Here is a 105,733-nt window from a genome sequence, read left to right on the forward strand (position 1 = left end):
AAGCTTCTTACCCATGGCCATGTTTTTCCATCTTGATCCCCTCAGCACTTAACAGAGTACCTGGTGCAAAGTAACTAATCTTGTTGCATCATATTAAACTGAGCCAATTTATAGGGGCTCTGTGTATTGACATGACAAAAATATTTAGGCTATATTGTTAAGTGAAAAAGAACATTATTTAACATGCAAAATTTTGCCTTAAAAAAGGGAGAACTACAAATATATATATAGTATAAATATATACTTGTATTTACTTCTACCTACATAAACATTGAAAGGATACACGGGAAACTAATAAAAGTGTTCACCTGTGGGGCAGGGGTGGGGGATGGGTAGTGGCAGATGAGGTGAATAGGTGCAGGGCGGTTGCAAGTCTTCCTGACGTACATCTTTTTATATATTACTCTTTGAACCAGGTGAATGTACAACCCTTAAAAATTAAATTCCATAGTTTAAATTACATGCTTTATTTATATTTTTGGTTATGTCATTCTGTGATATCAAAAGCTGAACTGGAAATATGAAGCTACTCTCTCCAAATCTCTGTGATCTTTCTTTCTTCCAGGGTTCACAGGTGGACCAACAAGACTACTCCACTGGAGGACTTCCCTGGTGGCGCAGTGGTTAAGAATCCGCCTGCCAATGCAGGCGACACGGGTTCGAGCCCTGGTCCGGGAAGATCCCACATGCCGCAGAGCAACTAAGTCCATGTGCCACAACTACTGAAGCCCGCGCTCCTAGAGCCCATGCTCCGCAACAAGAGAAGCCACCGCAATGAGAAGCCCGTGCACCGCAACGAAGAGTAGCCCCAGCTCGTCGCAGCTAGAGAAAGCCCGCACGAAGACCCAACGCAGCCAAAAATAAAAATAAATAAATTTATAAAAGAAAGAAAAAGACTACCCCACTTAAGTTTCCACGACTTTATAACTTTAGTGCCCATGACTGACTCAGGCTAAAAGTTTTGTTTGTTTTTTTCTGCTATGCCACTTTTTATAATTCCTGGTTCTCTGCCAGATCTTTCAAGTTTGGCTTGTATCTCCTTGAACATAGCACATACAAAGTCGTTGTACAGTCTGTGTCAATAATGGCAGTGTCTGAAGTTTCTTGAGTCTGATTCTGTTTGTTGTTTCTGCTTTTCTTACTGGTGGTTTCTTGTCTCTCTGGTGCCTGGTTATTTTCACTTGTGTGCTAGATATATCTGAAGAAGTATTTGCAGAAATATTTCAAAGCCTAGGATTATGTTAGCTTCTTCCCATAAGGATTTTCTTTTTTGTCATTGCAGTCTAGAGTCACCTTAAACAAGTTCAACACTTGATATTTTGGGGGTTTGGGATTCTATTTCTAGTTCCTTAAGCCTTTAAAGGCTGCCAGAAAAGCAGTTTGGAATCTCAGCAACCTGCAGGATCAGTGAATGTCCCCAGACAGAGGCAACCCCAAGTTCTAGGCTCGCCTCTACAGATTCCTTTCCTTTCCCAAACTTTGGCCCAACAATTCTTCACTGGCCCTTTGAATTTTTAAGATACCTTAAAAATATTTTATCCAGCTTTTTAAGTTGTCTTCACATGGGAGAAGTATGAATTACTCAGTCCACTAATGAGAGCAGAAACCCTTCTGATCCAGGCCTCAGTTTTTTCAGTGGTTTGCTCTTCTCTGGATGTTAGCTTTCAGAAAATGTATTTTCCTCTTCTCTTCTATTCCCTTTAGTAGTAAAATCTAGATGGACTTTTCTTTGGTGTGCTGTGCATGCGTGCGCGCGCACACACACACACACGCATTGCCCCTTTACCCCCAGATAGAGCTGAAATAGAATCTTGCATCCTACACACCTAATGTTCCAGAAGAGCTGGAGTCACAGCAGTCCTCCTTACCAGGCCTGTTTGTGCACATATTCAGGTTGGTGCCTCGAAAATGCAGGCACTCACGGGGTGGCTGTGAGAATTCTAGCTTCAGTGCAACACCAGCATAAGGAGTTGCCCTGTGGCATAAGGGTCCCTGATAGGTCTCAGCTTGCAGACCAGGATGTGACAAGGAGATTGGAGCTGCAGCCAGCTCTAGAGGCAGAAAGAGGAGCCAAACAGAAAACACGGCACACTCCGAGGTGCTAATGATGCATTAAAAGCCTGTAAGCCAGCTGAGATTTCCACAGGCCTCACTTCTAAACAAAGCTTTTTCATTCCATTGGTTTGGGGTGAGCTGCTCCTAGAGTTCTTGCTAAATGGGTCGGTATAGGGGTGACTTGAAGGACTGAGGGTCCTGTAGGGAAAAAGTTCCGAGGCTGGTTTTCTGAGGCTGCCTCAGTTGTAGGAAATCAAGTGTTAATCTTCCCAGAGTCACTTACAGTACTTGCTTTTGGTGACCGCTCTCAGGGGTCTTTGGGACCCCCCTTTCAGTGCTCCGGGCTTCGGTTTCTTCACCTGCAGAATAGAGATGGCTACTCGGCAAGAGGTCGGAGGCGCGCAGCACGGAAGTGGGGCGCCCACGCCGGTACCCTGAAGTGCGCAAGGTCAGGAAGGGCCAGGAGGAGGCGGCGCGGAGACTCAGACCACCGGCTGGTGATGGGAAGGAGGCAGTTGGGCGCTGGCTGCGGGCTCAGCTGCGGTCATCCGCTTCGTGTGGGGAGAGGCTGGACGGGCCGCCTCCCCCGGCGGGGGCTGGACCGGGAGTGCCGAGTGGGGCGGCTCGGGTGGCCGCTGGGAAACGTTAGGGTGGTTGGGGCGAGGACCACTGAGTGAGCGCGCTCGGGAACGAGCCGGGCGCGCGCCCCCAGGCCGGAATGAGTGACAGCGCTTAAAGCAACCGATCTGGGGGTGTCCTGATTATATTGCCCCAGTTGAGGTGGATTTTCTTTTTTTTTTTTTAATCCCAAAGCACATATTCTACCAGGAAAGCCACAAAAAAGAGTTGGGGAGATGGGGCTGGAAACAACTGAGGGCTCAGATGATTGTTGGTGAAGGTTTTCTGCAAACTTTGTACAAGGTGCAAGCCTTGCCTCTGGAATTCTGGAGCCGCTGCAAAGTTAAGAACCGAAAACAGCCTGAGCACGCGGAGCCGCAGCCCCCCGGACGGTTATGAACTTTCAGCGGGGACTTCTGAGTGCAGTGGCCATCGGGCACACTCGCCAGGGCGGGGGCTCTGCCCCTCACCTGTCACTCCATCCGCTGAGCCTCGCCAACCAGCGCTCCCAAGCAACCTCTCTTCCTGTTCAGCTCCCCTTTAGGGCTTCCTGATGGAAAGCGGCGCCCACCTGCACCGCACTGTCAGTGCCCCCAAACGCTCATGGCGGGGGTGAGGGGGGGGTTTAGGTTTGTGGGGCCTGAAGCTCACACATTGTTGGGCCCTCTTAAAGAAAAAAGACACAAAAATGAAATATAAAGTAAGGAACCAAAGTGAATATTTACTTAGAAAGAGAAAAGCAAGGACGGCAAATTACAAATTTTAAAAAGCTGACAAATAAACATCAAAAAATCCAGTAAAATATTTTAAATTAACTGCTTGACTCCCCATTCTATTTTCCCTATGCTTTTAGCTTTATGTTTTTTGTCTCCCTCTTCATTTGACAACAATTTTGTAATAAATTTTCTCTGGGGAGAATGACTCATTTGGTATTTCCTCTAGCGTGGTTAATTTTTTTAAATTGAAAGTTTAGAAGCGTTTATTTCAGTTTACAATCATTATTGGTAATAATGTACCAATTTTTAGTTCGTTAACTTTGGGGAAACTTCTGTTAAGAGTTTCTTCTGTGAGCTCTAAGATTTCAGGATATTTCAAATTTTCTTGGGCACTGACTAATCTTAAATAACTCTTTAAATTGCTAAAGGTCATTGATCTGTTTATTGCTAATTCCTTGTTATAAAAGGGTATTATGAGTTCTAGATTATCTTTGTAGGTGCTGATATTTCACACCAAATCAACAGGAATTTTTTTTTAATGTAATGTGTTTATAGGTTTATTCTTTGCCAATTGATTATCAAAAAATCTAGGAGTCTATTCTTTACTTCTATTTAAAATTTATCTCTTCCCCTCAATTATTGATTTTGATTCGATCTGAAATTTTTTTCCTCCAATTCACTTTTTGATGTCAGAATAACCTCGATTGATTTCATGTAGAAATATGTTTAAAAATAATTTTATTTTGTCATGTATACATATTTGTATATGTTACATTGTTAAATATATTCCTGATGAGAGGAACTTCCATTTTGACTAGACCTTGATGAGACTAAATTCTACACTTAACAACTATCTACATCTGTGGGTTGAAGGGATTTATTGGCTCCACTGTCCACAGGCGTCTGGTACCTCATGTCACAGGACACGTTCTTTTCATGACACATCCTCTGACTCTGCACTTTAGTCTCTGATGTCAGGTAGGTTGTCTCAGTGGGTGGTAGAAGTGTTCCTGGAAGCCACTTCTACACGGAAATACCCAGCAATAACTTATGGACTTATTAAGCAATAACTTATGAATCTTAGTAAACCCAAACAATGGAAGCCCAGCTTAATTTCTCCTTAGCTAGATCTCACCCCCAAACGTCACTTGGTACAAGGGAAGATGTGACAGAGGAAAGTTGGAGTGGAAAGAGACAGAAATCTTACCTATGGTTAAAATATATTACTTTTGCAATTTTACAGAAGAGCATGGCCATGTAAACACATAGCTAGGGCCTATCCCAGGGTATTAGAAAGGGCCAGATCAAGTGAGGAGCTTCAGGGTCGATCTTCCTCTGTGTATCCTGCTACTGCAGCAAGATTGTCTCTGAAGTCTTCTCTCTGCCGGGGTCTCGCTTCTGTCTGCCCCTCACTCTCCACCTCACCTAACGTCACGCTCTGCTCTTGCTAGCTCCTTTTCATTCTTCTCCCTGCCTCAGTGAGCTTGGAATTTCATAAATTCCCCTATTTTGCTAATTGTATAGTTCCATCCTTTTGTTGAAAATAGGTGTGTCTGACCAAGTACTGATGGTAAGTCAGCCACTTGTACACTTTCCACTCAGGGTGGATTCAGCCCTTTCTGCAACCTCTACAACCAAAACATCCATACAGGTCCATTTGGCTGTGCTTCTCAGGAGAAGCTGTTCTGTAGAACTCAAGATAAGGACTCTTTCAACCTGGTGAATGACTAATAGCCTCAGTACATTTCAGGCTGTACTTTCCTCCATGCCATTGGGTAGAATCCAGGAGGTCCCACCAAGAACATGTTACTTTCACTAGCAGCTCCTAAGGCCTCTGCTGAATTCTCCATTTCTCCTGAGTTTCAAATCTTCAGCTCCTGTTCCCCCCACCCCTACCTCCTTTTTCATAATCGTGGAGCAGATAAAGGTTCAATATTACATTCTGCGCTTTAAAATTCTTGGCTATTTCTGCCACAGGACATCTTTCACTGGTGAACTTTCTTCCTTGGTCCCTGCCTTCTGCTGCCTTGCAGGTTGTCTCTCCTGGGCTATACCCCTCTTCCTCTTACATAGTTTGAAGGCCCCTTCTCCTTCCTCCCTCCCTCCTCCTGGATCTGCATATTTCAGAGCTAACTTTCCACCGCCAGGTATTCCTTGCTCTGAGGAATTACAAGGCCAGATTTGAAACTATCATTTTCTAATGGAATGTCCCAGTGCCCTGAGTCATTCTCCCTCCCAGAGAGGTGAAAATAAGGTCCTGTCTTGGGAGACAACGCCACCTACTGCCCACTGAGAGCTGCCAAACACACAGCTGAAGGACGCTTTTTATTGCCCGTTCTGGGTAAGGTTGCAAATAATCCAGGTAAGAATAATTTAGAATTGAAGTTGAGGTGGTGATGAGACATTCAAGGATGCACAGGAATTTAAACTTGGTAAATATGTCAAGACCATAGATAAGGATCTGGATGGTCCTGGGGCTCAGGGAGGTTACAGGACCTGCTTAAGGTTAACAGCTGCAAAGTGGTGGAGTGGAGATCTGAATCTGGCCCATCCACCTTCAAAGTCCATGTAGCTCCACCTCATTGTGCTAGGAGGGAGCGGATCTCCTGTAATGAATGGTAAGAGCGGTGATAGGGAAGCCAAGAGCCAGCAGAGATGAGAATTTCAAGGAAGGGACTGCTGATGATCTCATGTTTCAGAGTCATCAGTTTGGATGTGGGCTGAGAAAGCATCACTAGGATTTAGTTGGAGACTTGAAAGAGTGGCTTAAGATGCCCAGCACTGGGCAAGGCATCAGAGGGTAAGCAAAGATGGGAAGATATAGTCCCATCCCTCACGGAGCTAAGCATGAGCCAAAGTCAGGGAAGTTGGCAAAATATGTAATGGTAATAAATTAGGAGGTGGTTCATAAAAGGGAGAGAGGTATATAGACCTGCAAGTCCCTCTGACACCTTTGTGCAAATTAGAATAAGCCCCTCCCCTTCCTCAGGGCCAATCATGCTCTTGGCTGCAGAGGCCCATGGCTTGGTAAGTAGACTGTGGGCTGGGTCCCGGTCCGGACTCATCCTCTCTCCTGGCTGCTCTTGTAACAGTGAACAACCTGCCCACTGTAAGTGGAGGCCCTGGAAGGATGACGACTGAGTAGTTAGGAAGGTTTCATGCAGGAAACTGGGACGTTGAGCTGGGCTTAAACTGATGTGAGAATTCAGAGCAGCTGCAAGAAGAGGTAGGAGGGCTTCTCTGCTGGAAAGTGTCGAGCAGAGCCGGGAAAGAAGTGATGAAGGAGAGGGAAAAGATGCAAATCACCAGGCCCCTGGCTCCAATATTTCGAAGTAGGCAAAATTAGGTAAAATCACTCATTCAAAAACTATCGATGGCCTGCTATATGCAAGGAGCTATGCTGAATAGGTTGTGAGGCAGGGGAATAATAATAACCCCTAACAATTGTGCATTGGTTTGTAATTTATAAAGAACCTCCATTCCCAGCTGTGACATTTGATCCACTTTCCTGGCAAGGAGGCTGTGGTCGTGGTTGTCTCAGAACATGAAGCTCCAAATCTCAGAATTAGGACCATAATCCAGATCTTTTGGGTAGTTCAGAATTCCTTTCATTCTAACCACTGATTATTCTTCTTCTTTAAATGTAACTAATTGTTTAAATAGATGATACCCTTACTTGGTTCCAAATTTAAAAGGTACAATGGGAACCTCCAACCCCAGTTCTCCAGACATCCGGACATCTAATTTTAGTGCATTTTAATGTGTGTTTTCTTCATGTGAGAGAGACTGAGCATCTTTTCATATGTTTTAGAGACATTTTTTCCTATGAAGTGTCTGTTCATTTCCTCTGTCCAGTTTCATCCTTGGTAGTTAATTTTTTTTTTTCTTTTGTAAGAGCTCTCTATGCATTAGGGGAATTAGCCCTTTGATTTTCTTTTTTTTTTTTTAGCCCTTTGATTTTGATGGTAGCTGTTAATATGTTTTCTTTTTAAGTTTTCATTTGGTCATTTGTCTCTTGACATTGTTTTTGTAGATTTTTCCCCCATGCAGATCTTTTAAAATATGATTGAATTTATCTGTCTATCCTTGTATGATTTCTATATTTGAATCATTCTTTTTTTTTCGATTTGTTTTGTTTTGTTTTGTTTTGTTTTCTTGGCCGTGCTGCACAGCTTGTGGGATCTTAGTTCCCCAACCAGGGATTGAATCCGGGGCCCTCAGCAGTGAAAGCGCAGACTCCTAACCACCGGATCGCCAGGGAAGTCCTTATATTTGAATCATTCTTAAATTGGTGTTAAGTACAGTGGGTCCTTGCCTTCAACTTGCTCAATAAGCCAGTAGGAAAATCAAGAAAAGTACCTAAATAACTACAAAAGAAATTACCATATGGTCAGTACTCTAAATTTCTTCATCTGTCTATCCAGAATCCAGTTATCAATCTACCTGAAAATTCACCTTTCCATTTATTAAGGCTTTACTTAACTTCTTCTAAGGGCAAGGAAAGGTGTGAAAAGATGATATTTTGTGGTGATGAGGCATGTGGGCTAAAATGACAGAGATCCAGATCTGAATCCCAACTCTCTGTTTACCCCTCTGTGGCTTTGGGCAGGTTACTTAATCTCTCCTCATTTTTGTTTCTCATATTATTTCATGAGATGTGACAAATGAGGAATGTGGAGGGATCAAGGATTAGACATTGATGAACAGATGTGTTAGTAATAAGCTTAGGGAGAGAGATGTAAGATGAGTCCTATGCCTAGATTTGTGATTTCAGGTGGTGAAGTCTGTTCTGACAAGGACCAGAGAATGGTCACTAGTGTGGGCGGCAAAAGTAAAGGTCACTGGATGTGAGCATGTCAATGAGCTGAAAGGCCTCAGTGTTGATGGTCATCTACATCGTCCTTGAAATCACCCAGGATGATGGCAGGACATGGGGTGGCTCACAAGGCTCATGGCTCATCCTCAACGAATCAAGGGAATTGGCTCTGTGGAGGACAGCAAGGCAGAGGGAGAGCGTGGACGACCAGAGCTCCACATATAGGTGCTTTTATCTGGCTCTGGGGACCTCACGCTTGGGAAGTGGTGTATGGAGTGAGGAAGATGCTCACCCCACCCGTGACCCTGAGATTCGAGGAAGCCATCCCCTTTGATAAAAAGGCCAAGGAACTATGACTATGGGGAAAGTGACTTTTTAATAGAAACCCTGCAGCAGACAGTGGTCAAGTGGGATTAAGGAAGGATAGTATGGAGTGAGATTTGAACAAGAATGTTGGACCTTTTAATAAAGCCTCAACTGGCAATTCTCATTAGTGTTATCCCCTGTGGGACCCCAGTGTCAGTGCTGAAACCTGCCTGACTGGAGGGAAATTGGAAGACAGTGGGTGGGCACTTGGTATTCTGGTATCCTGAGCAGATGCTGTGGTTCTCTGATGCCTGGATCCCGAGGTACCTAAGCGGAGGCTCTGGGAGGTCTTCATTCTGTGCGTTGACTCTCACTTCATGTCATATTTACATCAGAGGCACCAAGACTTTCCTCCTCCCCATGTGCAAACAAGCCACACCTTTCACCAGCCAAAGTCCATCTCACCTTCCACCTCCCCTAGATCAGTCACGCAGGCATGGGAAGATGGGCCTTGTCACCTCTCCCCCATTTTTACTAACGCGTGAGCATATATAATCGGCACAGTCTAAAAACCATTCACCTGCTGGCCATCTCTCCAGATCTGGAGCATGAGACCATGACCTGATGTCGTGGAAGGAGAAATTGAGGTAGGATACCAGGGGAGCTTTTCTGGAGGAGGACTAGGCAAGAGGCTTAGGGATGAGGGAATGAGTGTTGAATGCAGTGTTTAAGTGAAGTGGGGACAGGGGAGAACTTTCTTCTTTGGGTCTTCTTTGGAGATGGCTTGAAAGGAAGGGAAAAGTTCTCCAAACTGCTCTATGTCCTGTTCTCCTTCTCTTTCCCTTTCATTGCAGAATCTGTATAACCCTGAGAGGGATGCTGGTTGGGAGAATGAACAGCTGACAGAGATGCTGATGCAAATAGTTGGGTAGTAATTGACAGCAGTAGCCACATTCTTACAATGTGACCACGAGCCTGCAAGTATCACAGTGTGGTACTTGATAAACTCCTGCCAGCTTCTCTCAACTGAGGGCAAATCAGAGAACACTTTCAACTTTTAAGTTTATGAATCTCTGGCTTCTGACCAAGATACTCTGGCCTTTTAACTTTGAGCTGTAAAAATATGCACAGAAAGCTCTGAAGAGGAAAACTGGTCTTTGAATCACCTGCTTCCTCCAGATGTGTGAAGAGGAGTGATTTCAAGTTTAGTAAAGACAAGGAAACCAGAGGGTGTGTGTCAAAGTTGATGATTTATTTCTGAAACTTGTTGCAGAATTGTGGTTTCTGTTGTCCGTGCTACAACTCTGTTGATGGAGAGCAGGCGGCTGCCTGCAGTTGGAGGGCTGAATCAGGTCCTCTGAGCTGCTCCAGGGCCGCCTCCTTCCAGCTGGGCCATCTTACCTGGACTGTCTAGGGTGGCAGGCTGTCCAAAGCTCCAGTGGGGAAGGAGGCCCTATAGATGGGAGGCTGGCAGTGTGAGGTGGAGGCCATGCTCCCTCTGCAGGAGGACAGCCGGGAAGAGGGCATCTGCCCCATCTGCCAGGAGTGCCTGAAGGAGGCAGTGCGCACTGACTGCAGACACCTCTTCTGTCGAGCGTGCCTGGCCCAGCACCTGGAGAAGGCCTCAGCCTCCGGGGTCCTCAGCTGCCCCCTCTGCCGGAAGCCCTGTTCCGAGGGGGTCCTGGGGGCCGGCTATACCTGTGACAGCCACCAGAAGAAGGTGTGCTGGTTCTGTGAGGAGAGCAGACGTCTTCTGTGTGTGGAATGCCGGGTGTCCCCTGAACACAAGTGTCACTGTGAACTGGCCATTGAAAACGCCATCAGCCACTACAAGGTAAGGTGGGGTCATCATAGCCATCCCTCTGCCACCACCTCCCTGAGTTACTCCTTCCTACTCCCTGTCCTTTATGCCTGGTGTATCATAGAGGCTCGGTGACTGACACTTTTCTTTGTTTCTTCTGCTTTAGCCTGTTTTGGACCCTTGTCTTCACTTTTCTGTGTTTATCTTGCTACTAATGTTAAAATTTCAATGCATTAATAGGAGTCTAAGAGGAGATACGGTCACATGATGTCAGATTCCCAGGAAGCATGAGCTCCTCGCAGTTTGCTCATCTGTAGCATGAAGGAGTTGGACTAAATAGTGCAAAACTCTTTTAGTACTAAGACTGTATGGTTCCCCTGTTTGATAGTACTAGAAAATTGGCTAGAAATGTAATCAGGTTTTACATATCCTAATGATTAACCTGGAAATACATTGAAACCTGGAAATTAGTACATGATTCTCTCTCTCTCTTCCTTCTTCATCTTTTCTTTCCTTCCTTTCTATAGTGATTATTTTTATCCTATTTTTAAAATTTTTTTATCATAAAACTGGTACATTCAGACAACACTGTAAGGTCTAAAGTCAAAACTAAAAATCTTTCTTCCTGCTTTCCCCCATTCTCAGTCCCCAGAGGTAACCACTGTTAGATTTTTGTGTATCATTCTTCCAGAAAATTGTGTGTGTGTGTATGAATGCAGTCTCTAAAACACATACACACACACACACGGATTCTCTATATATTTTTCTGTAACTCGTTTTTATCATCTAAAAATACATCTTGGGCATTATCCCATTTTCCCATCAGTACATCTAGATCTTATGAATTCTTTTCAACAACTGCATGGTATTCAATTCTATGAATGTACTATAAATTGGCAGGTATTGAGCTATTTCCAGGTTATTGTTTTGTTTTGAGGTCTCATGGGATGTTGTAATGAGTATCCTTCAACATATATTTTGGAGGACTTAGAATATCCAAGCTGTATTTTGGTGAAAGAATAACCTAACTTCCAAGTTTTGATCAATTTTTCCTATCACTATTTACTGAATAATCCATAGTTCCCCCACTGATTTGAATGCCGACTTCTTATTCTGCCATGGGTACGTATAGACTTGCACATTTTCTTGACTCTCCATTCCGTTCTATTCTTCTATCCATTCCTGCTTGTGTGTCAAACCATTTTAAGCACTGTACCTTTGCAATGTGTTTTAATGTCAGGTAGCTCTTAGAACCCTCACAATATTCTTATTTTTCAGAATTTTTGTGGATACTTAGATATATTTATTTTGCCAGTTAGCTTTAGCATTTTTTTCCCAACTATCCTCTACCCCCATCCCCAGTTAAGTTAGTATTTGATTGGATTGACAATTGACATATTTTCACCATGGTGTCTTTCTTTTTTTTTTTTTTTTTAAATTAATTAATTAATTTATTTATTTATTTTTGGCTGGGTTGGATCTTTGTTGCTGCCCGAGGGCTTTCTCTAGTTGTGGCGAGCGGTGCGTGGGCTTCTCACTGCTGTGGCTTCTCTTGTTGCAGAGCACGGGCTCTAGGCGTGTGGGCTTCAGTAGTTGTGGCTCGTGGGCTCAGTAGTTGTGGCTCGCAGGCTCTAGAGTGCAGGCTCAGTAGTTGTGGCGCACGGGCTTAGTTGCTCCGCGGCATGTGGGATCTTCCCGGACCAGGGCTTGAACCCGTGTCCCCTGCATTGGCAGGCGGATTCTTAACCACTGCGCCACCAGGGAAGCCCACCATGGTGTCTTTCTATCCAATAATGAAGGATGAATTTCCAAGTCTTCTTTTAGATACTTGACTTTTTGAACATGTTATAATACAGGATGAGAAACTGGGGAGTCCAGATTGAGGGTGACTATGGGAAGGTAGAGAAATAACTCAGAAAGCCAAAGAGGCAAAGTTCTCTGGTTCTAACATCATTCCCTCTAAGTGCAGGGTACCACAGGAGGGCAGGGAGAGCTCTCCCACCTGCTGATGGGCCAGTGAATAGATGGAAAAATCTATTCACTCACTCAATGATTTATTCAGGTCTGTGCTTTGTATAGGATGTCATTCTAGGCATTGTAAGAAGTATAAATATGATTCATAATCTTTGTCCTCAAGTTTACCTTTAAATTATGACAGGAAAACTAAAATAAATAAATAACAATATTTGTTCATTTAAGAAAGACTTAAGTTCCTGTAGTGTTTTAGGAACTACTATACATGCTAGGAATACAATGATGAACAAGTCAGATGCCATCCCTCCTGCCAGGGACTTTGCAGTTTAATAAGAAAGACAGACAAGAAATCAAACAAACTACAAGTCTCGTATGAGCTAAGAAGAAAACAAACAAGAGTCTGAGATGGAGAGTAACGGGTGACCCATGTGGTCGGTGAGGGCCTCATGGAGGAGGTGGCACCGGTGCTGAGATCAGGAAAAAGAGAAGGTGGCCAATGTAAAGTCTGGGCAGAAGGGAAGCACGGATTTGGGAGCCCCAGATCTGGAAAAGCCTTGTTATATTTGAAGAGTTTATAATTAGAGTGTGAATTGCCAGCATTTACTGACAGATTAAAGTGGGGTGAGGGAATGAAGGGAATCAAAGATGACTTCATGAGTTTCTGATTTGAGAAACTGGATGAATGACGGAACAATAAGGACTGGGGAGAACAGGTTTGAATGAAACATCAAGTTTCATTTAGGACAAGTCAAGTCCAAGTTGAGACACATCAAAGTAGGATCTTAATTAAGTGGCTGGCTTTGAAATCTGGATCTCCAAAGAGAGTCTGGGTTAGGATTCCCAGAACGTAGGACAGGGTTCCATCAGAATAAAGATAATATTTAAATCCAAGGGAATTGATGCAATATCCTCAGGAGAGAGTCTAGAGAGAAAAGCAGTTCCAGGGCAAGGTCCTTAGAAAGGCCATCATTTAGATGTAAGGTGGAGGGGGACCCAGCAAAGGAGACTTAAAGCAAGCCACTAGCAAGGCAGGAGAAAAGCAAGGGGAGTGGTGTTCCAGATGCTAAGAGAGAAGAATCTGTTAAGAAGTGACAGTAGAGGGACTTCCCTGGTGGTGCAGGGGTTAAGAATCCGCCTTCCAATGCAAGGGACGAGGATTCGATCCCTGGTCAGGGAACTAAGATCCCACATGCTGAGGGACAACTAAGCCCATGAGCTGCAATTACTGAGCCCACTGCAACGAAAGATACTACATGTCGCAAGGAAGATCCCGCATGCCACAACTAAGACCCAACGCAGCCAAATAAATAAATATTAAAAAAAAAAAAAAAAGAAGAAGAAGAAGCAATGGTGGAGTGCATTGAATGATGCAGAGCCATCCAGTAAGATGGGCAGCAGAGAAGTGGATGCTGGGCTGGGAGGAAGCACACTTCTTCCATTGTAACAGTGGGGAACATAAGAAAGCCTCTGCAAGGGGAGGGAGTCTTGCAATTTGGGAGAGAACCCAAGTGTTCAGGTATATTTCCTCAATAATATGTGAGGGAAGAACATCAGCAGTGTGGGTAGAGGTGGAAGTGTGAAAGGTTTGAAAAGAGAGGAGAAGCCGTGGTAGAGTTTGGAAAAGTGAACCTATGAGTAAAACTGAGTGGAATTGGCAGGCAGCATAGAGCACCAGTTTGAGTTTTGAAACTAGGGATTTAGTGAGTTTCATGAGGCTGCCTGAGGACAGCCAAAGTCTGGGGAGTTGAAGGTATTTTCAAAGGACTGATTACAATGGGAGACCCTGAGTGTGTTTGTAGATGTTGACAGCATAGTTCTGAAATAAAGATTTCTTATGATTTCTCACCATGTCTCTATTCCTTTGAATTAAATTTTGTAAATTAAATATTTTAAATTGTAAATATTGTAAATTGTGTCCTTTTTAAAGGAATTATGTATTGCCTGACTGCACTCCAGAAGACTGAAAAATTTGCAGTGTCTTTTTTGTACATCTGTTTCCTTACTGCCCAACTCATGCTGTTGTCAATCACTTTTGTCAATGTGCTTTGCTGGTTTTCTAAGTGCGTGACAATGATTGAAGTTGTTTTACTTTGCTTGGTTATGAATGCTGGTGGTGAGGTTTCTCTCCACATGGAGACTCACTGTCTACATTTCCCCTTAGAATCAGGGCATAAATTCTACATGAGTGCATCAGAGTAGTTTATCTTTTGGATAATAAGCTATACTAATTATGTTTAACCTTCATTTTTCCTATTCTGATATTTCTTTTCTTTTTATTTCATTTTTGGGGCAAAAATTTTAAGAATTTGTACTTGAATCAGTTCTATTCTATTTAAGAAATAAAATCTCCATGTCTTACTCAGAAATTTATCTAGTATGGTGATAGATAGATAGATATTAGGTCCGTGTCATTTTTAAAGATTAAGTAATTGCTGGCTTATTTGGAATTTAATATACTGTGCTGTGTGAAGGATGACTCCTTTATCAAACAATAAAGTTATTTTTTCTTTATTCTGGTTTACAGTTGTCCCTCAAACATTTCTGTGAGTCCTTTTCGCATCTATATGTTCTTTCTGGTTTGACATAAATTAAATTCTTATAATAGTGGCATTTTTTTTTACTCTAGTCCATTGATTTTTTTTTTGTTCTAAAGTTATTATATAGTTTTGATACTTATTGCTTTATGGTTTATTTTTAAATTTAGTAGCATCTTTGTCAAATAATAATTTTTTGTAACCTGATGGTCTTACTGACTGTCTTTTCAGAAGGATTTTCTTTTTTCTAAATTTAATTTAATTTAATTTATTTATTTGGCTCTGCTGGGTATTACTTGTGGCACGCGGGATCTTTGTTGCTGCATGCGGGATCTTTGTTGTGGCATGTGGGATCTTTAGTTGCGGCATGTAGGCTCTTAGTTGCGGCATGCGGGATCTAGTTCCCTGACCAGGGATCGAACCCAGGCCCCCTGCATTGGGGATGAGGAGTCTTAACCACCGGACCACCGGGGAAGTCTCCAGAAGGATTTTCTTATATAATGTTTCTAAGATTTATGGAGAATCCCTGGAATTTTAATTGGCATTGCATTAAATTTGTTGATTACATTAAGAATTATGACTTTTGTGAGCCTACTTGGTCTTCTTGACCAATAGCAGGATATATCACCAAGCGTTTTCCTTTATGTTTCTGAATTAGATGTTACATTTCTTTATTTAAATCTTATATTGAGAGTAGCTATATATTTTATAAGGGTTGCTTTTTTGACAATTGGTACTCGTAGATTCAAATGAGAGTCTTTGCTGAGTTCATATACCTTTTAACTTAATTTCCTGACATTTTCTAGATGCACGATCATGTGGACATTGTCAGGTTTAGTCATCAACACCATTTTTCCTCATAAAATATAATGGGTGATATCATTCTTATCCATACTTTGGGGCACTTTTTGTTCTGTAAGGAGCATGTTTTTTGAAAGTTGGTCTTTTTTTGTGTGTGTGTGACTGTATCAGGGGAAAGGTACCTTTTTGCCTGTTAACCACTTTTTCTTTGATGCGTTTTGTAAGCCTTTTTTTTTTTTAATTTTATTTATTTATTTATTTATTGGCTGCGTTGGGTCTTCATTGTTGCGTGTGGGCTTTCTCTAGTTGCAGCGAGCGGGAGCTACTCTTCGTTGTGGTGCGTGGGCTTCTCATTGCGGTGGCTTCTCTTTGCTGCAGAGTACGGGCTCTAGGCGCAGGCTTCAGTAGTTGTGGCTCGTGGGCTCTAGAGTGCAGGCTCAGTAGTTGTGGTGCATGGGCTTAGTTGCTCCGTGGCATGTGGGATCTTCCCCCACCAGGGATCGTACCTGTGTCCCCTGCATTGGCAGGTGGATTCTTAATCACTGCACCACCAGGGAAGTCCTAGTAAGCCATTTGAGAAGGATTTTAAATGTTGCTATGTTCTCATGTTTCCTCACTATTTATAATGTCCTTTTTGGTCAATTTTTTTACTGTGAAATCACATTTTATCTGATATCTGATAGGATCACAGACTTTAAAAAATATTTATTAAGACAAAACAGGTCTTGCACTATTCCCTATATTTCAATTTGTCTTTTTTCCCCCCTGAGGAATATTTTGGGAAGATAAAAGTTTGTAGAATTTTGCTTTCTAATTCTAATGAGTACCTTATTTACATAAATATTACCTTAATGCAAAAATGGATGAATAAATATTTTTTGAAAAATGAGGGACTTTACCTTACTCATTTTGAATATTTTAAATGATAGATCTGAATTATCTTCATTTTTTCATGCATTATCTTTATTGCTGTTATCTTTGCTTCCTTTTTTCATTTACACAATCTTTGTAGTTGACTTTAAGCTCTTCATTAAATTTTAAACTACTCCAGAAGACAGGACTCTGACATTCTGAACAGGATCTTAAGAACAGGCCTGACTTTGACAGGCAGCAATAGATAGCATTCCTGGTAGAAGGAAGTAAAAGAAAAGCCATGAAGAGGCATGTCTGCATGGGGTGTGTCCAGGAAACCACAAGCAGCTCTGTTTGGCTAGTGTGGAGAATAGGGAGGGAGTAGAGAGAGGTAACACAGGAAATGTAAATTGGGTTACAGAGAGCCTTGGATATTGGGTTAAGGAGTTCGGGCTTATCTTTGATAATGAAAAACCCTTTTGAAGACAGTAGTAGCACAGGTAAAAAATAAAATATGACTGAGGTTTCAAGCTGGATGAGAGACAGAAGGGTGGGTCCAAGGACAGAAATATGGAGGTCAAGAGTAGTGAATTGTGGAAGAGGGTGGGGAAGAGGAAGATAAGTTTGATTACTCCAAACTGAGTTTGAGCTGTCAATAGGGCAGCAGGAGATACTTAAGTCTCAGCTGGAAACATGGGATTGACTGTTAGGACAAAGAGCTTTTGGGAATTATGATAAAATCTGAAGCCTGAAATTAAGGACATCATTTAGAGAAAGAAGAGGGTTAAAGAAACAACCTCAGGAAGGTCAAGGAAGGACGGGGGTGGGAAGTCGGGAGAGTGGGGTGGGTAGAATCACATCCAAGAAGAGGAGGCCTGAGAAGAAGGCACTTCTGGGTTTCTTTCCTGGAGATCACTGTGACCTTGGAGAGAGCAGTTCCAAAAGAATGATGAGAAGCAAAAGCAGATGCTGAGGAGCAAAGGGGCCACGAGGACATGAAGACAACAAGAGCCAACTGCTTCAAGAAATGTAGTTGTGAGAACAGAGTAGATGGAAGGGGTAGCAAGGTGAAGGTTGCTTGCTTGTTTGAGCTTTTCGAGACTTGAACTTCAGTGCTCACACAGACAATTCCCCACCGCACCCCAGCCTCCGCCTTCACCATTGAGGCCCCGAGTGAACTCCAAGACGCCCATTTACTTCCTCCCCCTCCTTCTATGACTGTTTTATTGCTTGTCTGCTGGGAAATGCCTGCAGGTAACACCAGTGACATGAAACATTTTTAAATAATTTCCTAGTGACATCATTGTCTCCTCTGTTTATTGTTTGTTTGCTTGAATGTCCTCGCTGAAGTCTCACCCACAGCCCGTTGACCTTGGTTTCACCCTCTGAATCTCAGGGCCAGAAAGAACTTTCACAGTCATCTCGTCCAACCCCAGCCTCTACCTGTACATCTCCAGTGATGTGGGACTCTTCTTTTCCAAAAGCAATACATTTTAAGAGTTTACAAGAGAAAATGAGGCAAAATGACAAAAAGAAGAAATATTCCCCATAAACAGCCAACAACAACAACAAAATCCACCCCCCCCCAATTTTTTTTGACCTGAGGTGAGAAGGATTTACTTAATGATACACACACTCTTCAGTTAATAGCACACTCTTCTTTAGTCCACAAATCCTGTTCATGTTTTGTTTGTTCCATTTAATCATCATTCCTCCCTCTTCCATGGACAACCACTTAAAGTGTTTGTTGTATTTTTATTTGTAGACAGTTTGGTAAAACACACATTGCTGCACTGTGTGCTTGTATATTGAATTAACAAAATTATATGATGGGCTTCGTTCTATTTCTTGCTTTTCACTCTACCATGTTTTTGAGATCAGTCCATGTTTTGTGGGTCACGTAGTCCATTGTTTCTGACAGATGCACTGTGTTCCATAGCGGGCACCTGCCATATTTTACCCATCCATTTCCCAGGAGTGGACTTTATGTGATTCCAATTCTCTGTTACCACAACCAGTGCTGTAGTGTACATGTTCTCTTAGAACCTAGGAATTCTCTGGAATTTTTACTCAGAAACAGGATGACTGGATCACAGAGGAAAGCACACCTAGGTGGCCGGAACCGTTGCCAGAATGGCTGTGCCAGTGCATATCTCACCAGCCCACAGTGTGGTCCTTATATCCACACACATCCCACCTCCCCCAGGTGTTATCCAGTTGTCTAATTTTTATTACTCTGATGGGGGTCAAATAATATTTCTTTGTATTAATTTCCATTTCTCTAATCACAGGTGAGTTTGGGCATACCCTCATCTGTGAATTAATTGTCCATATTCTCTGCAAATTTTTCTCTTGGGTTCCTGTCTTCTTATTGATGTCTAGGCTTTCCTTTTCTTTCTTTCTTTCTTTCTTTCTTTCTTTCTTTCTTTCTTTCTTTAGGCTGTGCCTTGTGGCTTGAGAGATCTTAGTTCCCCGACCAGGGATTGAAACGGTCCATGGCAGTGAAAACGCTGAGTCCTAACCACTGGACCACTGGGGAATTCCCTAGGCTTTCCTTTTATATTCTATATATAAGTCTCTTGTTGGTTTTAGACATTGCAGATATTATCTCTTAGTCTGTCATTTCTCTGTTAGGTATGTCCATAGAGTTGTCATTGAACAGAAATATTTAATTTTGAGATAATCAAATTAAATCATTCTCTCATGGTTTGTGCTTTTGGAGGTTTATTCTTTAACATTTTATTTATTCTTTAACATTATTTTCTATTAACTTTATAGTTTTCCTTTCACACTGTCTTTAATCCAGCTAGAGTCTGCCTTCACATATGGTTCTGGATAGGGATCTGGCTTTATTTTTCCCTGTTGTTGTAAGCCAGTTTTCTCAACACCGTCTCCTACAGATTTTGTCCCTTCTCTTACTGATCTGTGTATTGCTTTTTATTTTTATTTTATCTTATTTTCTCCCAGTTTTATTGAGTTATAATTGACATACAGTAGTATGTAAGTTTAAGGTGTACAGCATAATGATTTGACTTACATACATAATGAAACAATTATTACAATAAGTTGAATGAACACCCATTATCTCATATAGATACGAAATTAAACAAATAGAAAAAAAATTTTTATTGTGATGAGAACTCAAGATTTACTCTCTTACCAACTTTCATATATAACATACAGCAGTGGGAATTATATTTATCATGTTGTACATTACATCCCTAGTACTTATTTATCTTATAACTGGAAGTTTGTATCTTGTGACTGCCTTTACCCAATTCCCCGTCCTCCCACTCCCTGCCTCTGGTAACCACAAATCTGATCTCTTTTTCTATGTTTGTTTATTTGTTTGTTTGTTTTGGAAGCATGATTGACCTGCAATATTATGAGAGTTCCTCTTACACAACATAGTGATTCAATATTTCTATACCTTTCAAAATGATCACCACGATAAGTTTACTTACAATATGTCACTATACAAAGATATTACACAGTTTTTGACTATATTCTCCACATTGCACATTTCAGACCTGTGACTCGTTTCTTTTTACTTTTTTTTTCTTTTTAAATTCTTTTGTAAACATGGGTCTGTCCCTGAGCTCTCTCTTCTTCCATTTTCTATTTTTTCTTGTCCCAGTACCACACTGTTTTATTACTATGGCTTTGTACACCCTTTTATCTGGTATGCAAATATATTTTGTAACTAAGGTAACAAGGGTTACAAGAAGAACATTTTCAGACTCTTTTGCTGACACCCCCCACCCTGCACCTTTCTTCCATTTTGATTCATTAAAGGCTTATGTTGATATCAGTATCAGCTTTGTTTATATTTGCTTCCTACATAGTTTACCCAAAATCTGAAAGTAAATGTTTTAGAAACTGAAATGATTCATTATATCCTTAGATTCCAGGACACCGTGACCCATCCAGACACTGATTTAAGATTTAGAGAGAGGTTCCATGCCTTCCTGGGCTGTGGGTTTGCTCTAATAGAGAGTTCTTGTCCATCCCAGCCAGGGTAGGGGAGTGGTACCAGAGGTTTTTCATCTCCTCTGTAAGTCAGTTCTCTCTAGATTGGCTTCACTTGTTGATGAGAAGTAGTGAGGGTTGCCAGAGATCAGCACATAACTTTTAGATGTCGGGAGAAAAACACCCTGAAGTCAAGTAGAAAAGGTTCTCTTACTATCTGTTATTTTTATGTAGTTAAGTCTTTTTTAAAAATTACCTATTGCTTTTTGCCATCATTATCCATTAAATAAACTCTTGTGTTCCTTACCCCAAGCATGATGCATAGAAGGCTGCCTCTTTTTAGGCAGAATTTTACTTTAGCCTCATCCTGGGATCAGGACACCCCCTCCCCGCCGTGTGTTCCATGGGCACCACCCTCACCCCCAGTCTGACCAGCAGGGGTGTCTGTCTCTCTAGGGACGACTCAACCGCAGGATCAGGAAGCTCAGAAAGGACATCTGCGAACTCCAGCGGCTCAGGGCTCAGGAGGAACAGAGACTGCAGGCTATGCAGGTGGGCTTTGCAGAGTCCCAGGAAGGACTCTGGTCTGATCATCTGTCTGTCTGGAGCAGCCTGCTGTGGATGGAGGGCCTGGAGGCTGGAAACACAAGTGCTGGGCTCGGCCTAGGGGTTTGCTGGCTGAGTGACCTGGGGCAAGTCAAGCCCTCTGACCTTCATGTGGTTTATATGTTCAGTGAAAGCCAGTCCTGCTCCACCTGGTTCTAGGTGAAGATCAAAGGAGACAAGCAGCCCATCAACTGAAAACTACTCCACAAACCATACGTCTCTTTCTCTCTCTGACCATCTACCTTTCTGTTGCTTGCTCACTTCGATGTGGGGTCTCTCCTCACCCTATGATTTGAAGGGGGTTAAAAGTCAGTGGAAGGATATAGCCGAGTGGGGTGTGTGTGTGTGTGTGTGTGTGTGTGTGTGAGACATGGCATCTGTGGATGTTCACAAGGGTGTGAGGTGGGGGGGAGGGGGAGGTGTCCCTTCATTTTTGAAGAACACGGCTACCCCGTAATACCCATGACATGCAGAGGCAACGCCATGAGGGGAGGAGGACCGAGAAATCAGCATTCTCGCTCAGAACATTCAGAGACTGAAGGTCCAGAGGGAGTCATCTGACACTGAATCTTAGGGAGCCCCTTTTCTGGAGTTTCAGGCAGACTGTAGGACCCACAGGCTGGAGGCTGAACTGGAACGTCAACACCAAGCCGGGAGACAGCTGGATGCCCTCCCTCAGCAGCGGCCAGGCCAGCTGGAGGACATGCCAGCAGAGGTGTCCAGAATCCCTGGCATCTCCAGGGCAATGATTCAACTCAGCAGCCTGGTCACTGAACTGGAGGGGATGGCTAAGAAACTGGATGCCAGCCTGCTGAAGGTGCATACCCTAAGGTGCCTCCCAAAGCCTGGGATTCTCCCCAAATAGTGGGCAGCCTACCTGTAGCATCCCTCTGGGAGGTGTAAGAAGGAGAGTCTTCTCTGTGACACGTGGTGGTGGCTTGTCCAAGGCTGCACAATGCTGCTGCAGCGGAGGCGGGTACACAGAAGGGGTGCTACCCTCTCTATTTCTCAAGGTGACAGCCCAGAGTGCCATCCACTAGTGGGTTGGGGAGGGAATTGGAGGGGACAGGAACCTGAGAACGGGTTGTGACTCTCACTCTCTTTCTCTCTCCTAGGATGCCAGTGACTTATTGAACAGGTATGAGCCGTCCCATCTCCCTTCCCACATGTGCTTACACAGCACAAACCCACACAAACATAGATGTGTGTATGGGCTTTCTCACAGTCAAGGAGCTCCACTGCTCCATTAACTTGCATCTTCAGGCTACATGGAAAGTGGAAGATTGAACAGAATATACTGAAGGATTTCTTTGTTTCTAGGAGTGCTCCAGAGCAGTTAGAGGCTATTTATCCCAACTTAGAGAAAAGGATCAATGAATCACTTAACCAGCCATCCTCAGCAGTTCTGACCAGTTCATCCCTGGACCAGCTCATCTCAGACTCACCTCAGCCTCCTGGCTCTCCTTCCCCCAACCTGTCCAACCTCCCACTAGGTCTGCCCAGTGCACCCTCAGGCCTGCCACCTCCTGAACATGCCACAGCTGTGATCAGATGCCTGACCCTCTGATACCTGGACAATAGTCACAGCCTCTTTCCTGAACCAGGCTCCCACTGCAGAAGTCAGCATCCAAGACCGCCGTTTTGCCTGTGAACTGACAGTAGCACCCATCTCTCACAATCTCATATTAAAATGGAAGTACCCAGGTACCTGGATGGCATGAGTTCACAGTGGTGAGGCCACCTCTGCCTGTGGAGCTGGCACGTCTGTTGGCAGAAATATTCCTTCTGAGCTCCTGTAACACCTGTTGTCTGTACAACGCACCTGGAGCTTACATTACTTTTGTGGTGGACAGATTCTACAGTGACCTCCCATGATCCTCCCCTCGTGCTGTTTATGCCTTTGCATGATCCCCTCTCTTTGAGTGTGAGCAGAACCTGTGACTTGCTTCTAATCAATGGAATATGACACAGGGGATGGGCTGTCCCTTCGCAGACTGTATTACACGGACGGGATGCCTCCTTGCTAACACGCTCACTCTTGAAACTCCCCTTGCTGGACTGATGACGTGGGTAGCCCTGAGGCCAGCAGGCAGCCTCTAGGAGCTGAGAGCAGCCTCCAGCCTTCAGCCAACAAGAAGCAGAGGCCCTCAGTCTTGCAGCTGCAAGAAAATTAATTCTGCCAACTGCCTAAGTGAACTTGGAAATGGATTTTTCCCCAGTCGAGCCTCAAGAGGAGAACCCAGTCCACCTGACATCTTGATTGCAGCCTTGTGAGACCCTAAGCAGAGAACCCAAATTTCTGACCCACAGAAACTGTGAGGCAATAGATGTCATAGAAACTATGATATAATAAATCTGTGTTGTTTTAAGACACTAAATTTGTGGTAATTTTTATGGAGCAATGAATAATACCTTTGTATATTAATTATTTGTGCATCACTTCTTTGGGTGAGTAAAGAGAGTACTCTGTCTTTGTGTCCCCAGGGTTTAGGACAGTGCCGGGCTCATAGTTGGTGTCCAGTGAAACTTATTAAATGGATGCGTGAATAAATTAATAGAACGTATAAGGGCCCTTCTTTTTTCTTTTTTTATAAATTTATTTATTTATTTATTTATGGTTACATTGGGTCTTCGTTGTTGCACGCGGGCTTTCTCTAGTTGTGTCAAGTGGGGGCTACTTTTCGTTGTGGTGCACGGGCTTCTCATCGCGGTGGCTTCTCTTGTTGCAGAGCACGGGCTCTAGGCACGCGGGCTTCAGTAGTTGTGGTTCTCAGGCTCTAGAGCGCAGGCTCAGTAGTTGTGGCGCATGGGCTTAGCTGCTCCGCAGCACGTGGGATCTTCCCTGACCCGGGCTGGAACCCGTGTGCCCTGCATTGGCAGGCAGATTCTTAACCACTGCGCCACCAGGGAAGTCCTAAGGGCCCTTCTTGATGCTCCATGATTAACAAAGGGGACCTTTAACTAGTATTACTGAGCCCTTGCAGAAATAGTCAATAGTATACTTGGCACTGAAGGATACAAAGAATAAAACATGGCTACAAGGAGATACTGCATTGTGGTGTAAAGAGTAAAAACTCACAAGTCAGACTTGAGTTCAATCCCAGTCCTGACACCTAATACCTCTGTAACCCTGTACAAGTTACTTAGCCTCTCTGCACCTCAGTCCTACCCCCTCTAAAATGAGGATAATGGTACTCATGGCCTGGGATTGTTGTAAGAATTAAATGTTATTATATATGCCTGCTGCAGTGCCTAACACATTGGAAACATTTAAATGTGTTAATTCCATCTTCTTATTCTACGTCTCCAGCCAAAAGCTTATAATCTAGCTATGGAACCAGAATAAACACAGATGCAATAACAAGAGAGTGTGTGATGGGTTATTAAGTGTCTTAGTTGCTAAGGGCAGTGGGGATTCAGAGGAGAGACACGAGTGAGGCTGGCAAAGTCGGGGTTGGCTTCATGGGGGTGGAATTGGACAGGCAGGAGAGAAAGGTGGAGAGTATCCAGGTCAGGACAGCTCCACGGATGAAAGCGCGGAGGTGGGAAAAAGTCTCAGCACGTTTGTAGGAGTACGAAAAGACTGACCCAGTTAGTCTGGAATATTCGAGAATGGGGAAGACCAGAAGTCAAGCAGAGGGTTAGATGAGTGACACCGAAACATAGGCAGTCACCAAAGGGTTTTGAGTCAGGAGTGAAAGGAACAAGTGGTGTTTAAGGAAAACCAGTCTGGACTCTTGTTGCCAGATGGATTGGGGGCAGGAAGTCGGGGGGTTAAGGGAGGAGAAGGAGAAAGAGCCTAGTGTGGATGTTCAGAAGAAGAAGGATATAGTTACTAGGCAGGAAGCTGTATGTCTCAGAGAAACGTGAGACCCCGAATCTAAGAATAAGACATTAGCCGAGGAAAGAGCACCCCTGGGTGTGACAGCTAACAATTCCCGTGTCCTAGCTGTGGTTAACGTCAAACAGAGAATCTGTCCAGAAGCATCCTACCAGCACTGGGAGGACACTGACAAGCTCCAAGGGGCTGTCTCCACTGGAGAGTCAGTTACCCTGCAGGTGCCTGCCAGGCCCTCTGTCCTCTTCTGATGTGACTGCGGATGATTAGGCCGGGTGGGCATCTGACCAGCAGATTGTTGGCCAACGGCGCCTATAAGGTGGCCTGCCGAGAAAGGTCTTATCAAAGAGAGACAATGATAATTAGGTTCTCTAAGAAATTCAAAATGGATCTATGATGAAGGCATCATTGGTTGGCAGGAAGAGCAGCAACATAGGGGATCAGAGGCGCACACGTGACTGTGTCCTGGAGCAAGTGTCATTGACCACGTTGCCCAGTGGCCACAGGCTAGTCCAGTCTCTAAGCTGCCTTGGGCCTCAAGTCCCCTTCCCACCGTTCTTGGATGTACAGAGGCAGTATGACTTAATGGTCATGAGCACAGACTTGGGAGCCAAACCATCTGTCTAATGTCTAGTGTCTAATGTGTATTATCGCTGTGCTATTTACTAGCTGCTCATGTGCGACCAGTTACCCAACCTCCATACATCTCACTTCTCTGATGTATAAAACGGGGCTGTTAAAAAACAAAAACAGGGCTATTAATAATAATACCTACCTCATAGGGTTGTTGTGAGGATTAAATCAGTTAATATATAAAATAATATTTACTCCAGTGACTGGCCAGAGTGAACTCTCTATGTGTTGATTATTATTATTAGCATTTTTAAATCTCCAGTCCTTCCTTTGGGAACTACTTGTATCTCTCACCACTCTCACCACCCCACCAGAGCTTCCCACAAGGCTTGGCTAACAGTGGAAAAATCCCATTTTCCTTATTTGCATGTCCGATCTTATAAACTTTCTTAATATTTGAACTAACTTGAGTGAGTCTCCATTCCCTGTAGTAGAAGAAGCTGCTACAGTGTAAGTTGTGAAAAAGTCAGGTAAACTTGTAGATGTCCCAACAAGTGTGCACGTTTCCTTTGGAGTCTTGGAGAGGACGACTGGGAGCTTGGGGCTCTGGACTCCAGCACTTCCCTGGGGGAGGGAACCCCGAGTTCAGACTCTGTGACAAGCAGAGCATGGAGGCTCACGGAGCTGCCTTATCTTGAAGTCATCATGTTTTGGGATCTATCCACTTCCTCTGCGCTGAGTCCACAATCCAAACAAGTGAATTTCAAGTAAAATTACCCTGGGAGGGGAGCAAGTGCTGATAGACCAACGTGAATATTTTCACTCACTAGCGGTTTTACTTCTCAGTGTAAGAAATATAAATTTTTTTCCGGAATCCAAACCCCTCATGGGAAGTGTGGCCAGCAGTAAAATATTCACACCAAGGCACACATTTCTGAACAAGGCAGCACAGTAGTTAAGAACTCTTTTAAGTCCGACATGGATCAAAATCCTGGCTGCCTGATCTGGCTGAGGAAGTAACCCAAATTCACCTGACCTCAGCTTTTTAACTTTAAAATGTGAATAATAATAGGCCCTACCTGGTGGGGTTACCAAGATTAAATGACATAATACATGTAAAGTCCTCCAACAGGCCAGGATCTTCATACATATATACCCTAGAGGCTAATAGTCATTTAAAAAGACCCAGCTAAAACCTACGAAAAATCAACAGAAAAATACAATCTACTCTTTGTTGGAATCCCAAGTGTGGGGGCTTGGGGTATGTTTTAGCATTATTTAGGGACTTGTGTGTGTCTTTTTTTTAAATATACGTTTTATATGAAATACTGAACACTCCCAGGGAAAGCAATTGAACCTCCCTCCGATCCTTGGCTCCTGGTCTCCACGTCTTTTCTACCTGCTAAACTGAGGATGAACAACAGAATTTTTGGGGTGACCTCGAACCCTGGGCCTCAATACATTGTGCTCACCCCCTTAGAGGTTGCACCTGGATGGTTCGCTCCTCCCAGGGACCTCAGTGGGGAGATGATAGAACATTTTAGTTTACATCCAAGCAGATTCAACAGACATAGTATTAAAAAGATTGACAGTAAAGGGTATGTTTAAGCAGAATAAATGACACCTCCAATAAGAACTAGAAAATAAAATATGTTACGACAATTCTTTTTTTATGCATAGGATTTTAAATTCCTTGGGACGCGGGAAGTCATTTTACAAATTCTAGGCAGCCACGTGTTAGTGCTTGTTCCTGTCCCAGAATCACACCAGGCAGGCGGATTTCTGGAGTCACGGATAATCAGCTTCTTCACACCACCCGTGGCCACAGCTTCTGCCAATGCGGCCTGCTCCCCTGCGGCTCACCACCCAAATCCACACATCTTCTACAAATCCCTAATTCTCTCCCTTCTTCTGCCCCATCCCTCAGATGGCACTTCCTGCCCAGCCCTAGAGCAGTCCCAATGCTCTGGGCTAAAAATCACAGGTCATGCAGTTCACCCCCTGCCTCCACCTGGGATTCTTTACCCAGCACAGAGCTTACGATGGTGCTATTTCTGCTCCCACAGCTGAGCTATTTGAGACTCAGTCCTTTCCACCATCTCATTCCTTTCGTCTCACTTCTCAACCTCAGGTGGTGATCAGGAAGACGCTTTTCCCCAGGGGTTGAGTGTGGTCCTTGGGTTGTGGCTTATGGCGATACTTCCCCTGTGCCCCTCCCACCAAGGCCCTGCATTTTCATCTCAGCCAGAAGGAGGCACTGAGTGGTGTCAGGAGTGGGGGTGGCAGCACATCTGTTTGTGAGGACAGTGGAGGTGACCCAGTGTCCCAGGGGTCACAGATCATCCAGCTAGTTCTCTGCTGTCCCTTCTCCCTAAGAGGCTTATTCCCCTCTTTTCATCATGCACTGCACTCATCTTTTAGACTCATCCTTTCCAGAAAGCCATCTCCAGCTCACCTCCTGTTACCTCCAAGATGGGTTATGCCCCTCCTCTTGGCTTCCCTAGTATCCAGGTCAGACCCCTATCACAGTACCCATCACACTGTGCTGTCATTTCCTCCTTATGTCTCTGTCTCTTCTCTTGAGCTCCTTTAGATACAGGACAAATTTTTTTTTCTTTTTCTTTTCCTATCACCAGTGGCTACCATACTGCTTGGCTCATAATTAGCACACAATAAATATTTCTTAAGGACATGAGTAAATGAACTCTAATATTTTGGGGGGAGAAAACAAGATGAAGAGAGGTGAGATGCCTAGTTTAAGATCATATAATTAGTTGATTACAAGGCTGGATCTAGAACCCAAGTCTTCTGGCCCCAAATCCAGTATCCCTTCCTCTACACAGCTACTTCTGTGCCTGGTGGGGATGGTGGTGAGGAGGGCTGGCCGTGGTCTGAGTCCCATCCACTGGGCATTGAGCAAAGGGCTTGATCAGCAGACTGAAGGTCATCCCACCTGTCCCTTGCCAAAGTCCTGACTCTATCACATCATCTAAAGCAGTAACTACTGTTCTGAATCTTACAGGCGACCCAGCCAGGGTCAAGTCCTTGGGTCCTCTCTTTGGACCCTGTGCTTAGGGGAGGGTAGCTGCACCCTCTTGTGAGCTCAGGGAGAACTTGGACCCTCGTCCCCAGAGCCCAAAGAAGGGAAAGATCTTCTGGGTGAAGGAGGCAGTGAAGGTGTAGATGGGTTCCTGCGTGACGGCATTGGCAAAGGTCACCCAGCCCACCTCGTAGTCGACAGACACCCGCACCTGCTGGGGCTGCTCCTCCAGGGCCAGGCGGGTGGGGAAGGAGCCCAGGGCCGAGACGAAGCCCCAAGCCAGCCTCACCGCCCACACCCCCTCCTCTGGCCGCAGCCGAAGCTCCCCCTTCCGCCGGATGTCCTTACTGACCACACCCAGGGTGCAGCTGCCCCCGGGAGCCAAGTCCACACTCACCACCCATGTGTGTCTCCCCCCAGTGAAGCCACCATGGGCCAGGACACAGGTGGCCCGGTCAAAACGCTGGGGGCTGTCTGGTGACTTCTGCCATTTATAGGAGAAGCGAGCCTGCTGGTGGTCCTCAGACAAGAGGAGCTTCGGGTGGGAAGTCCAGGGGTCTAGAGAGATGTGAGCTGTGGGGAAAACCAAAAGGGCCACAGATGTCAGCAGACATGCCTTCAGGAAAGGCCTAAACACTCCCCTTGGCACCCGCATTAGCGTTACTACCAACAACGTATATAGTGCCTACAAAGACCTGCAGCATGGGTATCACCTGGGAACTTGTTAGTAACAGACTCTCAGGTTCCACCCCAAACCACCTGAGATGGAATCTGCATTTTAGCAAGATCCGCAACTGATTCCTGTGCTTGTTAATGCCTGCTTCAGAGGATGCGTTAGTTAGTTGGTTAGTACGTTAGTTCGGACATCCGGGCTCTCATCTGGTTCTGTGCCGTCCCCTGGAAAGCACTTCTGCTCCCTGCAAACTGGCTGACTCCCAAAGCTGTGCATGCCTGCTCTGATCTCCTCCTGCTGCTGACACATCACGTCCTCCGCCTCCTGTATCTCGGAGGGTGGAAACATTCTCCCCTCAGTCCAAACTTCATGATCACTCCCTGGGCACTTATGACTCATTTACACAGTCTTCACTCCCCCCAGGCTCTCTGACTCACCCACGGGTTATTCATTCTGCCTCGGTAATTCTAAAATCAGGCAGAGTCTGAGGATCACTTTTTAACAACAAAAACTTCTGCAGACCTGTGCATAGTGTTACTTTTAGTATCCATAAATTGGGACAAATTCATAAATCCAGATATGTCCGTGAGTTAGGAGTCCCTGCCAAGAGCTCTGTGACTTCCCAGGGTCTACGGCTGATAGACTGGGAACAGTGCCCTTGAGTGGGGTCCATTCTTCATTCCTTTCCCACCTACAGGCTGCACTCCTATCATCTATGAAATATAATAACACCTGAGAGAGAGTAGGGGGTCCTGACAATTCTAAGAATGTGATTCTAAACCCAGATCAGATTCCACTCATCCAGGAAGCCCTTCCCGATAGACCTTGTCCCATTCTGATTTAATCTTTCTATCCCATCATCACGTGCAGATCAGAACATGAGCTTCCTGCCAGGGATGTGGTATGTGTGTGTGCCTGTCCCTTCTTCATGGTTCTCCCGCAAGCATTACATGGGCAGTGACACATATCAGTGTCACGTGTGACGTTATGTGTATATGTACATTTATATATGTGATATATATGTATTTGACTATTACAGTGCCCAGTGTAGAACCCTGCAAACTTATCTGTCTTTTTCAAGATTAGATTCCTCACTCCCTCCCATCCTGACATAGGCTGCTTACCTGGCTCATAATCCAACTCAAAGCAGAGTTTTTCTGTAAAGAGGAAATAAAACAGGATGCGATTTCATTAGTCTTACCAAACCACAGAACATTTAATGATGAGGAAACTGAGGCCCCAAAAGGGAAGGGACAAAGAGAGGAATGGAAGCTGGAATCCTCTAGACCAGTGGTTCTGAACTTGAACTTGCATCAGAGTCCCCAGAACACTTGCTAAAACACACGTGTTTTTTGTTTTTTTTTTTGTTTTTTTTTTTGTTTTTTTAACATCTTTATGGAAGTATAATTGCCTTACAATGGTGTGTTAGCTTCTGCTTTATAACAAAGTGAATCAGTTATACATATACAATATGTTCCCATTTCTCTTCCCTCTTGCGTCTCCCTCCCTCCCTCCCTCCCCATCCCACCCCTCTAGGTGGTCACAAAGCACCGAGCTGATCTCCCTGTGCTATGAGGCTGCTTCCCACTAGTTATCTATTTTACATTTGGTACAGACACATGAAAGAATGCTCAACATCATTAATCATTAGAGAAATGCAAATCAAAACTACAATGAGATATCATCTCACACCAGTCAGAATGGCCATCATCAAAAAATCTAGAAACAATAAATGCTGGAGAGGGTGTGGAGGAAAGGGAACACTCTTGCACTGTTGGTGGGAATGTAAATTGATACAGCCACTATGGAGAACAGTATGGAGGTTCCTTAAAAAACTACAAATAGAACTACCATACGACCCAGCAATCCCAATACTGGGCATATACCCTGAGAAAACCATAGGTCAAAAAGAGTCATGTACCAAAATATTCATTGCAGCTCTATTTACAATAGCCAGGACATGGAAGCAAACTAAATGTCCATCGACAGATGAATGGATAAAGAAGATGTGGCACATATATACAATGGAATATTACTCAGCCATAAAAAGAAATGAAATGGAGGTATTTGTAATGAGGTGGATGGAGTTAGAGTCTGTCATACAGAGTGAAGTAAGTCAGAAAGAGAAAAACAAATACAGTATGCTAACACATATATACGGAATCTAAGGGGAAAAAAAAAAAAAAAAAGGCCATGAAGAACCTAGTGGCAAGACGGGAATAAAGACACAGACCTACTAGAGAATGGACTTGAGGATATGGGAGGGGGTGGGGTGAGATGTGACAGGGTAAGAGAGTGTCATGGACATATATACACACGTGTTTTTGATTCAGGTGGCCCGGGGTGGGGCTGAGATTCGCATTTCTGGCAAGTTACCAGGGGATGTTGATGCTGTCGGCTGGGGCCCCGCTTTGAGCCACACTGCCTAGCTCTGAGCGGGCAGCGAACATGTGTACCTTCAGTGCCTTGCACGGAGCCTAGGACACAGTAAATGCTCAAGAAACATCTACTTAATGAACAGATAAGTGGGTTAATTTATTTCTCGTTCTGCTTGGAAATAATTTGGGGGATAGTCAAAGGTCAGCCTTTGATTAGAGTAAGATTTCCTTCACTGCCAGGCCATTTACTTGTAGGAAGTGGACTTGGGGGAAAGCTCTTCTAAGGTGACATTTTTGTGGGTGGGTCATTTAGAACTTGGTGGCATCATTCGTGATGTCATGTAGGAAGAGGGGGAAGTGTTGGCGACGAACCACATTCCTGACTCTCATTTCAAACCCTCCACACCCTCTCCTACCACCACTCCCTATCCCGGAAAAGGAGGTCATGGTCCCCACAGGGGCAATGCAACTCTGAGGACCAAACTAACAGGGGCGGGGAAGCCAAGGAAAAGAGGAGGGAGGGAAGTCAGCTACCACAGGGCACAGAGAAATACGCTTGCTGGTTATTAATTAACAATGTTCATCATCAAAAACTTACCATGTATTACAAGTGTCCCTGTGGATTTTTAAAATTATTGACAATGACAGATTTTGTTAATCACTATCTTATATATCACTTCATGACAAGCGATTAGATCTATTTGTTTCATTATTTTTCAAACCAGTTACATTTTTTTCCCGGAAATCCTCACCTTTATTATCTCACTTCATTGTCACAGATAAGCAGATTTTATAAAGATCTGCAAATAAGGAGACCAAGGCACTGGGAGGGTGCAAGCCTTGTCAAAGGTCACACAAACGTCAGGCAGCGGGGCATGGAGGCCATTCCTAAACCCAGGCTTCACAGCCACCTGTGCTTCGTGGGGTCCTCTTACCCAGAAACATCTTCATCTCCTTCCGCAGCGGGAGGGCCTGCTGGGGGAAGTCCCGAATCCTCTGGCCCAGCTCAGGGGATACAGCCTCTGGTTTCCGACACCTTCTGGTTTCACATCTAGGGGCACAGAAATGGCGGGGTCTGGGAATTATCCTTCTTAATGATGCCTCCAGACCCAGCTGGTCGCCTTCTAATTGTCTTGGAGGTGCCAGTTCCCACAGACAGACATGATTCCTCTGGGATGGACCCACTCCCTCCCCGCACTGCCCCTCTTGGGCAGTGTCATGCAGGGATGTGTATCTACAGCTAGCTGTACATGGGAAGGCGTTTGAGTATGTGAAAGTTCACATGTGAGTTGTTATCCTTAATGTGAGAATGTATATTTGTGTGGTAATAACCAGGCATGTGGTGCGTGTATGTTTATGTATGTGGGAAAAGAGAAGAGAAAATCTTACCTTATTAGAGTGCTTCTGATATCCTAGGAGAAAGAGAGAGAAAGCAGGGATTCAGTTTCCATTTCTCCCTCCCACAAGAAAAGACAAAATACCATATTCTCAGCCCTAGATAGAAAAAGGACACCAGATCCATGGAGTCACAGCATTTTGGGGTTTACGAGGCTTCAGGGATCTTAGATCCCAACCCCTTTATTTTATAAGATCCAGACAGTGAAGTGACCTGCCCCTTAGAGGCAAAGGCAAGTCCCATGCCAAGGTCTCCAGCTGCTCAGTCCCCAGTGTGTCCGCCTAAATCATGCTGCCTTTCTGATGCCTAATTGGGACCCCAGTATCTCTCCTCCATTGCGAGGAAGAGAAACAGAACAAGAAGAACTTCCTGGCTGGTGGGTGGTGACACAGAGAATAGTTTGCCTCAGCAATAGCACCTGACATTTGTTTGCACAGTACTTGATGCTTTTCAGAGTGCTACTTTCACTTGCATTTCACTGTTGGATCCTCACAAATAAAGTATTTTTGAGATAAATAAACAAAGTATCTCCCCTTTTTGATGGATGGTAAGATGAAGAGACCAAGACCAGAGAGCAAAGCAACCAGGGAGCTCTTGGGGAAGCAAGGACTCTTAGAATTCAGAACTTCCGGTCCTGTGACCCATCTTCCACTTGGGATACAAGGATGTGTGAGTGAAGAAGAGATGGCTTAGACAGGTAAAGATGCAACAAATCATAGGTGAGCACAGGTGGACGGGGGCGGGGCTCAGATCTCACCATCAGGAGCTCCCTTGCCGACCTCTCCTTCTTCTCCTCCAGTTCTTCGATGAGGGTGCTAAACCGGGAGATTTCCCCAGTGACCAGGACATCAAACTCATCCCGATGCTTTAAGATGTCCCCATCCAGCCTCTCCAACTGGGCTAAGAGAATGCTCTGCTGTTCCTCCAGGAACTGGCTCAGATGTGCAAACTCAGAAATCACTTTTTGTTTCTTGGTGGCCACCTGAGTCTGAGGGGGCAGGAGGAGAGGGCAGGAAGTTATTCCTCCTCTTCCTCCACTTCCTTTTCCTTCTTTTTCCTTAATTCACTCCCGTCTCCCTCCAGATCCACATTCTCCAAGGTTTGGTGGTAAAGTCAGAGCCCCCCACTCCCCGGGTCCCCAGATAGACTTGGAACCGTGGCATAGTTTCCTTTACACCTGCCATGCCATTTCCAGGACGAGGTGTAGGGGAGGTAGTGAGGACACCCCACCTCCTGCCACTTACAAAGTGCACACAGTCTGCGGGGCACTAAGGCACATTACTGTCCTTGCAGCAATTCAGTGAGATAGTGAGGATTTTTAATCTCCACTTCACAGAAAAATAAACTGAGCATAGAGAGCTGCTTGAGGTCATAGAGCTAATTCATGTCAGGATTCAAACTCAGAATGGGGCTTCCGTGGTGGCGCAGTGGTTAAGAATCCACCTGCCAATGCAGGGGACAAGGGTTCAAGCCCTGTTCTGGGAAGATCCGTGCGCCACAAGTACTGAGCCTGCGCTCTAGAGCCCGTGAGCCACAACTAGTGAAGCCTGTGTGCCACAGCTACTGAAGCCCATGAGCCTAGAGCCCATGCTCTGCAACAATAGAAGCCAACGCAATGAGAAGCCCGCGCACCACAACGAAGAGTAGCCCCCGCTCGCCACAACTAGACGAAGACTGCACGCACAGCAACGAAGACCCAATGCAGCCAAAAATAAATAAATAAATAAATAAATAAATAATAAAACAAAAATGCAGAATGACTTCAGAGCCCTATATGTTATGTTGCCTTGGTTTCAGAAAGGCACTGGACCCTGAGGAAGGGAAGAGGACCAGGGAAGGGATGATGACTTACCAGGAGGACTTGTATCCTTCGATTTTCTCTTGACTGAATTCCTTGAATCTCCTCTCTCTCCTTTCTTAAACACTCAAGACACTTCTGTATTTGTTCCTGGGAAGAAGGAGCATAAAATATTTAAGATGGGGGGGAGGGATAAATTAGTAGTTTGAGATTAGCAGATACAAACTACTATATATAAAATAGATAAACAACAAGGACCTACTGTACAGAACAGGGAACTAAATTCAATATCTTGTAATAAAATATAATGGAAAAGAATCTGAAAAATATGAATCACTTTGCTGTACTCTAGAAACTAACACAACATTGTAAATCAACTATACTTCAATTAATTTTTAAAAAATATTTAAGACAGAAACAATGATTTGTTAAGAGGTGTCATCTCTGCCTCCAGGAATGGAATGACCCAAGGGAAGGAGTCGTTCTCTTAGCTGACAAAGCCTGGGCCTTTATGGTCCTTGACAGCTTACTCTCTTTGGGTCTTCTTCCTCTTGTTTTGTCCTCCAAGAATTTTGATTAGGGCTTTCCACTTTTATCTCTGTGCCATCATAAGCTATGACTCTGTGTTCTCACCTGAGCCTTCCTGTCTTCAGGCTAAACACCCTAATTTCTTTTGCCTTTAATGAATGGTATCTAGGATCTGTCCTGAGCTTGATATGCCCTTCTTTGAAATTATCCCAACTTTCTCACATATCCCAAACAGAACACATCCAAACAAGCTCTCTTATAAATGGAATCAACTTTCTGGGTATGATTCTGGAGGGAACAAGAAACTTGGATAATGCAAAAAATAACCAATGAATTGTTTTAAAAATTGCTTGCTCTAGGGGACTTCCCTGATGGTCCAGTGGTTAAGACTTCAAGCTTCCACTGCAGGGGGCACAGGTTCGATCCCTGGCTGGGGAACTAAGATCTTGCATGCTGCAAGGTGTGGCCAACCCCCCCCCCCAAAAAAACAAACAAACAACAACAACAACAGCAAAAATTGCTTGCTGTAGAATAAAGAACAGGTATACACACATAAATGTCCATATAAGCACATTGCAAAATATATTTAGAACTCTTAACAATACATGCTAATTAACTAATTGACACATATACATAGACTCTCACTTGTAATAAAACACAATGCATAAACAACTAAAACCAGCACACGCTCATTTAATGACAGATAAAATTATACACCATATATATTTACCCAACCTGCATATATGTAAACACTAATTTACCTACAAACACGAGCACTCAGTTACACATACACACTCAAGTAGTCAGATCCCCCCAAACACACTGCACACTCTGGTAAACATGCAGACGTCAATACACATACACCCTGTGCAATCATTTCCTCGAGTGCAAACCCAGACATCCTCAGACACACCTGACTGATCTATGGCTCAGACACACACGTTCATGTTTTGGTGACTCATTCATTCAACATGTATTTATTGAGCTACTATTATGTATTGGCCATAAGTAAACAACATAGGACATACTTAAAACACAAACACATGATCTTCCATGCCTGGGTCTATTGCCTGGGTAATCACAGAAGCAGGGAGATGGAATTAAGTTTCAGAGTGGCCCAAATAATCCACAACTCTGCTCTGATTCTTTCAGTCCAGTCCAATCCCAGACCCACCCTGGGAACCTCTCAGTTTCCCCTTTCCTACCCTGTAGGGCCCAGCCGCGTCCTCCAGGAAGCGCACAGTGTGGGCACGGTGCTCCCAGGCCTCCCGGCACACCACGCACAGCTGCATCTCATCATCCTCGCAGAAGAAGTAGACTTTCTCCCCGTGCTCGGGGCAGATGTCCTCCTCTTCTATGTCCAGCCGGGACACCAGCTTGAGACGCTCAATGTTCTCCACCACGCTGGCCAGCTGCCAATTGGGCCGGAAGCTCCCTGGGCGGAAAGGCTCCTTGCAGAGTGGGCAGGTTGGGGGCTCCTCGGGGTCCGGGCTGGGGATCTCAAGGTAGTGGGTGAGGCAGATGCGGCAGAAGTTGTGGCCACAGTCAATGGTGACCGGCTCCCTGAGGGTCCCTTGGCAGATGGGGCAGTTGACCTCATCTGCCAGGCTGGTCACAGAGGCAGCCGAGGCCATAGTGCTGCTGCACTTGTGGCCTCTTCAAGGTCACCCTCTCTGCTCAGCTTGGGGAGAAGGGCTGGGAGAACAATGAGGACACACACCTCACACTCACACACCTACATGTGCACATGGCCAGACACAGGGGCATCTTCCATACCCAGGGACACCCTCATGGTCACACACACATACGTGTGTGCACAGGGCAAGGTACCCACTTGCATCTCTGGCAGCCAGGGTTCTGCTGTCCCCCTCCCAAAGGAACAGACACACACCCTCCAACAGCAAAGACAGAGAAATAGCAGAGGAGGGGCAGAAGAAGCGGTCACAGCATTCTGGAGATGACCTCAGTTACTCTCCGGACTGGTGCCCATGACCTGGGGCTTGCTGCTCCTTCCCGTCCATCCAGAGACACCCGCAGTAGAAGGAAAGTGGTCGTATCTTAACCATCCACAGTTGGAAGAGACTGTTCTTCTTTTGGGAGCAGGAGGGAGACTGGGTCACAGAGCAGTGATGCCACCCCAGCCTCCCTGCAATATGACCGGCTGTCTCCAGGGAGATTGGAGGTATCAGCCAAGCCAGGGGAGTGTGGGGACCCAGATAAGGCGTTGTGCCCAGGGCAGGGGTGGTGAGACAGGGCACAAGCAACTTCACCAACCGGCCTGCCATAGGCTTCCAAAGGGGTTGGAATGTACTCTGTCTGGGGGAGGAGAAAGAAAAATAAAAACAGCCAGCATTTATTTACGATGGCCATATTCCTCACGCTAACATAAGCAATTTAAACATAACGATCTTATTTATTCCTCCTGTCTGCTCTGTAACGTTGGTGCTATTAAAATATTAGCTGGGCTCAGCCAGGTTACTTAGCTTGCTCAAGGCACACAGGTAGGGAGGTGGGAGGCCATAATTTACACTCAGATCTGTGAGTCTCAGAGCCGTGCTGTCCAACAGAAATACAATGTGAGCCACGTGTACAATTAAAAGATTCTCAGTAGCCATATTTTAAAAAGTAAAAAAGTGAAATTAACTAATATTTTATTTAGCCCCAAATAGTATCAACATGTGATCAGTAGAAAAAATTAGTCATGAGACATTTTACATCCTTTTTATTTGGTGTTAAGTCTTTAAGAAGGGGCATATTTTACACGTACGGGACCAGCCACATCTCAATGCTCAGCAGCCGCGTGCAGTTGGAGCCTCTTGTGCTGGACAGTGCAGCTCCAGGGGCTGCACTCTTTGGGGCAGAGGGAAGGTGATGTACAAAATAGTTGGAGTGGAAAGGGAGCGAAACACGGTGGGGTGCTGATCATCCAGTGGAAGAATGGAAGGAGATTTCCTTGGTTTTATCCACAGATGAAGGTGAGTGGATGAAGAACCATGGCTGTTTGATCATTGTCTTGGCTGGCAGTTCAGGAAGGGCATGGGCTGGAAGCCAGGAGACTTGGATTGACCCTAGCCTTGCAACTTTCTAGCTCTGTGACCTTGGGGAAGTCACTTTACCTTTCAGTTTACATTTCCTGTAATCATCACCTGCCCCCAAGCACTGTTTTCAGATTGGATGTAATAATATGAAAATACTAAGCCTTAGATAAATGTGGTTGAACCTGTTTATCTTTTTGATTAATTGAGTTTTCTAAATTATATCAACATTGTGTTATGCTTTCTTGCCTTCTCCCCGCTGCAGTTAAAAACTAAAATTGAAGTACAATGTTACCCAAACTCCAGTGGGGACACTGGCACTGGGAGGTGGTGGTGGGTAGGAGTTTAGGAGAGACCAGCCAGAGTTGAGGAGCTGAGACAAGGAAAGGAGGGTGGAGGAAGGGACCCGGTAAGTGATCATCACACCTGCGGTATCTGAGCAGAGCCGCTGGAACAGAGTTCCCCGGAAGTCAGCATCTCCCACTCTGGCTGGACTTTGCCGCTGCGTGCACACCTCAAAGCCAGAAGTTTATGGCTCCCACCTGCTCAGCCGGACAGGAAGCAGCGTCTCCTCGGCAATTCCCCCCACCCCACTGTGGTCAAGGGAGGGGTTCCAGGAAACCCCATCTCCCTGTGACCTCATGGCGTGCTCTGCTCCCCACCCCAGGAGCCGGAAGGACCAGAAGGAGTGGAGAACTGGCTGACGGGGCCACTGTTGGGAAATGCTGGGTAATTCGATATGCCCTGGAGTTTGGACCCGCTCAGCTGATAGGTGGTGGCCAGGACTCTGGGAAGCACAAGAGGTGGAGCCAGGTGGCTTCTCTGTCCGGACACTCCTGCCTTCTCCTCTCTCAGCCTCCCATTCCTTTCCCTCTGTGACTCGTAAAAGTGACTCAATTTCAGGGAAAGAGGATTCATGTGGACTGAGGCAGAAGCCTCAGTGGATGGGCTGGGGAAGGCACCATGATGCCCTCCACCCCCTCCCACAAAGGGGCTGCCTGTTCTGAGTGCAAAGGTCCCCTGGAGGATTCAGTGACCGCCACCTGTGGACACACCTTCTGCCGGCACTGTCTCCCCCCGCCCTCCCAGATGGGTGCCCAGCCCTCCGGCAGGGTCCTGCTCTGTCCCCTCTGCAAGGAGAAGGAGCAGACCGAGACCATCTTGGTCCCCGTGCCCCTGGGCCCCCTGGGGGAGACTTACTGCGAGGAGCATGGTGAGAAGATCTACTTCTTCTGTGAGAATGATGCCGAGTTCCTCTGTGTGTTCTGCCGGGAGGGTCCCTCCCACCAGGCCCACGTCGTGGGCTTCCTGGACGAGGCCATCCAGCCCTACCGGGTAAGAAGGGTAGGGTCAGCTTGGGGCTGTTTGAGGCAGGACAGTACCCCAAGGTGGTGAAGGGAATAGGGCGGGGATCTTCATGAAGGGCACAGCTTCCACATCAGGGGACCCCAAGGCTGTTGGGACCCTGGGGCAGTCTCAGACTGAGGGGGACGTGGTTCCTTCCACTTGGATGCGTGGCCTTTCACGTCTTGGGGAAGTTCAGCTCCAGCCCCGAGAAGACCTCGCGGTGACGGAGCACAGAGAATTGTAGCCATGGCTTCACTCTCTAGGGAAGGAAGGAGAGCAGGCTGTCCTGCAGGTCATGGGCAGGGTGGCCTTTGTCTCCCTGGATCCAGACTGGATATGGGGTCTAGCAAGGCCCTGACTGCTGGGCCTCAGAGAGAAGACAGGGATGGGGAAGGCATCCAACAAGCACTGCTCTTCTTTTTGAGAAAGGGAGGTGTGGCAGTACAGCACCCCATCTGGTCTTGGGGACATTATCCACTCCTGTCTGCCCCTCAGATCTCTCTCTTGTCACTCAGTCACCAGGTCTGGAAGTGGCCTCCTCAGAAATATCTCTCATCTTTCCCTCTGCCTTTCCCCCACTGCCGAATCCAGTCTCTCACCATCTGTCACCCAGAGGCTCCAACAAGGTCACTGTCTGCATTCTTACCTTTCCCCTCACCCTCCAATCTGCTGCGAGGCAGAGCTTCCCAAAACACAAAGCCCATAATGTCGCTGCCCTGCTCACAATCATGCCGTGGATCCCTAGTGCCCAAAGAAATCTCAAGTCTTTAGCAAGGCATTCAAGGCCACTTGGAGTCGGGATCCTGCCTTTGTCTGTCAGCCACCCTGCCCGGGCACCATGTGTCCAGACAAACTGACCGTTATGTACCTGCTGTTTGCTGAATTAACACTCTTTCCTGCTTCTAATATTTTTCACATGCAGTTCCTTCCTCCTGGAAAGCTCTCCTCTCCCCTGACTCTTTTTTTTTTTTAAGCCATTTTACCAATTTTTAAGTGTACAGTTCAGAAGCATTAAGTACTCTCCTCCCCCTCTCTTACCCAACTGGAAATTTATCTTTCAAGACCCACTGTAACCGGTTTCTGCTTTCGACACACTTCCCTTGTCCCTACAGGCAGAATTGTCCCCTCCGCTGTGCTCCCATCTCACTGTGTGCACACCTTGATTATTGCATTTGTCCGTTTGTATTTTAATCATTTGTGACCGACTCCATCTCTAGAGGGTGGTCTTTATTTTCTAATTTGTTTATTTTTATTTATTTATTTATTTTATATTTTGGCCGTGCTGTGCAGCTTGCGAGACCTTAGTTCCCTGACCAGGGATCGAACCCAGGGCCCGGGCAGTGAGAGCACCACGTCCTAACCACTGGACCGCCAGGGAAGTCCCGATGGTGGTCTTGTAGGGAGAGGAACTGGGCCTTTTTCACCTTTGAATTCCTCAGCACTTAACGGTGTGCCTGGAACATGGTAGACAGTTAATACCTGTGAGTTGAATTATGAATTAAGCCACCTCTTTCTGCCCATTCTTCTCTCCACAGGACCGTCTCAGGAGTCGGCTGGAAGCTCTGAGAACCGAGAGAGATGAGATTGAAGACATGAAGAGCCGGGAAGACCAGAAGCTCCAAGTGCTCCTGGTAAAGGCCACATCATTGGCCACCTTCTCCTTTGGGGGTTTTCTTATTTTTTCTTTTCTTTTTAATTAATTTTCAACTGTTTGATTTCTATTTGGTTGTTTTCCAAATATGCTTTTTCAGTTTTCTTTTTTTTTTTTTTTTTGCTCTTTCAAATTAATTATTTTTCCTATTATTCCCATTGTCTTTAAACCTTTTAAATATATTTCTAATATCTGAAGTTTATATGATGTTTAATTTCTTCTGACCCTTCATCCTGTTGCTTATTTTCTTGTGAGCTTTCCTTGTGGTTCTCACATTTGGGGACCCCACATCTGGGATGTCTCCAGTCAACACCTTTCTTTCTTTGTTCCAAGGGGGGCAGGGTGGCTGATCCACACAGGAGTGAGGGCCATGTGATCCGCCCGTATCTGGAAGGAGCACTGGCTTCTCAGTTTGATCACTCCTCTGGATCCTTCTCTTGTTTACTTCTGGTCCTAAGAAGTTCCCAAATTTTCCCATCAGCTCTTTTGGACATTTTAAGGATTCTTGTAACTTTTGAGAGTCTTTAGTTGTCTGCATTAAATGACTTTTGGGAATATATATAATTTTGTTCTAAAACATCAAATATCCACCTAGCATCCATGAGTAAAATATTTCACACAGACGTTTGTGACAGAACAGTGTCTTGTAAGAAATCCTGATTTTCTTCATTTAGAACACCACTCCCCCCCATATATCATATGATAATGTCGTTATTTGTAGAGTGTAACTATTTTCTTAATTCTTGAAAGTGTTTTTATGTTTTGCACAAATTTCTGAAGTGATAATCCTCCACTCTAATGAATAACACATGTACATGGCCAGAATTACTGTTTTTCTTTTCTTTCTTTTAAGGGTGCATTTTCCTCCCCCAACCCCAGTTTTATTAAGGTATAATTGAGAAATAAAAATGCATATGCTTAAGGTGTGCAACATGATGTTTTGACATATGTATACATTGTTTCCTGTAACATTAAGGTAGTTTTGGTAGAATTAGGTGGATTTAGTCTTTTGTCTCTAGTTTCAATGCTTCCTCCTTAGCACTTCTTTGACTTTGTAAAAGTAATCTCAGTTGGGATTTTCTGTCTAATCCAGTAGCTATTTAAAACGATCCTAAGTTCAATTTTCATGCAGCTAGGTAGTACTTATTGGTTATACATTAACTGATGGTTTTTTAAATTATTATTCCCAGTGCTGAGAAAATATGACCTGTAGGATTTCATAAAGTTAATGGCACTTTTTTTAGGCCTAAAACCTTGCAATGTTAAATAATATTTTCTGAAATATTAAATGTTAAATAGTATTTGAAAATAATAATTTAATTTAATAACTTTAATCATTATTTGAAAATAATAATTTTCAAATAGTATTTGAAAATTATGTCCATACTGTTTAGTGCTCAAAAATGCTTTTCATAAGTCTACCTGACTAGTCAAACTTCAGAATAAAGTTATTTGACACTTTATTTATTTGTTTTTAAAATTCACTTTATTTAAACAAAAACAATTTACCCATTTCTCCCACTTGGAAATCCCCATTTAGGGATTTTCTTAACAGACTCTGGGGAAGCTTGTTGTCTAGTATCCGTTGCCTGGCTGGGAGGAACAGGCCGACTGTTCTTATTCACCTCCCTGCCTCTGCAGAAGGGCATTTGGGGTCAAGGTTATGGAATCCCAGAACATGAGAGCTGGAAGTGGTTCTGACATCTTCTAATCCCGGATCCGTCTTGCCAGCCATTATTTTTCAGAGCAGAAAATTGACGTCCAGAAAAGTGCTGCTCCCAAGGTCAGACGGCAAAGCCGTCTCATAATGAAATGGCTAGAACCTGGGTCTCTTGACCCTTAGTCCATTGCTCTTCCCATTACAGTCTGTCTGCCTGAAAGCATTGCCTTCAGATAGGAAGCTTGCGGCCAGAAAGTGTATATCAGTGTCTGCATTCCAGTACTGACCACAAGGCTGACCCTGAGGACAGTAGGCTGATGGTGAGGTGATATCTGCCTCCCTCCCATCTCTTCTCTCGTGCTACAAATTTTTCCGGGAGGAAATCCACAGTGTGGGAACTTCTGGTCCCTTCACCAAGGAGATAGAGTTTGGGGACAGGAAGATGTCTCCAGTATCCCTCAACTCCCATCAAAATATGCCCTGTAGATGGCGACCTCGGTGGCTAAGAACAATGCCACACTGTGCTCTAATCACAGCTTCCTTTCGCTTCAACTGCTCTCTAAGAGATCATCTCCACCTGACTCTAGGGATGGTATGGGAGGGTTAGGATGGTATTGCAGATGTGGAAGGATGTTTGAAAAGTTCAACATGGCTCTGAGAGCATAATGTGCATTATTATTAGAATCTCTAGGTGAGACAAGAGCATCGCCCTCATCGTTGGTAAGTTTATCCTGACACCTACCTACTTGTACCACAGTATTACTTGGGAGAGCGAACCTTGGAACTAGTTACTCCCTATCCCTTTTAATCAAGTTCATAGATGATCCTCTGGGAATGCAGCTCTGTGAGCTTCTCCCTAACCATGCCTGTCTTTCTACTCCTCGCAGACTCAGATTGAAAGCAAGAAGCAGCAGGTGGAAGCGGCTTTTGAGAGGTTGCAGCAGGAGCTGGGGGAACACCAGCGTCTCCTGCTGGCCAGGCTGACGGAGCTGGAGCAGCAGGTCTGGAAGGAGAGGGGCGAGTATATCTCGAAGCTCTCTGAGGAAGTCACCCGGCTTGGAGCCCAGGTCAAAGAGCTGGAGGAGAAGAGTCAGCAACCAGCAAGTGAGCTTCTACAAGTGAGAGACAGCCCACCAGCTCGTGGGAAAGGAGAGGGAAGGGGACACCATGCTGGGGGCTGGAAGATGCTGGAGAAAGACAGGAAAGGGAAGCAGAGATTACTTCTAATGAGAGGGACTGATGGTTATTGGGTTCCTTCGGCCCAGAGAGGTTACGGAGATGTAGTCCCAGAAAGGCTGGATGACTTTCCCATGTCATGCACCATGGTCACGCCAAGGGCTTTGGAGTGAACTTTGTAGTCAAGGGCTTGAGTGTCAGCTCATCTAGCTGTGTGACATTGGCAAATCTTGTAACCTCTCTAGACATGGGGATAATCATAGCACCTCCCTCATAGGGTTGTTGCAAAGACTGTAAAAAAAAAAAATTCATGCAAAATGTTTAGCGTAGTCCCTGGCTCACTGAAAGGACTCAGTAAACAGTGCCTGTTGTGATTATCATTATATTATCCTGTTTCACATCAGGTCTGGCTGATAACTGAAGGCCTGGTCCCTGCTAACCATCATCTCCTAATTGTTGGAGGCAGAACACACTCCTAGGATGAGGCAGAGACAGAGAAAGCAGCTCAGATGAACTGACAACACAGTCCCACATTAGTACGGAAGCATGATGTAAATGAACAGTCTGATGAGTAGGTAATTAGAAAGATCACCTCTCTGGAGGAGGAGAGTTTTGAGCTGATATGCTAACGAAGAAAGGATGTACAGAATCCCTGATGGGAAGGATGTGTGGAAACTAAGTGTATCTTTTTCTTTTGTAGGATGTCAGAGTCAACCAGAGCAGGTAGGGCCCACTGCCCAGTCCCACCTGCTTTACACTTGACATTGAGACTGAAGGGGGAGGGGCACTCACTGACTCCCTCCACCCCGCCCCCACAGGTGGCTACCCAGAAAAGCAAAAGCACTCTGACAGATACACTCTCTCATCCACTCACACATAAACAGCCCCAATTTACTGAGGTTTGTATTCTAAGGTTCCTTTTTAAACTGATTGTTTGGTATTGGGGATGCACTTTTTTCCCTGAGAAGTGAAGTTATAAATAACAATTACATTAGGATGATCCAGGAACATTTTATTTAATCCCTGAAATTATTAGTGCTTAAGTCAGTATTTAACACCGTTTAAAATGTCAGTCTAAAAAAAATAATAAATAAAAAAAATAGCCTAAGGGGACATATTTTGTATAGACTATGATAAGCACAAAACTTGGGAAGACCAGTCCGTTCTTTCAATCATTTTTCCCACTCAACTTTCCCATTTCTTCAAAATTGCAAATGCTACAATAAAAGGACAGCTACCAGCAGCTGAGAGGCATTACAAATAGCAGGGCTCCTTTCCTTTCTAAACATCAGCAGTCTGCCGTGGGCTGAGCAGAGACACAGCAGCTAGGGAAGACTTCTCATATACTGTGTGCCCGTGTATGTGTAGGGGGCCTGAACTCAGCTGTCCATGAATCAGGAAGTTCTCTAAACATACTTTCAAAGAGTGTCAGAGATATAGATCTAGAAGGGCCTTCAAGGTCTTCTGGTCTGATGAAGAAGCTAAAACCTAGAGGGGAAGTGCTTGCCCCAGGTCACACAGAGACTGACAAGCAAAGACTGAGCTGGAACCAGAATTGAGGGCTTTTTCACTGCAGTATAGGATTTCTTTCACCTCCTTTTTTCATCCCTGCACAACCCCTTTCCCTTTGTACGGAACAGCACACAAATTAGAAAGACTGTGTAAGGCTGTTTTTCAAATGGTACTGTACCGCCCTCTAGAGGCTAATGATCTCTTCCCTTTTGGTCCCCACATGTCGATTCTCTTAAAGCGCCTACCTCTAATTCTTGAGGAGTGGTTACCATTAGTTCCTCTTAGGTCTAGCTGAAATGCTCTTGCTTTAGTAGCTACACATTTCCAGCAAAGATAAAGGGATGATACTCAATCTAATTATTCACCACAGATGCCAAGATTCTTTAGTCTGATTTTAGCCTCATTGGGTCTGGATGACCCAAACATTATTTTTGGAATTAGAACCTAACTGGTTACCAACTTGTCTGCAGGTATGAGATGACGACTTTTGTGAGTCCAGAGGCCATTTCTCCTGACCTTGTCAAAAAGATCCGCGATCTCCACAGGAAAATACTCACCCTCCCAGAGATGATGAGGGCGTTCTCAGGTAAACAGGAAGGGGCAGCAGCTTTCCCCATTCCCATCAGTTGCCCATCTGCCTTCCATCCAGCTCCATCTTTCCCCACCTTCCAAACCTGGCTTCCATCCCCTAAGACATCTTCCATCCCTTAGGCCCTCCTTTAGTGATCCTACTCTGCCCAGGGAGACCATTCCCTCGAGCATCTCCTGTCCCCAAGGACGGGCACTGCACTGAGAGGCAGGAAGGTGAGGACTACATCTCTTTCATAGCAGAAGCCGAGCCTTCTCCTGTCCCTGATCTCACATTGTTCCCAGGCCACACCGCCCTTTTGGGTGCCTATAAGAAATAATAAGTCACAGATCTTTCTATTTTTACTTCCCTCAGAAAACTTGGTGCATCATCTGGAAACAGATACAGGTAAACACTTGGGGGCTTCGGGAGCCATTCTTTCCTTTTTCTGTTTGTGAATTCATCCTTTCAATCCAAGGCAGCAAACAGAGCAATTAAAGATATGAACTCTGGAGCCCGATTGCTTGGGTTCTCTATTCCAGCTTCTGCTCGTTATGAGACACTAACAAGTCATTAAGCCTCTTTGTCCCAGTTTCTTTATCTATAAAATAGAAAATATAACAGTACCACCCCACAAGTAGCTGAAGATAAATGAATTCATGTATGCAAAAAGCTTCATCTAATACCTGGCACATAGTAAGTGCTCAATTAATATTAGTTACTTGTATAGATATTATTTATTCAAAAATATTTATCAAGTGCTTGGTTTTTTTTGCCCAGCACTGTGCTGGACTCTTTATTGACTTGGACAAATATTGAACAATTTTTAAAATAGCATTTACTTTTAAATTGGTGCTTAATTTAGAAACTATTCCCCAAACATCACCTCATTCTGCTTCTCAAATTAATGTGCAGAAAACTCACCTGGGGATCTTGTTAAAATGCGGATTCTGATTCACTAGGTCTGGGATGGGGCCCAAGATTCTGCATTTCTAATAAGCTCCCAGGCACAGCGGATGCCCCTGGTCCATGGACCGCACTTTGAGAAGCAAAGCCTTATAGCACAGCACCACTTGCGGGTCAGGTAGAGCTGTCGTCCTCTGCCTCCTGGAACAAAAGGGGGAACTGAGGTTCTGAGAAGCCGGGACAATGGCAGGCTGCACAAGGTCGGTGCTCCTTCTGCCCCGCACTCACAGCACACGTGCTCTAGGGGCATTTTTTGTGCCGCCAGCTCTGTTGATGGCCACGCCTTCCTCCCAATAGGGGTTGTCACTCTGGACCCTCAGACCGCCAGCCAGAGCCTGGTCCTCTCCGAGGACAGGAAGTCTGTGAAGTATACCCGGCGGAAGCAGAACCTGCCCGACAGCCGCCTGCGCTTCGAGGGTCTCCCGGTGGTGCTGGGCTCCCCCAGCTTCTCCTCGGGGCGCCACCGCTGGCAGGTGGAGGTGCAGCTGGGAGACGGCGGCGGCTGCACGGTGGGGGTGGTCGGGGAGGAGGTGAGGAGGAAAGGGAAGCAGAGTCTGAGCGCCGAGGAGGGCGTCTGGGCGGTGATCCTCTCCCACCAGCAGTGCTGGGCCAGCACCTCGCCGGGCACCGACCTGCCGCTGAGCGAGATCCCGCGCCTCGTGGGCGTCGCCCTGGACTACGAGGCGGGGAGCTTGGCCCTGCTTGACGCCGAGACCCAGGCGCCCATCTTCACCTTCACCGCCTCCTTCTCCGGCAAAGTCTATCCTTTCTTCGCTGTCTGGAAAAAAGGTTCTTGCCTTACTTTGAAAGGATGAGGCTGAGCGTCCGAAGGGCGGTGCAGCGCCCGGGGATCCAGCTCCAACCCCTGGGCGAGTCGTCATGCCCAAGACGGCGGGAGGACACAGGATCTCCGAGTCCCTGTGGCTTTGTAATTTTTTCACTTTATTTATCTTATGTCCTTCAACTCCCTGACGTTCCTGGTCCCCTCTGCTGACGCTCCTGCCTTCTGTGCACCTCCGAGTGGAGAACCAGAGGCAGGCGAGGCTGTGCCCAGGACACCCGCAAAGCTGGGGAGCCAGTGGGTTTTTAAGGGGAAAAAAATCTAAAATAAAACTGTTTAAAGCTTCAAAATAACCGTCATGGGAAAAAGCAGAATTTTGTGGAGTTTGCACTAATTTTTTCAGTTGCCTGTTTTTATTTGGGCTTACACATGGAGATACTTGTGCCTTTACAGACCTTAGGGCCTCTTCATCCAGCCCTGGGTGGACCCAGGTCACCTTCCTCTCTGCTCGTTTCTCTTTCGCATAGAGAATGTCCTAAATAAGTGCGCCACCCACCCAGACTCCTGCGTTTCATGTGTCTAATCAGTGCTGATGGGGCTGAAGGAAAGGCTTAAAGCCAGTGGAATCTCTGTGACCCAGACACATCCTGCCGGTTCTTTTACTCAGGACTTGCCTGAGGGCAGTCCAGCCAGATCCCATTCTTCAATAAAACGAGGCTTGTGTTCAGTTCTAACTAACCTCTTAAATATTTATTATTGTTACTGTTGTTACTATTATTGGACACAGAAACTAACCACACATTAAAATACCTTCACAAAGTATGAATCTCTGTAATGATGATTCTCACACCACCTCCACCCTTTCTGATTCTAGCTCTCTTTCAGGTTTAACACTTACATTCCCACCCTCCCACCCCAAGCTCCGAAAAAATCTACATTCATCCCCAGTCAGGTTCCCTCTAGTATAGATCTATGTGCAAGATTACCTTTTGTATCCTATGAGCCCTGCTCCTGAAGTGTGGGGTCAGATGGCTTAAAGATACTCTAAGCGCTGGTACCATATGTGAATTTCATTACAAAATTGTAATACGAATCACTGGGATGTGAATAATTACCCCTAATTTAACTGAGCAAACAGAAGTCCTTGATACAAAAGAAGCCAGAGGTATTGGGGTTTCTTCTGTCACCTTGTGTGACAAGCAGAACCACACTGTGTTTAACCCAGAAAAAAATCAAATTGTTTGGTAGTCCAACTTAGTAGTAGTAGTAACAGTAGTAGTATTGCCTAATGTTTATTATAAAAGTAGTATATACTGTACTCCTGGTTTTAAAAAGATTCAAACATTTTCAAAGAGTGAAAAGTCCCTCTCTCCACTTCACTTCCTCTTATCACATCTTGTAGATAACCACTGGTAAAACATTTTTGTTTATCCTGCCAGTTTTGTAGACAAGTGTATTTAGCTTTTTTTTTTAACAAATATGAGATTATACCATAAATACTCTTCACAATCCTCCCCCTCAAAGAAAAACGATATGCAGCACATGCCTCATTGTAACACTTGTCAAACATTACCCAAGTCAAAAGTTATTTTTCAAAAATACACATCTTCCTTTGAACCTTTTAACAAACCTGTGAAATACAGAGAACTTACTTTGTTTTTCTCGCTCTGTGGTTGAGAAAACTGGCACAAGTTAAAGGAACTTGTCTGACAGGTTTCCCAGCTGGTCTTTGTAATCTTCAGGAAGTGGAATCCGAAGGTCCTGGTCCTCGGTGCCTCAGTCCAGTGACCTTACGAAGAAGCTCAGACTTTCCAAACAGACAGGTCATGATGGGGCTTTGTTTCATTTTCTCTGCCCTGAGCTAGTGTTTTTGTCAGACAAGACTTTTTGGTTGAGTATGAAAGAGAAAAAACAAATGAACGACTTACACTGTATTTCCAAGCCTCTAGTACTTCTCATTTTAAGAGGAGAATCTTAGTCTCCTCAAGTGAAAAAGAGATTTAAAAAAAACAAAACAAAACAAAAAACCTGTTCTATCAGATTATTATGAGTTTTAAATAGATTATCAATGTAATATGGTTCTGGAACCCAGTTCCAATGTGGGGCAGCAGTGGGGGGATGGGATGGTTTCCCCACATCACCAGCAATTCTCTGGACACCAGCCGCGTGTCCTACAAGTCAGCTCAATTCTGACACTATCTACCTGGAGATATCATCAGATTCCACAGGTTAGGGATTCAGTCCCACAGGACCATCCTCCACTTCAGAGGCCAGTTTAAAGTCCAGGCTGTTACCTGTACATCTGACCCACTGGCTGTAAATCAGAGGTTCCCACGACCCCATCCTTGGGTTCAATGAACGTTCTAGTGTGGCTCACAGAACTCAGGAAATCTGCTCACTCACTAGATTACTGATTTATTACAAAGGATATTAAAGGGTATGAATCAATATCCAGATGAAGAGATACATAGGGTGAGGTCTTGGACAAAGGGGCTTCTGTTCTTGTGGAGTTTGGGGCCCAGCACAGTGACACATGGAAGCATTCTTGTTCCCCACCTGGAAGCTCTCCGAACTCCCTCCCTTTTGGGTTTTTATGGAGGCTTCATCACATAGGCACAGTTGATTAACTCACTGGCCATTGGTGATTGATTCAACCTCTAGGCCCTCTCCCCTCCCTGGAAATCAGGGGAAGAGACTGAAAGTTCCACCCCTTTTCCTGGTTGGTTTCCCTGGCAACCAGCCCCCATCCTTAGTTGATTTCCAAAAGTCACCTCATTAACATAAAGCCAGTTGTTATTCATAACAAGCCGCCCATTTCACCTTTATGGCTCTGAAGCATTTTCAGGAACTGAGGACAAAAGATCAAATATTATAACAAAAGATGCTCCCATTGTTTTTATCCTTCAGGAAATTCTGAGGGTTTAGGGAGCTGTGAGCCAGAAACTGTGGACAAAGACCAAACATATATGAGAAATACATCTGAATGACCAAATATATATTTCTTACAAATCACAATATTGCAACATGTAATGGGACTGGTACAGCGCTTGGCATTTAGTAAGCAGCTAATGTTGCTCGTGAAGTTGGGGCAACTTCCCTTAGAATGAGACCCTGGAAGGAAGCTCAGTGATTGATGTCTCAGATGACTGGTCTGCAAAGTCAGAATTACACTGGTATAAACCACTTAAATGTGCACCAAACAGAACCTATTTATCAATAGAAGTAAGGAAATCCTCAATTATCCTTTCTTTTTCTCATGTGTGATAGAGAAGTCTGTGGTCAAAGTCAAAAACTTGGGATAAGTCCAGCACCCTAGGACAAACATAACCGAGGTAGCAGAACTAGAACCTCAGATACTCAGAGCCACGGGTGAAGGAAGGAGTGGAGCCAGGAGTGGCCTCTGATCATGGCCAACTTTCCTGCATCTCTAGGGCTGGATGTCCCCTGAATTCATAAAGAAGTGCAGCTTCATTGCCTGGGGGTCAGAGTAGGCAATTTAAAAAAAATAAAAATAAAAAAGAAATGTATTCTAATTCACAGAAGAACAAAAAAATTAAACTAATGAGAACTGCCGTGTAGATTATCTTTAATTGGGGACTATGGGGCTATCACCAGTGAATATTATTTTTGTAAATTCTCTCCCACCGCCATTAGAAAGAAGACACAAGAGCTAATTATCCTTATGATGACAATAAAGCCATTGCCACCAGCACCATCCCCTCACAGCAGTCTCTTTGTATAGGTATTCTGAGACTGGGTGAGTGGCTCTAAGAACTATGCAGAAGAAACAGTGAATGCAAACAAGTTAAGGTGCCCCCCGGAGATGCGAATGCCTCCTGTTCTGATCTTGGCTCAGTCAGTGACTTTGACCTTGGAAAAATCATCCAATTTGCCCAGGGCCTAAAGAGCGATGGGATCCCTTCTAACTCTGAGACCTCGTGACTTACCTCCCCTCCTCAGGGAGCTGTCCATCTAAGGAAGTGAAGAGTGAGTGCTGCTTCTACCCTCTAAGTATCACCTTGTATCTCATAGGAATGGGGACTAATTTCAGATACTTCCTTCTAGGTCTCTTGGGAAAGCAATGACCTCACACCTTTGTGCTCAGTGAAAACCATGGGCTCTAGAAACAGGAAGACCTTGATTCATACCCTGACTCAGGTTTTAGTTGTGTGACCTTTAGTGGTGAGACCTTAATCTCCCTGAGCTTCTAGACTCCTGGTCTGAAAACTGGGAACAAGAACCCACCTTAGGATTGTTATCAGGAATAAATGAGACAATACATGTAAAAGTGCCGAGCACATTGCCTAGTGCAGTGCAAGTATCAACTGCTGCTGCTAACAATGACTTAATATCGTGGAGCCGGGAAGAGCCTCAAGGGATGATCAGACCCAGGTTTCTATCTTTAGGCAGAATCTAAGGATGTCCTTTTACAGATAAGGCAACTAAAATACAGAAAATTAAAGAAATGAGAAAATGGCTATCTTTTTTTTTTTCCCCAAGAAGGTCAAGAGCTATCAGGGGCTATGTGTTCCTCAGAGTCACTGCAGGTTTGCTATGGGAGTTTTTGAAATTTTCATCTTAAATTTATAGCTGATAAGTATAACTCGCCCTGAGCTTCACCACATTGTAAGCTAACTATCATGTTAGAAACCAATTACATTTCTGCCAGTGGCACTATGAGTGATTGGTCAGAATTTTCTTTTTTTTTTTCAGTTTCACAAGAAAACGGATGAGTACACTGACCTACTCAAGGAATTTTGGTTTTACTTTTTAAATCCTGAGTGGCTGTGAGAGTCAAGACTGAGACTGGAATACAGCCAGGTCCCTGTGAGGACTGCACATTCCGAGAATGGATAAATTGGGGGAAAACCACCCAGTGGCACAGGAGATGGGAGGGGAGCTTTTCCTGGGAATCCTTCTGAGAAACAGAATCCCTGGCCTAGTGTATGGATAATGTTTTCGTTTGTGGGATACGAACCCCCAAGCCAAAAAATAAATATAAAATGGTATTAGACCAGTATTACATCTGGGTTCCCTGGTTGAAGCACTGCATAGAATGCTCTCAAAAAGCCCTGCTGAAGAGGAGCTCAAAATAAGTTACTAAAAACACATGAAGAAATGACCCCCTTCCACACCAGAAGACACAAACTGGGAGTACAACCCCAAGAACTTCAACTATAGAACAATCTAAAAGAGACTAAAAATGGGAATTTTTAAATGATTAAAGAACGAAAAGGAAAGAAAAGAACATGAAAATCTAGTGCTAAGAACCAAGTAGAACTAGACATAAAAATATAAATGAAAATAGTCTTATTGACTTGGTCAAACAATAGATTAAATGCAGATGCAGAGACAGTTTACGAATTGAGGAAATGAATGTAAATGACAGAGAGATAATGAAATGGAAAAGCGGAGAAAAATTAAGACATCTGAAGAATGGAACGTGAAGCTCCAAAATATGACTTACAGGAGTTCCAGGAGGAGAGACGAGAGAAAATTGAGAGAAGCAGTATTTTAGGAGACACTGAGTCTGAGTTTTCCAGAACTGATAAGAGGTAGCAAGCATAGATTCAAGAAACACAGGCACTAAACAGGATAAATAATGACAAACCTACCCCTAGACACAGAAACTGAACAAAAGAAAGACAGAAAAATCTGAAAAGTAGCAAGAAGGAGAAGACGTCCCAAGGAGCAAGTCAACCGTCAGCAGACTTCTCAACAGCAACAACGGAGGCCACGGAATAGACCCTCGACCTTCTTCTTCTTTTTTATTTTATTTTACTTTTTTACAGTGCAAATGCATTGGATTTTAATCTTTAATATCTAACATTGCTTTAGGACATGTTTTCTATGAACCAGAAACAGAATGCTAATTGCATAAAAATATACACATAGAAAAAGTAGTTCTCCATTTTCCCGGGGAAAAAACAGTAACTTCTAGAATACTCAAGTGTTTTGTTTTAATTATAAAGCCTTGGTCATCTCATTTATTAACTCTGTAACATGCATATTTAAACATTATTAGACAAGCGTTAACAATTTATAAATGTAAGGTGCCATTACTGAGTAAGTAGATTCTCCTGTGAATGGATGTGTCCCTTCTCCCACCAACAAGGCAGCAGTATGGTTAGTTTAATTTCATGAGTACATGATCCATTGCTGCAAACGTTAATTCTCTTCTCCACCCTGTGCTTATCTGTGCATGTATGTGACCTGGTTAGATCGCATGGGCAACCTCTCTAACTTCAATAGTAAGAGGAGCTGGGCTTGGGCTTTCGATGCAGACTGACCGTGTCTGTCTGCATCAAGTGATCTGACCTATCCTTGGTAGCAAGCACTCTTTGAACTGCTTCCACAAAGGCCGCTGCGACATTCGTGGCATCTTTTGCACTTGTTTCAAAGTAAGGAGAGTCGCCGTTGTCCCTGCACCAGGCTTGTGCTTCTTCTGCAGACACCTGCCGCTCTCTGATGTCAACCTTGTTACCCACAATCACAAAAGGAAAGCTTTCGGGCTCTTTCACATCCGCATATGAATTCTTTTTTCCAGTTACTCAAGTTCTGGAAGCTTTGAGAATCATCGACGCAGGGAACAGTCAGAACCTGTAAAATGGCGTCCTTAGGCTTCTGAATCGCTCTTGACCGGACGTGTCCCAAATCTGCATGGTAACAAAATGTCCATCCACCTCCAAATCTTTACTTAAAAATTCCACACCTATTGTATGGAAGAGCTGGGTATCAAACTTATTAGTCACATATCTGTTCATTAGAGAACTCTTCCAACTCCACCATCTCCAAGGAGAATTACTTTAAAAAGCGATGATTTTCCTGCCATTATTAATCTCAAGATCTCTGATTTCAGAACCCTTAATTGTTCAGTTCAAACATCATCATTATCTCTAGGACTGTCTGGAAGATTCACCTGGACACGGACAACAGGGAAAGCGGTTCACCACTGTGCCGGGCTCATTATAGGAGTGCAGGGAGTTTCTCGCGGCCACGCGGAGGAAGCCTGGGAGCTCCGGTCCGGCCAAGCACCCGGCAGGCAGGACGCGTCGGTGGCACTGCTGACCCTCGAACTTCTGAAAGAATTGCCATTAAACTAAATTTCCGTTCTCAGTTAAATTCTAGCTCCAGAATGAGGAGGAAATGAAATTCACAGAGGAAAAAAAAGGTAGTTTACCACAAACCTTTGCTGAGAGATCTCCTTACATTTCCCTCTCAGAAACAGAGAAGTTAAACCCAGGAGGAAGGCGGGGGGCGGTGGGGGGATGCAAGAGGCAGCCATAAGAAGGGACACTGATGAACATGCGAGAAGCAGAAGGAAGCATTAACTCCGTAGAACGATAATAGTGACTAACTGGAGGCATATTAAGACAAGGCGTGTACAAGATTGTTTTCAGACATCAAATTTTTATTTCAGACATCAAAATATGAAGGAAGGGACTTCCCTGGTGGCCCAGTGGTTAAGGATCCGCCTGCCAATGCAGGGCACACGGGTTCGAGCCCCGGTCCGGGAAGATCCCACATGCCGCGGAGCAACTAAGCCCGTGCGCCACAACTACTGAGCCTGCGCTCTAGAGCCCGCGAGCCACAACTACTGAAGCCCGCGCCCCTAGAGCCCGTGCTCTGCAGCAAGAGAAGCCACCGCAATGAGAAGGCCATGAGCCGCAACCAAAGAGTAGCCCCCGCTCGCTGCAACTAGAGAAAGCCCGCGCAACAACAAAGACCCAACACAGCCAAAAATAAATTTAAAAAGAAAAAAAGAAAAAAAAATTTTTAAATATGAAGGAAAACCTGTATGAGACATAAAAGTAATCATGGTTTACCTCATGGTGTAAATCGCTTGGACATACACATGGTAATGAACATATTCAAGTACTGGGTTGGCCAAAAAGTTCGTTCAGTTAATGAATACGTTGTTCAAGAAAGTTCTTGGTGAAAATGAAAAATGTGTCTTATTTTTACTTAAGACTGAACGAACTTTTTGACCAACCCTATACTTACCCGATGTTAGGTCTACATTGAAGGGATGGGAATGCGTGGGGAGTGTGTGTGTGTGTGTATGTGGTGAGAAACAGGGAGAACAGAGCTAAATCTTCCTTCTCCACAGTGTAAAATTAGAGGATAATGCCCCAAACTCATGTTATTTACAAAAAGTGAAGGTGAACACCAAAATAGTCTGCTAAAAAGGATGAACTAGGTGACTGGGGAGAGGAATAGGGCAGGGCACACTGTTCTTTTTTCCTCTGTAATAAGCACTGTAGATATATTTGACCATATGTGCAGGTGTAGCTCATAAAAAACAACTTAAAAATATGAATATAAAATTTTTTTAAATCTGTTGAATAAATGTTGCTGGCAACTTTCTGTACTAGGATGGCATCATATATTTTTATTATTACACATTTTTATTATTTTGCAAGGGTCTTCTATGCTGACACTTTTATCTTCTACAGTTTATTTTAGAAGTATGACACTCATAAAACTCATTAAAGCAACAATGACCTGAATGCATTAATACTTTGTTCAAATGGCAATGTTCCCATTTTAATAACTATTAGCTTTTAATTATATAATAATCACCTAAAAGTTTCAAAAATCTCTCTGTTGTATAAAAGCTCTTTCCAAGAAAGGGTAAAAGGCAATTTGAGAATATGAAATTATTTCATAAATAAAGGGTTAGTAGTGTATAATTTTAGGGGACAGTTCACATCAACCAACAAAATAAATTTAAATTTTCAAGAATATGCTAGTAATCAGATGCAGAAAGACAAACATCATATGACACCACTTATGTGTGGAATAAGATGATACAAATGAACTTATTTACAAAACGGAAACAGACTCACAGACTTCAAAAACAACCTTATGGTTATCGAAGGGGAAAGGGGCAGGGAGGGATAAATTAGGAGTTTGGGATTAATATATACACTACTATATGTAAAATAGATAAGCAACAAGGACCTACTGTATAGCACAGGAAACCTTACTCAATATTCTGTAATAACCTATACAGGAAAAGAATCTGAAAAAGAATGGATATATGTCTATGTATAACTGAATCACTTTGCTGTACACCTGAGACTAACACAACACTGTGAATCAACTATACTCCAAAATAAAATAAAAAATTTAAAAGAGATTATGCTAAGAAATATTGTCTCCCAAGATTCAAACGTGAATTAAGACATTAATTATGCATGTCTTATTTCTAATAATCGACACATTTTACATATATGTATTTAGAAAGAAAAAATAAATTTAAGAGGGAAAACATTCATGAGTCCACAAATGAGAGCACAGGGAAGAAATATGCTCTTTGCCATTAGTATAATCTTAGAGGTACTTTCTGTAATCTTCCCTCTTCTACCTTTCAGATGGCAATTTTTAAAAAATCAAAAAGAACAGACAAAAAATGGTGAGATAGTTGAATGTTAGGAGGCAGAATTGAATCTCTGTAGGTTATATTTCCTTTGCGGCACCGCTTATTTTCCAGGGAAGGACTGTGGGTGTGCCGTGCTGGACATTACCCTGCTCGCAGGAGCCCCATGCTCCACAGGTGCTGGATCTCAGCGCAGGGCCACCACTGCAGGAGGGGAAGAGCAAGGTGGAACCTTGGCGTTGGCTGATCTGTGTCCCATGGGGAGCTCTTCTCTGGGGAGTTCCACAAATGACAGCATGTGTGCAAGCAGAGTTGCAGAGTTCTAAAGGACCCAGAAGGGGCACAGTAGAAAAACCCTGGGCTACTGCTATCGACAGAACCTCTCTGTAGCCATAGACTGTGAAGGTCGGTAATATTTGATTTACAATAAAATATATACGAATCCGGGCTGTTCATTCACCAAGTTTTTATTGAGCACCTACTCTGTGCCCAGCACTGCACTAGGTGCCATGGAGAATACAAGAGAAGTATAAGATACAGTGTCCGCCCTCAAGGAGCTTACAAAACTAGAGGCAGAAATCAGATGTACATGTGACTCAGGCAGCATGTGATATATACAAAGAGTACAACTACAGATAATGTAGTGGCTAAGAGATGCCCGAGATCCACAGCGGCTGGGAAGAGTCTCTTACAGCAGGGGAGGAGTTAAAACTGGCTAAGCGGGGCACTGGCAGAGTGCCTGGAATGGGCAAGGACAAAGGCTGCGAGGTAACCTAGCTGGAGCAGGAGCTTGTGCTAAACTGTGGGCACTAGCAGAGCCTGCACAGAGGCTGGGACTTGGGTTGGGCCCGTGGGCAATGAGGATACGCTTTGGTCCCTCTCTTGACATGAAGACCTGGTGGCTTGCTGGGGACCCCTGCTGCCCTCCTCTCCTCTCCCAGCACAGCCCTGTCTTGCCCTCCCCAGTCCCTCTCCTAGGAAAATGGAAGCTGGATGTTGAGTAGAGCCAGTGACAGAAGTTTAATACATACCCTGCTGCAAAAACTGATCAGGGCTTCCAAGGCAGGGGAGTTTTTGCTTGACTGGATATTTGCCCTGGTGCTCTCATATGAACTGCCCAAGAGGAGGGTATTTTGGATTCTTTTAAAAACTCTCCTCAAGAGGACCAACCCAGAGATAATTCATTGATCACCAATCACAACTGTTACCCCAAAGCCACATATATCTAGATCCTTCCCCTCAGACCACAGATGGCTTCAGGGAGTCCCACCTCCTGGTAATGGAAACCCCACATGCTCAGCCCTGGTCTCAGAGAAGCACGGACTCCGCTCTGGACCTTATGAGGAGATGCTTTCCACTCGCACTCCTGGCGGCTTAAACGGCCTGGGAAGCCTCAGGGGATTTTCATTCAGTTCATTTCCAACATTTTCATCTATGTTTAACTCTGAGTTGGGGTGGCAGTAGGCGTGTTTAAAGTGCCAGGGGAGGTAGGCAGCAGAGTGGATTTGGGCAAAGGAGAAGCCATGGGATTGGAGGGCAGTAAAATGGCCTTGGGTGTAATAGTCAACTGGTCTCTCCCAAGAACAGCTGGCATGGGATGCCATACAGGGCAAGAAAGTGCTGCCTCGCCTCTTACTCAACGAGGGCAGAGCTGGGTCAAAGGCAGTGGGCAGGAGGGAGGGAGAAGCCCTGTGGACTTCAGGGTCAGAAGTCAGCACGGGAACCCCAGGAGGCGGGAGAGGAGCCCGAGAGCAGGATGGATGGAACAGCACTGAGTGAGGTCCCAAGGGGGCCACAGCCACAAGGAGGGAGCGGCAGCGGACACGGGGTCCCTCCCCTTGCCTGCAACAGGTGCTCCAGCCAGGCACCTCCTCTCCCGTCACAGAGCCCAGGAATTCCAGAGAAGTGAAGCATCGGTGGGTGTGGGGCCGGGAGCGAGAGTCGGGGCTCAGGGTCTCAGGAGGAGGCGTGTTCCCGGCCACTTGAGCCACAGGAAGGGGAGCAGGCGCCGGGTGAAGGTGGCAGTGAAGGTGTAGATGAGTTCTTGCGACTCTGCGTTGGTGAAAGTCACGGTGCCCCCTTCGTAATCCAGGGCGATGCCCACTCTCCGGGGCCGCAGGGCCGGGAAGAGCTCGGCCTCGGGGCTGGTGTTGGCCCAGATGCCTGCGGAGGAGAGGCGCAGCGCCCACACGCCGTCCTCCGGCCGCAGGGAGAGGTCGCCCTTCCTCTTCACCGAGTCTCTGGCCACCCCCACCATGCAGCTTTCCAGAACTTCCTCCTCCTCCTCCTCCTCCTCTTCTTCCTCTTCATCCCCCAACGATTCCTCGTCCTCATCCGTTTCCCAATCATCATATCCGTCCCCATAGCCGGCCTCCTCTTCCTCCTCCTCCTCTTCCCCCTCTTCCTCCTCGTCCCCCTCCTCTTCATCCTCAGACCAGCCCTCCCTCTCCACCTCCACCTCCCAGTAGACCTTGCCCCAGGTGAAGCCCTTACTGCCCAGCACCCCCGGCTCACAGTCAAACTGCTGGGGGTGCAGGTACGCGCTCTGGTACAGGCCGCTGTAGGTCACGCACTTCCAGTCCTCCGACAGCTGCAGGTACCCACTGGCCGACTGTGGGTCTAGGGTGACACTCACTGTGGGGACAAAGGAAGAAGTAGCGGTGTCGCCAGCGGACCAGGAGGGGACCCCCCAGTCTCCACAGCAGGCTGCCACGCTGCACGATCCAAGGGGTGCGCTCACACCTGTGGCAGCGTGCACAGGCCCCTCAGGGGTATGTGGTGCGCGGCCTGACAGCAGGGCCAGAGGCAGCACAGCAGCGGGGCCTGGGGCAGACAGTTCGCTCCGAATACAGGAGCCACATGACAGGGCAGATGAGAAGGAACTCGGTCACAGGGAAAAGGACTGGCGGCAGGACCTCTGAGGACAGAATAACCAAACATGGGCAGGAAGGGTCAGAGGCTCCAGTGGAGGGCTCTACTGCAGACGAAGGGTAGCAGAATAGTCAGAAAATGCAAGGTGGGGACTTCAGAAGTACAGCTGGGAAACTCTCCCTGCTGTACAAGAGAACGGGCTACCTGGGGGCAGAAGGATTCTGTGGGGAGAGTATTCTTTATTTGAGGCAAATCTAGGAACAGCCCTTTGGATACTCACCTGTCTTATATTCTAAGTCTCTCAGCAGCTTCCCTGGGGAGAAAAAAAGGACAGCAATGACCCTCAAGCCCAGCAAACCTATGAACCTGTTTCTCACTTGGACAGTATGAATTTCGTGACAAGGCTCCATCCCTGAGATCCCAAGAAGGGAAAAACAACCAGGAGACCTCAGAGGAATGAGGTCAGAGAATCCGACACGAAGGAGCCAGGTACCCTCTTCTCAAAGCGGCACCCCAGCTCCTGACTCCCACCCCAAGGCCCTCCCCAACCCCTACCTTGGAACTCTCTCAGGCCCCGCTGCAGAGACAGAAGTCTATCTGAGAATTCTCCTGTCCTTTTTTTAACCACACGAGCAATGGGTTTCCCAATCCAGAACTTCTTCCGTGGAAACCTGAGAAGATGACAGACAAACCTGCTACTTAACTCTTCCTACATTTCTCTCAATCCTCATGACAATTTGTGAAGGGGGAGGGAAAGGTATGATTATCCCCAGGTAATGGAAAACCAGGGCCTCAGAGGTACTAAGTGAACTGCCCAAGGCTGAGCCAAGACTTACAACCACCAGCAGACTCAACATTCAGAGCCCTTTTGTCTACCAACATGTGTTCTCACACCATCCTGTCCCGTCTCAGACAAGGATAGTGGACACGGGAGTGGGGATTATACAGAGAACTTGCTCCGGTGCAGAGCAAGTCTCCACCAGTTCTCAAGGATGTGTTCTTGCCTCCCAGGAGAGAAGGTTATCAGGATGAACCATGCGATGTGGGAACCTCTGGCCTCATATCACACAGCCATTAATTCAGATGGATCATGGTCAAGGAACAGGGGAGGGGACACAGGCACAGGGGAATGAGGTGCACCATGGAAACTCTTTTACCTGTTTAAGAAGTCTCTGGTGTCCTGGAAGGGAAGAAAGCACAAGAGTCAATGTGAATCAAAGAAGACTTCATTCATATATACCAACACTATTAGAGACCGGGACACATCAGTGAACAAAACAAATGCGGCTCTTCCTTATGGAGCTGACATCCTAGTGGCAGCAATGGATAAAACAAAAAGAAAACAAACAAAATAATCACAATGACAGAGCAAATGGCGGGGGGGGGGGGGATGGGTAGGAGAAGGGGATGACAGGCCAGCTTCTCTGAGAGGATGACACTTGTGCTGAGATTTGAAGAACTCAGTACTGGCCAGGTGAAGAATGGGAGGAAAGCAAGGTGGGAAAGGGCTTGGCAAAGGGGGCAGGGGCCATATCATGCAGGGCTGGACAGGCATAGCAAGGAGTTCAAATTTTGTTCTATGTTCAGTAGAAAGCCATCAAAGTGTTTCAAGTAGGGGAGTGATGTACGTGATCTGCTTTTCAAGTGGCTGAGACTGCTAAGTATCCTCCAGGATCTATTCTCCCCTTCTTCCTTTTAGTAATAGAACCTGTGGAGTAATAGCTGGGCAGAGGGCCACCCAACAGAAAACTACATTTCCCAGATTCCCTTGTAACCAGGTTTGGTCATGTGACTAAGCTCCAGCCAATGGGATGCGAAAGGAAGCAATGACTATAATTTTGGGGTCACATCCTTTAAAAAAAAAAAAAAAGAAATTCCATTCTACTTCCTCTTTTTCCTTGGCTCAATTTTGGATATGATGGTGAGCTCAACTTTGACAAAACAGCTGAGGACAATGTCCCTTGAAGTTAGTGAAACAACCAGATGGAAGTAACCAGCTTTCTGGATGACCTCACGGACAGCTGCCCTAACAGCTCTAGACCCCTCGTGTCTGAACTGTTTCTGGGAGGGAAATAACTTGTTTGATATAGTCGCTAGCCAAAATCCCAAATGATCAATCACTTGGCCATCCTGTACAGAATGGATTAAAGAGAGGCAATGCCAACATCAGGGGGCAGTCTGGAGGCTGTTTATGGACCTGGCAGGAGATAATGATGCCCTGACTAGGGCAGTACAGTGAAGTCAGGGAAGCAGCACATTCTAGGTATGTTTGAGACAGACTGGGCATACTGGTGAAAGATAATCAAGGACAGGCCACGGCTTGCACAGGAGGGAGGATGGTGCTGAGTGACAGGAGAGGGTAGCATGGGAGGAGGTTCTTGCGAGATGCTGGTTATTTCCCTTTTATAAGTCTAAATCCTCCATAATACTCTATAGTAATTTTTGCCTTCCTTTTACTCATCCCACAAATTTTAAGTGCTTCTTACGTGTCAGACACCACTCTAGAAGCCTGAGATAGAGCAGGAAAAAATAAAAGAGAGAGAGAGAGACACACACACACAAATCCCTAGCAGCGGGAAGCAGAAAGCAAAGAATCAACATAACAAATCAATTATATGATGCTATTAAGTGCTATGGGAAGAAGACAGTAGTGTGGAGGGGGACTGGGTAAGGGTGGGGGCAGAGTGACCTCTTTGAGAGAGTGGGATTTGGGAAGCAAATGGGATCGCCAAACTGTGGCTGCTGCGGACTGTTTCAGCAAGTCTCAGGAACAACTTGGGGTTTTGCTCAAGGGGAGGCCATCCAAGAGGTCAGAGCTACACCTCGCCCCCACCGTGAAGCAACTGACCAGAGACTGGTCGTGAGTTGCTGGCAAATCCTTCTACTCTGGCCCTCAAAACAAGTAAGTCCAAGCCAGCTTCAGAGGACGGGTGTACAAATCTTGAGACAGTGTATGCCAACAACTCTGCTGGGATACGTGACATAAAAAGGCAAATAAATGGGCAGTAGGTGGGTGGGGTTAGGGAGCCAAGAGGGCATATTTTGTGACACAGGAGCTGCTAGAACAGAGAGAGAATGAGGCCCATCTAAGGGCTGAAGGTTGTGAGTGGCCCAGAGAGGGTGGGACCCGGAGCACCAGTGCAGGAACCCTTCTCCCAAAGGACGCAGAAGGGGAGACTGGGGCGTCCCGAGGCAACCTGCAGCCTCACACACTGGGCCTCCAGAGGGATGCAACCCGCCCAAGGCTCCTGGAGGGCCTCTCACCCCCCAGACTCCTGGGTATGTGGAGAAAGAGGCAGTCAGAGCAGAGGCTGGGGCAGGAATCACAGCAATGCTGGGTATTAAGAACCCTAAGGTTCTTCATGGGGGTGGATGGCGACCGACAGTGGAACAGGCAGAGGTACGACCTGCCACCAGACCCTGCAAGGCCTGCCCAGGGCTGAACCAGGGGGGCTTCACAATTCCCTCCAGAGGGGCTCTCCTATCCCCTAGTTCCCTTTATTGTCTTCCTGATAGTCCCAGTCCAGAGATCTTTCCTTTTCTATCGCCTTTGTCAAAAGGCCTCTGTTTCTTTTTTTTTTTTTTTTTGCCGCACCGCATGTCTTGTGGGATTTTTAGTTCCCTAACCAGGGATCGAACCCAGGCCCTAGGCAGTGAGAGCGCCAAGTCCCAACCACTGGACCACCAGGGAATTCCCTGTTTTTATCTCTCTTCCTGTTGCTTCTCTCTCTCACCTGTATTTCTCTACCAGACTTTTGGATCAGGGCCCCTATCTTAGTAGGGCCTCATCTTTACTCTCCATTGACAATCAACTAATCTCTGGTAAAATACTAATGACAGTTCAGGAGTGAGCGGTCCAGTTCCCTTGCAGCAAAAGCAAACCCAAACAAAACACACAGACAAAACCCACCGGCACCAACATTTCCTTTACTGACTTTCAGCAGACACCCACCTTCTCTCCTTTCCCTCCTCCCACCTGGCCCCAGGGATGTCTTCAATCTGAGTGGTCTCAGAGGCACTGAAGGCTGGGCCTCTGCTGGCCCACAAAGCTCTTCTGGGCGGACTGCGGAGAGGCTCCCCTCCAGGCAGACACGGCTGGATCTCAGCCACCCCCAGTACCCCAGCTATGTCCCCCTCTGTTCCACAAGTACACATCCACATGGTGGCAGCGGCTGTGAGGAAAGGAAGGATGCACACCCCTGAAGAGGGGGGAGGGGGTGGAGAAGTGACCCAGTCAGAGTCTGAGAGAGAAATTCTAGGGAACAGAATGACTTCTGGAGGAAAGCAGGGAACCAGAGAGACATTCTGGACAAAGTGAGAGAAAAGAAGAGCAAGAGGCCGGAGGCCTGTGAGTCAGGACACCCGAGCTGGAGCTCTGACGTGATTCCTGACCTGCCCCATGGCCTGGGACAAACTCTTCCTCTCTCTGGTCGTCAGGGACTTCATCAGTGGGGGCTCGACCGGAAGAGTTCTACGTCCCCGCCAGTTCCGAGGCATGAGTCGGAATCCGCAATGATGGAGAGGCAGGCAGAGGCTACCTGTGCCGGCCTGTGTACCCGGCGGACTCGTCCTCTCTCCCCAGCATCCCGCCTCTGACTCGCCCTGCCACTGGCCAGGGACAGCACTTCCCTAGAGGAGGTCCTGGGCAGTTCCGCTGCCGGCCAGCAGCCCCACCATGCAAGTGGAGGAGCTCATCACACAGGCCTTCTCCTGGCCTGCAAGGGCAGAAAGATCGAGCATGCTCCCTCCAAAGGCTGCTGAGCCCTGTTTAAGGCAGTGTGACTCCTCTGAGAGACTTGGGGTGGAAGGAGCTGTGGTGTCATTTCAACGTGGCAGCCTTTTCTCCAATCCATGACCCTCCCTTTCTCGGCGCCAAAGCTGCCTCTTCCGGGAGGCAGAGGCCCCCTGCCTGCTCTCCACCTTACTCTCTGAGGCTGATTCCACAGTCCCAGAGAAAACCTCTGCCTTCGAGAAGTCTCCCTTCCCCAGCTGCCCATCTCCTCCAGACCCTCTGGGTTCTTGACAGAAGCCGCCGTTCAGCCCTCCCTCAGCGACCCCTGACCCCACAGGCTTCTTCATCTCCAGAACCATAAACAGCTTCCCCTGGACCAGTGTCTGCCAATGACTTGTTAGAAGACAGGCTCGTGACGGTAGTGATGAGCATGGAGGATAGTAACGAAAATACTAATAATCTTCTCTTCTATTTCTACAACACTTTTCAAAATTTTAAACTCTTTCAGGTAGAAAAGTTACTTTTTGAAGTGACAACATGCCAGTTATTTTATGCTCATGCAATCATTGCAATAAGTGGTGGGGATAAAGATTATCATCTCCATGCTTCAGATGAGAAAACGGAGGCCCCGAGAAGAAGTGACTCTCCAAAGGTCCTGTAAGTGAGTGGCAGGGCCAAGACCTGCTGTCCTTGTCTCCCGGCTCCCTGCCCCAGGGAGGTCTCTCACCTGCATAAGCTCTGCAGCCGGCTGCTGTGCCTTGCCCTCCAGCTCGGAGATGACCAGCGCCAGCCGGGCAAGCTCCCCGACGCCCCTGGTCTTGTACTTCTCCCTGCCCTCTGTGAGCTCCTGCTCCAGCTTCGCCAGCTGGTCCAGCAGGCGCTGTTCCCGCTCCCTCAGGAACTGGTGGCCCTGCTCAAACTCAGCCACGATGCACTGCCTCTGGTCCTGGAGCTTCTTCTGCAGGGATGGGAAGGGGGAGAAGGGGGTGACACCTCCGCCCCGGGGTAGGAGATCCCTCCAGGATCTGGTGTAGGGGTGCACAGGCTGGCTCTTTGCTTCTCGTGCCCCTCGCTGACCCCATTCATGAATTCTACAGTGTTTGGGCTGGAAGGGGCTTTAGAGCTCTCCTGTGGCAACCTCCTTTCTTCAAAGAAGACACAGTAAGTCAGTCAGGTCAGTTCCCTCAGACACCATGGGATTGGAACCCTGACTGCCTGCCATTATCTGTTCTAGGTAAACCAGTATGTTCTGGGGGCCCTTTGAGGAACATTATGAGCAAACACATTTTCCCCTCCTGGACACCAATCGCCGTGTGCTGCCAGGAAGTTTTCCTTGATTAATTTTATTCAAGCCTGACCAATCCTCTCTTCAGCATCCTCCCCATTGTGTGTAAAATATCTGTGTGTACCCCATCCCTGCCACGTAGGACTATATCCTCTTCCCTCAGTGAAACTGTGGAATGTCTATGCTCAGGGACCACGTCCTTTCTTGCCCCCAGGTCTCCCTGCCCAGTCCAGGCTGGGATCTGGTCAGCATCCTCGCACACTGAGCACCTGGAGGCACTCCTTGGATTGGGCCGTCTCCTGCTTCACTCTGTCCCTCTCCCAGGGCCTAACTGCTCACCGCCGGGACTGGCCCCAGCATCCCTCCACCCTCCAATGCCCACTTCCCCAACAGACTTTCCCCCAGAAAACTGGAACCTCTTATCAGTTCTTTCCCTCTGATCCCATCTCTCATCAAGCACACCATGCGCTGCCTGTTTCCTAACTCCTGGCAACCCCAGGCGCAGGACTCACTAGACAGAGCGTCTTCAGAGCTGGTCGGGCCTTGCCTAGCCCACCCCTCTCAGTTCTCGTCCTGGAGCCAGCTCCCTCCTTCCAAACCCCCTGCGCCCCTCACTCTCAGGAACCATGTCTTTCTCCCTCTCTTTGAAAGGAAGAATGAAGCCAGGCCTTCCTCAGTTCCCTACACTCTGGCTCTGCTGAGCAGACACGCCTGCAGCTGAGGTGAGTCACGGAAGGAGAAGGACCTTAGCTGACATCCAGGCAACCCAGTCACTTGTGAGACGAGGAAGCAGGCCAAGGCCACAGAGCTCAGACCGGCAGGGCTTGGGCTAAAACCCAGGCTTCCCGGCCGTCAGTCCAGTCGGGGCTCCCTCTCCCAGGGAACCGGCTGCCTGCCGGCTGTGTCTCTACAAGCTCTAGAGCTCCTGCTCCGCATGGCCAATTGCCTGCCTCAGAGCTTTCCCTCAACAGCCTCACTTACCAGCACAGCCAGGATATCAGCTTCTCCCTTGGCCTGAAAGCCCTGAATTTTGTCTCTGTCTCTCCTTAGGGTACTCAGGTGGTTCAGGATTTTTTCCTGTAGAAAGACAAGCAGTGGGGATGCTCTGGGCTGAGGCAGGAGGGTGGACTCGGGCTGAGTCCTCGGCCAGCGAGAAGCCTTCTGAGGGGTCTGCGCCGGGCCTCGCCTCCGGGTGGGTGCCAAGCAGAGCATCCCTCCCTGCGGGGGTGAGGAGGGCTTACCCTGTGGGGCTGGGCCGCCTTCTCCACGAGGACGGCCGAGTGGGGCCTGTGCTCCCGGGACTCCCGGCACATGACACACAGCAGCTTGCCATCGTCCTCGCAGTAGTAGTGCAGCTTCTCCTGGTGCCGCTCGCACAGCCTCGTGTCCTGCTGCTCCCGGGCCGCTTCCCCCGGCTGCCGGCCCTTGTCCACCTTCAGCCGCTCGATGTTCTCCACCAGGCTGGCCAGCTGCCACACTGGCCTGATATTCTCCTTCTTAAAAGGCTTCTTACACAGGGGGCAGACAGGGCGGCCCCCTAATGCGGGGCGGACATCGGTGGTACAGCTGCGGCAGAAGACGTGGCCACAGTCAATGGTCACCGGGTCCCGCAGGTAATCGAGGCAGATGGAGCAGGTCACCTCCTCTTCCAGGCTCCGCAGTGGTGCCAACGCAGCCATGGTGTCCTGAGCTCAGAGGGGTCCCTGTTCACTGGTGGGGACTTCTCCTCCTTGGAGACCAGACACGGAGTCAAGAGCAGGCACAGCAGAGGGGCAGAAATGGCAGCCTTACACAAAGGCACCAGCCCCAGCGATCGATCAGTCAATCAACAGATACTTAGCAGCTCCTACGAGGCTCACACAGAATCAGAGCGAAAGGACCTTACTGATCCTCAAGTCCAACGCCCTCATTTTACAGATGAGGAAACTGAGGCCCAGAGAGGGTAGCTTGGTAGAAGGGAGAGCAGAGCTGCCACCAGCCCATGCCACGCTGTTGGGAAAGCACTCCTACCTCAAGACCCTTTCCTTCCATCTGTTGGGAAATTGCTCTAATATACCAATTATGATAGAACAAGGCACCAGATAACTACCTGCTGAAAAACTGTCATAATATACAAATCTACAATGTCTATTATGCGCACAGTGCTGCCTCACTTCTGCAGTGCATGGGCTGCACAACTGTTCATGGGGGGCCCTGACAGAGTCAAGAGACTCCTTTGTCTTCCCTGTAGATCTCAGGTGTCAAGGACTAAGTGCACTGAGGTTCTTTACCAAGACTCAAGAAGCGTCAAGAATCTGAGTTCTGGTGTCCTCCTTTATAGATGTTTCCTTGGGCTGTGCTGGAGTTTTGGCTTGGTTCACTTCCCCCAGAAAGCAGGTCTCTACCCAGACTCAGCCTGCTGGCAGAGCACGGCCTAACCACACTGGACTCGTTCTCAGCTGTGCCCCCTGTGCAGCTGGCCTGGCTGCTCTACTGCTAACAAGGGCGACTGAGACCAACGTGGGAGGAAGCCTCAGGTGGCTTGTGACCGTGATGTGCTGATGAGGGCTTGGCCGTAAGAGGGAGCACAGAAGCTGAGCACAGAGAGGACTTTAGTCCTGTTTACCTCTGCAGCCCTGGCCCACTTCCTTTCTGAGGTTAGGAGCCTCAGCACACCTAACCCAATAGCTTCCTCCTGCCCCTGACACTGTGTGACAAGAGAGAACTCACTTAAGTACTCTGAGCCTCAGTTTATCCATCCGTAAAATGGGGAGAGTGATACTTACCTTCAGGGGTTTCTAAGTGGGTTGAGTAAAAGAATTATGTTGAAAATACTAAGCATAAGCGCGGTATAGAGGGGAAATCTAGGAGAGAACCCAGAACCCGCGGTTCCCAAATCCAGTGAGTGTTCAAAGCACAAGTAGAGCAAGAGTGGAAATTTAAAGTGAGGATGAACCGCCATAGTGACACACGAGCTCCAGAGTTAAAGCAAACGAGAGACTCGTGGGGCAAACTGGGGAATCTGCTCTGCCACAGACCCACAGAAGGACCCACGGGAGGCAATAAGCAGTCGCTGGGAAGACAGCCAGCAGACGGGGCGCGCAGGTAACTGGAGGCTGGAATGAAGCCCGTGGAACCACAGGCAAATCAATCCGATTACTGACTATGTATGTCAAAGTCCATTACAGCAGAGTTCAGTGGCCTTCAAGGTCTTTCACTGTAGTGACATGAATGAGCTAGAAATAAAGCCCCAAAGAGAAAACAACACAGGAATACAAAGTCTACTTCTTGAGGATCTAACGCAGCAATATATAAAAAGTGCTTTATAAAGTGAAAGTACTGTACAAATATAAGAGATTATTTTACTGCTGACAATGAACTCCAACTGGAAGCTCCAATGGATTTAGAGATGTGTGACTTTAAGAGTGTGGAAAAGACCTGTACCTACCAAGCTCAAATGAAAGAATGAAGGAATTTAACTGGTAAATGAAGGTAATGAAGTTTTTAGAATGTTAATAAGGGTAGTAAAACTCCTAGGAATTGCCTGGTCAACTCCCTGGTTTGTCTGTTGAGGAAGCGAGCCTGACCCAGCAACTTGGAGGTGTAACACAGGAAAGGGTCCTGGTGCTGGTGATTCCTGTGGGTGCTGGAGCCCTTCACCAACTCACTTTGCTGAGGGGCTTGGAAGTTCAGAGGCTAAGGTTATTTGTTTCTTTTATTGTTGTAGGGGGATGGCATGTGTTTATCTTCGGGGCTGGGAATTTAATTCTGTTGCAAATGACCAGATAAATAAAAGGACTATGAAGAGCTCAGCTACAGCTCCCTGTCCACACAAAACCTGACACCATCAGTTGCCCTCATCACTTGGAGCAGGAGTTCTTAACCCAGGCTCCATGCTGGACTTTCACAGATCTTTAAACCCCCAACACTATATGAAAATGGTCACTAATGTACTAGATGAAAAACCTGTCCAGGGATTACAGAAGAATGCTGGTAAGTAAGTGTAGGAGGGATGATAGAACTAGAAAAACACCATCTTGCAAGCTCCATTGCATAAGACAAGGATCATCATCAGATACTAAAACCATGAGGTACTAGGGGACAGGACAGTCCCATGGTGCTAAGTACCACCCAGTGGGTTACTCCCTAATGTACCTTAATAAGGGAGAGATCTGGTGATGGCCTTAGTCAGTGACCAAATCCAGCATCGCTAATAGAGGGACAGGTGTTTCTGGCATATAGTTCCCAATGTGGCGCCATATGAATTGCACAATGTCACCTTTGAAGTAGTTGTGCCAAAAATGTTTGAGGTGGGACTTCCCAGTGGCTCAGTGGTTAAGAATCTGCCTGCCAGTGCAGGGGACACAGGTTCAATCCCTGGTCCAGGAAGATCCCACATGCCGCGGAGCAACTAAGCCCATGCGCCACAACTACTGAGCCCGTGCGCCACAACTACTGAAGCCTGTGCACCCCAGAGCCCGCACACTGCAACTACTGAGTCCACGTGCCACAACTACTGAAGCCTAGAGCTCGTGTTCTGCAACGAGAAGCCACCACAATGAGAAGCCCACACACCGCAACGAAGAGTAGCCCCCGCTCGCTGCAACTACAGAAAGCCCACGTGTAGCAACGAAGACCCAACGCAGCCAAAAATAAAAAACAAAAAAAGTTTGATGTGAATGAATCCAATCAAGTCTTTCAACCTACCTTCCAGTTTATAGAAAATATGAGGGTTAGAAGAATGAGTTAAAGCCCATCATCAGGAGACAGTTAAATCCAGAATAGGAGACATTCCACAAGACAACTGGCCTGGACTTCTAAAAAGTCAGTCATGAAAAATAAAACAGGATTGTTCTTGATTTAAAAAGACTAAAGAGAAATAACAATCAAACGCAAATACTTTGATTGGATCCTGGTTTTTTAAAAAAGCTATTAAAAACTGTTTGGGGACAATTAGAGGAAATTTGACAAAAGACTAGGTATTGGATCATATTAATAAATTATTATTGATTTTTTAATAGCATTTATTGAAGTTATGTATGAGAATGTACATATTTTCAGGCAACACATGCTGCAGTATTTAGGACTGTATGACTACAACTTACTTTTAAATGGTTCAACAAAACAAAGTAAAAAGTCTGAAAAATTTTCTGAGGAGAGGGGCTAGAGTTTTCCATCCTTCTTAAAAAAATCTGTACAAGAGTCTGTAACTACCAAAGATGTTGAAAATCTCTAATAGAGAGATGATCGTGCCCAACACTTGTAGAAGCTCAATACATAGGTGCTGAACAAATGAATGGATTCAGAGGAACCAAGGCAATGTTAATTGCATATGCATTTGTTTGAGAGTCTGCTGAAACTAACAAATGAAACACAGTACAGTTCTATGTTCAATCCCATTGCTTGGTTATATAGGCTCCATCCTGAATATATAACAAATATTGAAGATGGCTTACCCTGGCATTGCTGACTATGTGTAAGACTCGAGGTGTAAATCTGTGGGTTGAAACCAGGTTCAAGTTAGGGCTCTAACCCAATAGCCCAGTGACTAACAACTTCTTGGTGACAGCATTTCTGTAGGACCCACCTTACCGGCCATTTACACATCTTATGTTATTTAATGCTCAGGATACTCTTCTGAGGACACTGAGGCTCAGGGAGGGAAGCAATTTGCCCAAGAGCACGTGGCTAGGAAGCAGTGTCTGGTGCTGATGCCTCAGCCCAATCCATTACACTCTCTTCTCTGCCCAGGCAAACTGTAAAACGGGGCCTAATACCAGCTCCTTTGTCAGGAAGCTCGGATGAGGTAATCGCAATGGAAGGGCTTTGTAAACTGGAGAGCGCTGACAAAAGTAAAGGGTCATGTATTACTGCTGACGCTGAGTGAAAGCACCCTTGCCGTAGATTCGACAGGCAGCGGGGCTCCTATATGAGACGCGGGCGGACCTGGGCTCACACTGCACAGCCAACCCTTTCGAGCCGAGGCAAAATTGACCCTCTCCAAAACCCCTCCCCAACTTACCACGCTCCCCTGTGATTCTGCCTTTTCTATCATTTGTGCCTTTAGCATATGCTGATGATCTCGACAGGTTTTCACAATAAGGGGTAAAACTATAACACTCCTCTCTATTCCTGGCTCTCGGGTGGACAGAAACCACAGAAAGCCAGAGCCAGAAAAAGTCTTCACAACGACACGGTCCACCCTACCGACACGGTCCACCCTACCGACACGGTCCACCCTACTTGCTTTACCCAAATGAGAATTCTGAAACCTGAGAAGTCGTTTCATGGATTACCTTCTACCAGAGGCCACTCACCCCTGCTCTGGGGTGGACAGGTCTTCTGTCCTTTCAATAAACCAGAAGCTGGTTTCAATTCAGAACCAGGCAGAACTGGAGACACTCCCGACCTTTTTGAGTTCCCCTTGCCCCACAATCCACCGGTCCCCTACAGCTCTCCGCATCTCGTAAATACCTACTCTACATGTCAACAGACTGGCTGAGGTGACACCACGTAATTCCTGGCACGCATTTCAGGATGTGGATGCCGTGCACAAGTTTTGGCTGCGAGAACCACTGGGAGTTGTAAAAACTAGCTGAGGTTTCTCTTTTCATGGTTAGAATTCTGGTAGATAGACTTTACCAAGTTATGAAAAGAAACTTCCATTCCTACTATTTGGAGAATTATATATATATATTATACATACATGTATATATACATATAACTTGATACATGATTTTTTCTTCTTTATATAGTCACGTGTTTTTCTTTAATTCATTGATGTGATGAATTGTGTTAAAATATTTTCTTATAAGCCATCTTTATGTAGGAATAAACCCTACTTGATTATGATGTATTATATGCAATTTTAATAAACAGTTTGATTCAGGTTAAAAAAACAAAAAAAACTAGCTGAGGGAAGCATCGCCGCGAATGCCCACACCTTGTAAGGGACAGGTCCTTACACTACTCACCCACCCCTGCCCTGGTCCAGTTCCAGAGGGAAAGGATCTAACTCTAGACCCCTGTTTCTTAACAGTTGCCAACTTCTACCCTAGCAGGTTCTAAACCTTCCCTCAACTTCCCATGGCTTTTGATGCCCCACACCTTCGTCCCTCCTTCCTGCTGCCTTGGGCTCCTACATGCCACAGCAAGGGACCCTAGAAGACATCGAATCCCAGGTGTGGACTCCAAGGCCCAGGGAGGTGAATGGAGGGGGCTGGATTTGCACCCTGGTCTCCAGGCTGCTTCTCAAGTCCGCGCATGGGGCTCCAAACAAGAGCCCCTTCTTCCTTGTGATCCTAAAGTGCTTAGCCTAGGGCTCCGTGCCCTGTGGGAAGGCCAATTAAGGGCTCTTGGGGCTCCAGATTAAGCCTCATTTCTTAATCTGAAATAACCAAATTCTCCTAGAAGTAAACTTCTGTGAGACACCTCTAACAAAGCAGGAAAGGACAAAATTCAGGGCAAAAAGCAAGTGATCTGGATCTGGATACAAGAAGGAGTGGCCGTGCCCCTGCTGCCGACACCTGGACTCCCCAGATCTTTACAGGCCTGGCTGTGGGCTGGGCACCAGGCAGTCTCAGGGGATGCCAGTTTGGTGGGCGGTGCATTGCTGAGGTCACACGTGGGTTACTTTTCCCCCACAGGTCAAGCATCACTGGTGCTCTGAGGCACAGTGCAGGCCACGCAAACCCCTGGGCCAGGCCGAGACATGCTCTGAACAGTGGAAATCCCCACAGGGCCCAGGGCGGGGCATGGAAGCAGCAGCCACTGGGAGTTGGATGGAACAAGGCTTTGAAGTGCTGCTGAGGCTTTTAAGTAGGAGGGTGTCAAAATTCATTCAACAGTTAATAGGTATTTACTAAGCGCCAGGCACTGAGGCTACAACAGAGAACAAAAATGGGAAAGTCTCTGCCCTCCCAGAGCTTACATCTAGTGACATAATTGAGTGATCCTTTGGAAGCTGCAATCAGAGCTAACTGTGGGGATTATACAATCCTCAAGGCTTTCCCGATTTACTTAAACCTCCTCTCTCCATTGCCTAGTGTTCCAGGCACCGCAGCCTTCCTTTCGTCCCTCAAACATACCCTGCCACATGTAACACAGGTTCGCTCATGTAACCACCCTGGTTAACTCCCAGGCTCCAGGGATAAAGTGAAAACTCCTTCCCATGCTCTGTGAGGCTGCCGATAATCTAGGCCCAGGCCTTGTCTCCAGGCTCATTTCCTGCCATTGCCCACCTCAAACTCGACCCCACAGCCAAACCAAACCCCTCTCTAAGCCTCCAAAAGTGCCATGCTCTTTCCTGCCTGAACCTTTTGAAAATGTTGTTCCCTCTGAATAGAACACCATTCCTTTCCTTCTTAGTAGACTCCTTTTCCAGCTTGAAGTCTCAGCTGAAAGCCACCTCCTCTTTCCTGACCTGTCACAGAGTCCACATGCTCTCTCCCTTATACAGCCTCCCAGCACTCCACACTGCACTGGATACTTCCATGCAATTGTGAGTCCCTACTTATTATTATAATTACTTATTTAACAGCAGCTTTTCCCACTGCGTTGGACAGAGACTGTGTCCGCCTTATCCCCAGAATCTAGCACAGTGCCTGACATAGATGAAACATGAAAAACTGGCTGAAGAAGTGAATAATGCACAGGCACAGAGCGCCTGATGCCCACAAAATGCTTCCTAAGTATCTGCTGAACGAGTGCAAGAAATCTCAGCCACTTGTCCTTTCCCTCCAGCAAGATGAGAAAGTACTAGAGAGAAGTGATCTCTTCAGAGTCCCTGCAGAACAGTGGGCTGCAATCACCAGCACACCCCCAGTCATGGTATCCAAGGTTTGGCTCCAGGAACGTACAGGAACCAGGAGAGAAGAAAAAGCTGTGTCCCGGGAAATGCTTGTGATTATAATGGTGATAATCGCTCCTTCCCTCTTCTTTCGTTTTACACTAGGTATGCATCCATGAACAAAACAGTTTATTTTTCCTGGTTTTGAGCATTTCAAATGAATGGAATCATATTGCATTGGGGGGGGGCGGGGGGGCGAGGGACTATCTACGTCAAGTCTGTGAGGTTCACTCACATGATTGTGAGCCGATTTTGTTCATTTTCATTGCTTTATGACTGTATAATTCTACTTCTGATGTAGCCTGTTTGTGTTTTTCGGCCACGCCATGCGGCTTGCAGGATCTTAGTTCCCCAGCCAGGGATCGAACTCCGGCCCTCGGCAGTGGAAGTGCTGAGTCCTCACCACTGGACCGCCGGGGAACTCCCTGATGTAGTCTACTTCTTATGGCCCCTGAGTTGTTTCCAGTTTGGGACAATTACAAACACTGCTCTGTGAACATTTCTGCTCACATGCCCTAGTACACCCGGGCAAGCAGGATGCATCCCCAACTTAACTAGATCAGGCCAGACTGTTTCCGAAGTGGCTGTACCACCGCGTGTCCCCACCAGCAGGCTCCGAGCGCCCATGCTGCTCCGCAGCCTCACCAATACCTGATATTTTCATCTTTTAAATTTCTGCCATGGTGACTATAGGTAATAATACTGAATTGCATATTTGAAAGTAGCTAGGAGAGTAGATCTTAAAAGCCCTTAACACAAGAAGAAAAAACTTTGTAACTATACATGGTGACAGATGTTAACAGGACTATTGTGATCATTTTGCAATATATACAAATATCAAATCATTATGTTGTACACGTGAAACTAACATAATGTTATATGTCGATTATGCCTCAATTTAAAAAAAACAAAACAATTAAATACGTAATAGATGCTTCACACTCTAAAAAAAAAAAATTGCCAATCTGGTGAACGGGAAATAGAATCCCATTGTGTGTATGTATGTGTATGTATGTTTAATGCTTTAAAAAAATAAGAAAAAGAAACAGCATGAAGAGAGGCCCAGTAACAGGCCAGGGAATCAGCCCTAAAGCAGCAGATCAGACTGTCCCTTGATCCAACTAGTAAATGCTGTAAATGTTTATCTTTTGCAGGAAGGGGTCCACCAGCTTCCATTCTTCCTTCCTCTGCTAACTTTACCCAGTTCCTTTCTGGGGATCATGTGCTTGGGGTAGAGCTCTCCCCCAGCTCAAAGGTGGAACAAGAGAAAGAGTCGTAAGCCCCCCTGGCCACGGTGCTTGCTTCAGGGTTGAGAATATGACTCAGTTGCAGCCAGTCACAAGGAGACCTAGTTGAGTCACCGGGGAAAAAAGATTCTTGAGAACTTTTTCTCTAGAACTTGCAAGAAGTGAGGTCAAACGGTTTGGAGCTGCTAGAGCAGCTAGCCAGAGGGTTAGCCTGTTTGAGAATGAAGCCAACCCAGGGATGAAGTGAAAGAAACCAGGTCCTGATGGCATCTGGTGAAATCTGTATCGAGCTGTGCCTGAAGCTAGCCTAACCTTGAACTCTTCTGTCACCGGAGCCAATAAATGCCAATAAATGCCCTTTCTGCCCAGCCAGCTTGGACTTGTCTATCATCTGACCTCCCCCATCCCCACCCCAAATTCCTGCCAGATACAGCAGAGGAAGTTATTGAGGGTTACTAGGCTTAAATATACAAAGAGCTTATGCAGAAAAATCAGCCTCTTCATCTAGACAAAGCATTGGGCAAAGGTAGATACTAAGTGGCAATTCTGTTCTCTCTGGGCCCCACAGGTAGAATACAACCTGCCAGGACATAACAGATCTCCAACCTGCTCCATTGTGAGTGAGGAGCAGGCAGAATCTTCTTCCACCCCAGCTGTCATTCTAACCAAAGCCTAAAGTGAAGAGTCCTGGGTTAGGATGAAAACCCAGATTATCACCCAGCCTCAGCTACTCTGCTGTGCAGCCCGGGGCTAGATTCTTGACCTTTCTGGGTCTCAATATCACCATGAAGTGATAGGGGTAGGAGGTAACATCCAGGCAATTCACAGGACAAATTGAAATAAAGGTTTGGCAAGCATACCAGAATATTTACTGCGCAACATAAAGTCACTGCTGTGATCAAGAGCCACCAAAGCAGAATAAACATAGATGATATCTTTGGACCAGGTACCCCAGTTTTATTGTTTTTTTTGTTTGTTTGTTTTGACAATTGGTTATCAGGCAGGAAAAAGCCAGTTTATCAAATTTAGTTTCTTCAAGATCATAAATGGAGTCACTGAACTCAAAATCTATGGGTTAGTGAAATGGAGATAGTCTAACCATTCATTCCCCAGAGGAAGGAGGGCCCTAAGCCACCAGCTAGGAAGTTACTGCTTTAATCAAATTTGAGACACCCATGTCATTACATGTTTGCATCTCTGAAATGTGATAAATGGCATGCCATAATTTAACTGGCAAAATATTTTTTCTATGTGGAAATAAAATAATTGATAACATCTTAGATGTGGTGAAATGTAGCATATCTCGTACAAAGTGCTGCCAGGGTCCTCTAACACATGGAACTCATCCTGTCACCCTCCTGCTTCAAAACTCCTGAGGTCAAAGCTGCACAGCAGGGCACACAGGCCCCCTATAATCTGCCCCCCACTTACCCATCCAGCCTTGAATCCTAACGCTAGAGACACTGAACTGGAAAGACAGCCCCTTCTTCACCGCCCCCTCTCCCCACCCCTTGCTCTTGTACATGAGCTTCTCAGTCCCAGCTCATCCTTGAAAGCCTGAATCAGAAATGCCCCCTTATCTGTGAGGTCCTTCCTGTGCCCATCCCACCTCTGAGCTGAATGAATTCCCTCCCTCGGGAAGCTCCTGCAGATACTACATTTCTATTATAGCACTATCATACCACTTCCTAATTGATATTTTTACCCATCTTTCTTCCAACCAGGATGTGAAACCAAGGGTCATGTCTCACCGATCTTTTCATATCTCCAGTATGGGCACAAAGTCTGCAAATGTTTGTGAGGCTAAATGCTATCCCATGATTCCAGAGCCCCATATCTTCTTCATTCTCCCCCTCACCACACTCCCCTTCCCACTTTGCAATCTCGCTTCAGCAGGAGGCTCCAAGGGCTCCCCTCAGATTAGACATTCTTGGCCACAAACATTACCCAGATCTCCTCCCTCTGCATATAGTTTGGGGGGAAAGGTCACTGCATTTCTACCAAGTTGGCAAGTTATAATTCACCCTGGATGCCAGCCAAATTAAGCCTTTGTTTTCCAAAACCAATTTCTTCCCATTCTCCATGTCGTTTCCTATTCTGATCCTGGGGGGTATAAGTCTGAAGTCACCCCAAGAAGCCTCAATTCCAACTACGGGCTCTCCTCTGCAGCTCGCAGTGTCTTTTGCAGCGGTCACCCCAGTCTGAGCCCAGCCTATCACTCCCTTTGGGGAAAGTGACATCTAAGAAGTCACCTACTGCCCCTGGGCCTCAGTTTCCTTACTGCCTAACAAGGTAAGAATAACGTCTTGTCAAGTTCGCCAGGCTGTTTGAACTTCAATCGAGGTCACATAAGTGAAAGTGTTTTCAACAGCAAAAAACTCTATAAAAATACATGCTAGAAAAGAGCACAGGAGCCAACTTAAAAGAACTCGCAATGGCTAAAGTTGTAACAAAACAAAGTAGTATTGAATTATAACCCAAAGTATAAAATAAATATCTATGAGTCCATACTGATACAAATAAATGATTGAATAAGTGAATAAATAAGGCAAAAGAGACAAATCTCCCACGCAGAAGAATTCCAAATAATATATGTATGGAGTTGCCCTTAGGAGGCAGGAGATAATCTCACTCCTTAGGTCAGGGCTGCACATAAGTTTGACTACTTTCCAAAGAGTACAGTATGGAAGGGGGGGGGGCACAGGGGGGAGGGGAGGAAGAGTTACTTTACAGTGGAGAAGACTGACTTCTCAGCCAGGTAATCAAGATCAGCATCAAGTTATAAAGCATGTTCCCTTGATGTGAAGTGATGAAAACGGCAATCTACCTCTGTGGTCTTCCTCCCAATAACCCATAAGCCCAGACTCAGGAGAAAAACAACAGACAAATTCCAATAGAGGGGCAGCGTATAATATACATGGGGGATATTCCTCAAAACTCTCAAGATCATCAAAAACAAAGTCTGAGAAACTGCCACAGCCACGGGGAGCATAATGGGAACTAACTGGAATATGGTAACCTGGGTGGGATCATGAAACAGAAAAAGTACTTAGGTAAAAACTAAGGAAATCTGAATACATTACGGATGCAGGCCAATAATAATGTATCGATACAGGTTCATTAATTGTAACAAAAGTTCCATATTAATGTAAGGTGTTAATAAATGAATGGGGAAAAGGTTTGGGGTATATGGAACTCTGTACTAGCTTCACGATTTTTCTATAAATCTAAAACTGTTCTAAAAAATAGTCCTTTTTCAAAAATATGGAATTGCATTTTGAGGAATATACAAAATAAAGTCTATTTTTTAAAAAGCTGATTCTTTTAAACTTGGGGGGTGAGTAACTCTAGGGACTGATTTTTAGCTCAGGCACGGTCCCTGACACTGATATTTGTTGCATGCACGAACGAATATCATTCTCTGGAAGTGCACACAAACCGGCGTGGTGTCAAAATCTGGAATGTACTGGGAATTCGGAAGTGTTTGCCTCTCATAAGCTCCACAAAGGCAAATTTACACACTTTTCTAAGGCCATACAGGATGAAAAGCAGCAGGGAAAATGCTGATGTGCTAATGGTCTGGAGGAGGAAGTGAATGCACAGCTCCAAGTATACGTGGCTAAACCGGTTTATTCTGACCAATTAAAAAACAAAAAACAACAGCAAAACACCATGGCTTTGGTCCTGGAGCCTGACTGGCACATCTACTCGGCTCCAAGCAACGAGACCGTCATCTGGGCCACGCTTACTTCTGGCTCTGGAGACAAGAATGGATGGGTGCCTGAGCTGGACACGGGAAAGCGAGGAAGACCCAAGAGGAGGGAGCGAATGGAGGCCCAAGCAAGCAGGAGGATTAGGCCGGGAGGGAGAACGCCGCGAACTTCACCCTTCTCCCGAGCCCGCCCGGCAGCCCGGCCTCTTTCCGCTCGCGCGGCCGCGTTCGGTTGCCCGGACCCCAGGGCGCGTGTGTGACTGCTGCTTTGCTGCATTTCTCACCGGGCGCCCCCTACTCACCGGTCCCCAGCTCCGGGCCGCGAATCCCGGGCTGGTGTCGCTTCTTTCCCGCGGCGGTCAGTTCCGGGTCGCGCTCCTCCGCCAGCACCCAGCGCGACGGCGCGTCCCCGCCCGGTAATCTCCGGGTTCTTTGGAGCCCTCCACCGAGATTTCCCCCGGGCCAGCGCCCGGATTGGCCCCTGCCGAACGCCGCCTCCCAATGGGAGCCTTAGTCCCCTCTTCGTCACTGATCACTGGGCGAATCCTCGGGCCGCAGCAGTGGGTGGGGCAGCAGGGGCCGAGAAAGGGAAACTGAAATGTTGCGGAGCTGAGGCTTAGCGGCTGCCGCAGCCGGGGTCTGGCGCGCGGTGCGCGCTCCCGCGCTACAGGGTGGAAGGGAGTCGAATTTTGAGGCCTAATGAGACACCTCCGCAGGACTCTGGGACGCCAGAATCCCTCCCCTCCCAATTCCCGCCCCGGTCTGGACGAGGGTCGGAGGGCACTAGGCGGCGAAGCGAGTTTGCCAGGTGCTCAACATTAAATATGACTCTGCCCGCAACGTGGCCTAAATTTGCTTCCTGGACCGGGCAGAATCTTACCAAGCAGATAGTCTCAGGGGGCTATTTGCAGAAATTAACTACCATTTCCGAGGCGCTTACGATGAGGCGCTTTACATAAAATATCTTTAAACCAGTCAGGCATTTTTGTCCCCATTCGACAGAGGTCCCAAGAGCTTAGGGGCCTGGGCTGTTTCCCTCTTTGGCGTTGGATTCAGAAACCACACAGCCCGAAAAGTGGACGGACACTCGGGTTCCCAGGATCCTCCATGGGGAGATTTCCTTGAGGCTCCCGAGCGTCCACGCCACCCGGGGCCCGGGAAGCTGACGACGCCAAGAGTCCCTGGCCGCTCGCTCGACTCCTGTGTAGTCGTTGCCGTGTCTCAGGCACCGCCGCATGCAAATCGCCCTGGGCCAGCGGGACAGTCACCGCGTTCAGCCCATAGGCCCTCCAGCTACCTACTCTTTTAGTTGGTGTTTTGGAGGAAATGTTTAAAATGCTCCTTAAATGATTTCGTGCTACTAATTTGTCCTCTCCTTGTCTCTAGGAGGTACTTGCCCCACCCACAGGCCATTCGTGCATCCTCCAGCCACAGAGGTCCTTTCCCCTGCTTGAAATTCTCTGATAACTTCTCAGCCCACTTAGAGAGACAGGAAGGCCTCTGCAGGGCCTGTGGGGCTGACATAACCGCCCTGATTATCTCTCTGACTTCCCTCTTGCCACTTCTCCCTAAGTCCCTGTGCTTCAACCCCTCTGGTCTTGAAACTCCCTGCCCTAGCCCCTGGCATGGCTGCCCCCTTCTTGTCAGTCATGTCTCTGCTCCCTTGACATCTCAGAAAGGCCTTCCTCCACCGTCCAGTCTGTTTCACTTTTGTCATACATTTTTCATCATTCGAAAGCATCTTGTTCATTTCTTTGTCAATGTGTTTATACTCCCCACTCGCCACCCACCCCTGAGCAATGTAAGCCCCATGAGGGTGGAGACATCACCTGCCTCGCCTGCACATGACTGTCATTCAGTAAATGTGTATTGAATGAATGGGCTCTGCTTGGGCATTTCTAGAAGCTTTCTAAAGCCCTATGGCCCTGCTTGGCTGCAGTGTCAGTTATGCACTCCCCTCTCCCACCACACTACACCTTGGTTGATGCGGCTTCTCAAGCCCAAGTAAGGGCAATGGTGACTCCAAGGCTTGCTTTATACAGTCAAAGGCAGTTTTGTAGTCGCACACAGTGGTATCCGCCCCTGTAGCTACTGGGTGGTCAGACTCACTGCCCCCGAGTTTCTGAGGGTAGAGCCAAAATTCCTTCCTCCAGCCCTCCAGCCCAGTGTTCATACCAGCTGGAGACCAGAGCATCATATGGGGCTGGTTAGGAGTTTAGCTGTCGAGTCACATCTCTGCTTGGCTCTGCATGGGCTGGGATCATCCTCTCTGCCACTTTCTTCGTGATTCTGGGGAGGTGCTGAGCCTCTATGTGCCACAGGTTCTTTCTCTGAAAAATAGAGATAATAATTATATCTACTTCATAGAATCATTGTGAGGATTAAATGAGATAATACATGTAAAACCTTTGAAACTGTCTATAAGTATTGACTAGCCCAAAGGATATAATTACTTGCATTTGAAATGAGAATCTTAAATCAAGCAAGAAAATTTAGTAGGTATGTTCCTACTATTTACCATATTTATTGAGTTAAAATATGGTTTTCAGAAATCTCAAGGTCTGAAGAATGTTAGAGTGCTTGGAAAGAGGCCTCTAAACAAAAATACTTAAAAATATGAAGCTAACACTGGTAAAGAGGCAAAGAATTTGTTTGAAGCTTTCATATGAAGGATACCTTGTTATCAGGGCCAGAATAAATGACTATCTCTACAGGAAAAGCTAAAAGTTACATGAACTAAACTGCGTTTTAAGCCTATATGTCTGTTTTCTAGCAAAGGTTTAACAAATAAAGAAACAAATGTATGCTACTAAGAACTGACTGCTTTTGTGCTAAGACCTGGCTATGGGCTAAAAAAATAACAGGCTTCACTGTCCCTTTCAAAAGGAAAAAGAAAGGCATTTTGAATGCTAACAGCATTAACTGCCAGGTTTTAAACAGAAAGAAGGCATAGGCTGAGCCAATCTCTTATAAGACTTGAGTTGTTCTTTAAAATACTTTATATTCCAACTTTAGGGACATTTATATAAACGTCTTTTTGTTCAAAAGTTAGTGAAAATATGCTGTATAGTAAACAATGAGAAATTCAACTTTTAACTTTAAAATTAAGAATTCTAAACCTTATGTGGTGAAGGTGCAGTTACCCCAGAGTGTGAAGCAGAATACTATCATTACATTTTTAAAAATTATTATGGAATTTTTCAAACCTACACAAAAGTAGAGAAAATATCATGAACCACTTGGCCTCAACAATTATCAACATGTTGTTTTGTTTCACCTATTCCCTCCCCCCACTTTCTTTTTTAACTGGAGTACTTTAAAGCATATCACAGACATGTTTTACTTTACTTGTAAATACTTCCACATGCTGTTCTAACAGATAGGGACTTTGCTTACATAACCAAAAAGCCATTATTGCACCAAGCAAAATTATTCATTTAATTATTCAATATTTTCATAATATCATTTAGTACCCAGACCATATTCAAATTCCTTGATTTTCTTAAAGATGTCTTTTTGCATTTGAGTTGTATGAATCCAGATGCAAACAAAGTCCATACTATTAAGAAAAAGAAAATCCCAAACTTGGACATAGACAAAATGATGACTGTGTGTCCTTTCTATGTAACACTGGAGCATTTTCCAACAGGCCCATGAAAGAATTATCTCATTCTCTAGGGCCGTTTTACTTTGACTTATTATTTTAGGGTATTTAGCATATTCTTTAAGGGTAGATGTGAATTTATAGAAAAATAATATAGATACAAATGATTCTTGGTCATTAACAATGTACATGAATATTAGTCAGTAGAGATATAAAAGATGTATATCCAGTGCCCATGTATATTAAGTTTTTAAAAATCTTTTTGAAATAGTTCTTTTTTACTGGTGCCCTTGTTAATACTTCCTTGATAAATGCTCTTATATTTGTCTAAGACCACTGTTTTTAAGTTTTTGAAAATTATGCTTTGACAATACATTGCATTTTATTATTATGTCTTTTAATCCTTATCTATAGCAATCCACCCTCCCTTTAGTTTTATACTCTTAATATGTTGGAGAAAACAGTTCATTTATCCTGTAAAACGTTCTACATTTTAGATTTGCCTGGTTTCCTCATAGTGTCAATTAACTTGTTTCTCTATCCCCTGTATTTCTTGTAACTGGTAGTTAGATCTAGAGGCTTTATCAGATTTGGGTCCCATATTTATTTATTTATTTATTTATTTGGCTGTGTTCCGTCTTAGTTGTGGCACGTGGGATCTTTCGTTGCGGCACGCGGTCTTCTCTCTAGTTGTGGCTCACGGGCTCCAGAGCACCTGGGCTCAGTAATTGCGGCACCCAGGCTTAGTTGCCCTACAGCATGTGGGATCTTAGTTCCACAACCAGGGATCGAACCCGCGTCTCCTCCATTGGAAAGCAGATTCTTAACCACTGGACCACCAGTGAAGTCCCTTGGGTCCCATTTTTTAAGGCAAGAAATATTCCAAAAATGCTGCTGTGTACCTATTGCATCACACGAAGAAATATATGATCTCCACCCCACTTTGAGTGATGGCAAGTTTGATGGAAGGTTCAGATATTGTCATCCTGATTACTCCTTCCCCATGAGATTGGTTATATATTTATTGTTTCTCAGCTCCGAAATGCACCTGAGCCACTTAAATATTTTTCCTTTGCCAGCAGGCACTGAGCATTGTCACTAGAGGGCAATAGAGAGTCATTGCAGGGAAAACGATTTTTGCTTCCTGGTTCTGGTATGCTCCTTGCCAGGCTCCTAAAGCTAGCGCCTGGCTTTTCCAGCACCAGCTCCTGAAGCACAGGAAATCTCCCTACCATCCAGCTTCTGCCGTGCATGGTGGTCATCAACAAACAGCGCCAGCAGCAACCCCTCGGGAGATTTTATATTGTTCACCCTGGTGTGAACAGCTTTCTCCTGCACCCAAGAGGGTGGATTTCTGGGAAGTTCCAGAGGGCAGATTTCCAGTAAGCTCTAGATATCATATTTCCAGCAAGTTCTGCTGTGGCAGAACCACCTTGACTTCCCTCCTGTCTAGTGAGCCTCGTTGGCACCTTCACTAACAAGGCCAGATCCCATCCCTTCTGTTTTCTCGAAGACTATGCCTCTGTGATGTCCCACCTCCTGTATCATCATTTTTTACCTTTTCACTGACTTAGTCTCATAAGCATACACACATATTATAATATCCCTCTTTAAAAAAAAAAAAACAACTCCTTGATACCATAAGTTTTTCAAGGATTTTTGCTTAGCCAACCCCTCCCTCCATTTCTCTGCTCCTATGAATGGAAATCTTTTTTTTTTTTAATTTTATTTATTTATTTATTTATGGCTGTGTTGGGTCTTCGTTTCTGTGCAAGTGCTTTCTCTAGTTGCGGCAAGTGGGGGCCACTCTTCATCGCGGTGCGCGGGCCTCTCACTATCACGGCTTCTCCCGTTGCGGGGCACAGGCTCCAGATGCGCAGGCTCAGCAATTGTGGCTCACGGGCCTAGTCGCTCCGCGGCATGTGGGATCTTCCCAGACCAGGGCCCGAACCCGTGTCCCCCTGCATTGGGAGGCAGATTCTCAACCACTGCGCCACCAGGGAAGCCCTGACTGGAAATCTTGTTTGCACTTGATTGCTTCATTTCTTTTCCTTCCTCTCAAAGACTGTGAAATATATCAAAATATATCATCTGTTGGAAAGAGTACATATAATGCATGTATATGTTTTAAAATAAGAAGAAGATAATAAAGTAGACCTTTGCACCCATCTCTCATTCTAGGAAATCAGATATTTCCATCATCTTTCACTGTGTGCCCCTAACGGATGTATCACTCCCTCTCTCCTCTAGAGGTAAGCATCAATGTGCTTTTCTGTGATAGTCATTAGCTTTTCTTTGTAATTGTTTTACACATGTAGATATCCCTAAACAGTGCATTATCTAGTTTTGCCAGTTTTTGAACGTTATATACATGGAATCACACTGTATGTGTTCTGTGACTCGTCTTTGTTTTTGAGATCCACCATCTTGATGCATTTAGCTTTGGCTCATTCATTTTCACTGCTGTGTAGTATTTCAAATATGAACAGTCTACATTTTTTTCTTCTCCACTCTACTGTTCCTGGAATTTGGTTTGTCTCCATCTTTTTGCTATTATGGGTAATGCTGCTATAAACATTCTCATACATGTATCCTGGCACACACCTGCAAGACTTTTTAGGGTATGTGACCAAGAGTGGAATTTCTGAGTCTTAGAATGTGCATACATGTCGTGTTACTAAGTGAGGCAAGACTATCTCCCAGGGGTTGTATTTCTTACTCTTCCTCCACTGGCAGATGAAGTTGCAATTGAACCACATCCTCAGCATCACTTGGTATTGTCAGACTTTCAACTCTTTGCCAATCTGATGTGTGTGAAATGTTATCTCATTTTAGTTTTAGCTTCCATTTGCCTAATTATTAATGAGGATGAGAATTTTTCATTTTTCCTTCTTCTTTTTTTTTGCCATTTGTATGTCTCCTGTATAGTGCCTCTTATGTCTTTTATCCATTTATCTATTGGGCTGTTTTTAAATTTATCTTGTGGATTTATGGGAGATATTTGTTTTTTCATATATTCTGGGAACTAATTCTTTGTTGGTTGTATGTGTTACACATACCTTCTCAGAGTTTCTGGCTTGTCTTGATGGTGTCTTTTGATGAAGAGAAGTTCTTCATTCTAAAGTAGCCAAATTTATCATTCTTTATGTTGTGGACTCTGGGTCTAGTTTAATAAATTCTACCCTGTCCCGAGATCACATAGATAATCTCCAGTATTATTTTATAAACATTTAAAAGTCTTGTGTTTCAAATTTAAGCCTTTAGTATACCTGGATTAATTCATTTTTATGTTTGGAGCCAGATATGGATTTGTTTCTCTTTTCTTGATGGTTATCTGATTATCCCAGGACCATCTATTGCATATGCTCTTTATCCATTTATTCATCCTCCAATACTTATTGAGCACCTACTTTGTGCTAAGTACTTTTATAGATGCTGGGGCTCCAGCAGAACAAGAGAGACAAAAATTTCAGGGGGGCTTACATTCTACTGAGGGAAGACAAATAATGGACAAAATAAATAAATTAAATATTTGTTATGTTACATGTTGATAAAGGATCCCTATGGACAGTTCACACAGAAAGGGAAACAAAATAGCCTTCAACATGAAAAAATGCTCAACCTCACTCATAATAAAGAAGGAGCAAATAACTACACAGAGATTTTATTTTGCACCTGTCAGAATAGCAAAAATCAAAAAGTTTGGCATACACTTGATTGGCAAGACTGTGAAGAAACAAGCCCTTTCATTTATTGCTTGTAGAATCCAACTTAGGACAAACCTTTTGAAAAACAATTGGCAATGCGTGTCAAAATTGTAGGTGTATATACTCTTAAACCCTGCAATTCCACAATTCCATTTGTTGGAATTCATCCTACAGATATGCTTATACACATGCAAAAAAATTGTACAATTTTGTTCATTGCAGTTTGTCTTAACAAAAGATTGGGAATAATCCACGCATCCATCAGTTTTGGACTGGCTAAAATTTTATATACACACACACACACACACATACACAGGAATACTATGCAATGAAAAACGAATCACAATGCAGGAGTTCTCTGTGTACTTTTGGTAAGATCTCCAAGATATATTGCAAGTGGAAAGGGCAAGGTGAAAAACATTGTGTATAATAGGCTAGTTTTGTGTTAAAAAAAAAAAAAGAGGAGGGAACCAAGAATCTCTTGATATTTTCATAAACTGGAAGGTACACAAGAAACTAAAGAAGGTGGTTCCCTGTTTGGGGATGAGGCTTGAACTAGACAGATGGTGGGCGGGATTGGGAGCAAGAGCCTTCACTGTCTCTACTGTGGCAATGAGCACTTCTTCAGACAAATGCGGAATCTGCATTGTGTCGCATGCAACCATCCCAGTATTTGAATGTTTTGCTCTGAGTAGCAGCAGCTGAATGCAAAGTACCAAACGTAATTGAGCAGAGCAAGCTGCTGGAATATGATGCTATAGACAAGGCCATTCACCCCACCTCCTTCCTCTCCACTCAGTATGGACACATTCTCTATCTTGAAGTACTTATTAAATAATTACCCTGATCTTCATGAATTTTTTAAAAAATATTTCCTTATTTATTTGGCTGTGCCAGGTCTTAGCTGCAGCATACAGGATCTTCATTGAGGCATGTGGGATCTTCGTTGCTGCATGTGAGATCCAGTTCCCTGACCAGGATCGAACCCAGGCCCCCTGCATTGACATCATGGAGTCTTAACCACTGGACCACCAAGGAAGTCCCTTCATGAATTTTTTGAGGACGAGACTAGTAAATGCTGCTGCAGTACGATTCTACATAGGAATGGCAACAAATTTTTTTGCTGATGCACCCCTCAAAAGTGTGGAAGAAAAATGTCATTAGGCTGCCCTACAAGAGCTTTCCTAGGTGTCTTCTGCTTTAAGTAGAAATGAGACCCATTTGCAGTGATAGAAAATGATGATTTTGGTGCACTCTGTGTTCCGTGGCACAGGTTGTATTTGGAGCTCTGTAAGCTGCTTCTCAATAAAAGAAAGAAGGTAGCGAGACAACCAAAAAAAGCCAGTGCAAAAGAAACAAACACAAAACAATGAGCCAAAGCCACCCATCATCAGCACCTACTTTTTGTGCAAAGTCTCAACTGCTTATCCTGCAACTTCTGTTGGTGACGACCCCCTGCCTTGTTTCCATAAACCACCAGCTTCCATCTTTCCTTACCCTCTCAACATATCTTTACCTTTTTTTTTTCAATAACAGTAAAGTCCTTTACCTCATATTATAATCTTTATCTATTAGCTATTTAACAAATCTTTTAAAAACAATGCTAGTGTTTTTATTTGGATTATTATTGATTGTTTTGTTAGTGTTAAGGTTACAAAGAAGTATAGATTCTGAGTTGTCTGCCAAAACCCTATTTTCCCCATAAACCCTGTTATTTTTGTGGTTATATATTTATACTCTTTGATTACGTGAATCATGTGAGTCCCTTACTATTCAAAAAGTTTTAAACAAAGAAAATTAATAAACCACAGGAAGATTAAAAAACACAAAAATTGTCTATACTCCCACCACAGTAGACCCCATAGCAGGATGCGGATGCCTAGTTGGAGAGTGACAACTTTCCCTTTGACCAGAGGATCAGCCTTCCTTCTGGACCAGGAACAGCTGGCAGCTGCTGTGCAAAGGGCTGTCCTGCTCCGCAGGGAGAAAGTTCATGAGGTCCAAAGCCCAGGGGCTGGCAGGTGCTGGAAGAATCTTGCTGCCAGAGACTCTGGGGAGCTTGGTCACAGACGCCCATTGTTCTGTGAGGCCTGAAGAAGGCAGGGAGACCAACGGCAGGACTTCTTTACAGTTGCTTGGATGCTTTTGTGACTTCCTGTTACTAGAGTCCCCTTCAAATTTTGTTTCTTGTCTGGGAATTTGGTACAAAGTCAGGGAAAGTGCTGCCCTCAATATCCAAAGGTTAATCAGATACTGGCAGGAGGGCGAGGGCACTTTTTCTTTGCAGTTGGAGGCTGGAAGGCTAACAGTCTATCTTTTCTGGGTTGTGAAGGGTCTCTTTGGGCTCTGTCTGAATGGCTCCCAAGGAAGATACAGAGCCCTGGATTTTATCCTCTCTCGAGGCCCACCCAGCCTTAACCAGGTATGCAGTGTGAGCTGAACAGTTTCTTCACTGGGGACTGCTATCCATATAATATCAGTGGCTTATCTTGTGCTGAGCTTTATTCAACCCATTGATGGCGTATTGAACAATACTTTAAAGCCCCTGTGGAAGTATAGCAAAAGTATATTGCATGACTTGCTAAAGAAAGAAAAACTGATCCTGTTTGGAGGACTATAGAAAAGTAGGTGTTAGCAAGGTCCAAGGCTTCTTCCCAAAGGCCAGGAGCAGTTGCAGTTTGTCCACCCCCAGTAGTAATACCAGCATCTGCAGGAGTAAGTGGCCACCTCCTTGTATGAGCCTCCACAGTCCACAGTGGGAGGCCAAGCACCAGAGACCTTTTCCCAAGCAAGAAACAGGCTGCAAAAACTACTCAGTTGCATATATGTGCTACCCTTCCAGAAAAAGGAAGGATGACTCTGAGGGCAGAGCCTTAGGCCCAGAGGATGGAGCTGCCAGCCACAGAATTATTTCTGGGCCTTGAAACCAAATGGAATTTTCCCTGCTGCTATTAACATTGCTTCAGACCAGTGACTCCTTTCTTCCTTCCACTTTCTCCCTTTTGGAATAGGAAACATAGCTGTTTCATATACCTGTCCCAGCACTGAATTTTGAGAGAAGGATAACTTGTTTTCTAGATTCACAGGTCCATGGTTGAAGTAGAATTTTGCCCCAGGATGAAACATACCCAGAGATCACTGATACCTGGTTTAATGATTTAGATGATGAGATTTGGGTCTTCTGAGTTGATGATATATAGATGAGATTTTGAACTTGAGTTCATGCTGTAATGGGTTGAGACTTTCAGGATGGCTGAGATGGGGTGAATATATCTTGCACTGGGGATGGACATGAATTTTGGGGGGCCAGAGGGTGGAGTGTGGGTAGGCTGAATAATGGGCTTCAAAGATATTCATGCCCTAATCCCGAGAACCTGTGAATGTTTTCTTATATGACAAATGGAATTTTGTAGATGTGATTAAGTTAAGAATCTTGAGATGATGAGATTATCCTGGATTATCCAGGTGGGCCTTAAATGTGCTCACAAGTGATCTTATAAGAGGGAGGCAGAATGAAATTAGACTACAGAAAAGAAGAAATAAAAAACTGGAATGATGTACTTTGAAGACAGGGGAAGGAACCACAAGCCAAGGAATCTGGCCATCCGAATCTGAAAAAGGCGAGGACGTGGATCCTCCCCTCAGAGCCTCCAAAAGAAACCAGCCCTACTGACATCTTGATTTTAGTCCCATAAGACTCATCGTTATGACTGTTAAATTAACATTTGTTAAGTAGAGCACAGAGTGCTAGATGGTGAGCATGGCTCAACAACAGACCACAAGAGAAATGGAAATAGGGAAGTTTATTATTCACAGGTGCTGGAGGAGGTACGTAGCATGCCTCAAGGGGCCACAGACGAAGTTTAAGAGAGAGTGCAGACAGAGAGAGAAGCAGGACCTGGGGCACCTGCCTTATCTAAGGTGTGTACGGGGAATGGTTCTGGAAGTCAACGGAGATTGTTAGGGAAGTCATATCAGGAACTTACATTTGCTTGTGATTCTGTGGGCTGTTTTCTAGGGCATGTGGTTGTGTGAAATGGGGGTAGGGTTAGTTTAAGGCCCCTGCAGGCTGCTTTGTGGTAATTTGTTACAGCACCAGTAGGAAATGAATACAGTTGGCCACCGGTTTCATGCACATATTGCTTCCTTTGGGATAGCACCCTAACCTCCTAGGGGGTCGTCTTCCAGTTGGTGCTGTAAGTGAGCCTCAGAGTAAGACATGGCGCAATTTTATGAAGCCAGCTTCTTCTAGGTGATGGGACATGTGTTAAGATCAGTGAAGTCCATGGGCATAAGTCCATTTCCACATTTCCTTTGCTGCAAAATATGTCACTTGTCAGATGCGATGCTGTATAGAATACCATGGTGATGGAGAAGGCATCCTGCAAGGTTACAGTTGTAAAGCTGGGAGAAGTGAACCAGTCACAAAAGGCAAATCCATATTGGAGTAAGTATCTGTGATGGAAAGGTTAACTCAGCAGGCCTGGGTTGCTCAAACCCTGCACATTCCCAAGAAGGGCCTGTTTTCATGACTGACCTTTGGCCAACTCCTGGGAATTGAGCTCTTAGAATGTTCTGACTGATAAAAATGTTTTGCATGATGTGGTGTAAGGCTTAAAATTATGTAATTAATATTATAAAATTATAATGAGCTTAATATTATATGCTGCCTTGACATTGGGTAAAATTCGGGGAGCCCTGAATGGCCTAACTGCAAGTTCCCCTCCCCACGCTGTTCTTGTGGATAAGGGCCCTAGCCAAACAACCCTCCTTATCAAAGGGACCAGGCACAGTTCCTGCTTAACCCTAAGTGGTGAGTGGTGTCAGGTTCCTGACAGCCTGAAGGATTATTCAAACAAGCCGATCACATCCTCCTCCAAGAACCAGGGGTCACTCAGCTTCTTGATACTACAAAGCTGGCCTCCCACAGAACCTAGTTGCTGAAAGTGTTACCAGGTGCAACTCCTTTGTGCCCCTGCGTGGTGTACCATGGGGTACTTTGCCTTTGCACACAATCTTTGAAAGCAAGACTTTAACTGCATCTACCCTTCTCCAGAACAGGTATGATATTACATTGATGACACCCTCCTCTGAGAAGATTCATTTGACACACTCATTCAGGACATAGAAACAAAGGAGCTCACAAAAAAGGGATGGCCCCACACGTAGTACAGGACCCTGCCAACCACCTCTGTTCAATTCCTAAAAATTATTCAGCAGGTCAAGGGCTGCTCCATCCCCTACACACTGTTAAGAAACCTTTGACCGTCTTGCCATCCACAATGCTAATAAAAGCTCAACCTTTTGATCTTTTGGGGGGATTCTGTAGACAACTTATTCCTCATTTACAAATTTTACTTAATCTCACTTTTGCTGTTACCTGCAAATCAACCCACCGTGAATTTGCCCGTCTCCAACCAAAGGCTACAAGAGGCACTCTTATTGGTTTCTCCAGAGACTCCTTCACTGTAGAGGATTTAGCAACCTCCTCTCATACCTCCTGGAGTCTCTGGACTCCCCATGTTTGCCATAAGTTGTTCATTGGTTTCTGAAGCAAGAACTTGCCTTCCTTGGTTCTGTGCTATGTATCATTAGAAGAGCAGCTGCTAGCTGCTTATTGTGTGCTTCTGGAAACAGAAACTTCCACAGGCCCTGTATCTGTGACCCTTTGTACCCAGCTGCCCATTATGCCTTAGATCATGAAAGCACCCCACAGCCCAGCATAGCTACCCAGGCCTCCTTGCTATAGGATGGAGCCAAACCTGGACCCTTTGGCATACTTACCTGCAGGAGGGGATGGCCTCCCCTGTCCCCAGTCCCTTGCCAGATTTCTTGGTGCTAGAGGAAGTCCTCTCTCCCAGACCTCTTGGCTACCTGGGATGCCCCTTGGGATCAACCAAGTGAACGGCAATGGGAGTTTATACAATTTGCAGATGGTATCATCACCATAATACATAAAGGAGCTCAGTGGAACATTTTTGATTTTCATCCCTTAACCAGGATGTCCCTAATAAAGGAGAGGACCCAAGGGTCAGAACAATTGGCCACACTTCTGGCAGTCATCTTAGCACTGAATGCCTGGCCAGCAAATGGCCACATCTGTACTTTTTTACAAACTCTTGGGCCATTGCCTAAGATTTGCCCCCTTTGGGGTAAAGAATTCTGGGAATCTCTTGCCTCACAGATACCCAAAATATAAACTGAGGTAACAGATGTCTCTACATATACTAAGGCCCCAATACAAGTTTCCCTCCCAACTCTGCTCCTGCAAATAAAGTCCTCTAGTCAAGCAGACTTTCTTATCAAAAGAGTCTGGGCATAGTTCCTGCTTATCCCTGAACAGTGTGTTTCAGTTCCTTGCCAGCCTGCAGAATTATTCAAACAAGCCAATCACATTCTCCCACAAAAACCAAGGGGCACCTCACCCTCTTGATACTACATAGTCTGCCTCCCGCAGCCACTGGTTGGTCCCTGTTCCCAAATGCACCCTCCGTATGTGGCTCTGCGTGGTGTGCAGTGTTCTCTTCCCTGGGGTGTGAATAAATTTGACTATTAAACTGCTGTTGAACTCATTTGACTCTTGTTGGTACACCTTGGCCGGGTCCTTCAGCTCTTTGAGGATAAATATCTTTCCTCCCTTAGCAGGTCCACAATTCTCCAACTCAGTATTTTTGACAGCCATAGTTATTGATCTAATTGTCAGGAGGAGAGGTTAGCCCTTGGTCCTGAGAGGAGTACGTATTATGTCACAAGGCACAGGTCACTGTGTCATCTTTTAGTAAGGGGGCATGTATTAGTTTCTGAGGGCTGCGGTAACAAATCACCACAAACTAGGTAGCTTAAAACAACAAATGTCTTCTCTCATAGTTCTGAAGGCCAAAATCAGAGCAAAATCAATGTACCGGCAGAGGTCACTCTCCCCAGAGGCTCTAGGAGAGATTCTGTTCCTTGTCTATTCCAGTTTCTATTGACTCTAGGCATTCCTTGAATTGTGACTGTATTACTTTAAGTTCTGCCTCTGTTTTCACATTGCCTCTTCCTTTTCTCCGTGTGTCTCTTATAAGGGCATTTGGATTGAATCTAGGGTCCACCCTGGTAGTCCAGGATGGTCTCATCTCAAGATACTTAGTTACAACTGCAAAGACCCTTTTTCCAAATAAGTTAACCTTCACAGGTTCTGGGGATTCAAACGTACACATATCTTTTGGGGGGGCCACCATTCAACCCACCACTGGGGAGGACAGCCCATAACAGGAAGGAGTGGGCCGCTTCTCTAGGCCAAGAAAATGCAGAGGAATCTGAGTAGTCAAGTCTTTATCTGGCTTTGATGTCAGGGTAATGCTGGCCTCATAGACCTAATAACCTGTCTAGCCTAGAAGCAGTTAAGATGTAAATTCCAAGCAAAAATGTTTTTTCGCAACTACTATGATCTTTTTCATCTTTTGTGCTATTTGGTTTTGGGATTCAGATTTGTTCCCACTGATTGGTTAGTTACGTATGACGTTGCACTTTACCAACATACATGCCTAGTCTGAGGTAAAAAATAATGGGTGCCTGGCATCACACAAAGAGTTGGTAAGGCCTTACACATTCGTCTAGGGAAAATATAGAAGAATTCTGGGATACCAGTGGATATGGCTGTCCAGATCGGTGGAGCTCCAGTGGTCCACGACCTCTCCAAAAAGCTAGGGTGTGGGGTGGGGTGGATCACTTGGGATTTTCAAAAGGGCAAAAGCAAATGAATAGTGAAAATGGCAGAAGCACCTGACTCTGGATGGGTGAACCCCCCAGTACAAAGGGTAAAACTTCCACCTGTAGGTCCGGGAAATTAGATGCCTGCCTGGGAGCATGGGTGCCCCGCGTTGCCAAGCAACCGTAGGACTCGCCCCGGGGCCACAGGGACTTGGTCGAAGTGAGGGCAGCCATCTTGGCCAGTTGGTGTCTGCTGCGTTGCCTTCCTTGCTCTGATTTGTAAAATGGGCCTACCAGCGTCTTTGTGCCCTGCCGCACAGGCTTGTTGAGGATCACAACATGGCACAAATTATTTTAAAAGCATTCGTGGCTGGTGAACCCCACTGGTGCCACTGGGCCTTCCTTTTCCCTGCCGACCTGGGCGCGAGGGGCCAGACGGTGGACGCGCGGGTCCCTGAGCAACGGCTACAGTCCTTGGGCCGCCTGGTGGAGGCCTTTCCTGAGGGTCCAAGACGCAGGACTGAGGGACAGTGGTCCCGGAGGCACAGGCAGGGCTGGGGTTGCCCAGAAGGGCCCGGCAGTTGTCGCAGAGGCTCCAGCAGAGCCCAGTGACTGAGGCCTTGTCTGCGATTAGGCGGCAGGTGGCCCAAGTGAGTCGGGGGCTGGGCTGGAGAGGCCACGGAAGGATGGGCCAGGTGCTGTGATGATGGATGCGCTGCAAAGGAGACAGAAACAAGAGGGTCAAAGCGGGGGTCCCTGTGAGGCTCAGGATGGCAGCTAAAAGTGAAATATTAGCTCCCATTTCTTGGTGTGGAAATAATAACCAACATTCTATAGGGCATTTTGCTTTGCAGAGTGAGTTTCATTTATTTACCTGATCTCACTGAACCCTTTCTGCAGTCCTCTGGGATGTGGGGGTTATTATTATTATCTCCCTTTTATGGGGGTGATGGTGGTGGTGGTAGGGAGCTTCATGGCTGGGTTAAGGCCAACTGATGCCCTAAGATCAGCTCTACAGTGGTGCCTCCTTGGCCTTTCCATGGTTTAACATAACATCTTAAGAATACTGAGTCCTCCAAGCCATTAATATATTTCATCATTTATTGAGATCTTCTTTGATTTCTTCCATTTTTTTTTTTATTTTTAGCTTACAGCATAGAGATCTTACAGATATTTTGTAAGATTTATACCTAAGTACTTCACATTTTATGGTATTGTTGTAAATGATACTTTTTTTTAATTTCAATCTTCAGTAGTTTATTTATTTATGTGTATTAACAAACAATTTTTAAAATATTGACCTTGTATCCTGTGGCTTTGTTAAACTAATTTATTAGTTCTGCTCCTTTTTGTAGAATCTTTGGCATTTCTTTTTCTTCCCCCAAACTCTATTGAGATATAATTGATACATAATGTTGTGTAAGTTAAAAATGTACAACATGTTGATTTGAAACACATATACTACGATATGATTACCACCATTGTGTTAGCTAACACCTCCATCGCATCACATAATTACCGTTTATTTTTTGTGGTGAGAATATTTAAGATCTACTCTCTTAGCAGTTTTCAATTATACAATACAGTACTGTTAACTATAAGAACAATGCAATGCATTAGGTTCGCAGAAGTTGTTCACCTAATAACTGGAAGCTTGTACTCTTTGACCAATATCTTCCCAACTCCCCCACTCTCCTAGCCCCTGGTAACCACAATTCTACTCTCTATTTCTGTGAGTTGTTTTTCTTTTAGATTCCACGTAAGTGATATCATATAGTATTTCTCTTTGTCTGATTTATTTTTACTTAGCACTATGCCTCAAGGTCCATCCAGGTTGTCACAAATGGCAGAATTTCCTTCTTTCTCATGGCTGAATAATATTCCATTATATAGATATAGATATATCATATCTTCCTTATCCATTCATTCATAGATGGACTTGTAAGTTGTTTCCATATCTTGGCTATTGTGAATAATGCTGCAATGAACACGGGAGTGCAGATATCTTTCTGATATCCTGTTTTTATTTCCTTTGAATATATACCCAAAAATGGGATTGCTGGATCATATGGTAGTGCTATTTTTAATTGTTTGAGAAATCTAAAAAAAACCAAACTCATAGATATGAAGAACAGATTGGTGGTTGCCAGAGGTGGGGGTGGGGGTGGGCAAGATGGGTGAAGGTGGTCAAAAGGTACAAACTTCCAGTTACAAGACAAATAAGTTCTAGAGATGTATTATACAGCATGGTGACAAAAATGTGTATTCTGCTGCTGTTGGATGTCTGTTAGTTCCATTTAGACTAAAGTATGGTTCAAGTCCAACGTTTTCTTGTTGATTTTCTGTCTGGATGATCTGTCCATTGCTTGAAGTGGAGTGTTGAAGTTCCCTGCTGTTATTGTATTGCTGTCTATTTCTCCCTTCAGATCTGTTAGTATTTGCTTAATATATTTAGGTGCTCTGGTGTTGGGTGCATATATATATTTTTTAATATATTTTTATTTATTTATTTATTTTGGCTGTGCTGGGTCGTAGTTGAGGCATGCGGGATCTTTTTTAGTTGCGGCATGTGGGCTCATAGTTGGGGCACGTGGACTTCTTAGTTGCGGCATGCGGACTCTTAGTTGCAGCATGCACATGGGATCTAGTTCCCCGACCAGGGATCGAACCCAGGCCCCCTACATTGGGAGCGTGGAGTCTTACACACTGGACCACGAGGGAAGTCCCTGGTGCATATATATTTATAATTGTTATATCTTCTTGATGAGTTGACCCCTTTATTATTATATAATGACCTTCTTTGCCTATTGTTATTGTTTTTAGCTTAAAGTCTATTTTATCTGATATAAGTAAAGCTACCTTCGCTCTCCTGTTTTCCACTTGCATGGAATATCTTTCTCCATCCCTTCACTTTAAGCCTATGAGTGTCCTTAAAGCTGAAAGTGAGTATCTTGTAGACACCTTATAGTTGGATCTTTTTTTAATCCATCTAGCCACTCTGTGACTTTTGACTGAAGAATTCAATACATTTACATTTAGAGTAATCATTGATATGTAAAGACTTACTAATACCATCTTATTGATTTCTTTCTGGCTGTTTTGTAGTTCCCTTTTTTTCCTGTCTTGCTGCCTTCCTTTGTGAATTGGTGATTTTCTGTGGTGGTATGCTCTGATTTTCTTCTCTTTGTCTTTTGTGAATCTACTGTAAGTTTTTTTTGCTTTGTAGTTACCATGAGGCTTACATAAAGCCTCTTATTAGATGTATCAGCATTCAAAAACTTAATTTCACTAGCATGCAAAAACTCTGCCCTTTTACTTCTCACCCATTTATACTTCTAATGTCAAAATTTACCTCTTTTTATATTGTATATTCATTAAAAATTATAGTAGCTATAGTTATTTTTAGTACTCTTGCCCTTTAACCTTTATACTATAGTTAAGTGGTTAACACACCATCATATTACAGTAACAGAGTTTTCTGAATTTGACTGTATACTTACCTTTACCTGTGTGTTGTATATATATGTATGTTTTCATGTTACTAATTAGCATCTTTTCATTTCAGCTTGAAGAACTCCTTTTAGCATTTCTTGTAAGGCAGATCTAGTGGTGATGAACTCCCTCAGTTTTTGTTTGTCTGTTAAAGTCTTTATTTCTCCTTAATAAAGGACAACTGTGTCAGATAGAGAATTCTTGGTTGGCAATTTTTTTCTTTCAGCACTTTGAATATATCATCCCACTCTTTCCTGGCCTGTAGGATTTCTGCTAAGAAATCCACTGATAGCCTAATAGGGGTGCCTTTGTAGCTTACAATCTTCTTTTTGCTTGCTGATTTTAGGATTCTGTCTTTGTCTTATATTCTTGGCAGTTTTATTATAATGTGTCTTAGAGAAGATCATTTCAGACTGAAATAATGGAGTGATCTAATAGTTTCATGAACTTGAATATTCAAATTTCTCCCAGGTTTGGGAAAATTTTAGCCATTATTTCTTTTAAATAGTTTTTCAGTCCCTGTCTCCCTTTCTTCCCCTTCTAGAACACCAGTGATTCAGATTTTGTTTCTTTGGATGGTGTCCCATAGATCACATAGGCTTTCTTCACTCATTTGTATTTATTTCTCTTTTTTAAAATTTTAAATAGTTTTTATTTTTAAATAGTTTAAGATTTACAAAAAGTTATGAAAATAGCTCAGAGGACCTCTGTGTACCCTTTTCCCCATCATCTGCCAGTGATAACATCTTACGAAACAAAGAAATTGGCATTGATACAATACTATTCACCATGGCTTATGTAAAAGTGCATTGTTTAATCCCCAAATGTTTGGGGATTTTATAAATATTTTTCTGTTCTCTAGTTCTAGTTTAATTCCATTATGGTTAAAGAATATATTTTGTATAATTTCAATTCTTTTAAATTTGTTAAGGTTTGTTTTACAGCCCAGAATATGTTCCTTTATATGAATATTTCATATGCACTTGAAAAGAAGGTATATTCTGCTTTTGTTGGGCAAAGTGTTTTGTCATTGCCATTAGGTCAAGTTAGTTGATATGTTGTTCAGGTTTTCTTTATCCTTACTGATTTTCTGTTTAATTTTTCTCAGTTTTGGAGAACGGAGTGTTGAAGTCTCCAACATAATTTTGGGTTTGTCTATTTCTCATATCAGTTCCATCAGTCTTTGCTTCATGTGTTTTGTAGCTCTGTTGTTGCACACACATTTGTGATTAGCATGTTTTCTTGGAGAATTGACCCCATTATCATTAAGTAATAGCCCTATCTATCCCTTGTAACATACCTTGTTCTGAAGTCTACTTTATCTAATATTAATATAGCTACTTCAGCTTTATTTTGGTTAGTGTTTGCATGGTACATCTTTTTCAATTCTTTTACTTTTAGTATATCTATATTATTATATTGATATTTAGTGTGGGTTTTTTTGGAGATAAAATATAGTTTGGTCTTTTTTTTAAACCAATTTGACAATCTCTTTTAATGGGTGTGTTTAGACTATTCACATTTAATGTAATTATTCACATTGTTGAACTTGGGTCCACCATTTTATCATCTCTGTTTTGTACCCTATGTTTTTTACTCTTCTATTTCACTTTTCCTGCCTTCTCTTCTTTTATTCTAATATTTTTATTCCACATTAACTTACATATTGGCTTTTGGCTATATCTCTTCATATTACTTTTTTGGTAGTGGTCTCTGTGTTACAATATACATAACTTAGAGTTAAAAATCTACTTCGAGTTAAAAGTTTGCAACTTCAAGTAAAATGTAGAAGCCTTACAACCATATAGGTCGCTTTCCCTATAGTTGTCTTATGTATTATATCTACATACATTATCTCTCTAACAATGTTACAATTTTTGCTTCCAACAGTCCTACGTATTTTAAAGAATTTGTGAGGTATAAAATAGACTACTGTATTTATCCAAATATTTACCATTTGTGTTGCTCTTTCTTCTGCTCTGTTGTTATTGCTGAAGCTCCAACTGTCCCTTTGGAATTTCACATCAGCCTGAAGAACTTCCATTAACAATTCTTCTAGGGCAGATTTGCTGGTGACACATTCTCTCAGTTGTCCTTCATCTAAAAATATTTATATTTTGCTTTCATTTCTGAAGGATATTTCACTGGATTGACAGGTTTTTTTCTTTCAGGACTTTACAGATGTTTCCCCCACTGTCTGTTGGCCTCTATGGTTTCTAATGAGAAATCTGTTCGGATTCAAATCTGAGTGATTTGAATCATTCTTCCCCTCATTGTGATATGTTATTTTCTTCTGATTGCTTTCAAGATTTTTTCTTCATCTTTGGTTTGCAGCAGTTAGATTATGATGTATCTGAGGTGATTTTCCTTAAAGTCATTCCGTTTGGCATTTGCTGAGCTTCTTGAATCTATAAATCTATGTCTTTTGCCATATTTGAAAAGTTTTCAGCCATTTTTCTCTAAACATTTTTTTCCTTTACCAATTTCTTTCCCTTCTCTGGGACTCTAATGACATGAATGTTAGACCTTTTGATATTTCATAGGTCACTGAGTTTCTGCTTTTATAAAAATAAATCTTTTTTTTCTCTCTATTATCAAGACTTGATCATTTTTATTGCACTATCTTCAAGGTCACTCGCTCTTTTTTCTATCATCTGCATTCTGTTGTTAAGGCCACGGAGTGAAATTTTTATTTCAGACATTGTATTATTTAATTCAGTGACCAGATATTGGAGGTAGTAGTGAAAGAGAATGAGCTGTCTAAAATCACACCTAGCTTTTGGCTTGGGTCATGGAGTGGTTGTTGGTACCTTTTACTGAGGAGTAGGAACAATGAGGAAGATAATGCATTTGGAGATGTGAATTTGAGGTGCAAGTGGTATATTCAAGTGGTGATACAGTAGGCTTCTGTAGCTCCCTAGAGTTTGCATTTCTGGGTAGAGGTCAGGGTTAGTGATAAAGTTGTTGTGGTTTAAATCAGTGTTTTTCAAAGTGTAGACTGCAATACCTTGTATCATGGCATCAATTTTGTGGGTTATAACGGGCATTTTAAAAAATGGACTGCAGGGACTTTCCTGGTGGTCCAGTGGTAAAGAATCCGCCTTACAATGCGGGTCACGTGGGTTCGATCCCTGGTCAGGGAACTAAGATCTCGCATGCCGTGCGGCAGCTAAGCCCGCGTGCCACAACTAGAGAGAAGCCCACGTGCTGCAACGAAAGATTCCACGTACCGCAACTAAGACCCAGTGCGCCAACTAATGAGCCCATGCACTCTGGAGCCTGGGCGCCACAACTAGAGAGAAGCCCGCGCACCACAGCGAAAGATCCCGCACGTGGCAATTAAGACACAACGCAGCCAATAAATAAATACATAAAATATAAAAAAATAAAAATAAAAAAAATTGCTTTAAATGATTCAACAGTAGAGAATAAGAATTACAAAAATTTAGGGCTATATATTAAAACTCATTTGAGAGTATGAGAGTTAGATTATTAGAAATCACTATGTTCAATCATAGGTCTGTTATTCATACTCTGCCTGGAAAAGCTCATTATCATGGTTTAAACTAAGAGTTTTCAAACATTTTTTGAAACATCACAGTAAGGAATTAATTCACAATCCAGTCTAATATACATGCACATGAATACACACACACGCATACACACACACTAAAACACAAGTTTTGTTAAATACCATTTACTCTTTATTATATGTAATATACTGATTTTTTGAATTACAGTCCATTTTTTAAAGATTTATTATTTATTTATTTTTGGCTGCTTTGGGTCTTCGTTGCGGCACGTGGGATCTTTGTTGAGGCATGTGGGCTCTTTCACTATGGTGCGCGAGCTTCTCTCTAATTGTGGCGTGCAGGTTTTCTCTCTCTAGTTGTGGTGCGCGGGTTCCAGAGTGTGTGGGCTCAGTAGTTTTGCGGCACGCAGGCTCTCTATTTAGGGGCGCACGAGCTCAGTAGTTGGCCATAGACATATCCATCACCTCCCAAAGTTTCCTCCCACCCGCTTTATTATTATTATTATGTTATTGTGTGTGTGTGTGTATGTGTGTGTGTGAGATAAGAACACTTAGCATAAGATCTATCCTGTTAGCAAATTTTAATTATATAACACAGTATTGTTATCTATAAGCACTATGCTGTAGAGTAGATCTTCAGAACTTATTTATCTTGCATAACTGAAACCATTACCCTTTGACCATCACCTCCCCTCCAGCTGTTGGCAACCACCATTCTATGGTCTGCTTCTTTGAGTTTGACTAGTTTTAGATTTCTCATATAAGTGAGATTCTACTGTATTTGTCTTCTGTGTCTGGCTTATTTCACTTTGCATAATGTCCTCCAGGTCCATCTGTGTTGTTGCAAATGCAGGATTTCCTTCTTTTTTAAGGTCGAGTAATATTCTATTGTATGTATATACCACATTGTCTTTATCCATTCATCCATTGGACATTAGGTTGTTTCCATATCTTGGCTATTGAGGATAATGCTACAATGAACATGGGAGGGTAGATATCTCTTCGAGATCCTGATTTCAATTCCTTCGGATAAATATCTAGAAGTGGGATTGCTGGATCATATGGTAGTTCTGTTTTTAATTTTTTGAGAAACATCCATTGGGTTTTCCATGACTGTGCCAGTTTCCATTCCCGTCAGTAGTGTACCAGGGTTTCCTTTTCATCACATCTTCACCAATACTTATCTTTTGTTTTTTAAATAATAGCCATTCTAACAGGTGTAGGTGAAGGTTCAAATTCTGTAGCATGGAAAGTTCTTGGCAACGTGTTATCCTTTGCATTTGGATAATAAACTGGTTTGTTTTCATATCTTTTATAATAGCAAGTCTGTCCCATTGCCTTGATGTTTTAGTTTCTGAGGCAATCAATCAAGTCTCAACCAGCAGTATAGAATACCAGCACTCTTGATAGCCCTCTTGATACGTAGCTTCAAATTGCGTGTTTCTAGCACACTATTGTTGTAAAAATATTTTTGAGAATATTGCATCTTGTATAAGTTTTCTTTCAGAATTTAATCTCAGGGAAAATATTATTTTCCATACTAGTATTTTTTCTCCTGTCAGCTAAAGAATTAATGTGATTCATTATTTCCCTTTTCTTCTTGGTTGATGGGACTCTTAAAACCAATTTAGTCATTCTCTTAATGATTTGGAGTTAGTACATATACTTTCCTTCACTTTTTGTGTTGATTTTCTTTTTTATTTCTATGTTATCAATAAAATTTTAATATAAATTGTCTATATTTGTGGTGGAAAGAGACAGTGTAAGTATAAATAAAACTATACTATAAGTCTTAGTAGTTGCAGTGATAATAAATCATTATTTTATCTCACTTAATTTCTTCCAGTTTTATTGAGATGTAATTGACATACGGTACAGTATAAGTTTAATATTCATTTTATCTCACGTCTGAGAAGCTGCTCTAAGTTAACATAGTACTCACTTTGTTTCTTCTTCATTAAGTAGGATGGAAACTATTCCATCCTAGTTACCTTATTATACTACATAAGGTCAAACACTATCTGATTTCACTCTGGAATCATTTTGCAGATCTCTTTTCTTATTGAGGGCATTTTCATCTTCATCTTAATATTATCCATGTTTATTTCCATAGGGTAAAATTCTAAACCGTCTGAAGATTCTGAAGGGAGACAGGGACAGGATTCGGAATTTTCAGTCTACGGGACAAGATGAGATTCAGGCCCTGCTGGTAAGAGAAGTCTCAAGTGAATGTTCTGTGTACCTGTGTTGGGTGGGAGAGTGTGTGTGTGTGTGTGTGTGTGTGTGTGTGTGTGTGTGTGTGTGTGTCCGGGGGAGGGGGGATATTGAAGGATGGGGAGAAGGAGGGTGTGATGAAAGGGATTCTTGTTCTGAACTCATTCCCAGATCTCACAAATGTTCTGGTGTTTCCTAGCCTCAGAAGAAATCCTCTTCCTCTTTCTGCCTTTACTGTAGGCAAAATTCCAGAACCACAAGCAAGACATAGCATCAGTGTTTGAGCAGGGCCATCAGTTCCTGAGAGAAAGGGAGCAGTACCTGTTGGAGTGGCTGGATGGGATGGAGCAAGAGCTCATTGAAGGGAGGAACAGCCATGTCACCAAGGGCTCCGAGGAGGTCATCTGGCTTGAGACCCTGATTTCTGAGTTAGAGAAGAAGGCCCGGCAGCCAGCACTTGAACTTTTGCAGGTGAGTGACCAACTAAACTGTACCTGAGTCCCCTTGCTCCAGGATGCAGTGTAGCCCTCCATTAGCATGAGATTTGGACAAGGAGTCAGGAGAGACAAGGTTTTGTTCTCATTTGTTGAGTTCTTTAATAAGTTAATCAGCAAAGCAATAGGTTTTAAGTCCCAAATTGCAGTGGGCAAGGGACTGTAATAGGCCCAGATCTTACAATGAGATAGTAAGATCTATACATTTATAATTATAAGAAATAATCGAGTGTTAAATCTTGTGGTCAGACAGGAAGCCCCAGGAATTCTGGAAAAGGCTAGGTTTAGTCAGGGAAGGCTTCAAGGAAGAAGCAGCTCTTAATGGCAGCCTTGAAGAAAATGTAAAGATTTGGATTAGCAGGAAGGAGGAGTTGAACTTTCCATTTGGTGGAGGTGCATTGGTTAAAATGAAATAAATGAATGTGATAATAAACTTAATGAGTGTGATAATAAAAGGGTGGGTGTAGATGCTGAGGAAGATAAGTTGGAAGGTAGAAAGGGTACATAGAGTGAAAGGAGCTACCTTTCGGGAGGAGTCAGCTTAAGTGAGGAAGAAGTTAAAGGGAAGACAGGGAAGTTGGGGTCAACTGAGTAGAGGCCTTCCAAGGCAGGCTGAGATTTCAGTCTTAACCTGGTAGACAATAGGATTCTTAACAGATCAAGGAAGGTTTCCTGGAGGGGATAGTCTAGCACTCAAATAGAGGAAAGGACGGGGAAACATATGTCCCCATAAACTGATACTACAGTGGAGAACAGAACAGGTCCAGGCTCATCAGAAAATTCTCTGTACAGTCCTGTTGTGTACCCATTCCCCAGCAAGCCCATCGTAGGGAATGGTGTCAGCTCCTGGGAACCTTATTTCCATGACAGTCTGTCTTCTCTTCCTTTCTAGGACCCAAGCAACGTAATAAGCAGGTAAGTGCTGCTTGCTTTTTTTTTTTAACCACTTAGGTGTTCCTTTGTTTTTTCTTTCT

The 105,733-nt window shown here is 44.8% G+C and overlaps 4 protein-coding genes and 1 pseudogene across 6 annotated transcripts; 2 read left to right on the forward strand and 3 right to left on the reverse strand.

Annotated features, from left to right (window-relative positions):
- The first annotated feature begins 3,301 nt into the window (after window positions 1-3,301).
- On the forward strand, window positions 3,302-22,625 carry TRIM40 (tripartite motif containing 40). The gene is made up of 5 exons (XM_082415559.1): window positions 3,302-10,345; window positions 20,899-20,994; window positions 21,647-21,865; window positions 22,164-22,186; window positions 22,369-22,625. Exons 1-5 carry the CDS (start codon window positions 9,971-9,973, stop codon window positions 22,613-22,615), a joined length of 960 nt encoding a protein of 319 aa, XP_082271685.1. The 5' UTR covers window positions 3,302-9,970; the 3' UTR covers window positions 22,616-22,625.
- Window positions 22,626-28,515: 5,890 nt separating this feature from the next.
- Window positions 28,516-36,961, reverse strand: TRIM10 (tripartite motif containing 10). The gene is made up of 7 exons (XM_082415557.1): window positions 36,478-36,961; window positions 34,799-34,894; window positions 33,704-33,934; window positions 32,940-32,962; window positions 32,486-32,625; window positions 30,297-30,329; window positions 28,516-29,072 (listed from the first exon to the last, which is right to left on the reverse strand). Exons 1-7 carry the CDS (start codon window positions 36,904-36,906, stop codon window positions 28,531-28,533), a joined length of 1,494 nt encoding a protein of 497 aa, XP_082271683.1. The 5' UTR covers window positions 36,907-36,961; the 3' UTR covers window positions 28,516-28,530.
- A 2,277-nt stretch (window positions 36,962-39,238) lies between these two features.
- On the forward strand, window positions 39,239-48,816 carry TRIM15 (tripartite motif containing 15). The gene is made up of 7 exons (XM_082415558.1): window positions 39,239-39,642; window positions 41,190-41,285; window positions 43,853-44,083; window positions 44,842-44,864; window positions 46,124-46,239; window positions 46,597-46,629; window positions 47,485-48,816. Exons 1-7 carry the CDS (start codon window positions 39,271-39,273, stop codon window positions 48,000-48,002), a joined length of 1,389 nt encoding a protein of 462 aa, XP_082271684.1. The 5' UTR covers window positions 39,239-39,270; the 3' UTR covers window positions 48,003-48,816.
- Window positions 48,817-53,750: 4,934 nt separating this feature from the next.
- LOC309638949 (ras-related protein Rab-9A pseudogene) lies at window positions 53,751-57,648 on the reverse strand (annotated as a pseudogene). The gene has a single exon. The product of its transcript is annotated as a ras-related protein Rab-9A pseudogene (transcript).
- A 153-nt stretch (window positions 57,649-57,801) lies between these two features.
- TRIM26 (tripartite motif containing 26) lies at window positions 57,802-80,480 on the reverse strand. 2 transcript variants are annotated; one of them, XM_082415389.1, is made up of 8 exons: window positions 80,327-80,479; window positions 67,480-67,967; window positions 67,220-67,315; window positions 65,681-65,911; window positions 61,379-61,401; window positions 60,777-60,892; window positions 60,502-60,534; window positions 57,802-59,984 (listed from the first exon to the last, which is right to left on the reverse strand). In XM_082415389.1, exons 2-8 carry the CDS (start codon window positions 67,915-67,917, stop codon window positions 59,299-59,301), a joined length of 1,623 nt encoding a protein of 540 aa, XP_082271515.1. In that variant the 5' UTR covers window positions 67,918-67,967; window positions 80,327-80,479; the 3' UTR covers window positions 57,802-59,298. The 2 variants fall into 2 exon arrangements, with proteins under 2 accessions (XP_082271515.1, XP_082271516.1); XM_082415390.1 differs by lacking the exon at window positions 67,220-67,315 and having other exon boundaries at window positions 80,327-80,480.
- Between the last annotated feature and the right edge of the window lie 25,253 nt (window positions 80,481-105,733).

This window comes from Balaenoptera physalus (assembly GCF_965194825.1).
Source record: "Balaenoptera physalus genome assembly, chromosome: 11".
Taxonomy (NCBI): domain Eukaryota; kingdom Metazoa; phylum Chordata; class Mammalia; order Artiodactyla; family Balaenopteridae; genus Balaenoptera; species Balaenoptera physalus.

What these genes read in the sequence shown, in the direction of transcription:
- TRIM10 (XM_082415557.1), bottom strand. Translation starts at nt 36,906, where the DNA reads ATGGCCTCGGCTGCCTCTGTGACCAGCCTGGCAGATGAGGTCAACTGC. An exon ending in CGGCAAGGGAGCTCCTGATG is followed by an intron (nt 32,963 to 33,703) that starts GTGAGATCTGAG and finishes TCTTTCTCCTAG; the next exon opens with GATATCAGAAGCACTCTAAT. An exon ending in TGAGTTGGATTATGAGCCAG is followed by an intron (nt 29,073 to 30,296) that starts GTAAGCAGCCTA and finishes TTTTCCCCACAG; the next exon opens with CTCACATCTCTCTAGACCCC.
- TRIM15 (XM_082415558.1), top strand. Translation starts at nt 39,271, where the DNA reads ATGATGCCCTCCACCCCCTCCCACAAAGGGGCTGCCTGTTCTGAGTGC. An exon ending in AGAAGCTCCAAGTGCTCCTG is followed by an intron (nt 41,286 to 43,852) that starts GTAAAGGCCACA and finishes TACTCCTCGCAG; the next exon opens with ACTCAGATTGAAAGCAAGAA. An exon ending in GATGATGAGGGCGTTCTCAG is followed by an intron (nt 46,240 to 46,596) that starts GTAAACAGGAAG and finishes TACTTCCCTCAG; the next exon opens with AAAACTTGGTGCATCATCTG.
- TRIM40 (XM_082415559.1), top strand. Translation starts at nt 9,971, where the DNA reads ATGGGAGGCTGGCAGTGTGAGGTGGAGGCCATGCTCCCTCTGCAGGAG. An exon ending in TGGATGCCAGCCTGCTGAAG is followed by an intron (nt 21,866 to 22,163) that starts GTGCATACCCTA and finishes TCTCTCTCCTAG; the next exon opens with GATGCCAGTGACTTATTGAA. An exon ending in GCCAGTGACTTATTGAACAG is followed by an intron (nt 22,187 to 22,368) that starts GTATGAGCCGTC and finishes CTTTGTTTCTAG; the next exon opens with GAGTGCTCCAGAGCAGTTAG.
- TRIM26 (XM_082415389.1), bottom strand. Translation starts at nt 67,917, where the DNA reads ATGGCTGCGTTGGCACCACTGCGGAGCCTGGAAGAGGAGGTGACCTGC. An exon ending in AGGCGGCCCAGCCCCACAGG is followed by an intron (nt 67,316 to 67,479) that starts GTAAGCCCTCCT and finishes GTCTTTCTACAG; the next exon opens with GAAAAAATCCTGAACCACCT. An exon ending in AGACTTAGAATATAAGACAG is followed by an intron (nt 59,985 to 60,501) that starts GTGAGTATCCAA and finishes TTGTCCCCACAG; the next exon opens with TGAGTGTCACCCTAGACCCA.